The 126688-nt window shown below is 37.6% G+C and overlaps 9 protein-coding genes and 1 long non-coding RNA gene across 15 annotated transcripts; 1 reads left to right on the top strand and 9 right to left on the bottom strand.

The window, feature by feature from the left end:
- Nucleotides 1-7505: 7505 nt before the first annotated feature.
- LOC127508507 (ecto-ADP-ribosyltransferase 5-like) lies at nt 7506-10312 on the bottom strand. Its single transcript, XM_051886540.1, has 3 exons — nt 10052-10312; nt 9767-9859; nt 7506-9691 (listed from the first exon to the last, which is right to left on the bottom strand). Exons 2-3 carry the CDS (start codon nt 9812-9814, stop codon nt 8948-8950), a joined length of 792 nt encoding a protein of 263 aa, XP_051742500.1. The 5' UTR covers nt 9815-9859; nt 10052-10312; the 3' UTR covers nt 7506-8947.
- Nucleotides 10313-17610: 7298 nt separating this feature from the next.
- Nucleotides 17611-28202, bottom strand: LOC127508499 (erythroblast NAD(P)(+)--arginine ADP-ribosyltransferase-like). Of its 2 annotated transcripts, none has more exons than XM_051886532.1 (8): nt 26532-28202; nt 24149-24248; nt 23392-23466; nt 23235-23266; nt 20558-20699; nt 19510-20439; nt 19283-19389; nt 17611-19206 (listed from the first exon to the last, which is right to left on the bottom strand). In XM_051886532.1, the coding sequence occupies exons 7-8, from the start codon at nt 19331-19333 to the stop codon at nt 18232-18234; spliced, it is 1026 nt and encodes a 341-aa protein (XP_051742492.1). In that variant the 5' UTR covers nt 19334-19389; nt 19510-20439; nt 20558-20699; nt 23235-23266; nt 23392-23466; nt 24149-24248; nt 26532-28202; the 3' UTR covers nt 17611-18231. The 2 variants fall into 2 exon arrangements, with proteins under 2 accessions (XP_051742492.1, XP_051742493.1); XM_051886533.1 differs by having other exon boundaries at nt 19283-19361.
- A 136-nt stretch (nt 28203-28338) lies between these two features.
- LOC127508494 (uncharacterized) lies at nt 28339-33903 on the bottom strand. Of its 3 annotated transcripts, XM_051886522.1 has the most exons (6): nt 33608-33903; nt 31522-31539; nt 31222-31288; nt 31060-31107; nt 29930-30946; nt 28339-29754 (listed from the first exon to the last, which is right to left on the bottom strand). In XM_051886522.1, the coding sequence occupies exons 3-6, from the start codon at nt 31235-31237 to the stop codon at nt 29468-29470; spliced, it is 1368 nt and encodes a 455-aa protein (XP_051742482.1). In that variant the 5' UTR covers nt 31238-31288; nt 31522-31539; nt 33608-33903; the 3' UTR covers nt 28339-29467. The 3 variants fall into 3 exon arrangements, with proteins under 3 accessions (XP_051742482.1, XP_051742480.1, XP_051742481.1); XM_051886520.1 differs by having other exon boundaries at nt 31222-31539; XM_051886521.1 differs by lacking the exon at nt 31522-31539.
- A 445-nt stretch (nt 33904-34348) lies between these two features.
- On the bottom strand, nt 34349-55144 carry LOC127508501 (ecto-ADP-ribosyltransferase 5-like). The gene is made up of 4 exons (XM_051886536.1): nt 54704-55144; nt 44700-53485; nt 37389-37476; nt 34349-37312 (listed from the first exon to the last, which is right to left on the bottom strand). Exons 3-4 carry the CDS (start codon nt 37437-37439, stop codon nt 36524-36526), a joined length of 840 nt encoding a protein of 279 aa, XP_051742496.1. The 5' UTR covers nt 37440-37476; nt 44700-53485; nt 54704-55144; the 3' UTR covers nt 34349-36523.
- Nucleotides 55145-57823: 2679 nt separating this feature from the next.
- On the bottom strand, nt 57824-70902 carry LOC127508492 (cytochrome P450 2K6-like). The gene is made up of 9 exons (XM_051886518.1): nt 70629-70902; nt 63063-63225; nt 59660-59809; nt 59420-59580; nt 59061-59240; nt 58823-58964; nt 58404-58588; nt 58179-58320; nt 57824-58096 (listed from the first exon to the last, which is right to left on the bottom strand). Exons 1-9 carry the CDS (start codon nt 70830-70832, stop codon nt 57909-57911), a joined length of 1515 nt encoding a protein of 504 aa, XP_051742478.1. The 5' UTR covers nt 70833-70902; the 3' UTR covers nt 57824-57908.
- Nucleotides 70903-74265: 3363 nt separating this feature from the next.
- Nucleotides 74266-82473, top strand: LOC127508518 (uncharacterized). The gene is made up of 4 exons (XR_007928827.1): nt 74266-76215; nt 76288-76388; nt 76457-76511; nt 81694-82473. It is a non-coding gene; the product is annotated as an uncharacterized LOC127508518 (long non-coding RNA).
- LOC127508504 (ecto-ADP-ribosyltransferase 4-like) lies at nt 79792-81737 on the bottom strand. Of its 2 annotated transcripts, XM_051886539.1 has the most exons (3): nt 81642-81737; nt 81371-81475; nt 79794-81295 (listed from the first exon to the last, which is right to left on the bottom strand). In XM_051886539.1, exons 2-3 carry the CDS (start codon nt 81419-81421, stop codon nt 80516-80518), a joined length of 831 nt encoding a protein of 276 aa, XP_051742499.1. In that variant the 5' UTR covers nt 81422-81475; nt 81642-81737; the 3' UTR covers nt 79794-80515. The 2 variants fall into 2 exon arrangements, with proteins under 2 accessions (XP_051742498.1, XP_051742499.1); XM_051886538.1 differs by lacking the exon at nt 81642-81737 and having other exon boundaries at nt 79792-81295; nt 81371-81447.
- An 873-nt stretch (nt 82474-83346) lies between the features above and the next one.
- Nucleotides 83347-84712, bottom strand: LOC127508502 (ecto-ADP-ribosyltransferase 4-like). Its single transcript, XM_051886537.1, has 3 exons — nt 84594-84712; nt 84285-84364; nt 83347-84206 (listed from the first exon to the last, which is right to left on the bottom strand). The coding sequence occupies exons 2-3, from the start codon at nt 84330-84332 to the stop codon at nt 83415-83417; spliced, it is 840 nt and encodes a 279-aa protein (XP_051742497.1). The 5' UTR covers nt 84333-84364; nt 84594-84712; the 3' UTR covers nt 83347-83414.
- Nucleotides 84713-104850: 20138 nt separating this feature from the next.
- On the bottom strand, nt 104851-110289 carry LOC127508493 (cytochrome P450 2K6-like). Its single transcript, XM_051886519.1, is given in 10 exon segments — nt 104851-105385; nt 105467-105608; nt 105692-105876; nt 106308-106449; nt 106546-106651; nt 106653-106717; nt 106897-107057; nt 107129-107278; nt 107451-107613; nt 110065-110289. Coding segments are annotated over 10 exon segments (1506 nt in total). The 5' UTR covers nt 110269-110289; the 3' UTR covers nt 104851-105197.
- Nucleotides 110290-112498: 2209 nt separating this feature from the next.
- On the bottom strand, nt 112499-117644 carry LOC127509663 (gastrula zinc finger protein XlCGF8.2DB-like). Of its 2 annotated transcripts, XM_051888543.1 has the most exons (3): nt 117376-117644; nt 116937-117053; nt 112499-115646 (listed from the first exon to the last, which is right to left on the bottom strand). In XM_051888543.1, the coding sequence occupies exons 2-3, from the start codon at nt 116956-116958 to the stop codon at nt 114649-114651; spliced, it is 1020 nt and encodes a 339-aa protein (XP_051744503.1). In that variant the 5' UTR covers nt 116959-117053; nt 117376-117644; the 3' UTR covers nt 112499-114648. The 2 variants fall into 2 exon arrangements, with proteins under 2 accessions (XP_051744503.1, XP_051744502.1); XM_051888542.1 differs by lacking the exon at nt 116937-117053 and having other exon boundaries at nt 117376-117640.
- Nucleotides 117645-126688: the final 9044 nt, after the last annotated feature.

The following is a 126688-nucleotide window of genomic DNA, read 5'->3' as shown; positions in this document are numbered from 1 at the left end:
GCCTACAAAGCAAGACATCGATGAATAGTTATACATCATTATAGGCCCCGCCCACTGGCATCAGTTGCTTTATGGCTGATATTTGGATGTGAGTGTCACATCAAATGCAGATAGGACCCATTATAATCACTGATGCTGTCTACACTGGATACAGTATACAGATGTTCAGTTTTTGAGCCAGGGCTCATTGATGCACGTGGGGAGCGAAGGCTGGCCCGTGTGGTCTGATCCAACAGACGAGCTACTGTAGCTCAAATTGCTCAAGAAGTTAATGCTGGTTCTGAGAGAAAGATGTCAAAATACACAGTGCATCACAGTTTGTTGCGTATGGGGCTACATAGCTGCAGACTAGTCAGGGTGCCCATGCTGACCCCTGTCCACCGCCGAAAGCACCAACAGTGGGCATGTGAGCATCAGAACTGGACCACAGAGCAATGGAAGAATGTGGTCTGGTCTGATGAATCATGTTTTCTTTTACATCACGTAGATGGCCAGATGTGTGTGCGTCGCTTACCTGGGGAACACATGGCACCAGGATGCACTATGGGAAGAAGGCAAGTCGGCAGAGGCAGTGTGGTGCTTTGGGCAATGTTCTGCTAGGAAACCTTGGGTCGTGCCATCCATGTGGATGTTACTTTGACATGTACCACCTACGTAAGCATTGTTGCAGACCATGTACACCCTTTCATGGAAACGGTATTCCCTGGTGGCTGTGGCCTCTTTCAGGAGGATAATGCACCCTGTCACAAAGCAAAAATGGTTCAGGAATGGTTTGAGGAGCACAACAACGAGTTTGAGGTGTTGACTTGGCCTCTAAATTCCCTAGATCTCAATCCAATCGAGCATCTGTGGGATGTGCTGAACAAACAAGTCCAATCCATGGAGGCCCCACCTCGCAACTTACAGGACTTATTTCAAGGGGATACTGATGACACATCATTTGGATATTATTCATTAGAAGTTCTGTCTTCACGGGATTCACCATTATCCCTGTACAGCTGTAATAATGGTCATTAACAGAATTCAGTGCCATATCCAGTGGAAATATCTGTCGTTGAACAACAGCAGCACAGATGCTGAAAGACAAGGAGAAACACAACAGTGTTTCACTAAATCTGTTTCTCCAATAGTAATTTGACCCCCAAAATTACCCGAGAATATTGTGGTCTATTAATCTTTTTTTTTTTTCATGAGCTTAATTACGAGAGGAAAAGATCGGAAAAGTTATTTGCTCACAGCCAGACGACAATAACACTTCAAATTAAGAGATGAGGAATGTGGCTTTTTTATATCTCTGAAAATGTCTCTGCTTGAGTACTGGAACATAGCAGCTGTGCATGTGAATTGTTTAACTTTCTATAATGCAACACTTGTGAAGGTCTGGTGTATGTGTGGTTTCACAAAGGACAAACTTGTTCCTGTCATGTCAGCACTAGCAGAAAGAAACAGGGTTGAAACCAGATTATTATCATGGAAATGTGTAATTTTTTTCTCCAGATTTCTGCAGGATTCAGTTCATTCTTATTTTGGGCAATCTTTATTTTAATTCAAGTCATCATAATTGTATGCTTAGAAGAAAAGACACGACACCTCCATAGGTTTTGATAGTGTGATAACCAAATGTTTGTGGTTTTCTCTGTGCATTTACAATGTGGTTTTAATGATAATGGTGTTGAAGCTTTGTCAGAAATAAAGTGAAAAAGAATGTGTGAATCAATTTTAAGATGCAGAAGGGTGGTTTTCCCAAAGTGTTATATGTAAGGAATGAATAATGACAGCTGCATCACAAACCAAAGTAAATGATTTCATAATGCTTTGTCTTTAAATGACGGTTTTATATGTATAATGTTTTCAAAACACTTACATATGTGCAATAACAAATGAGTGTTGATGCTGTTTCATATTCAATGACATTAGCATTAACTGACGCGTAAAATCATGACCGACCAGGGAGGTGCTGGCAGGGCAGGGGGTCCCCAAGGTGGAGATGACAGGACTGAAGACCATTTCAGCAAAGCTGAAGACCACCACGGTGGAGCATATGGAGCTGGTGACCACCACTGTGGAGCAGATGGAGCTGGTGACCACCATGGTGGAGTTGGCGGGACTGAGGGCCACCAAGGTGTAGCTGAGGACCACCACAGTAGAGCTGGCTGGACTAAAGGCCACCAAGGTGTAGCTGAGGACCACCACAGTGGAGCTGGCGGGACTGTAGGCCAGCAAAGTGTAGCTGAGGACCACCACTGTGGACCTGACTTGTGGACAGGAGCAGGCTTTGGCCAGGACTGATGGGCAGGAGCGGGCTCTGGACTGGACTCGTGGCAGGAGGGACCTCTGGACCAGACTCGTGGGCTGGAGCAGGCTCAGGATCGAACTTGTGGGCAGGAGCAGGCTCTGGACTGGACTTGTGGGCTGGAACAGGCTCTAGACAGGGCTTGGGGGCTGGAGTGAACTTATCCACTTCTGGAAGAGCTGATAGCTTGTGTGCGACCCAAAAATACCAAATGGCAACTGCCATTACAGGAAGTGCAGCTGTTGGTAGTGGGACCTCTAGGTAAACCGGACCCAGGACAACCAAACTCTGAAGCGTTGAGACCACTGGGATGCCAACTGCTCTCTTACTGACATCAGTGGTGCATCCTTCAAACTGGACACCAGTCTTGAACACCTTAGCAAAGCCCCAGTTATTTCAGTTGTGGTGGCCATTGTAAGACTTTTTTTTAAAGATTTTCCTGCTAAGACAAAAACTGAGATCAAGCACCCTGCAATAAAGCAATAAAACTCATCTGGAGAGAAGATCTCAAAGAAATAGCGTAGGACACCGCCTTGCCCTCACACATCTACAGGATGCAATAGCCCTCCCCCCAACACACACACACACACACACCCTCCTTCCTTTCCCCTTGACTCAAGCCACTGAAAGTTCTCCAAGAAGTATAATGTATCTGGTGTATCTATTGTTTATTCCTTTCATGTTTGGTATCATTTTAAATGTCTCAGTGCGATTGGTAAAATGGTCTCAATTTCACAGCAGTCACTGGTATTATGAAAAAGATTGAAAACTAAGGAGAATTCTGTTCTCCTTTTGGGTGTTGAAAAACCCACTCCTCTCCCCCAAAACAGGTGTTGGTGTAATAAATATTTACAACCCTTTTGTTCTGGTCTGTATATAAGGTAAAGTGCAAAGTAGTCATGGGGGATTTTCTGTAGCCAGAGACCCCCACACAGTGATGGACAAGTGTCTTCAAACACTAATCCACCGCTGTGTGCATGTGCATTTCAATTGATGTTATGCATTTATTATTTCTGAATTGGCTTCTAATTGTCCAACTATGAAATTGACATGTTACATTTTTACTTGATAAATAAAATGTTATATTTGATTTACCCTGGATTCTTCTGAAATCATTATGACCAGTAGATTATTGGAGTCCATATTTCCGCAAATCTGCGTCAGGATAGATTCAAACTAAAGGCCCATGAAAGGAGCATGTTAGCACATCATGGGACTTTTTGATTTTTATCTATCAACTGGCTTAGCAAGTTGCAGTATCGTGACTAAGAAAACTGTGTTTTTGTATGAACAAGCATGTGGCGGTTCGACTCAAATGCATTCGTAAACTCTGCACCCTCTGACTAAGATCAGAACTGGCGAATTTGTGATCGTGAAAGGCACTCACTGGCCGAAGTGACTTTTCTAAGTGATATGGGTCCGTAATGAACGAATAATTGAAAATATGAGATACCCAGAATAATCAAAAATCTAAATTAATACATAACAAATGATTAATTTCCAATTGGGAACAAAACCTAAGAGTAATAATCATTTAAAATTGGAGTCAGATTAAACGAGTGAAATTAAGTGAACTTCACAGATGCGCTGAAAAGGCATACACGCGTTAACCTTCGCCCAGGCCGTCGGATTCCGTTTTTGGGCCGATGCGGGGTTCCTTACACCATGATGGCTGGAGTCTCTGATGTGGCAGCCCTGACGGCTGGAGACTCTGGCATGGCATCCATGACGGCTGGAGACTCTGGCATGCGTGATTTCTTCCCACACCACAGCTGATTCTAAAGATTTTATTGGTCATATCAATCATAGTACTGATTGCCTACACCAAACACTTTCTAAACCTACCCGTCACTGAAACCTTAACCAAAGAAATTAGCTGTAGGGCAGGATTTCTGCTGAACTGGTTTGGAGGGAAAATTCACACCTCTGGCATGGCAGCCATTACATCTGGAGACTCTGATGTGGCAGCCATTACGGCTGGAGACTCTGGTGTGATGGCCATTACAATTAGGACATTTAAGCAGCTTTTATAAACATGCCTTAGAAAAAAAATAAAAACATTACTGTGTGCATCTTGAGACAAAACAATGGCACTGATATATTTTAAGATATGTCAGTGCAAGTTGCTTTCACTTAAAACAGCTCAAACATGCATTTTAGTCTGGGACTAGGCTTAAGCCTTGTCTGTGAAACCGGGAGAAAGATTATGAGGTCGATCACAAGGGGAATTACCATATTGGAAGGTCATTGGTATCAAATGTTTAAAAACTCTACTCTAAGAGATTGAGCCGTGAAACACAAAAGAAATAGCAGAAAAAATGCATAGAAAACTGTATTCAGAACATTCAGAAACGTTATTGAAATTCAAATGTGTTATGACGCAGCAAATATTTATTCTCAGATATTTAGCTTGCTGTGAGGCATGTGAAGTGTAATGTTCATGCATCCAGCTCATATTTATCTGTGAGAAAGTGTTCAGCTCAATGCAACACCTCTGAAGGCCTAGTGTGTTTGTGGTTTCACAAACACAAGCACAAATTCTGCCTGTCTGTCAGTACAATACAATAAACAATTAAAGTTTGTATAAGACTAGAACAAGTACATTCAAAAAAATAATCTTTTTAGTGAACTGCTAGCTTGCACCGGTGTATGTTAGCATGCTAAGAAATAAAACAGAATGTTAATATATGAGATGAAAGTATAAACCATGATGCTCGAAGTTAAACAAACTCAGGATTATGGGATTAGTTTTGAGTTGACAAAACCAAACTAATCCAGTCAGGCTTTGATGTTAGCCATGGAGCATTAGTTACTTTGACGATGAACACAGCTAAAAGCCAAACCACTTTTTTAACCTAAAACCCAGGGTTGGAATAAACTAAAATGAAACTTACCTGGCTAGCCACCTAAACTGGTATAGGTGGTATAGGCCCTGGGTGTGATTGCTTGGTCTGAATTAGCATGCTGCTGCAACTTAGTACAGCCTTATCATTCAATCAGTCATGTGATGCAAAAAGACTATGTGTAACTGAAGAAATAAATTAGGGACACATAAAATCACCTTGAAGCAGCTTAATATGGTCAATTACAAACTTTATTCCATTATTGAAATTAACAGTACTTAACAAATTATGTTTTCTGACACTATTGATTATACTAAACTAAAAGGAAAAAAAAAAATCACATTGGTCATTGTAAATCATGTAACCGCGTTAATTCCAAGCATCTTTTTGTTCATGGTACAACATAAATTTTGAAATATTTTTTACAGACTTGGTTGGTTTCTTGAAAACCACTGCACAGTTCAGGTCACTTTTTGTTCCAGTGCTATTCAATACAAAAACAGTGTCACACCAGAGATCTTTCTGATCTCTTCTGTTTTTGACAGCAGTGAGTTTAAACTTCTCATATGGAGGAATCAGCACCTCTCTCTCACGAGGAAGCTTAGAATATTTAGTCACCTCAGCACCTTCACAAGTGTAGATTTCAAAACAAGATACATTTCCAAAAAATGCTGTTTTGTTACGATTAAAGGAAGAAGATGCAAACAAACCAAAACAAACATCTTTGTTCAGAACATTACATTTTGTTCCACGATAAGTTGAATAGCATGCATTTTGTTTTTTCTTGTGAACTTGTGAAAGTCTTTGTGGTTTCTCACTGGACAAACTGAGTTCCTGCCTAAAAAGGCTAAAAAAGAAAAAGAAAAAAGAAGTCATAACATCTATATCAAGGGGTGTCCAAACTCGGTCCTGGAGGGCCGCTGTCCTGCAGAGTTTAGCTTTGACTCACCTCAACACACCTGTCTGGTAGTGTCACAGAGACAAACTCCGTGATTCCCTCCTCTGGCCATCAGAGGGCGCCCTCACCCGAATACTGACACACACTCGCACACATACACACACTACATTTCCCATCAACCCGGTACCTTGGCACTGATTACCCCATCCAGCTGAAGCTTGTTATCTGGCCTATATAAACTGTCACCAGTCTAGTCCTCTTTGCGATGTCTTGTACTACTACGGTTTGCATTTCTGAGCGTTCTTTGTTGGTTTGCCTTCTTGTTGATTCCCGTTTACGATTCTCTGCTGCCTGCCCATTGGACTATTTGCTTTGTTTCTGACCTGTGATTGTTCTCTGCCTGCCCTGATCTACTGCCTGTCTCACGACCACGAATCTGTCTGCCCTCCGTTATCACGTCTGCTGTTATCTGACCATTGCCTGTCTGACCACGATTATTGTTAATAAAAGCCTGCCTGGATCCCACTTTGTGTGACGAGTCGATACAGGTAGTTTCTAGTATGCCTAAAAAGACCTTGATTTGGAGCTAAACTTTGCAGAACAGTGGCCCTCCAGGAGCATGATCGCTCACCCCTGCTCTATATGGTAAGTTAAATATGATGCATACACTTTGACCAGTGGGTAGTGCTGTAACCAAATGACTTTAAAGTTGCTCAAATTATATACAGGTGAACCTGCAGAAGGATCAAGATAAATGGTTATTATTTAGTTATTATTATCAGTTTACAACCTGCTTTTTGATAAATTATGAATTTGGTCTATTGAATTTTGATGCTTATATGATGTTTATCATTTGCATATAACAAAATCACAAATGCAGGGTTTGAAACATTTTTTTTTTTTTTTTTTTTTTTTTAGGTATCCTAGATAGTGGTGCAGAGTTGCAGAATTTGTAAACCTCAAAAATAAATGAATATTAAATTAAACACCTCATATAATAAGTTTAACCCTTTGAGTTTGAACATTTTCTCAAGAGCTTTAGTACTTTTACTGATATTTTATTGAAGGGAAAAAAAACTTGACACTGTTCTCATACCACATGTCCAAAAAAGGACACCGACAAGACAGAACAAGTTAATTAATAAATAGTTTTAAATTAATAAAGTTTTAATAAGAAACAAAGTCTCAGCTTTCAAATTCTCTAAGTTTTATTACGAAATTCAAACAATAAATACCAGGGCTGCCTTTCAGAGTTCAGAGTGAGAATTATGGGGAAAAAAAAAAAAAAAATCTTGCATCATAAGAACTATATTGCGATTGTCAAAACATTTCATAACTGAACATTAATTTCATTAGGTTTACTGATAACAATTTAATGTTTAGATGGTACAATGACTGGTAGACCTACTGTGTTTTTATTAGGCCTGTGTCACAGAGTAGGTGGCTGTAATGAAGCACACGACTCAGGAAGTGCTCAGACAGAATTTAATCTGATAATCAACACAACTAACAGGAGAATAACTGGGAGAAATGAAAACCACATACACAACAATGCAAGACAAGGAATAAACTGAGGCCCTGTCCACACGAACACAGGTATTTTCAAAACCGCAGCTTTTTCTATGTGGTTTAGCTGTTTGTTCACACGCAAACACCGTATCCAGTCACTAAAACTGAACCTTTTTTTTTTTTAAAACTCCTGCCAGGGTGAAGATTTTTAGAAAAGATGGTAGATGGTAGACGGTAAAACCGGAGATTTTGATTGGAACCAGAACCAGTAATAACCTCAGGCTTCTGATTGGCCAACATGGCTTTACGGTTAGGGTTATATCGCCATCTGTTGGTTTGGCATGCTCTTGACAGCGCTTCATAGCGTGTTTTTGTGGTTTCATATGGACACATAATTTTTTTTTTTTTTTTTTTTTTTTTTTTTTTTTTTTTAAAACCAAAGCAGGAAGAACTCAGTTTATAAAAATACCCATGTACGTGTGGACAAGGCCTGAAACTGAGGGCTTAAATACACCGAGCAAACAAAGGGAGAGACTAACTAGACACACCTGATCAGAATACTCTAATCAATCAGTAACCTAGGAAACAAACATGCAGGGAACAAAGAAACTGGAAAACCAACCAAGAAACTCAGGCATGAACAGAACAGAAAAACATATTTAAAAACAACTCAAAACAGGCTGAGCATTGACAAATTTGTTTGCGATTTCAATACCAATTTATGTGGATATATATCAGGTACAGTACATGTTAATTTTTCTCAAGAAAAATAAACTCAACTAATGCTGTAAAACTATACAGGGAACCCTTTTAGCTGGTACATAATTATTAACATGTAGTTAAAATAATGCCTATTAACAAGCTTTTGCCTATCACTTTCCCCTTACACAACATAGTTACATGTGAAAACTGTGAAAATAGATGAAAACAAATAACATTTCATTTACTCTAAACATTTACTTTAAACTTGTAAAGATGATTACAGACAGACGACAATGATGTTTGAAACTAAGAGATGAGGAAGGTGGCTTTTTATATTGCTGAAAAAGACATGCAAATAAAGCTTGACACTCCGTATCACTTTGAGCAGTTCTGACTCTATAAAAGTTAAGATGCAGTAACCTTAATTAAACAAAAGAAATATAAATGAAATTATTGTGACTCAAAAGGGTGCTCTAAACAAAGGTTCATTTGCATCATAATTTCTTGATAGATAGATAGATATATATATATATATTTTGATGTTATTAATCAACATTTATCTTTCTGTTAAATTATTTGAATGACTTCTTCAATGTATGTTAAAGCAACACAAGTAAATAATTTTGAATTTTGAATTAATGAAGCTTTCAAACATTATAAAGGAAGCAACTTTTGACTTGATGAGACACAATGAGTGAAGATTTAAAGTTTGGCCCTGTCTTGTACCAGTTTTGCATCAGCACCACAGTTCAGGTAACTTATTTTCCCAGAGCTTTTTAACTTAAACACAGTGTCACACCAGGCACCTTCCTGACCTTTTGTCTTGACATCAACAACTGTAAATTTCTCATATGGAGGAATCAGTACCTCTTTCTGGTCAGGATACTTGGAGTATTTGATCACATCAGCACCTTCACAAGTTTCGATTTCAAAACAAGATTTAGGTCCAAAATCAATTGCTACTTTACGATCAAGAGAGGAGGATGTAAATGAACCAAAACGAACCTCTGTGTTCAGAACTTTCTTATCAAACTCAGCAGTTGTACCACGGTAAGTTGAATAGCATTTGTTTCGTGTGTTCTTCAGAATCTGTACTGCTTCTGTTAACAGAAAGTGAAGTGAATACCATTTGAATGTCTGTTTTTTGTATTCTTGTTTCTCACTACGAACAGCATTGTTGAAATTACGAAATACATGCGAATTGTTGTTAGTGTACACATAAATGGCGACTGAATGATTCTGTTTCAAATTATCCTGTGGTTTCTTGGCTTTCTTTTCACCATCGTGCCAAGTATCCCTAAATTCAGGACAGTCATTGATTTCCTTCTTCAGATATTTTGTCTTCACCTGGTCTGTCATGTTCTCTTTACAACCCTCATATTGATCATCAACAGAATTCAGTGCCATATCCAGTGGAAATATCTTTCCTGCAGCAGCTCTGTGATCCTGCAGCAACAGGAATCATAATGATCAATCATCAGTATTCATGTCTGTAATATTCATACTAGAACACAAGCTTACCTGTCCTAAAACAGCTAAAATGAGAAGAGCTTCAATGATCAGCAGCATCTTGATTTAGTCAAATCCCTCAGATAATCTAGTAAAGAACAGATACTGGAAGACAAACACAATAGCGTCTCACAAATACTAAATCTATCACTGCAATAGCAATACAGTTATGTGTTCACCAACTTCTTACAAAACAGTTTTAAATTTTTGTGTATTTTCTGTCGGATTGAGGGAAAAAAAAACAAAAAACACACAATATGCAATTAAACCTGTGCTCTGTATCAATATTGATTTTACCTTGTCTATTAACTTTATTTTTCCGGAGCTCAATGATGAGAGGACAAGATCAGAAAGGTCACTTGCTCACAGACAGACGACAACAACGTTTGAAACTAAGAGATGAGGAAGGTGGCTTTTTATATCGCTGAAAATGTGCGGGTTGTGGAATATAACAGCTGAAGTGTGATTATGATCTGTAAAATGTAAACTGAGTGCATCATCATACAGCACTTGTGAAGGTCTATGTGTGGTTTCACACTGGACAAACTGAGTTCTTGGCAAGACATGCAAATAAAGCTTGACACCCCATATCACTTTGAGCAGTTCTGACTCCATGAAAGTTAAGATGCAGTAACCTTAACCTTAAACAAAAGAAATATAAATTAAATTGTTGTGATTCAAAAGTTGTATAAGAAAAGGGTGCTCTAAACAAAGAGGTTCATTTGCATCATAATTTCTTGATCTAGAGTCGCCAAGAGTTTGGAATTGTTTTTGTTTTTGTAATCTAACACTTGTGAAGGTGCTGATGTGGCAAATATTCTAAGCTTTCTCATGAGAAAGAGATGCTGATTCCTCCATGAGAGACATTTATTGTCACTGATGTCAAGACAAGATCAGAAAGGTCTCTGGTGTGACACTGTGTTCAGAAAAAGAAGTGACCTGAACTGTGCTGATTCTGAAAAACCACTGCCGCTTCAATACATATCTTTTAAGTTATTAATCAACATTTATCTTTCTGTTAAATTATTTGAATGACTTCTTCAACGTATGTTAAAGCATTTATTTTCCTTTTCAAACACTAGAAAATAATTTTGAATATTGTCTGTACCTCTCACTGAGAGAAAAGAACATGTTATCAGTATGTTTTGGGAAAGTTTCCTGCTCAGAGCAGAGCTCAGATTAACTTCAACCTTGAAGAAGCTGTGAATCATGTGTATCTGTGTATGTGCGCTAAGTGTTCTGTGCAGGTCCTTTGTACTGGTGGACAACTGGCACTCTGCTGGAGAACAGACAGACGCCATGTCATGACCCCAAAAGGACATCCAGTACCTAAATCCAGATTCCCCTCGTCAGCATCCTGATGAATGGAGATATGCTTCTGACTATCTGTCCATGTGTGGAAGATTACCAAATTTGTCTGTTTTTCTTGGCCAATCAGAATCATTCAACCTGAAGTAATGACTATAAGATCATTACTTTATCACACTGTGCGACATGGATCTACTAAACTTGGGTACGACATGCATGTAGACTGTACGATGATGACACCTATTGACTCATAGGCTACGATGCAAGTTTCTGTAGGAGAATAAAACATCATCAGCATGCGCTAGTGGTAAACAAAACATCATGTTGAATCACACTTTGGCAGTTGTAGTTTTTATGTGTGCTGAAAATAATAAGGAAGTGGCGAAAGAAGAAGGGAAAAGAGCTTGAGGTAAGCAGTTTTAAGTTTTAGCGCCATGTCGCGTTGATTTCATGTCGCATTTTTATTGGCTGGTCAGCAGACGAAGGTCGTAGCAGTAAACACACTGTGCGACGATCATGCTGAATTTCTGACACTGTCAGAAAAAGATCGTAGGGCTCTATCTTTGGTCCCAAGACAAGGAAAACGGGCGTCTTTGAACCTCTCTCATTGTACGACATAGGACCACCGATTAAGAGCCACGATCACAGAAATCGCCACGATTGTTTCATGATGGCAATCTTTCGTCTGGGATCGTGCAGTGTATCCCGGGCTTTAGAGTATAATTGTCAGGGGCGCTGCTAGCAATTTTGGGCCCTCTGAAAGAATATGAGGTTGGGCCCCCTACACACCCATTCCGCACCAAACATACAAACCAACCTAGCTATCCAAAATCTTTGTCTGCAATTTAATAATATGACCTATTACTTTTGCTATTGCTTTTGACCACTAGGTATCAGTTTTCACTAGGTATCAGTATCAGGTATCAGTTAGTCAGAGACCTACCATGGCTGTAGCTAGCAGATGATTTATTACGCAAATGTAAATGTAATAGAAAAATACAGTACAGTAATCAAATATTCAAAATAATAAAATGCAACATTCTTAAACAAAACCAATTGTTTAGACAAAATTCAAGAAGGTCCATATTTTAAATCTCTTTCTAACTTGTACTCGGCCTTAAAAGTAACATAGTTCTTGTAGTTGTTTAACTATAGCATTTGTTACAATAAGGATATAATTACAGGTAAGACCATATGGCTCCTCATTACCATTTACTCTTTCTTTCTTTTTATCTAACATTTATGAAAAATAGCAATACAGTTAGAAACTATAGCTACAACATGCCAGTTGTAAATCTTTACTGAAAAATCTATTCCCTTAACAGATTATCTATTATAAATTCTTCAACTAGTCCAAATTTGCAGCCTGGTCTCATTGTTAATACGTAGGTATTAATACGTAACTTTCAAAGACACAAAACGTACATTTTTGTGCGTTTAGAAAGGTGCTAAAACGTACAATATTGACGTAATTATGGCACTAAAACGTAAAAATACTTACGTTTTTACAGCGAAAAAAACGTAAAAAATTTACGAATCTTATCATGTCTTAAAGATATATGTATAATTTCCCTTTTATCGTTTTGTAGATAAATGTAAGATCCCTAAACCCCATCCCGAACCTAAAAACCTACCCATTTTATACAGGATGTTAAAAGAATAAAACATAATGGGCAGAAATGTGTAGGAAAATGACAATTTTAGTAAAAATATAACATTAAAACGATATTTTGAGCCATTAATCCTACACCTACCCCTAAACCTACCCATAGCCATTTCTTTAAACTACCTACTAATATAAATAAAAGAGTGACAGACAAACAAGCGTAATCACAATAATTTTTTTTTTTTTTTTTTGCGAAAATGTCAAAAGTGGTACCAAAAGTAGTTCAAATGATGATGATGAGTTCCAGTCAGTCTTCTCTGGCGGTAATAGTTTTTATAGGGTACAGAGCAGAATTTAATTTATTAATCCATGAAAATATGATGAATCCGGCTTCTCTCCGTGAAGGCGCGCACTCATTTCAAATGTCAATCCACTGAAACACGGCATGTCGCAATCTGTGACGAAGCAGGTGAGAACCAATAAGCGTTTGATATCAGTGCCGTAAACCATGTCGTAACGCTTCTCGAGGGTGGCGCTACTTTCAAATTTGAATCATAACGAGCGCGAGCTTTGACTGTGATGGTCGCTGTTGCTGAGAATCAAAATGAAGATCGATGGATAAAGGGCTGAATTTGGATCTGTTCCTTACAAACATATGGATTCTAAAGATATGGAGTACAGTGAACAAATAAAATTGATGTGATTTGTGAATTTATGTTGTGCTTTGGTGTATCTTATGGTTGTATTGTCACTGCATAGGAGAAAACGCCTTCTGTGTCGCACAGCAAACAAACTAAATATTACAAAATGGTTAAACAATTACAGAAAATGTATTCATAAGGTTTTAAATTGTAGTCTTGTTTAACATTATGCAATCCTCCGAAACGAGCAGCACAAGTCACGAACAGAAATGTTATTTAAGTAGATGAGTAAACTGCTTTCAATAAATTCGACTAAAAACAACATTAAATCATTAAAGCCACGATTTTAATATTAATACATGGGAATTCATATACATTCACACTTTACGTTACATGATTTACGTTTTTATTGCTGTTAATACGTAAGTATTTTTACGTTTTAGTCCTCTAAATACGTCAGTGTTGTACGTTTTTGTGTGTATGAAAACGTAAGTAAATGTACGTGTGGTAGAACCACAATTTACGTAAAAATACACACGTATTCTCATGAGATCACGTTGAATAAATACAATAGAACGTGATAAATTCTAGTAAATGATTTTAAAAAGCATGCAGGATGATATTTTCCCCTCTTTTCATCAGTCATTTTAGTGGCTGTTTTAGATCATGTCCGACTTTCTCCGTAGTGTTTTACTATATTCTCAATAGAATCCAAATGGGTCACATTTTATCATCAACGTCACATAGGAACGGCTAGTGCAAATCTTAACACTTTTTGAGCGCGCTGGTGAACACGGCTACGGTGATTTGCGCGCCACTCATGCAAAATTAAACAATTGGGCTTCAGTCACAGTCATATTGCGCAGACAATTGATCCGTTCAGTTCGTACAGCTTATAAAAGCTCCGAACGCGCGATGTATACAATTAATTAATAGTCTGATGATTCTATATTTCGGTGTGGGCGCTCAGAGTACCGGTAACATGAAGTGCCGGTACGCAAGAAAAAGTAAGGGTATGTTACTGATTAAAATAGAGAAGTGCCGTTACTGCATACCCGTGCGTACCGGCCCAATTCGAGCACTGACTGTTACTACTAATAAAACCGATCTCTGGGGGCCCCAAAAGTGCGTGGGCCCTTAGAATCGTCCTAACCCCCCCAGCGGCGCCCCTGATAATTGTTGTGGAAATGTGAATGTATGCAGAGTGGCCTACGAACTCCTTGTGAGACTTGAAGCTGGCTTCTGCTGATGAAACTGCAAACTATTCTTCAATAAAATTTTCTTCAATTTATTTTTTTTTTTTTTTAACTCTGACTCCAGGTCTTTATTCATCATATCTGGTCTTTTGGGTCTTTAACTGTAAAATTCCCCTACAGTGCAGTCCATAAAAATGCAGTTTGGATATCTGATCTTGTATATGAGGATATTGGCCATGAGCATCAGTGTCACACTGGTTGTGTCATTGCCAGCAGCAAACAAATTTGACACCATGATGAGCAAATTCTGATCATGGAAAAAGTTAATCTTTTTCTCTAGATTCCTGGAAGAGACACATACACATCTATCATGGGTTCAGTTCACATCACACCACTAAATGAGATGTACATCAGTAAATTGACAGTATCATAGCTCTTTTTGTTTTAAATAGTAACTATTGTTGCAAGTAGAAATTATGGGGCTAAGCACACCAGTGATCTCAATGAGTCAATTTTGGTGAGGATTGGACAAATTTTGTTGGAGTAAAAGTGAAAAGAAAAAAAAAAAAAACAGGATGTGAATTAGATCAAAATTGTAAAAAGCTGTATGACCTTTATGAAAATGTATATAGACATATGACATTTCAGCAGACATTTTGACCAGGTGGTGCTGCATCCAAACTGTACAACTGTCACGATCACTGTCTGTTTCCATTTACGCCGCGAGGACGCGCCTTCCGGAAGGGGGGCGTTATGTCACGATCACTGTCTGTTCCTGTCAGTTCCTGGACTCCATTTCCCATAATCCTCCTTGCCAATCACATGCAGACTCACACACACACCACCTCATTGCGAAGTCTTGATTTGCTGTTGTGATCATTTCTAAGCGTTTTCTTGTGGACTGTTTCCTGGTTTCCGGTTGGATTGTTTATTCTTTGTGATTCTCTGCTGCCTGCCCTGATCATTGCCTGTTTCCTGGACTGTGATTGTTTGCTGCCTGCCCTGATCTTTGCCTGTACCCTGATTCTGTTTGTCTGCCGCCTGCCTCGACCATTGCCTGTCCTTGTTTATGTTCCTGCCTTTGCCCCTGTCTACCTGTGTAAATACTGTTCTTAATAAAGCTTGCAAATGGATCCCCGCTCTGCCGACCCATCATTACAACAACGCCACTTGGGGCTGTATTGTAATTATGCCTTTTTAATGTTTATTCTTATTTCAGGTATATGACTAGAAGAAGATGAAAAAAAGGGGGTTCTAAACTGTTTTTGAATTATCCAAATTTGGGTTGCCGAATTTTAAAAACTTATATAAAATGCCTAGAAAACAGCTCATAGTTTGACCAAATTCAACTTGGAAACACTCCATTTCACTGACATTTGTTGAAAAAAAGAGACATTTTTATGAGAGTCCTTTGTTTTGTCATGTCAGTTAAGAAAAGATTTTATTTCTTTGTGCTTTCAGGTGTGCCCCCTGTAAAACAGCCCTGTTATCTTGATATTTATGACCTTTTATTATAAGAACTACATACAGAATTTTGCCTTCCCTTTCAATAATCGTTCACTCTAGCTTGTTTCCTAATCTAGTTATCTAATAAACCTGGCATTGTGTACTACAATGATTGATGGCTCTTTGATGAGAGCAAAGGCTCCTTGTTTGTTCCCCACTTTGGATAAAAGCATCTGCTAAATGCATAAATGTAATGTAATTGTAATATTTTTATTTTTTTCAACCATGCAGTTGGTCTATTCATAAGTTTGATTGCAAAAGGTTTTTGCAATGTTATCCTGTTAAAACTTGCCAATTACTTGTCTCTTCCATGTTATTGCTCAGTTTCTTGTCCGTTCCAAAGTCTTGAAGAGTTGAGATTGAAAATCTTCTCAGCATCTTCCAGCTGTCTTTGTTCATCTCATCTGATAATGAAGGCCTGTATTTTCATGCAGGACAAACTCTTGAGTTTCTCTCTGCCTAAGATGAGTAATATGGGCCTCAATATATACAATTTTATATATATTTCAAAAGCATACTCAAAACAAAAATAAATAAATAAAGAATTAGTTCAAAGAACTTAATTAAAATTGGAAAAGATTTCCCACACATAGTTCATATAAGGACTAAGGAGACTAGAATTAGTGCATTTAAACAAATAATATTTTTGTTGAACAAACCTAATTAATTTAAATTCTCAATTATTTCAATTATGTATGAGTAAAATTAATCTTTTCCATTTATCTGCTAGCGAACAACAGCATTTTTGATTAAATGTAATGGGAAGAACACTTAACACTTATTATGAACACATTATTTAAGTGCATTTAAACTAATTAAGTATGATTTAATAAGCAGCCGCTAATTTGTATTGCTGGCAGTTAACTAGAAATCACTAAAATTGTTCAGTAATATGATGCAAAAAGATGTATGTATATGAAGAAATTAATTAAATATGCATATAAATCATCATTTTGAGGCCACTGACTTGATCCAGTATGTCTCAATAAGGAAAAAGGAAGTTCAAAGGGTTGGGGTATGAAAGGGAGTGACTGAGTGTAAATGATGGTTGAGATGGTGTTTAAAGAAACACTAAGGAAAAGTACTGAATCTATATTTTAATATGTGAACCCACAGGGCGAATTATGCCCAATAAAATAATTACAATGGATAAATTAGTTTAGGTTTCCTAGTCAGTACCCAGTTTATTGTAGTGGGGATTTGTTTTGTTTAATTAAAAAGTCAGTGCTGCACTTGTGCGGTATCCAACATAGGAAGCCAGAGCAAATAATCTTGTTCCGTCCACACTTACCTTTTTCTTTTCAGCATGTCATGATTGATTTCAACAAACTGATTCTGTGTCAAAACTATAAAATATTGTCTTGTTACTGTTGACATGAGCAAAATGGGTTGTGTTTTCCAGGTAAAAAGGCCTGTCAGATCACGTGAACTCAGAGACGAGGGAGGGTTGGATCTAAACGCAGAAGATTTATTAGAACAATGTAAAAAATACAAAGAACTAAAAACTGGGGGGAAAAAAAAAAACATGGTAAAACTGAACTGAGCAGCAACACTGCAGCCATGGAAGGACAGGACCTTACAATGAACACAGGAAACGTGTTAACATTTTTGATATTTATCTATTTATGAATGAAAAAATAAACATATGTAATACATACATGGGTCTTATATGTTATAAGCCTTTACAAATCTTTTGATTTGAACCAGTGCTTCGGAGACAAATCAGACAAATGCTGTGATTCAGTAAAACAATACAATCAATGTTCAATAACAAGAAACATGCAGTATCTACAGATTAATAGTAAGTTGGTAAACACAACAAAATAATGTTAATGTTAGTACATCATTAGAAAAAGTGACTTGTTTTCCACTTGCTACAGCACAGTTCAGGTTACTTATTCTTTGAATTAGCCTTTCAAAGTAAACACAGTGTCACATGTATCAATATACATTATATATTGTCCTGAACTGTACATGACTATATCATGTAAATTCAAAGCACTTTCTTCAGTGAACACCATATCCACACAGCAGGAGACTCCTAGGCGGATCCGCATTCAAGTCGCCAAACCCGCGTGACTGTCACATTCGTTTTGGCACCGCTCAGAGGATCAGCTCCGCCTCCGGGCGGCGCCGTAAATTCTACTGTCAATCAGCGGATCCTGAGCGGACCCATGTCGGATCCGCGGACGCGCACGCGCCTTTACTGTAACGATTGTATCAATTTGCGGGTTCCAAACGGACCCGCCGCGGAGGTAAGGTTTTAATCGCGGATGCAGGGCGGAGCCACGGCGGGTCCGCGATCCGCCTTCGTTGCAGATCCGTCACTGCGCGCAAGTGGAAGCCGATACGGGTCCGTTCGCGGATACGTTCCGGAAGCCGCGATACCTCCACGGCCGATCCGCCGCGGAATACTTTTGCTGTGTGGTACAACAAAGTACTATAGTACTTTGTTATGGTCTCGGTTTGTTTCTTGAACAAAGCACAGTTCAGGTCACTTCTTGTTCTAGTGCTATTCAACACAAACACAGTCTGACACCAGAGATCTTTCTGATTTTCTATTTTCTTGACAGCAGTGACATTAAACATCTCATATGGAGGAATCAGCACCTCTTGCTCATAAGGAAGCGTAGAGTATTTTGTCACATTAGCACCTTCACATGTGTGGATTTCAAAACAAGATACATTTCCAAAACCTTTTGCTCTGCCACGAAAAAAAGAGGAGGATGTAAATGAGCCAAAACGAATGCCTGTAAAAACATGCCCATCAAATTTAACATTTGTACCACGAAAAGTATCAAAGCATCTATTTTGTTTTTTCTTTAGAATCTGTATCGCATCTGTTAACAAAAAGTGAAGTGAATACCATTTGTATGTCATGCCTGTGTAGATTTGTTTGCCATTACGAGTGTCATTGTTGAATCTAGGATAAATTTTAAAAGTTGGGTGAGTGTACATAAAGATGGCAATTTTATGTTTTTTGTTTAATGTGCTGAAAATATTCCAATTACGGGTAACATTCTTTTCACTTATTTCCCAAGCATTTCTAAAATCATTTGAGTTATTAAGTTCCTTCTTCAGATATTTTGTCTCCACCAGTTTTTCCATTTTCTTTCTACAACCGACATACTGATCATCAACAGAATTCAGTGCCATATCCAGTGGAAATATCTGTCCTGCAGCAGCTCCGTGATCCTGCAGCAACAGGAATCATAATGATCACATCATCAGTATTCATGTCTGTAATATTCATACTAGAACACAAGCTTACCTGTCCTAGAGCAGCTAAAATGAGAAGAAGAGCTTCAATGATCAGCAGCATCTTGAATCAGTCGAATCCCTTAGATGATCTAGTAGATCAAAAGTGAAGAACAGATGCTGAAAGACAACCAGAAACACAACAGACTTTCACAAATACTAAATCAATATCACTTTCATACGAATATGTGCACAGATTTGCACAATGACTTTGACCTTGTGCTTTAACCCCAAACTTACCTGATTGTCTGTTTTTGTTAGAATCTGTTTTCTCTTTGTTATTTTTTTCAGGAGTTCAGGAGCAACAACGAGAAAAGAGAAGATCAGAAAAGTCATTCGCCCTCAGCCAGGCATCAACGACTCTTCAAACAAACATATGAGGAGGTTAAGGTTTCTTTTTACATCACTAATAATGTGTGTGTGTTTTCTGAAATATAACAGCTAAAGTGTGATCTTGTTGCATTCAGCTCAACTAAATTGACGAGCTCATCATAATGCAACACTTGTGAAGGTCTATGTGTTGTTTCACACTGCACAAAGGCTAAAAAAAAAAAAAAAAAAAAAACAACTTTAAGGCCTGCACTTGTAGTTGTACTTCGAGCTGTTCTGACTCTATGAAAGTTGCATTTGGAAGACATTCTGAATTTAAAGAAATTACTGAAATACTTGTAATTTATTTACTTGGAAAATTAGGAAACCTGATTAAAAGAGTAAAACAATGAATAAAAGTAACGATCACAATAAATAAATACATATACAATTCAACAACACATGAAACAAAGCTTTATTCAAACTTATTGTTCAAACAGTCATGCATTTACAGCAGTTGACCACTGGGGCCCACCCTCATGGATGGGAAAGGGACATCGAGGCTATCATTGCACCCATTTGCCTCATCACCTCATACAGAGAGCCTGTACAGAACCCTGTGCAGGCTCCTTTCAACAGCAGGCACTCCCGTGCATGAAGCATGAAAACAAGCTGGTGCTCTATTTTCTCACTCTTCTCAATGGGGACATCACTGAACCAGAGGATGAGGAAGGCCATGATGACCGCCCCCCTGATCCCCACAACCTTGAAGCAAGAGTGGGAGAACATGCGCAGGACAATCTGGCTGTCGCTGTGTCTGCTCCAAACATTCGTGTGCCTGCTCTCCATGAGCATGTCTACCTGTAAAACATTTAAACATGTTAAATCATTTTACAATTCATGTCAGCTTTCTGTTTCTTGCCATATTTTATTTCATATCTTTACAATTGCACGATAATTGTCATTGTAGCTTTATTACTTTTTGTGGTGTAGTGGGCTAATCCACTGAACTGGTAAGCAGAAGGTTGCTGGTTCGATCTCTGCAGCCACCTCCAAGTGTGTCCTTGAGCAAGGCACTTTACTCCAGGTTGCTCCAGATGGATTATCCCTGTAATAAGCCTCTACCAAATGAGTAAATAAATGTAAATGTGATTTTTGTAAATCCTTGTAAGTGTCGGGCACAAATGCTCAATAAAGCTGCTTGTTTTTTAAAGTTTATTTCTTCAAGGTACTATAATATAATATAAACATAAATTCAGTCATTATTTACTCGCCTTCATGCTGTTCAATCCCTGTTTTTTTTTTTTTTTTTTTTTTTTTTTTGCTTTTTCTGAACACAAAAGTTAATTTTGGTTAAGTTTGTCCTGCTGGTTTCTTCTGGTCAATATCAGTCAGTGTGGAGCTTGACTTCCAGACAGAGATTTTTTCATCTGGAGTCCGAGTCAAGTCTGAAGTCTCTCCCTGCGTTCCATTCAGAAGGGCTCATCCCTATGCCCTAATCCCTTCAAAGGGTTTATCCTCCGGAGTGAGAGCATCGAAAGGATGAAGGGTGTAGGGGTCAAAAAACTATTTTTTTGGAACGCAATTCTGCGTCATCTTAACGAGACAATCAAAGCATGAAGCACCTTCATCGCACATTTTGTAAGTTGGTTTATTTATTTATTTTTGGTTTATCGCACCATATTGTATATTGTGTCTATGTATTTTAAACATTTGAATGGACTGAAAAAAGGAGCTGTAAAGTTTTTTTTGTTAAAGTACAATGTTGTTTTGATCACAATAATGTACCAAATCTAACTCATATAAATATTACAGTAAAATAGAAAAATACTACACATACATTTATAGGTAAAATCAAACTCCGAGCCTCCCATTCTGTGACGCCAAACAACTTCCCTGTGCAAAGGATCATGGGGGTCCGAAATGTCCATCAGTTGTACCCTTCGAAATCCTTCGGAATGAAGTTTTGAGCACCTCGGTTTGGAACGACCCTTCAATATGGCGGCCATGATTGTTTTCACTCCGAAGTGCCCTTCGGAGGGCGATATATCCCTTTTGGAACGCACCGGTAATCACTGGAGTCTGAGTCAATTCTGGAGTCTTTTGTCACGAGTCCGAGTCGAGTCTCGAGTCATTCAAAAAAGAAAAAAAAAATTCTCATGTTCAAATTCTATTTTTTATCCTAGTTGTATATATATATATATATATATATATATATACAAAATAATATTATCTTTTGTTTGAAATTAAGGTCCTATGGTGTAAGGGATAATGTACATCCAGCTTGTTACTTTATAATCCATTGCAATGTACAAAACAATCGTCCTGGCAACACGAGTAGTCATTTTCAATACAGTCGCTAAGTGGGCGCAAGATGGCGCCAGTGAGTCACGGTTTGTTATACAGCTTTGTTGTTATTGACGACAGTCATTATCAGAAAATATCAAATCTCAGAATGTTTAAGTCAATAGAAAACTATACGCATGCTGATTGTGATACGTTAAAATATGAGCTTTAAGTAATAAATGGATTAATGGATTTCTATCTCTCTCTCTTTTGGACACACATTAAGAAAGAGAAAAGCTGCATATATACTACGAAAAGATGGATAAAACATAGTGCTAGGTTTAAATGCTAGATTTTTTTGTTCATATTTGAACAGGCTGGCAATCCAAATGAGCCATGCAGCTACACCACAGTATAACAGCTAATGTTAGCTGTGTGAGTTAATGTTACTAACCTTTGTGGATGCGATGTCTCATAAAATTTGATGTTTTCGTTCCGGTGTCTTTAATTGTTTTCCCGCATACTGTGCATCTAGCCGATCTGACATGATAATAAACCCAAACGAAAGAACATATGGCATGTTGACTCCTGTCATGTTTCATGGGACTCTTATGACATTTCGGAGTTTACGCGCTATACACGGACATATGTAATCAAATTCTATGACAAGAGTCCGATCTACCACGACACGTAGGGAAATATCTGTGACGCAGATATTATAAAACCTTTCAAGCACAACACAAATTCTTTAATATATCAGTAGATAAGGGTAAAAGGCTTGAGTTGTTTTTAAAATATTCACGAGTCTTTTGTGTCGAGTTGAGTCAAGTCTGAAGTCATTTCAGGTCGAGTCAAGTCTGAAGTCTATTAAAATGCGACTTCAGTGCGACTCGAGTCCGAGTCACTAACTCGAGTGCCCATCTCTGCTTCCAGAAGCTTCCTGACATTATTTTATGATGCTTTTGAAGCTTCTGAAAGTCGGGCTCCATTTTATAAACAGAAACCAGCAGAGCAAACTTGACCAAAATCACATGCTCAATGTCTTTTGGTCTTTTTCTAGATGCTCTCACTGAGGATGAAGAGACCACAGCAATATCCGGGCCAGATGCGGCAATAAGGACAGGTGGAGTGATGGAGGGTCTCATTCATGGCATTATACCATTTCCAGGATGTTGCTGTGGTCTCCCCATCCTCAGTGCTCACACCAGTGTGCGGACATTTCAGATCCTACAAAATGCACAAACATAATACAAAAGCAGTCATTTTAACAGCAAATGTCATTTGATTTCTGCATTAGAAGTAACAAAATGATCTTAATTTATATTTTTGTTTCAGGTTTCCCCCTTTTTTTCCACAAATGTCACCGTTACCTTGCCTTGCAGGCCCTGCTCCACCAAAAGCTCTGCAGCAAATGCACAGAAATCAAGAATAAGAAAAGTGCTGTAACAACTCTGTTTGAAATTACAATAATTAAAATACAACTTAAGATTTAACTAGATTTTTTATTCATTTCTGTAGTTTACTCACTCAAAGCCTTTGGTGGCATCATTCCTTCATCAGCCTCTCTCCACCAGATAAGCACACACGTGTGCTCATCTGTCCCTGTAACATCCAGACAAGATTCAAGTTACCTCGGTCATTTATGTGCCCAATATTACATTGTTCTGGCGTGAAACTCTAGATGGCGCAGGCTGATAAACTTATTTGGTTGCAATCACGTCATTATCTACATAGCACAGCTGATTGGTTGTTGTTGCATCAGCGGCCAGTGAGCTGTGGCACAACATTCAAACAAACAGAGGCAGTGTTTGCTGTCAGCAGTCTGCAACGCACTTTCAGAAACCCTCCTCCTTACCCAGCTCCACCTGTATAGATCTGCTACAATTCATGTATGTGCAGCAGCAGCAGCATGTCTTACATGCTTACAGAAATGTCTTTGAATGTATTGGCAGTAGTAAGTCTCGGTACTTGCTCTGCAGCAGCGTAGCAGATCTATTCCTCCAAGATCAAATACATTAACATTGTCTTGTCCACTACCATGCCAATCTCTATTACCATACCAGTCTCCCGAGAGCTGTCATGACAGAACTACATTTCATGAGTTTGCTTGCCCATTCAGCCTTGATGGTTAATAGTAAAACAAACTTGGCTTGCTGTCCGCGGAGGAGGCTCGAACCTGAAGCTCGTCTAGCATCTTTACACCAACAATTCATCCGTTTACTCTACAGTAGTTCAACAAATGCAATTTAACACAAGGAACCATGTTTTGGTTTGTAATACTCACATTTGAAAACACCCACATCGCTGTTGTCCTCCATGTTCGATTATGACGTATCCTGGGAAGGCCGGGATAGAAAAGTATCCATCGATGAACACTTCAGAATCTGGGCGGAAGCAGTAGACCATCCGTGAATATCTCGCCAACTCTTTTATGAATACTGAGGTTTCAGACATGCTACTCTTTTCACGTACTGTTTTCTCCTACTATATAGTAGGTAAGTAGGCATATTCGGATGCAACATTAGTATACGCACGTCCGAATCTTGTGATAATTAGTACACCACCCAGGTATTTTTTGCCTACTCCTTTATGAAAACTGAGGATTCGGACATACTATTTATTCGTCTGCTGCTTTTTACCTACTATAAAGTTGGGAAGTATGCAGTTTCGAATGCAGCCAGAGACAGCTGCAAGTTTATCACCGAACTACCCGCTTAAATGTTTTTTTCTGCAATATAATTTCAAGATGGAAGTATGTGAATGTTCAAAAATTATTACATGACTTTTTCATTCCTATCTGTCTGTCTGTCTGTCTTCTGAGTTGTGTGTGTTCATTTACCTGCATTGTTTATGCTGTCTTTGTGTTGTTTGTGATTTTGTTTTTACTTATATAAATAAATTGCTTTTATTGACACGATAATTTAGTTTGTCTTGTTTTTTTATTATTAGATTAGATGTTGTTTTAAACATTCAATCAAAACATACGTGTTCAAGAAACAAGACCATGTGTAAAATTAATGTAAAAAATATGTTTTTAACCCAAAGTACATTTACACAAAATGAGAACCAACAAGATTCTAATCATTTTAAGTTTAGAAAAGCTTATTTTTTCCCCCATTGTGTTCCTGGAATATCAGATTTAATTAAGCATGACTAGAAATACAATGTTCAGTAACGAGAAACATGTAAAATCTACAAGTTAACTGATTAAACAAATAAAATTTGTGAAATTAGTAAAACATTAAAGAAAGCAGCATGGTTTCCCCTGTTAAACAATGCACAGTTCAGGTCACTTGTTTTTCCAGTGCTGTTCAATACAAACACTGTTTCACACCAGAGATCTGGCTGATCTGCTCTGTTCCTGACATCTGTGACTTTAAACGTCTTTAAACGGAATCAGCACCTCTTTCTCATCAGGATACTTTGAATATTTTGTCAAATTTTCACCTTCACAAGTGTAGATTTCAAAACAAGATTTATTTCCAAAACTCTGTTTTGAAAATGAGCTCAAATGAACCTCTTTGTTCTGACCATCAAATTTAACATTTGTACCATGATTAGTTTCATATCTATTTTGTGTTTTCTTCAGAATCTGTATCGCTTCTGTTAACAGAAATTGAAGTGAATACCATTTGAATGTCCCCTCTTTGTATTTTTGTTTGTCAGTACGAGTGAAATTACTATATACTTTAGAGTCTTTGTTAGTGTACACATGAATGACGACTGAACGAATCTGTTGCAAATTATCCTCTGCTTTTTTGGCTGTCTCTTCACCTTCTTGCCAAGTCTTGCCAACATTCAATTAACATTAAGGAAACTGAACATTTCTATGTTCTTTGAATGTTAGAAATCAACATTCCTAGAATGTTGAATTTTGAATCAAAATTAAGTTTAAAGAATGTTTTAGGAACATCATACCTTTTAAAAAACGTTTCTCTAACGTCAAGAAAACTGGACATTTTTTACATTCCCAGAACCAACAATGAATTTAGAAGAAAATTCTTATAACAAAAATCTGTTAATTGGGAAGTCAACAAAAATATATAACTATACTCAAGTATAAATACCAAAATGACTCTCTGATACAGGACTTTCTAAAGGGTGTGGGAATACTAATTATCCACTAATAGAGTGCTGCAGGTGTGACATCAAAACCTGAAAGACTAATTCGCTGCTGGTTCCTTTAAGAGTTTCCTATGGGGTTTTTATGAAGAGGTTTTTTTTAATTAATAAGTAAAAAAAAAAAAAAAAAGCCTGTGGTAAATATAACTTGACAATACTCTGTGCTTTACAAGGTAAACTGCACACTCCCATATCAAAAAAGTGAGTAATTTTAAAAAATGTATGTTTCTGATTAGTAACTAGATTAGAATGTTTGTGTTGTGTGTGGTTTTGATGTTATACCTTCAGCACTCTATAGAGCAAAGCCACAGTATAAATGAGACAAAGAAGAATTTGGCAGTTTGTTACAGTCACCAGCTCAGTCACCTTCTCCGCACTACATTTCCCAGCATCCTTCCTGATCCACACCTGCACCCAGTCATCCACCTCGTTATCCCTCATCAACTCACCCTATATCAGCAGTCAACTTCCTCACCCCAGTTGTCTGGTCTTGTTTACGTGTACAACTACATCAATGAGAAACCACACAGACCCGCTAGACTCACCTGAGTACCTACCCGCTGTGTCTTCTGTTCCCCTCGTCGTCGTGTCCCTGGATCCTCTGCATCGCCTACTCCATCACCGCAGCACCTGAACAAGAGACTAGTGATGGCGAAATGAAGCTTTGTGAAGCACCGAGGCTTGCTCTCAACTGTATCGTAAAAAGGTTCATTACTAGAAGCTTTTTAAAACGGTGCACACTATAACGACATCTTGTGGTCAAAAGGTGGAAAAAACTGCCTTTGTGTCCCAGACGACCCAGCCATTTTTTGACTGTCATGTAATATATCAGTTTGTGCTATGAAATGCGTATAAGACAATGAAAATAATTAGTCTATATAAAAAAATAGTCTTTTCACGTGTCATTTTACTTGCACAATGTGAATAAATGAGGCTTGGAATAAATTTTTTGGGGAAAAATAGGCAAGCTTGGGCATAGGCTATTATCAAAATAAACATAGAATGCTCAGTTGAAGTAGCCTACTTATGAACTCGGAATAAATACAAACTGAACATGCATAAAACTACACATGTAAATATTTATTCGTGTTGATTTATTCTTATCAAAAAAAGCGAATGACACCTGCGCAAGGGTTCATGTTATAGAGTACCTCAGGGATAACGTGTTTTTGTAGGCAAAACCTGGACGCGAGTTAGCATTTTAGGACTTCCGGTTCCATCGCCCTGAAGTCAATGGGTTTTTTGAATGGGTTTTTACTAAATCGCCTGAAATAAGGTCTGTGGTTAACAAAGCCTCTACATATTTTCACGTTTTGATCTATGACATAAAACACACCAGTTATAACCCGCTTGTGATTTTTTTTTTTAACCTTTATTGTGTCTTAAAAACGGCGGTTGCTAACAAATTGCTAAAAGGGACTACTTCCTTTGGCAGGTACTTTAGCCGTCATCATGACAAACAGGACATTTGGACAGCATTTCTCATGAAAAAGTGGATAAGTATTCATACACAGCGCAGATCATAATGAGCGAGCATGTTTTTAAAATATTATTATTAAATAAAGTTTGAGGAAGCTTGGTGGTGGAGACGTTGATCCGCGACCATGGTGTGCTGTAGTCCGTTTATAGCCTACTGTTAGCTTTTTATATCTGACAACTTTATTTAGGCTTCAAAATGTATAAATGTTGTGTTAACTTGTAAAGATTATCTTGATAGACAAAACGTGTAAGTGTCATAACCCTTTGTTAAACACAGAGCTTACTTTTTGCGATTTTCCAAAAGTCTATAGGAAAAAAGCATAGGCTTTCAATCGAGGGAACCCGTGCGCCGCTAACTTCCGGGTTGGCCTACAAAAACACGTCATCCCTGAGGTACTCTATTTGAATCAGAATACGAAGCAGTCACGTGGTTGTGTGCGAAAACAAAGCTTCGGGCGTCATAGATCACGTGGTTATGGCACGAATAAAGCTCCGGTACAGTGCTTCACTGTGAGATGTTTCGTTTTTTTGATACAAGCTTCGAAGCTTCGGTGTCAAATGTCACATCACTACAAGAGACACTGTTGTTACTTCTCAGCTAAGTCATCATCTGTTTACCTTGAACTGCATTACTCACCTCTGCTGGCTCATGTTTCTGTTTATCAACTCAGCCTGTAATAATCTCTGTTTATATTCCATTTGCCTTCTGTTCCATGACGATGTTGGCATGATTAAACATAAATTAAATGCTAAACCTAAATTCACATTTCACAATAAAAAATGGGCCTATCAGTTGTTTATAATTTGTGTATATTGTTTGCAAATCATAAAATGAACATTTTAGAAGTCACAAAAACAAATAATTAAAGTATGTTTTTAAAAAAATCAAGTTTTAATGTGACCTTAATATTAAAAAAGAGATAAAAAAATGTTGAAATCATAAAAGGACATAAAGGTGCATGAAGTTGCCAGTGCCTGTTTTCCCTGATTATCCTCATGGCATCACAGTGTACGAACAGATTTAAATGGCAGTGATTCCCTGAATTCAGTCAGTTGAGCAACTAAATAAGGTTTTTTTTTTTTTTTTTTTTTTTTTTTTTTTACAATATGTCAACATTTACTAAAGACTAAAGTTTAGCTGTAACCTTAATAGTTAGTGCTGCAAATATTCAGAATGTAACCATATACCCAAGTAAAAAATATTCTCATTTAAGGGTTAGTTCACCCCAAAATGAAAATTGTCATTATTTACCCTCATGTTGTTCCAAGCCCGTAAGACTTTTGTTCATCTTTGGAACACAAATAAAGAGCTCTTCTCTTTTTTTTTTTTTTTTTTTTTTATGAAATCTGAGAGATGTCTGTCCCTCCATAGACTGCATTTGCAACTTGATCTTTAACGCTTCAAACAGTTCATTAATAGATCGGAAAACTAATCCATATGAATTGAGCAGTTTAGCCCAAATTTTTGAAAGAGAGTATCCCTTCAAGTTATGAAAACATTATTTCAGAATGTCTTTTTTTTCTTGGTTATACAAATGTTAAGGGAATTTTTTGCAAACACTATGGGAACATTACTTTTGAATGTTCACTAAACATTCTGAAATAAGTAGTAACTTCTTAAAAAATGGTAGATGAACATCCAACTAAATTCTTTAAGAAAAAACATTCCATGAACAATGCATAAATACCGTTTTTGTGCTAACATTTTGAGAACGTCATTAAAGACCAGACAACTTTGAACAAACATTCTATTAACATTATTAGAAGAATGTTTATAACTTTGAGAGAACCTTGTCAGAATGTTCTGAGAACATTCCCTGTCCCCTGGGTAGGAACTAATCATTAGACACGTTTCATGGTTCTCTGGGTTCGTGAAGATAAAATTATTCCAGTGCCAAATTTTAATTAAGACGTGTGAGACTTCCCTGATATGGAGAAGAAATATCTCATTAAAATGAAGCAGTCCTCTTTAAGAAAGAAATGATGACTGCAAAGCTGATGATCACCATGTTTTTCCAATTTCCTCCAAGAAAGGTTCAAACAGCTGTATCATTTTATCATCATTACGAGGGATTTTCTTGATGAGGTCTTGTATTTTCAGCACTGCTCGTCGTTTATCCCACTGATTTTTAATTGCGTTTGCTAGATCAACGGTGTCCACTATTGAGTCAATGGATATTGTGAATTCTTCATCCTCCTTTAAGTAGTATTTCAGTTTCTTCACTTCATAATCCTTCAGCATTTCCAAGATCTTAAGAAGAGTCTCACTCCAGTTGTTTAGAGCTGAGCCTGTGGGAATGTGATCAGATGAGATGAAATGATATAGTAATTCACTGCATTTCATTTACTAATAATTGTGTACAATATTATTATACTATAAAAAAATGATCAATGATTCACACTTTGATCACAGCACTTATCAATGAACGTATTTTGAACATTTACATTTGTACTATCTTCATACCTTTTGAAGAAAGATCATGCATTTGTGTGTAGCTTGTCATGGATTCCCGTTTAACATCTTGACAGAGTTTATTACGATAGCCTGCATGTACATGTTGATCCTCTTCTTGATGCTTTTGTAACTCCTTTTCCAATACTTCAATCTTCTCTTTCAGTGTTACATTCTCATGATTCATTTCCTTTAGTTGACCTTCCAGTTCAGTAATTCTTCTGCGTAGGGCAGACAGGTCAGGTCTATCTTGAGTTCTTGATTGTAGCCTCTTTATCTCCCTCTCTTTTTCTTCAACAATGGTATTCAGTCTCTTGATCTCTTTATCCTTAGAATCGAGTAGCGCTTTATTTTGTGCATTTTTACAATTGTCCTTGTAGGTTGATATAGAACTGATTTTAGATTTGATTCTTGTGACAAGGTCTTTTAAGCCTGACAGTATTATAGTATCATCCTTTATCTGATCATTAGGTTCAAAATAACAGGGTAAGTTCTTCTTGGCAATGAGCTCTTCAATTGTGTCAGTAATCTGGCTGTAGTTTTTTTGGATCACAAAATATCTTTGTCCACATTTGTCAATTAAAGGTTGAAGCTGCTGGCGTATGATATAATCCTCAATGGTATAATCATCCAGTTTTTTTCTATGTGTGAAGAGCACTATAGTATGCTCCCACAGCTGAGCAGAAAGAAGATTTTCTAGTGTGCTGATGGTCAACTCTGAGAGTTTCGAATTTAATTTAAGAGTCAAGAGCACTGCGTGAGGTCTCGTGATATATAAGGACTTCACACAGTGAAAAATGTCATTTTTGGTTTTCTCTGGACTATTCCAGTCTTCTTTCCAGCTTGGGGTGCGAGTCAAATGGATCCGTCTTCGTGATACTGTACGAGTCTCTTTAATGTCGTCATGTTTGCGAACTGTCCAGAATGTGAAGACCTTTTTCCTAAGGATGGCATTACCAATGGAGTTTTTTCCAACACCATGACTTCCAATTAACACAAGCTTAAGTTCCTCAAAAACAGGCAGAATTTCTGAAAGAGTGAAAATTTTAATTGAAATAAATTGAAATATATTTGAAAGGTAATGTAAAGAAATGTAATAAATAATAATAAATCTAAATACACAGATATGTTCATATGCTCACCTTCATCACCTTCATTGCCATTTAACAAGCACTGCTGGTCCTCTTGTGCTAAAAATAATTTATAAATTGTAATATAGGCACTCCAATCACAGATTCACAGGGAAATATTTAATGTTATAAAGATTTAAAAATCTGTATATTTATGTAAAACACACAACTTACATGATTTGTTTCCCATTTTTCATGTTTCAGTCAGGGAACGTCTCGATAGCTTCAGTTCATAAACTTCCTAATGAAAAGGTTGATTAAAATAAAGGATTATAGAAATGTTAGAGCTGAAAATTGTTTTCAGTGTATGTACAGAAAAGAAGATGACTCCAGAATATGAACACAACACATTTAATTACACGTTAAGCATTTTAGAATGTTAAGTTTTGCCGTCGTGTCTGCGTTCATATATAAATTGCACAACCTTTTTTGTCCATTAGATCGAAAGATCAGAAAAAAAAACCATACATTTACCTGCCCATAGACCCTTGCCTTGTAGAAATCAGGACAGAAGTGGTTGAAAGTGGACAAAAGAGACAGATTAAAACACCAGGTGTAAATGTGTATGCGTCTCCCTCGTCTACTTTACTCATCTACGTTTTTTTTCTTGAAATTTTGTGGGTTTTTAGGGTCATGAATATGCATGCAAAGTTTCAACACGCTGATGTGTTTTGACATATACACACTAAATTTTGGTTTCTTTGGTGATGTTTGCGGGTCAATTTGACCCACATATTTTAATGCTCTAAGTCAACTGTACAGACCCAAAATAATAACATGTCTTGGTTATATTTTGATATTTTAGTTTTTTTTACTATCCTGTGAAGCTAAAAAAAGGAGCTTTTCCTCACTTATTTCAATATAAAAAATATTTTGTCAGCCACATATGGTAAAAATGAGCTATCATTTCTTTTTTCAGTCTATCTGAAATACTATCTAACCTACATGGTTATGGTTATGTCTGGTTATGTCTCTTAACCCATGTGTACTGTTGCGGGTCAATTTGACCCGTTTTGATTTTTGAGTTGTCGGAAACATCAGTTAACCTATGTTGTTTTTTGAAATTTTGTGACTTTTTCTTATTTAGGGTCACGAACATGCATGCAAAGTTTCAACACGCTGATGTGTTGTCAAATGTGCATACAGAAATTTTATACATTCGTACTGTTCATGGGTCAATTTGACCCATATAGACAGCCATTTAAAAGCAACCACAGACCTAAAATACAAAACACTTCTGTGTTGTATGTCACAGCTCTTCAACTCTAGTACTGAAGTGCCAGTGTCTTACGGAGTTTAACAACTTTTTATTTTCAAAGTTTGTGGAAATATAAAGTTGTTTTACCTGTTAATTGTCTGTCCCACTTTTTGAGCTTAGATATGAAAATTACTTTTCTAACTTAAATTGTTAAAAATCTTGAATACTTCAGAGACTTAAGTTTGGTTTTTTAAAGGGAACACTTCACAGATTATTGTAGAAGTAAAACAAAGTTGTAAAAGTAAAGTTTAAAAAAGTTATAGAAGTTTGTTTATGAAAATTTAAAATATATAAAATATACATTTTTCATATATGGTTTGAGTGATCTGAACCATATTTTTCCATACTTTTCAAAAAATTTATGAAGTAGACATCCTATTCAGAAGAAGTTTGTGCGGTAATGTTAATATTTGATTTGAATTCGATCCCTAAAACACATATAAAAAACATACGGGAGGAATCAGAGTGCGTGTTATAGTTTGGCACCGCATCACAAATGAAGAATCTATCGCTATTTATCTATTGCTCTGTCATTTCTTTTGAAAATCAGTCACCAATATGAAAACTATGCATGCAGAGGGCCAAAAGTTACATAGTGTCCCTTTAATGTCAAACTAAAATTATTATTATTATTATTATGCGTCCATCAGAGTTGGTGGTCTGTGAGGAAAAAACTAGGAAGGCTGATATAAATCAATATCGATAAAACCAATGCATGACTGCAGTCATTTTTATCATAAACATTTTGACAGTTATGCTCCCATACACAGATGATCTCTTCCTAAAATAGTCTTGATAAATTACTTTTCCTAATAATATTTAATATCATACAGACTTTGACTAATGCAAACATATGAATGTAGCACCCCATTCCAGACTAGAGGAACACCATTCTTTACTTGTTTTATTATGATAAATTTCTGTATGATCCTGATATTCAGTCTCACTAATGAAATCCTTCTGTAACATTATTTTAGCTAAATCTGAAAGTTCCTCTTTACGTTGTCTTATGAGTTATGAGTCATGATGGAACAAAAGTGATAGTGAAAGCTGCCATAAGAAACACAGGCAACAATCAGTTGGTAGGTGAATTATATAACAGTTAATTTCATCACTTTAGTTGTTTCATTAGGAACTGCTCGAAATTTCAACGCAAATATTGTATCCACTTTGGTGTATTTAAGAACAAAAGAGATATGCTTGTCAAAATACTTTTGCTTTTAAAATGCAGTATCTCAATTGATCAAATTAAGTCAAACTTGCACATATTAAAAGTCAGACAACAGAATTATATTTACTTACGTCAGATTTCTCTCAAAGTGAATTAGAGCTGCTGTTTAGGTTATGTTTTCACAAAACAGGAAGCATCACAGACTCGCAAGGAAAATTCCCCTTTTCGTCAGCATAATGATGACAGATGGGATAATATCCAAAAGTCTTTGATAAGTATTATATATGGATTAATTTTATTAATTCCAATTGGTTATAGCACTGAATTAGAGATTATTTTATTGTCTGTTTGTTAATGTCTATAAAGACATCCCACTGCAGACCACCCATCCCTCTTTTTCCTGTGTTCTTCTAAGTCATGTGACTCGTTTTACAGACAAGACACTAAATATAGACCTAGATACAAGAGATCATGTTTCATAACACCACTGTATAGCGACAAAACATTCCACTCAGTTGTTATGCCACATGACATGAGAAAATATATTTCTCCATTCATTATATTTAAAAAAAAAAAAAAAAAAATTGCCCATTCATTGTTTTATTCATAATATTTCAGTATTTCCTGGCTGGAATTATATACTGTTGATCTTCAGCAGAGTGCAACAACTCACTTGTTTTTTGTCTTTCAATGTGATTTGTGGATAAGCAGAGAGTTGTTTAGTCAAACAAATGAGCAATCTCTTGTTTGATTTTTTTTTTTTTTTTTAACTGTGTTTGCACTGCAGTTTGTGCCAATATTTGCCTTGTGAATATTTACTCAAAGTTGAAAGTTTCTGTTACGTCCCATGTTATTATTTGTTTTGGGATTGGTATTTTGTTTTTGTTTTCTTCCCTCTTCTCTTTTTCTTTGTCTTTACTTTCGTTTCAGCAGGGTGATGCGGGTACCTGAGTGGTCAAGTCTTTTGCCAATCACCGTGACGCGTGGTGACGACAACGCGCGGCGTCACCAATGAGGGCGCCGTAGTTTGATTAAAGAGCGCGCCTGTGCAGGAAGCGGGAGTTCTCTGGCACGCCACATATTCTTTGTTGTTTGGTGGTTGACTCGCGTGCTTGTTTTGCCCTGTACCATTTTTGTGTTAATCTTTGTTAGTTAAGTCTGTGTTCTTTGATAAGTCAGTGTTAATGGCCATTCGATCTTTTCTCTCTGGTGTTTCTCGCCGTTTCTGTTATCAGGTTGATAAAACGACATTACTAAACGGGGAAAGAGATAAAGAACAGATATAAGATATCACGTGATATACATGTGCCACACTGAGCTATCAATTTTTTATTTTATTTTTTTTTTTTTTTTTTTTTTTGTGAATATTGATGGTTGAGTTAGGTTAGAAGTTTTGTTTTCTGTTTAGTAAGATGGTTATATTTTGTTTCTTTCTTTGATTTGGCACGGTCTCGTTCTTTTCTCTTTTTTCCCCGTTCTTTTGTGAATTATTTTTGGCTTGGTTAACGAATGTATATAATTTGTAAATTTATGTAAATAATTATATTTTGGGTTAATTGGTATTGGTTTCACTATAATAAACAAATACGTTGCTGACTTAATGGTGTGTAATTATTTTCCAGTACACGTTCAATGTTTTAATGTTGCACCCTTGTTTTCTCTAGACAATTTAAAAAGGGGTTTGTAACAGTTTCTAATATGAAGACACACAAAAGAACTGTAAAAACATGTAGCATGTCATCAGTGTTTCTTGGTCTTCTCCTGGACTGAAGCACAGGATCTACTCTTCAGTGACCTACAAAACTCAGACAACAGAAACCCTTTAAATCCCAACTGAACATTAAACACATACAGATCTCTCAAGATCTCAGCAGAGGAGGATTAAACAACAAAAACAGCATTACCAGCTTCACTTATTACTTACCAGACTTACTTTATTTCTGTCAGACAACTACAGATGTTCTTATTGAGAATTAACAGAGGTTTAGATGTTGATTATTTATTGAAAATAATAAAGGTTGTACTTTAGTTGTGTTTAGAAGACAATATGTGTGGTTACTGGAGCTCCCCTGTTAGCTATACATAATAAAACCTCTCTTCTTTACAGCAAAATCACAACTATACTATACTGTCTCTTTACACCAACAATTCAACAGTTTACTCTACAGTAGTTCAACAAATGCAATTTAACACAAGGAGCCATGTTTTGGTTTGTAATTTGAAAACATTTGAAAACACCCACATTGCTGTTGTCCTCCATGTTCGATTATGACGTATCCTCTCCTGGAAAGGCCTGGATAGAAAAGTATTCATTGATGAACACTTCAGAATCTGGGCGGAAGCAGTAGGCCAGCCAGGGATTTTCTGCCTACTCTTTTATGAATACTGAGGTTTCGGACATGCTAATCTTTTCACATACTGTTTTCTCCTACTATATAGTAGGTAAGTAGGCATATTCGGATGCAACATTAGTATACGCATGCCCGAATCTTGTGATAATTAGTACACCACCCAGGTATTTTTTGCCTACTCTTTTATGAAAACTGAGGATTCGGACATACTATTTATTCGCCTGCTGCTTTTTACCTACTATATAGTAGGGAAGTATGCAGTTTCGAATGCAGCCAGAGACAGGTGCAAGTGCATCACCAAACTACCTGCTTAAATGTGCATGTTTTTTTCTGCAATATAATTTCAAAATGGAAGTATGTGAATGTTCAAAAATTATTACATGACTTTTTCAGCATTCCTGCTTTTATTGACACAATAATTTATTTTGTCTTGTTTTTTTTATTATTAGATTAGATGTCGTTTTAAACATTCAATCAAAACATACGTGTTCATGAAACAAGACCATGTGTAAAATTAATGTAAAAAGTATTTTTTAACCCAAAGTACATTTACACAAAATGAGAACCAACAAGATTCTAATAATTTTGTTTAGAAAAGCTTCTTTTTCCCCCCATTGTGTTCCTGGAATATCAGATTTAATTAAGCATGACTAGGAATACAATGTTCAGTAACGAGAAACATGTAAAATCTACAAGTTAACTGACTAGCAGGTAAACACAAAATAAAATGTGCAAAATTAGCAAAGCATTAAAGAAAGCAGCATGGTTTCCCCTGTTAAACAATTCACAGTTCAGGTAACTTGTTTTTCCAGTGCTGTTCAACACAAATACTGTCTCACACCAGAGATCTGGCTGATCTGCTCTGTTCCTGACATCTGTGACTTTAAACGTCTCATATGGAGGAATCAGCACCTCTTTCTCATCAGGATACTTTGAATATTTTGTCAAATTAGCACCTTCACAGGTGTAGATTTCAAAACAAGATTTATTTCCAAAACCCTGTATTACCTTACGATCAAGAGAGGAAGATGAAAATGAACTCAAACGAACCTCTTTGTTCTGAACATCAAATTTAACATTTGTACCACGATAAGTTACATAGCATCTATTTTGTGTTTTCTTCAGAATCTGTATCGCTTCTGTTAATAGAAAGTGAAGTGAATACCATTTGAATGTCCCCTCTTTGTATTTTTGTTTGTCAGTACGAGTGGCACTAGTGAAATTACTATATACTTTAGAGTCTTTGTTAGTGTACACATGAATGGCGACTGAATGAATCTGTTGCAAGTTATCCTCTGCTGTCTTTGCATTCTCTTCACCTTTATGCCAAGTCTTGTTAAATTCAGCTGAAGCAGACATTTCCTTCTCTAGATATTTTGTCTTGACCAGATGTGTCATGTTCTCGCTACATCCCTCATATTGATCATCAACAGAATTCAGTGCCATATTCAATGGAAATATCTTTCCTGCAGCAGCTCTGTAATCCTGCAGCAACAGAAATCATAATGATCACATCATCAGTGTTCATGTCTGTAATATTCATTCTAAAACACAAGCTTACCTGTCCTAGAGCAGCTAAAATGAGAAGAAGAGCTTCAATGATCAGCAGCATCTTGATTTAGTCAAATCCCTCAGATGATCTAATAGACCTAATGAAGCACAGATGCTAAATTTCACAAATTAATGTCACAAATACTAAATCTCCAATACATTGCACAATTAAACATTGTTCACCAACATAAAACAGTTTTAAATTCACTAAATTCATCTCTTAAACCTGTGATGTGGATGTTATAGTGGCCTTAAAGTATACTTTAACCTCAAACTTACCCAAGAATACTGTTGTCTCTTTTTGTGAAATTCTGACATTTCAGGAGTAACATTGAGAAGAGAAGATCCGAAAAGTAATTTGCTCATAGCCAGATGGCAAGGACTCTTCAAACTAAGAAATGAGCAAGGTGGCTTTTTTATATTGAAAATAATCTGTCATCATATAATGCATCTAGCTTTGCTTATCTGATCTCTGCCCAATTCCAGGAAATCTCAGAAAACCTGCTTGGCAAATAGATAGTTAGCTAGATAGAAATCTCCTATGAAATTGTTAAGGAATGTGATGCAAAAAGATTACATATGTCAGTGCCTATACAAGTGCAGACTTCAGAACAAGATATAGTTCCAAAAAAAACAAAAAAAAAAAACATTATGCAATAGAACCTAAACCAGCCTCTTTGTTCAAAACATTCTTATGAAATTCAAGCTTACTATTACAATAAGTGAAACAGCATTCATTTTGTTTTCTTCACTTCTGTTAACAAAAAGTAAGGTGAATATCATTTGTATGCCATTTTTAAAAAAAAACTTTTTAAAAAAAATCACCATATACTTTATTATCTGTGTATACATACCGTATATGGTGACTTGAATGATTCACTGTCAATTTCTTTTAGCTGATTTATTGGCATTCTTTTAACCCTCTTGACAAGGTGTGACATATTCTTTGCACACTCATCATACTGATCATCAACATAAGGCAAGAAAGTCAGTTGCTCACGGTTTCTGCATAACAACTGCAGTGTAACTGTGATGCATCTATCTCACGTGGCTTCACATGAGACCTGATCTCATGAGAATTTCTACTAATACTTTAGCAATTATGGTAAAAAAAAAAAAAAAAAAAATCACCAATGATCTAAGCCAATTTTGGTGAAGATTGCAATCTTCAAAATAAAAGTCCCTGAGAATATATCAGAATGAATCGTGATGTTAAAATGAATAGATGATGCAGTAGGTGATGCTATAACCACACTGCAGAAAACTTCATGTCAATTAATCACAAATTTGATCTGTATGAGGTCCACTCAATCATTAATTTATTGTGTTATATGCATGGTTGACTACATCACAAAGATTGTTAATGTCCTTTGACTGTTATTATCTGAAAATCATCCCAAATTTGAGATGATCTGATCTTGAAAAAAGTATGTTTTCAACAATTTAAAAGTGGTTCCCTTTCGAAAGGGAACTTGTGCTGCGTCCAAAGCGCTAGGGGAACTGCCTCCGCTAGAACCGGTATCCAATCTCGGCAATATCATATTGACCGGCGACAGCCCATGACATCGTAACAATGCGACCCGCATGTATAAAAGGGGTGCCCAAACAACATGTCATCCTCTTCTTATCTTCAGGGACTGTTTTGTTTGAAGCACGTATTGGCAAGTGAAAGCAAAATGAAATGCACAGAAAAAAACAGACTTACTAGGAGGTTTGTGAAGTGTGTGTGAAGTGTGTGAAGTGTGTAGAGGTAGTGGAACGCGCTGCTGGCAGGTTACAGTTGCCATGGCAGCGCGTTAGGAGAAAAGCCGTGCGCGATCAGCTTAGCGATTGGTTTCCAACTCTGGTCAGCCTTCCGTTCCTTCGCGACCTACATACTGAGGTCGAGAAGGCATGGACAAACCCGTACTCAGCGCGAATCCATCTAAGTCAGCAGGCGAATTTCGCTGACGTCGAGGGATTGGCAGATCATGGGTATGTGTTGATGCCGCCAATTGACGAGACGTTTGCGAACTATCTCATATTGGGGTGGACATCGACACTAAAGGCTCCAATCCTGCCATCTAGGCCGCTTAAAGTGACATCACGTCTAAATGGCAGGGCATACGCGGCAGCAGGACAGGCTGGTGCTCTGCACACAATGGCTGTGCTACAGGCGTACCAAGCGGACATGCTGAGAGACTTAGACCAGGGGGCGGGGCTATCCCCTGAAGCGGTCTCTGCGCTGCATCACGGATTTGGCGCTCTGGGCCACCAAACAGACCGCGGCCTCGGTCGGTCGATCGATGGCGGCAATGGTGGCCACGGAGCGCCATCTGTGGCTGAACTTGCCAGACATCGGGGAGAAAGAGAAGTCCTTTCTCCTCGATGCCCCGGTTTCACCCTCTGAGCCTTTCGGGACCTCCATCGAGGTGGTGGTCGGAAAGTTCAGAGAGGCGAAGGCACGCTCTGCAGCTTTTAGGACCTGTATACCACTGACGTCTGAGTCCTCACCCAGACAGGCTGCTGGCCCGTCCCGGCCCAAGAGTCGCAGACAGGGCCAGAAACAGTGTGTCACCTCTTGTGCGTTCCCTCCATGGCGGAGTAGGTCGCAGAGAAGGCGAGACTCGAGAAAGAAGAAGGATTTGAGGGAGGTGATTCAACAGAAACGCGGTAAGCATCGCTGATGGATCTCCTCTCTCTGAGGGTTAAAAACATCTAACCCTCTCCGTTCTTCTTCGGCCCAGGAAGCTTCCTACATCAGGCCTGTGGCTGGACCGATGATGAAATTTTTTCTGACGGCCTGCCGTTGGCTTTGATAGTGAGAACCCTTTCAGGCTTTAGGGTTGCAGACTCCATGGTTTTCCATGGTGGTAGGTCGCAGGCCCTGTGGCCGCAGGTGGGACTGCGCTTAGGTCTCTTAAAGCTTTTAAATACTAATGTATTTCTCTAGACCTCGGTTCCCTGTGTAGGAGTTTTTTGGGCATTCAAAATTTGTATTTTGTTTTTTTTTGTTATTGGTAATTCTTTTATATATAGATATATATGGAAAAGTAATATTTGGGGCCTAAAGCTCTCTTTTTCTATTTACCAGCGAGTAAGCTGGCCTCTTCCCACTTGAGAGTGGTTTTTGAGGCTGCTATTCGACTGTAGGCTGTATTTTTAAATACAGGCCACCTTGATAGCCACCTCGGGGTAGGGTAGTTGTCTCCTCTACTCATGTTTTGGAGAATTTTATGTGTCAAAAGAGACAAGCCCTTTTGCTTCAGATAGATTTATGTCCAGCGTTGGCCCACAGGGCCACCTGACATGCTTACCTAGTTTATGTCACTCATTTTAAACGAGCTTGTGATAGCTAAGACTTTTATTGTATTTCTTAGCCACCTTTAGCGGTGTTATCTGAGTTTGTTTGCCTCCTCTCAGTTGAGAGTTTTGCTTAGAGGCCGCTGCTCTGAGGAGCACCAGGTAGATCTGTGTGCTTGGGCTGGCCCTCACCTGGGCCGCCCTGATAGCTGAATCAGGCTAGTATTAGAGATAGCAAAGGCGGTCTGACGTACATTCCCGCCTCTCACCCCTCGTTATGCGTGTGTAGGTCCCTTTTTTTACCTCTAGTGCTGGCCTCCTCTCATTGAGAGTCATGTGGCCAAGGCCCAGCCCCCTTCTGCATGATGCAGATTGGTGTAGAGGCAGAATAGACTGTTACCCTTTCTATTTGATTAGTAATGCTTGCTGCGGCCTGCATTTTGGAAGCTGAGCTAAATAGGCCCTCGCTAGGCTCCTCTTAAGCCCGCTGAACTAGCATTCAAGCGTTGGGTTGTGTGTGAAAGTCTCATTAATGACACTGATTTATGACATGGATGCATAAGAGCGCTTTCTTCCCGATCGCGGGGACTTTTATTTTGACGGAACGCAGCGCATTCAATGGAGTGCTTCACAGTGCTGTGTGCACGCAATTTAATCTTGCATCAGCCGTCACCTGTCTCCAGCGGGAATGAGCCGTAAGATTCAGTGAAAGACAGCAGTTATATGATCATCTTTATGTTCCTTTGAGTGTTTAAAGTTGTGTGCATCCAGAGAGAAAGTGAGTATTGTAAATTTCACTATATTACTCAAGCTGAGTTGATTGCTGTTTACTGAATAGAGATGTTAAAAGAGAGATAACACAAAATGGACGCTAGTGTAAAATAATGCAGTATTTGAGTTCACATCTTGTATAAAGTGTAATAATGTAAGCTGTTTATAAGGTTTTATACCAGCAATGTTTGTTGTCAAATGCTACTTTGTGTTGATGTTTTGGGGGAAGCCAGAAACTTATTAATGCCATTTATGTTGTTGTTATGAATGTGAGCATATTGTGAATTGTAATAAGAAGCATTGTTTGTTAGAACATATCTTTATTTTGTTTGTTGCAGACCACATACACGAGTATATGCTGATATACTTCTAAGGACATAAAGCACAAGACAATACCACCCTGCCCCAGTACTAATGTTCATCTCCTATATGTGAACAGAGAACACTGTTTAACACAACACACTACAACCTGGCTCCCCCTCTGCATATGCTTGTACAAATAAATCTGTTGAACTGGATTCCTTCTCTGACTTTGGTGTTCTAACCAACACACCCGGACCAACTCCACCTCCTTAGTGACAACTAGCACCTTACGGTCCTTAGCCCCTCAGCTACAGGTTGAGTGTGGGTGGCTTTTTTCTATGAAAAGCCCCTATCCCCCTGGGGCTGAGTACAGATATTATTTCTGATGGAGTCTTTTTGGTTGGCCTCCACCCTGTAGTTTTCTCAGGGTTAGGCGGATAGTACTCCCTTGTAAACAAGGTGTTTTCTGAGTGCTTCGCTTATAGCTCTGTTGTTATCTGCCCTGCACCATTGTGGCTCAGGTCGAGCAGTATTTGACCTTCACTGCGGGCTGGTCATTTAGTATGCTATGTTCATCTGGACTATCTCTGCTACTAGACTCTCTATAGGGTAGTAGGCCCTAACAGGCCTCCTCTTACAGTGAGTTCCCACCATGTTGGGCCCCTAGCAGATAGTATGCCTTAGCAGGCTTCTCTATGGTCAGCCCCATTAGTGTGGATGTTGTAGCAACAAGACACGCTCTGGGTAGCTGGCCTTAACAGGCCTCCCTAGCTCAGCTAGCAATGCTTTACTTTTGGAATGAGTAGGCCTTAAGAGGCCTCTCTGTGAGCGAGCTCCCTTTTGTGCGGGTATTTTTAGCCACTTAGAAGTGGAGGTTGAGGCATCCGGCTGTTGCTTGTTTTCAGCTTGTTGGCCTTAACAGGCCACTCTGGAAGACAGCAGGCCTCCCTGTGGGTGAGCCCAAGGTGTAGGCTTTGGACAGCTAGCTACCTATTTGCTATCAGGCTGTTGGCCTTAGCAGCTAGTTTCGGGCAGCAGGCCTTAACAGGCCTCTCTGAGAGCCAGCCACTAATAAGTAGGTGTATGGCAGCTAGCAATGGCCACAGTCAGCCAGTGAACGTTTGCCATTGAGATGCGTGGCCTTAGTAGGCCCCTTTCGAGGCGAATTTTCCACAGTATGGTTAATTCTCTGCCAGTCTAGACTCGGTACCAGGTGGTTGGCCACAGTAGGCCTCCCTGATGCGAGTTCCTAGCAGCTGGGTATTGGTCAGCAGGGTCTTGTTATCAGGTGGTTGGCCTTCCAGCCTCCCTGAGATGCTTCACGCTTCTGCGTGTTGCTGGCTTGGCTAACCTTTTTCATCTTTGTTTCTAGTTTATAGCCTGGTTGTCCTATCGGTCGACCAGGCTATTGTTATGATGTCATGGGCTGTCGCCGGTCAATGTGATATTGCCGAGATTGGATATGTGTTTCAGACACCGGTTCCCACGGAGGCGGTTCCCCTAGCACTTTGGACGCAGCATCTCGTTCCCTGTTCTCAGGGAACCATGGTTACATGCGTAACATGAGACGTTTCTAGGCCATTCACTGCTAAACCTTTGAAAGTGACAAAGGTTTAACAGTGAGCTCATTGGCTACTGATACAGCAGGAGCCAATCAGATATGCCCTATAGAGAATGATGTGATTGTAAGCGGATTAAGGGCCTTTCAGTCTGCACCATCTAGAGTTTCATGACAGAACTTTGTAATAAAACACACCTGAAACACAGCAAAAATAAAAGAAATAAAATTAACAAGTCAAGTGATAACCGAACATTAGTGAAGAACACCTTCTGCACAAGCAGAATCACTGATGGAAAGAGCAACGACAAGAACAGAAAAAAATAGAAGAGACTAGCATAAACACAAGAACTACAACTGACTTCCAGCCACAGCCTTAGATGAAATCAACTACAGATAAAAGAAGACATTAAATCTCACCAGAGGAGGATTAAACAACTCCACAAACAGCATTACCAGCTTTACTTATTACTAACCAGTTTGACTTTATATCTGTCAAATTCTTATTGAGAATTAACAGCAGAGGTGTAGTTAAGACCAGACCTCCAAGACTAAGACCAAAATCAATCAAGACCAGAGGTGTGGCCAAAACCAAGACCATTCAAGAGCCACAGCAGCATCCAGTATTGGAGTTAACAAGATATTTAAGTGACTTTATTTCTGTCATACATCTACAGATGTTCTTTTTGAGAATTAACAGAGGTTTAGATGTTGATGCTTTATTGTTTAGTTTAAAGTCACTGTTATGGTGATCAGTGTTTGCTTTAGTTGGGCTCTTAACCCTTGACTTTTGAACTTAACCCTTAACTTAACCCTTAACATTTCACTTCCTTTTTTCCCTGAATTTACACAAATTGATAAAACCAAAAAGGCTCAATTCATTTTAAGTTTTGGAAAGCTTAATTTCTCCCCTAACTAAACAGTACCAAACTGTCCCCAGAGTATCTTACTCAGTTAAGTCTGAAAATCATTTCAAAGTTTAATAACAGGAAACATGCAGTGTCTACAAGTTTCACAAATAGTAAATCTATCACTCTAATTGGAATACATTTGCACAATAAAATTGTTCACCGGCTTTTTACATAATACAGTTTTATATCTATATAAAATAATAATAATGATAATAATAATAAAAATAATGACAGGTAATGCATAAAACTAAACATGTTATTTATTATAACATATTAACTTCATATTTGGTGAAAAATGTATATTATAAAAAAGAAAAACACTGTCTACATTCAAGTTTTCTGCATATTTTTAGTAGAAAAATCATGCAATTGATTTTCAGCTTTCTGACAAAAGGTACTGTAAGTTCATGAAACTTCACCTTATACTTTAAACATTACACATCTAAAAACACATTAATAAATTTCCCTCAAAAGTGTTCAGTGAAATTCTACTTACATTTGCGATAACTTGGTCCTCAGACTTTGTACTCCTCTGGTGCTCTTATTCCTAATGTTCAAGAAGACCTGCTGAAAAAACTCAAACATATATTTTAACTACTTATTATTCTCCACGTTTAGTGCATACAACAAGCCAAAAAGGACAATGAATGCATCTGTAAAGTCTCCCACGTTTTCCATCTCAACCTCCTTTTCCAAGACAATGACAACATTGAACACACTGGAGAACAATCTCAAGAATTCTCCTTTTCCTTTTACTTGATACTCCCATACATCTGTACTCTAAAAAGCATAAAATAACAGTATTAAGTCTGAGTCTATAAAGAATAAACCAAGAATACTGAACATCCTCACTGCCCTCACTTTATTTAGTAAAAAAAAAACGTTTGAATTCTCTCTGTAAATGTGTTGTCTCAGTGGTTTCAGATCTTTAAACTAAAAATATAATATCAAGCAAGGTTAGCCATCATTTCCAAGTAACTTGTAAATAGTTTTGCATTTATAAATACTGTAAATATCTCTGTAGAATAGTAATATGTAGTAATCTCTGTAGACTTAGCTAGTGCTTTCTCTGTATTTCTCAGTGTTTATTTAAGCACAAAATTGTTGTTCATGAGTGAATTGTGTTGTTTCTCTGCTTACTAACTCCTGAAATCCCTCAGATGCTGAAAGACAACAAGAAACACAATAGGGTTTCACAGATACTAAATATGTGACTCTAATATATACATTTGTACAATAAATCTGTGTTCACCAACTTCTAATGCAGTTTTAAATTCATATAACTGGTATTTCACACTTTTTTGTTAGGTTTTGTGTTTTCTTTTCATTAATTTTAAGAGTTCAGAAGCAACAACAAAAGAAGAAGATCAGAAAAGGCAGTCCCTCACAGCCAGGTGGCAATCTTTAAATGAAGACATGAGGAAGTTTGGTATGTGGGCTTATATCACAAATAGTCTGTGTGCACGCACAGCAAAATGCCCATTGTTAATTTAACACTGCTCAGTGTTCATATGTGTCCACACTACAGGGTGTTAAAAAATAACATTGAAGCAGTGTTGAATTTAATTAGATAATTGCGATTAATAAAGTGATGATTAAGCATTAGTGACAAACACATGCTGTTAACAAGCAGAATCACTGAAGGAAAGAGAAACAACAAGAACAGAAAAAAAGAGACAAGCAGAAACAACAGGAGGCTTGTTCGACTTCATTCGGCACAACAAAGATCAGCTGCCGCCTGACAAAAGCAATGCATTCTAGTTAGAACATGGATCGGCGCTGCAGCCGCCTCACAATCACATGTGCCATCAAAGTACCGTGAGAGCAAAACGAGACCAGCTGCATAGGTCAGGCTCTGCAGTTGGATTTGCGGCTGCAAAAGCCTTGATGATAACACACTTTATTCTCATTGGTCAGATTTTGTGATGACAAGGCGTGTGTTGCGTGTTTTTTCTGAGACAAGTTCCTGTATTTAACCAATCTTGATATTGAATATCTGATATTCAAAACATGGGAATTTCAATCGCATCAAACTTCTTCGACCACAATCGATGCAAAAATCGCGTGGCCTGCCATGAATGACGTTGGTTCAGCACGCTATGGAAAGCATTAAGTGTCCTGACCTGAAGGCCATCTCTGTACTCCTCCCCCGCCTGCAAACAGCAGATCTCGCCAGCCAATGGCAGGCTAGTGTCGTTCATCTCGAACAAGTCTAGTAATAATACACTCAATACTAACCAGACTAATTTATTTCTTTCGTACGTCTACATACGTTTAGATGTTGATGTTTTCTTGAAAATAATAGATTAGTTTGAACTATTATGGAGATCAGTGTTTGTTCTTGACTTTTTTTTTTTTTTTTTTTTTGCCAAAATGCTTTATGTTGCAGTGCATGATGGGAGCCACCAATCATAACTCATCCATGGCTCCCAGCATGCATTGCCACATGAATAAATTATGCAGCTGTATTTTCCTATTATTTTCATTAATTCTTACTATTTGCTTTTATTTTGCTGTTGTTTTGTTGTGACTTTAGTAGTTTGTTTTGTGATGTTTGGAGTTTATTTGTTTGACTGAATATTTTGTTGAGATTCATGTGCTGATTCTTGATGTACTGGTACTTCAAATACAACTTAGCAATAAGTATAAGGGCTGGAAGCCAGTTATAGTTCTTGTGTTTCTGCTCATCTCTTCTCTTTTTCTGTTCTTGTTCCTCTTTCCTTCAGTGATTCTGCTTGTTAACAGCAGGTGTTCATCACTAATGCTCAATCATCACTTAATCACTTAATTATCTAATTAACTTCAACACTGCTTCAGTGTTGTAACACTATTGGGATTTTGCTATGTTCTCTCTCTCTCACTCTCTGAGCGGATGCAGTGAGTGAGTGATAGTGCTGCGGTACGAGTGAGTATGCTTTTTTTTTCTACTTTCATTTACTGTCTCTGCTTTAAAGTTTTGTTTATACGTTTGTTTGAAAAGAAAGCTAGGAAAGGTTAAGGAGGGGCCTTTGAGGTTGTGGAACGCTGTCAACCAGCATTTTGCTGGTCAGCAATGGCGGGCCCACGCCAAACAAAGTTTGAGCAGCTTTCTCGAAGGCATGGGATAAAACTCACGCCTGTGATGAACTGCTCTGTGGAAGACTGTAGCCTGGCTGTTGGTGAAGTTGTTGGTTCTGACAGTATTATGTCGGCTTCACGAATGAACAGTGCTGTTGTCATCTTCCTTGATACGACTGAGAAGGTAAACAGTGTAGTTCAGAGCGGAGTAGTAATTCAGGACACTTTTAATCCAGTAATGCCGCTGGTTCAGCCGGCAAAAAAGATAACGCTGTCAAATGTGCCACCTTTTATTAAAGATGAGCTCTTGGTTAATGAATTGTCTAGACATGGAAAAATTGTGTCCCAAATAAAAGGATTCCACTAGGGTGTAAGTCGCCCTTGCTTAAACATGTATGTTGTATGTTTCAGACGGCAATTACATATGATCCTAAAGAGCGATATGGATGAACTGAACGTGTCTTTTAAATTCAGAGTTGATGGCTTTGATTATGTCATATTTGCATCGTCTGATACTATGAAATGTTTTGGCTGTGGGCAAGAGGGGCATGTTAGGCGTGCATGTCCTGAGAGAGAAAATGAATTAGACTCTGAGCCGGGCCCGAGCAGGGAAACAGTGCGTGCTAGTAGTAGAGTAATAGCGACTGATGATGACTCTGCTGTTGGAGATGATGATGATGGTAATGTCGTGGGGGGAAACACAGAAAATGAGAGGAAAGAAGCTGATACAGTGCCTATTGATGTTGTGGGGGGGAATACAGAGAAAGGGGAGGATGGAACTAATACAGTGTTTACTGATGTTGCGGGGGAAAATTCAGAGAGTGGGGAGAAAGAAACTGCTGTGGTTGCTGAGTCTATTATGGAGCAGGAGATGGTGACTGGCATTGCTTGTGATGAAACACTGTTCAAAATACCCAATACTAAGAGAAAAAGGGCTAGAAAGAGTACGGAAGCAGCTAAAATGAGCAGACTAACTGATTCTGACAGTGATGTAGTGGACAGTAACACGGGACGAAGTAGACACAGTGATTACAACTTTGACAAAATAAAGTCATTTCTGCAAATTACTAAAAATTTGAAAAATGTCCAGTTTGAAGATTTTTTTGCTGACCGCAGAATGTTTATCAACTCAGTGACAATGCTAATGAGGGGTGAAAGAGGGGAACAGTTTACAGTGCAGGAGATCTATAGATTGAAGAAACTTGTTTCCAAACTGAAATTAGAACTACAAACTGAAGATGGCTTTGAAACCACATAATCTGTGTTTTTCTATGTTTTTGTTTGGTTTGTGTCCCCTCATACTATTTTTTTTTTAATGAGTGTGATGAGGGTGAGCTCTCTTAACTTGAATGGGGCCTGAGATATGCATAAAAGAGCATTGCTGTTTGAACTTATCAAACAAAAGAATATTGATGTGATGTTTGTTGAAGAAACACACAGTGACTGTATTAATGAAACTGACTGGAAAAAAGAATGGGAGGGTGATGTGTTGTTTGCTCACATGAGCTCTACTAGAGGAGGGGTGGCTGTTCTCTTTGCTAATAATTTTTTGCCTATTTCATGTGATGTTAAACGTGGTTTCTGGCAGATTATTATGCATAGGGTCTTAGTTTGAAAAATTCAAGGCTGTTTTTATTAATGTTTATGCTCCTACAAATGGAAGTGAAAGAGTACTTTTTCTTAAAGATGTAAACACTATCTTGCAGAATTGTAGTTCTGATGATTTTTTGTTTTTGGGTGGCGATTTTAATTGTACAGAGAATTATAGAGTAGACAGGAATCGCATTGAACCTCATGCTGCTTCAAGTCGTGTTTTAAATGAATGAATTCGAGACTCACAGTTTGTGTGATGTATGGAGAGAGCTAAATAATAATGTAAGACAATACACATGGGTACATAACAGAGAAAACTTTATTTCCTTGGCCAGATTGGACAGGTTTTATTGTTTTAGACATTTTAATGTTGTGAAAAGTTGTTTTATTACACCAACTGGTTTTTCTGATCATTGTTTAGTATCATGTAATGTGTATATAGCAAATGTGAAGTCAAAGAGTGCATATTGGCATTTTAACACCTCCCTGTTAAGTGATGTGAATTTTAGAGATGTTTTTATTTCCTTCTGGAATAATTTTAAACTAAGAAAGCGTTGTTTTAAAATTTGCGTGAGTGGTGGGATTATGTAAAGGTTGAGGTGAAAGTATTTTGTCAACAGTATACTTTCAGTGTTTCTCGGGACATCACTAGATCAATGAAAAAACTTGAATCTGAAATTATAGAAGCACAAGGGTTAGCAGAGGTTACTGGGGAGGGAAGACACATCGAGACACTTAAAAGTAAGACATCTCTTCTTGCAGATTTGCTCGGCAGTAAAGCGCAGGGGGCTCTGGTCTGTTCTCGTTTTCAGAATTTAACGCAAATGGATGCCCCAGCTAAGTTTTTCTTTAGCCTTGAAAAAAAGAATGGTCAGAGTTGTTATATTCACTGTCTACGCACAGACATCTGATATCAGAAAACGAGCTGTACAGTTCTATGGCAAACTATACAGTAGTGAATACAGAAAGGACAAGGAGTTATCCGCTGGCTTCTATGAAGGTCTGCCAAGTGTCTTGGAGGACTCAAAGGCAGAGCTGGAGAGGCATCTTTCTGCAGAGGAACTTCTGAATGCTCTGAAGGGCATGGGGAGTGGAAAAGCTCCTGGGATGGATGGACTCCCTGTTGAATTTTATAGGGAGTTTTGGGCTGTGCTGGGCGAGGACCTGTTGGCAGTCCTAAATGAAAGTTTGTCTGTTGGCTCTTTGCCCTTGAGCTGTAGGAGGGCAGTGATCACATTGATACCAAAAAAAGGTGATTTGCAGGAGATCAAGAACTGGAGACCTGTGAGTTCGCTTTGTTCTGATCTTAAAGTTCTTTCTAAGACTTTAGCTAATAGACTGAGAAAAGTGATGGGGCAGGTCATTCATTTTGACCAGACGTACTGCGTGCTGGGTAGGTCAATTATTGATAATGTTAGTCTCATACGGGATGTTTTAAGTGTTTCGAGTCTTTTAGGGGTAAATTTGGGTTTTATCTCTATTGACCAACAAAAAGCATTCGATAGAGTGGAGCACCAGTATTTATGGGACACCCCAGAAGCATTTGGTTTTAGTTCTGATTTTATTGGTATGTTAAAAGTGCTGTACCAGGACACTGAAAGTTTGCTGAAGATCCATGGTGGTTTGAGCGCCCCTTTTAAAATTAGTAGAGGGGTCAAGACAGGGTTGTGCACTGTCCGGTATGCTTTACTCATTAGCTATTGAACCAATGCTGAATAGACTAAGAACCAAGATTAATGGTTTAATATTGTATCATGATATTCAGCATCAAATTTCAGCTTATGCTGACGATGTTATGGTCATGGTAAATGGACAAGAAGACATTAATCAGCTGGTTTCTGTTATTAATGATTTTGGAATAATTTCAGCTGCCAAAGTTAACTGGGAGAAGAGTGAAGCATTGGCTGTTGGGAAATGGGAGGGAGGGTTACCAAAATTACCTAGTGGGATGATCTGGATGAAAGAAGGTTTTAAATGTCTAGGTGTGTATCTTGGGGATTCAAATACCCAACAAAGGAATTGGGAAGGGGATTTTGAAAAGATAGAAGGAAAATTAAAAAAGTGGAAATGGCTTCATTCACAATTGTCTTTTAGAGGGAGGGTTTTGATAGTCAACAACTTGGTTGCTTCAACATTATGGCATAAATTATCTTGTGTGGATCCACCTGTTGGATTGCTGTCCCGATTACAGACAATCTTATTGAATTTTTTTTGGGACAGTTTGCACTGGGTTCCTCAAGGTGTGCTCTTTCTTCCTAAAGAAGAGGGAGGACAAGGGCTAGTCCATTTACCAAGCAGGCATGCTACTTTTCGTCTACAGTTCATCCAGAAATTTCTGACTGGGCCTGTGGATCTGGTGTGGAGGAAGGTGGCAAAAGTAATTTTACACACAGTGGATGGGCTCGGACTGGATGCTGCCCTGTTTCTAATGGATGTGAAACAATTACGTCTGGCTGGACTGTCTCAATTTTACTGTGGATTTTTCAAAGTATGGGGACTGTTCAATGTGTGCAGGATGGAGGAGACCAATTCTTTGTACTGGTTATTACAAGAACCTCTTATTAAAGGTGCTTGAATGGACATTGCGGGTGGGAATGTTCCAGGACTTGTGCAGAGACTGTGTGCTACCAAATCTGTGACACTGAGGCACGTAATGGGGATAATTGTGGGTGGCTGGACCCGAGCTGAGTGATATAAATGCGGTGGCCAGTTTGTTGGGTCAGAAATCAACTCGCCACACGTTAACCATAGTGGAGATGTGGGAAACAAGGCTAACAAAGGAGGAATTTTATTTGATAAAAGATTTTAAAAATGGAAAATTAAATAAAAAATTTTCCAAAGCTTGGGATCACACCAGACCTAAAAGAATTATCGGGTCCTTTGTTGGATCTTAACGAATTACAAAATTTAGAACTGAATGAAGTAGGAGGAAAAGTGATGTATAAATGCTTTGTTAAAGTTTTAAATAAAGTAACGTTAAATGGGAGGTTTGATACAGTTTGGAAAGACAAACTTGGGTTGAAAGAGGGAATGAAGCCAGTGTGGAGGGTGCTGTACAAACCACCATTGATAAAACGATCTGGTGATTTACAATGGAGGATTTTACACGGGGCTGTGGCTGTTAACACTTTTATTTCAGTCATTAATCCCAATGTTGATGACAAATGTGTGTTTTGTGGATTTAGGGAAACTATTTTTCATTGTTTCTTAGAATGTAAAAGACTCCATGCAAAATTTTATTTTGGGGGCTGGGTACAATCAGAAGCAAAGGATCAAATGGCAATTGATTAATTTTTTGTTTAGACAGGCAAAGCTGGCAATTTATAAAACAAGGAAGAACAGAATCGAAAATAGGTGTGGTCAAGAGATTACATCTTTATTTAAAGCTTTTGTCAAGTCAAGAATTGTTGTAGAGTTTAAGCATTATAAAGCAATGAATTATATAGAAACTTTTAAACTACAGTGGTGTTACAATTCGATTTTTGTACGGTGGAGGAGGAGTTCATTTTTGATCTGGTCTGGATTTGATGTGTGTTTAATATTTATGCTGTTATGATTGAATAAAGTTTGTTATTAAAAAATCAATCTCTCTCTGAGTGTGTGTGTGTGTGTGTGTGTGTGTGTGATAAGAAACTTGAACATCTAAGTGATGTTGACAAAATAATCTTTGTTAGCAACATGTTTGGAGTAGGCCTATTCCTGTTCAGTTTACACAAAATTAAAAACTCTGTTCAAGCTACTTCACATTAGTTAGGGGAACATTTTGCAAGTTGGATATTTTACATTGTACAATTTCTCTTTGTGTATAAGCAGGTAGTAAATTCAACTGTAATAAAAAAGTATAAATAAGAATAAAAAAAATATAAAAAAAAACACTAGAAAGTCATCACCCCAGTGATTGAGAACCCCCTTTCTTTTGGGATCAGAAAATATAACCAATAATACAAAGGAAATGTTCAAATTGTGTTTTCAGAAATGTATTTAGCATGTTTTAAGAGATCTATAGACATGATGTGTCTACCTCATCTAAAATGTTTAGCTCATCTTATGTGTAGCTAATTGAACTCGATGTCTCAATCCCTATGGAAAATTGGCATGCCTTATGTCAGCAGTGAAATTTAAGTGGTACAGGGGAGGGGAGGGATATAATTCATGTCATCAGGTGGGCACCCTCCTTCATGGAAATTTCGTTGATTAACCCACAACGTCTCCAGAAGGCTCAACTGTGACACCTGGCATCCCAGGTACACCCCCCTCAACTCCATATCCTCTATCTTCATCTTGCCGCCAAGTTTATGTCCTTCCTTTTAATCCACAGCCAATTGCTCCTTCTTTCAGCTGCATTCGACAAGAACATTATTGCTTGTTGTAGAGAGCAACCCCTAACCCCCATTTTCCTTAGTAGATTAGTTGGGGATGTGGTGACAAAACCCCTACATCCCACTTCCACTGGAAAAAATCCTCATTTTCCAGCCATTTAGCATGGCTTCGATTGCCGGTTCAGAGTACTTCAACAATTTTCTCTCAAATGCTTCCTCCACTCCATCCTCCCATGGTACTGTAAACTCCACGACATATGCCAGCTTGACTTTTGTGGACCAAAGGACCATATCTGGCCGGAGTGTTGTAACCCTAAAAGTTTACAATGACTTCAGTAGTTACTAGAGAGTTATCATGTTTTTCGCTTTAGAATACTGATCCAAATAATTTGTAACTCCTTCTGAAGGATTTGGTAATACTTAATTCATTACTAGTGGGTTACTGACAGTTAATGACATTTACTTTAGAATTAATTATACATTATGCATCATTCATGTTAATTATGAACCTGTATATAGTAGTTCTTAGTAGTTTTCTGGGAGGTATAAAAAACAGTAGTTACTGAATAGCTAATAGTGAACTACATCATTCAACTGAGCACTATTACTTACTAATTCATTAATCAGAGTTTCTTGTTAGTTAATAGTAGTTGCTAGATGCATTACTCATTTGTTCCTGTGTAGTTATTCATTAATGAAGGATCAGTATTCTAAAGTGTTACCAAATAAAGAGAGATTTATAAGTTTGTTTGTTTTTTGTTTTTTTGTAGGCCGGTCATTTTTTACAGGGAACCTCACAAGTGTTATAGGGTTTATAAGGAACAATAACTATGGGACAGGCTACAACATTTTTCCATGTTTCAAGGATGTTCTTTTAAAACAGAACACAACATTATTCAATTGAAGTTAGTTGTCATTATAAATGTTTAAAGGATGTTTCAAGAATTTTACTCTAAGATTGTTTTCTCCCAACAAGGCCTTTTTAAAAACCTTAAACAATAAAAATAATGCTTTTGTGATAGCCTTTTGAGACCATTATTAAACAAATTGTAAACTTATGGATAATCCAAGGCACTCGAATCATGTAAAAAACTATTTTAAAATTCCTATTTTTAAGATTTAGCCAAGATGAAATAAAGGCTTTTTAAAATAGTTTTTTACATGATTCGAGTGCCTTGGATTATCCATAAGTTTACAAGTTGAATTATCCCTTGCATCCAAAGAGCACCGAGACGAAACTCACACCCCGTGCAGCACTTCTTCGGCACTGTTTTGCTTTGAGGAACATTGAACAAATGTTCTATTAATGTTACTGGAAGAACGTTTGTTCATAAATTTGAGAGAACCTTGCCAGAACCTTGCGAAAGTTATGAGAATGTTCCCTGTTAGCTTGGTCCCTCAAATAGAGAACAAACCATTAGCATATTAACAGTTAAAATAACTTCTATACTGCAAACTAATAGACAGATCAGAGTAATTGGATAACAGCATATAAAAACAACAAATATAACATATAACAAGCACGACCAACCTTCTTGAAAAAGTATTCATGGAAGCGAATGTCACAGCTGGTCATGTGAGGGAGATTCATGGATAATATTCATTCCATTCATGAAGAACTCAGCACAGAGTCAGCACAGACTCAGCACAGAGTGACCGTCGTGTCAGTACCGGCAGAAAACAAGAGAGACATTGTGATGAGCAGATTCTGATCATGGAAATGTGAATTTTTAACTCCAGATTCCAGCAGGATACACAAACACATCCATCAGTTCAGTCTTTTAAGGGTGATGATAAATAAGTCAGTAGATAGACAGTATTACTGATAGTATTTGGACACATCTGAATTGTAAATATAGCTGCAAGCAGCAGTTACGAGGCCAAACACACCAATGATCTGAACCAATTTTGATGAAGATTGGACAAACTTTGATGAATCTTTAAAGTAAAATTGAAAAACTGAGTTTACCTAAGAATCTGTCCCTAAGAATATGTACAGAGTGATGAATCATGCTATGGTATAAAAAAGACAAAATACATTTCCGTCAATGACCAGTAGGTTATGCTGTAACCACTGCAATCACTGTTTCATGTTTAGTACAACAAAGCATTGCAAACATATGACTTCACTTTTTTATGAATTCCACACCATCATTTATTTATTTATTGTGTTACATAGGTACAATTTTGACTGATATTGTCTGAAGATCATCAAAATTAAATATGAGATGATCTTATGAGAGCTCCAAGGTGTATCATATAAAACTCATCCATGGCTCCCAGAATGCACTGCAGCATGAAGCATGTCATTGATTTATACACTGATTCTTGATGTCTAAGTGAGTATGCAGGTATTCAAAATGTTTAGTGTACAATGTGTTTTCAAAATCTTTTATATTATCTGATTAAAACACTGCTGAACCTTGTGCTGAAGAATTGCAAATCAAAGTAATAATCAAAAACATAAAATTAATAACACATCACCCATATGATCAAAGTTTAGACACTGGATGAGATCAGGCCACTAGATGATGATTGTCACCACCAATAACTAGCTAAACTTCTTGATCACATATTTATCATAACGAACGTCTCTTATAAACACACAGTTACAGAAGCCAGAGAAAAATGTTAAAAAGTCAAGGGTCAAGAGTCCAACTAACGCTAACACTGATTGCCATAATGGTGACTTTAAATGAAACATTTTAAATGAAACATCAACATCTAAACCTCTGTTAATTCCCAATAAGTATTACAGAAATAGAGTCAATCTGGTTTGTAATAATGCTGAAGCTGGTAATGCTGTTTGCGGAGTTGTCCACATTGAGTGTCTGCTAAAAACTTGATAATAATGTTCTAACAATGTTATCACTGAATATTTTTTGCATTTATTTCAACAGTAACATACTTCTAAAGTAAGGTAAAGAACTGTGCAATAAACAGTGAATTACTGCCTTTTTTTTTGCCAGTATTTTACCGTTCATTTACAGGACAATTTTTTGTGTTCCATTGGAAACACATTCAGTGTTTATTTATTTTTAGATTAGTGCCTTCCTAGCTATTTTTTTTTTCTAGTAATGTTTTCAGCAGCAAGATTTATTTTTGTTCCCAGAACATTTTCCTACATTAAAACTCAAGTTAACTTTTCATTTTCAACTCATTTTTGATTGTCAGCATTTTTGAGATTTATATGCTGATTCTTGATGTCTGAATGATGCAGTACCACAAAATGTTTTGTGCAGTAGATGTTTTTAAAAATTCTTCAAAATAACTGTTACCAAAACATTGTTGGATCTCATGCTGTAGAATCACAGAGATACTATAACCAACACATAACCACATTTGAGCTTTCTTAAGGAAGGCCACTGCTATTCATATGAGCAGATGACAGTCTATAGTCCTGAGTCAAACCGCTCAAGCCATTGATAAAGCTGCCAAGTCATTGCGTGGTCACTAATATTGAAATAAAACGCTTTCATTGAGTGGAAATGTCACCGTTGTTTTACGGAAATGGGTCATACCATTGACATTACCTGAGCAGTTGAAGTAACGTTAAAACCCCACTTATTCAAGGGCGCACATTCATTGCATGGACGGACCAAACACATAATGTAAGTGTCTAAATGCATACGCACAGTTCCAATGAATGATAAATTAAATTTAACTTAATGTTGTTAAACTGAATGTGCGAAGGAATCTGCTGAAATAACTACAACATTAACAACACTGAAATAAGAGCGCGCGGTTTATCTGTCAATCAGATGCACATAAAGTTGTGTTCGTTCCTATAGCAACAGTATAAACCTAGCGCGTTTTCTTTCAGAATCACCATAAGGAAAATGTTCCGTATAAAGAGAACAAAGATGGCTTTTATAACTATTCCGTGAAGAAAAGTTAGTTTAGGATTAGTTGGGAAAGTGCATGATATTCTAAGGTACTCTCTCCATGTAAGCATTAATATGTTTAATGTACCTGGAACACTTTAATAAGGTTGTGTAGCCATTAACACTATCCTGCACTATAGTTAACATGAACTAACAATACTTTTAAATCCTTTTAAATTTTTGGCTTTTGTACATTTCTACAAATGCTAATTTTTAGGCTATTGAAATAAAGTTATAGAGCTTCATTAAGAACTAACATGAACGTACATTAACAATGTACAAAAGGTTGTTTTTTGCCCTTACTCTCTGACCTCCTGAAGGCCGCTGTGTAATTCGCACCCTGACTAAAACACATTGGGGAAAGCATTTCAATAACCCTAATGAATGCATATAAAAATGCGAATCGTCTCGAATCAAATCGTTCTGAATTAGCAAAAATCGTTCTTGAATTGAATAGAACACCTATGAATCGTGAATCGAATCAATTTGCTGTCTACCCAAAGATTCACATCCCTAGGCATTATGACAACATGCCAATCTCATTCACTCAGTCTTCCTTTTGGCTTTTTTCCTGCCCTAGGAAAAGGCCTAACAAGTCTACAAACCTACAGTTACAAAATCCAAAAAACACCTAATGTTGAAAAGTCAAGTGTCAAAAACCCAACTAAGACAAACACTGATCACCATAATGGTGATGTTGAGTGCTATTAATTCACATATTCCTGTAGGCTACTTTGTCGAACATGACAAATATTAACAAGAATGCATTGTTTTCTATGGTATATTACTGTTTTAATGGAAAACACAAACACACACACACACAAAAGATTAAATTTAACGGCATATATAATGTTACAACCGTTTCACTGCACACAGTTTGTGTGGGGCCGGGTTCAGGGTGAAGCCCACCGCTGGTGTGAGATCCAGCTCATCTTCAGAAACTCCAGGAGGAGGAGTGAAGCGGAAATGTTGAAGGAGGAAGGTGAAGAATAGAAAGAGCTCCATCCTGGCCAAACTTTCTCCAAGACAAACCCTGCGTCCTGAGAAAAACAATAAGTAAACAATTAACAAAAATCACCTGTGATGGCATAATATAATTAGTGAATTTAAAGTCCACTGCACCTGCAGAGAAGGGCATAAAAGCATCCTTTTTTACAAACTGGCCCTGCTTATTCAGGAAATGTCCTGGGTTGAAGCTGTCAGGAGTTTCCCACTCATTTTCATCCCTCAATACAGATACCAGTAGTGGGAACACACTGGTACCCTGCATAAGGCAACACAAATGATCAGTGATAAATGGTGGAAACACATAATCAAGAACATTGCATGTTCTTATTGGAGCCAGACCTTCTTGATGAGGTATCCGTTCAGGTGAACATCACAGGTGGTCTGATGGGGGGGAGTAATGGGTATTATGTTTGCCAGTCTCTGTGTTTCATGAATCACAGCATCTGTGTAAGGCAAGTTCTTCCTGTCCTCCACCAGTACTTGACGCCCACCAATCACTCGGTCAAGCTCACCTTGGACCTTGGCTTAGTTACATTTACAGGAAGTTAGACCACATTATAAGATTATATAACAGTACTATTACTATCTACTTCAAAGTACTATCTACTTCAAATCTATTCAGTGTAACTTGCCATCTCTTTGTTATTATTAATTATTACTGTATTTTTCTAGCAATTTCTGAGTGAGAACTGTTTCTGCACCAATTTTTTTTCTGAGTGTTTAAATGCATGCATTAAGATGGTCATTTGCAGCTATACCTTGTATTTCAGGGTATTTGGCCATGAGCAGAAGACTCCAGCGTAGCGTTGTGGCCGTAGTGTCAGTACCAGCAGAAAACAGGTTGTTTATTGTACAATATAAATTCATTGAATGGTACAAAGAGTCTGTTTTTCCAGATTCCTGCAGAAGTCATGATGGTGACAGTCAAAAAAATTTGATTTCAGAACATTAAAAATGTAATTGTGAAATTACTTGATTTAAACATATAAACAGTACCTTGTCCTTCTGCTGTCGTATGAGGAAAGAATCAACGATTCCTCTGGGCTCCTGAGGGTTCAGAGTCTTCTTCAGACCATTTAATAGTTCCTTGGTTTGTTTGAACGCTTCTCTGACGTTATTCACAATAAGTTTCTGATTCGACACAAAAGGACGAAGCCACGGAAACATGTTGTAGAGCTACAAACAAGCAGAATTGCAAATAATAATATTGTACCATTGAACACTGAACATACACCATGACACATACTCCAAAATTATGAATTATAAACAATACATCTCTACTGTACTTCTTGAATAATTAAAAATGACAGTCAGAGTATGAATTATTGGTAGATTGTATAGAAATGTTTTGGTACCTGAATTGAAGTTGATCCAGTCATCCTCATGTTTTCGTACGGTCGTCTGACCATGTTATGTAACTGAGTGTCGCTGTACTCAAATCTGGTGCTGTAGACAATGGCAGAGATGACGTTTGAAATAGCCATGGCTATTGGCAGAGTTGTATCAAATGGTTTTCCTGTGTATGGGTGAACAAGATGTTAATACTAAATCAGTTTGTCACATCATCATCTTTTCCTTGTAATTTACAATTTTACCTTCAAACTTCTCAATTTCCTCTTTTAAATATTGCGATTCTTCAATGATAATCTCTTCACTTCTTTTCTTTCCCATTCCGAAGTCTCGCAGGTTCAAGAGAGCAAAACGTCTCATTTCTCTCCAGTTTTCACCATTAGAAAACAAAATCCCTAGAGAGGAATAATTTATTAGTCCAAAAAAAGTGTACCTCACATTTCTATCTATAATATAATATATATATGTATATATATATATTACATTTGTTTTATTTGCACCAATATACACTGTAAAAAATACATACCATTTTCCATTAGAATAGTAATATATAGTAGAAAACAATGCATTCTGGGTAATATTTGTTGTTTTTGAGAAAGCAGCTTACAGCAATATACTGTGAATTAACAGCTCTCAAAGTCAACACTCAGAGGCCGTGTCCCAAATTATACCCTATACCCACATTCACTATTCTCTACATTAGTTTACTAATATAGTCCACTTGGCAAAGTAAAGAACTGAGTGAATTCAGTGAATGAACACCTGCGGAACACCAAGCAGAATCACTGAACAGAAAAGAGATGAGCAGAAACACAATAACTACAACTGACTTCCAGCCACAGCCTTAGATGAAATCAACTAAAGATAAAAGAAGGCATTAAATCTTTTGTATGAAATCACCATTATAATGTTTGCTATAGTTGGGCTTTTAATTGACCCTTCACCAAGCGATCTAACCAATCATAACGCCGAATCCACCATTTTGTCTGACAAAGCAGTCAGAAGTTAGAAGATCAACCTCTGTGGACTTGAACTTGAAAAATGGTGTGTACTGACGTCGTTCTGCGTTTGAAACAACATTCCTTCTGATGTTCACTCATGTTTATTTGATGTTATAAATGAACTAGTAGGAAGAGATGATCGGTTCACGAGCCGCTTGAGCTGAGGCACTAAAGCAATCTGTCACGACACAAAATGTATATCCACAATGTATTTTTCACTCTGTGTGGCGTGACAGCACCATGGCTTGTCGGACAAAGCAACAGTAACTGAAGGGGGCGGGTCTTTGCGAAGGGTTAGTTGGTGTGTAACTGTGATGTGTTGTTACTATTTTTTATTATTATTACTATTAGTATAGTAGCATGTCCTAGCCAGGTTTGTCACTTGTCAGGGTCGCCTTGAAACATTTGTGTGCTATCTGCAGTGAGTTTCTGTATTTTGTTGCATTGTGAGCATTCGCAGCACGTGTTGTCAAACTGATGAAGATGTTTTCTTAATTTGCTGGTGTTTTTTCTATTTGCGTTAGTGTGTGTGTGTGTGTGTGTGTGTGTGTGTGTGTGTGTGTTTCAGTTGCAGCGTGTTGAGCTCTCTTGGCCACCGTACAAAACTCATCGTGGCATGAATAATTTATGCAGCTGAACTGTCTGACTATTTTCTTTTATTTTTGCTGTTGTTTTTGTTGTGACTTTTTAGTAGCCTGTTTTGTAATGCTCAGAACTCAGAGATCTATTTTAAATATTCTTAATTTAATCATTGTTGAGATTCATACACTGACTGTTGATGTCTATGCATGTCTAAGTTATGCAGTAGTTAAACAGTATGTGTTTAAAAATCCTTCATAATAACTGATTGCTGTAACATTGTTTGATATTTTTCTGTAGTATCATATAGTGGTGATAATATGAAATTTAAGTGTATTAACTTTTTCCCCGCCAGTGTTTTTTTGTTTTGTTTTATTTTTTTAATGTTTTTTTTTAAGTTGCCACCAACCGCCAGCATCTTTGGTAATTATTTTCACAGTTTTCACATTTTGTCATGCCCCTCAGAATATTTTGTTGTATGAATATCTGAACATGTAATATACCAAAAAAATAAACAAAAAAAAGGTTCAGTTCATGATAATTATGTGATCATCAATAACTAGCTAACATCTCCTGGTCAGATTTTCTCGTCTTTTTTTTTTTTTTTTTTTTTACATAAACATGACTTATAAACACAAAGTTACAGTCACCAGAAAAAAAAACAACACTCATGTTAAAAAGTCAAGGGTCAAGAACCCAACTAAAGAAAACACTGATTGCCATAATTGTGACTTCAAATGAGACATTTTCAATAAAACATTAACATCTAAACCTCTGTTAATTCTCAATAAGAACTGTTGTAGATATATGACAGAAAAAAGTCAGATTGGTTAGTAATAAGTGAAGCATGCTGTTTGTGGAGTTGTTTAATTTTCTGCTGAGATCTTGAGAGATTTAATGTCTTATTTTATTATCTTCAGTTGATTTTAATATAAGGCTGTTGGTGGAAGTCAGTTGTAGTTGCTGTTTCTGCTCATCTCCTCTTTTTTTCTGTTCTTGGTGTCTCTTTCCTTCAGTGATTCTGCCAACATTTGGTCTTTACTTAAAGACTTAAGATTCCAGCATCAATATTTGGCCAATGTTTTACAATAAAAAATGTTACAGTTACAGCAATTTATTAATTAATTGTCTGGAGTGCACATCAATCGTGCTGAATCAAACTGGTATTTACTATTTCACGTAAAAAGAAAACACATATAACTATTCATTTGCACCTGCTTTCATTTATTTGCAATCACAAGAATGCACAAAACAACTCCATCAAGGCTTTTAAGTCCAAAGGCTTACACATTTAGAAAAATATTGATAAAATGTCATATGTTTACGTCACATTTCTTTGAAAAGAGTAAGAATTTCTATTCATTTTCCAAGAAATTATGCGATCTAAGGAGGTTTGAGCGATCTCTCCCGTATCACTGTACTGGTAACAACAGAGGAAGCTCACAGGAAGAAAACAGGAGTTATGAGTTATATAAGTTAACCAGAGTGCATGTTTTTTATGACATACAAGCGGAAGCATTAGTCAACAAAGGCACATGCAGGGAAGAGACCAAATAAATACAAAATTATAATTATATATCACTCGTCTATGTTCTTCAAGCAGTTTCTGGTATTTTCCATAAAGATATGTTTATCATCACAATGGTTAGCATAAGTAAGTAGCCTTTAGCATCACATATAAATATATTTCTGCCTCATACGGTGATCAGAACTGCTATCGGATCGCAAGGAAGTTATTTCAAACACTGGCTGGTGTCTAAAAGTGAGTTTTGAGCTAAAAAATAGTTTTAAATGTCCTAAATGTTGAAGTTAGCTGATAGCCTGATATTATAACATGGGAAATGAGCAGCGGTGTTGACCGTCTCCTGACTAAGATTTAAGTTAAAGTCATGTTTTTAATTATTTTGAGCAATGTATGCAGTTTAATTTTATATTTAGAAATATTTTGACTCAAATTAAATAAGTTCACTTTCATTTAACTTTCAAGGTACTATTAACAGTATTAACAGTACATTACTGGCAACCACAGCTTAGTAATTGATCATCTGAAGATGTGAAGTCTTCTTACCATATCCCTGGTTGAAATCATGGAATATGGGTGTGATATCTCTGTCTCCAAACTCCTCTGAAAGGTTCACAAGTGCCTGTTTGACGGTCTTGTATCCGGATAATATTACCACTTTTTTGGGGCCAAAGTGCACAGTGTAAACTGACCCATATTGCTTTGACAGCTGCAAGACAGAAAAGATAAGGCTGAGGAAAAGCCAAAATCAATCAATCAATCAATCTATCTATCTATCTATCTATCTATCTATCTATCTATCTATCTATCTATCTATCTATCTATCTATCTATCTATCTATCTATCTATCTATCTATCATCTCAGAACCATTCATAAACTTTTTCTAAATCTATAGATTTAAGAATACAATTTTCAACTAAAAATGGAAAACTTTTTATGCATTTTGGCTGTTCATTTACATGACAATGGTGTTTTTGGAGCCTGAAATGAAAACTTTTGAAAATTAGTTTAAGTGCAAATTTTTGAAAATGATACCATTATCAGCTCCATGTAAACTACAAAAATGCAAATTTGTGAAAATGGTGACGTCATGCGCATATGTATTACGTGTTCAGTCTAAAGGTGCGTAGTGTTTCTTTACAAAGTGACCGCCAACTAATGGCCTCGCATGAATAATACAGCATTTACAGTAGTTATTGAACTCTCATGTACAGTATGTGAACTACACTAACTAAACATTTGTCAGCACAACACACTATTGCTATTTCACCTAGGTTTTAAAGCAATCGGTTTGCATGCTTTTTTAAATAAGATTTACTAATTCGATTTTACAGAGTATGTCTGTTTACTAGCATAATATTAAAACATTTAGCTACTGGGGTGCCTCAGGGCTCAGTGCTTGGACCACTTCTCTTTTCCTTCTACATGTCATCACTAGGATCTGTCATTCAGAAACATGGTTTTTCCTATCACTGATATGCTGATGACACAACTCTACCTCTCTTTCCAGCCAGATGATCCGACGGTAGCTGCTCACATCTCAGCCTGCCTGACAGACATTTCTTGCTGGATGAAGGACCACTATCTTCAACTCAACCTTGCAGAAACAGAACTGCTTGTGGTCTCAGCCAACCCAAAACACTTCATCACAACTTCTCCATTCAGCTAGGTTCGTCAACCATAACTCCATCTAGGACAGCCTGAAACTTTGTAGTTGTGACTGATGATCAGTTAAAATTCACAGACCACATTGCTAGGACTGCCTTGTCCTGCAAATTTGCATTATATGTATTATGACTGCCATTCCTATTGAAGAATGCTACACATCTTGTCCAAGCGCTTGTTCTATCCACACCGGACTATTGTAATGCTCTCTAGGCAGTCTTTCCACGCACTGTCAAAACTTTGCAACTACACAGCAAAATCCACAACTGACTTCCAGTCACAGCCTTATGAAATCAACTGAAGATAAAAGAAGACATTAAATCTCTCAAAATCTCAGCAAGGATGATAAAAAAAAACTCCAAACAGCATTACCAGCTTCACCTATTACCAACCAGTTTTTGACTTATTTCTGTCATATGTCTACAGAATTTTTGGTGATGTTTTATTGAAAATAATAGTTCTGTTTATGTCACCATTGTGATGATCAGTGTTTTCTTAAGTTGGGCTCTTGGTTCTTTTTTAATGTCAGTTTGTGGTCTTAAACAGCGCGTTTGTCAAAACACAGTTCGTTGGAAAGGAAGCTGTAAACAAAGATAAGCAGGTGTTGTTGGTTTTTAACGACAATGATATTCTTTTCATTATCATAAAATGGACTGATTCACAAGTCTCATCTCTGACCAAAGCTGGTTACTATTCATTAACAGATTTGAATTTTTCACGACCAATACCGTCTTGGTACATATCAAACAGTCTGAGCCAGAGAACACCTAATGTCACAAAATCAAGTCAAACTGCCCAACTAATGCAAGCACTGATCACCATAATGGTGGCAAACCAAACTACTATTTTCAATAAATCATCAACATCTAAACCTCTGTTAATCTTCAACAAGAACATTTGTGCACTCATTAAAGAAACAAAGGCAAACTGGTTTGTAATAAGTGAAGCTGGTAATGCTGTTTGTGGAGTTGGTTAATCATCCTTTGCTGAGATCTTGAGAGATTTATTGTCTTTTATTTGCAGTCTAAGGTTGTGAAAGTCAGTTGTAGTTCTTTTTTTTTTTTTTTCTTCAGTGATTCTACTTGTTATCATCAGGTGTTTTCAATAATGCTCAATCATCACTCAATTAATCACTTAATTATTTAATTAACTCTAACACTGCTTCAGTGTTACTTTTAGCACTCTGCTGGTGGTTCCCATATGAACACAGAGCAGTGTTAACTTAACACCAGGGATTTTGCAGTGAATGCTGCAGCAAGAGTGGTCTTTAATGAGCCGAAGAGAGTGCACGTCACACCTCTCTTCTTCAGTTTGCACTGGTTGCCAATTGCCTGCTCGCATCAAATTCAAGACAGTGATGTTTGTCCACATGACAACCACTGGCTCTGCATCCCTATACCTAAACTCACTACTTGTGCCGTCCAGATGCTTTAGACATTTTCAAGAAACAATTAAAGACACGTCTTTTTCTTCAACACTTGACCCATTTATACTAACACTTACTTATTTTTTATTTATTAAAAAAAACTTGCTACGTGTACTGTGCTAGACAAACTGGGACTAGTCATAGCACTTGCATATTGTTGCCCTATTGTTTGTTTGATTGGTTCGGTAACACTTTACATTAAGGTTCCCTTTGTAAAGGGTTAATAAAGGTGTTTGTTAATGAGTAATAAGTCATTTACAAATGCATTATAAATCATTAATAATGCAGTTATAACTGCATGAATAAAAAGGGCGACTTTGATGCAATACCTGCCAAATAGTGAGCCGTTTTTAACTCACATGTTATAAATGCTTAATAAATGTATTTATTAACACTTATTTAACTCAAAACCAGATTCCTGCTTTATTTCATGATGCAGCAAAAATTGACTATCATAATTAGACTGAAGGGTGTTGTATTTGTGCTTTTCTTATTAATATCTTATGACTGCCACTTTTCTTACTATGTTGCTTACCAGAAGTTTCTGTCTTACCCATGATACTCTCCAAAAAGGTCATGATGCCTATCCACAGCAGTGTATAAAAACTGATTTCTTGTTTTTTAATGATGAAATTCCAACTTTATTTTGAAAATAAAACAAAAGATAATAACTTGATTAGATATTAATAATGAAAAATTTAATTCCAGTATTAGTTACCTGTGAACCTTAATGTAGGGTGGACACTTGTGAACCATTTATTAATGAGTTATGAACATTAATAACCTGTGAAAGTGAACCTTAATGTAAAGTGGAAACCTGTGAACCATTTATTAGTGAGTTATGAACATTAATAACCTGTGAAAGTGAACCTTAATGTAAAGTGGAAACCTGTGAACCATTTATTAATGAGTTATAAACATTAATAACCTGTAAAAGTGAACCTTAATGTAAAGTGAACACATGTGAACCATTTATTAATGAGTTATAAACATTAATAACCTGTGAAAGTGAACCTTAATGTAAAGTGGAAACCTGTGAACCATTTATTAATGAGTTATAAACATTAATAACCTGTGAAAGTGAACCTTAATGTAAAGTGAACACATGTGAACCATTTATTAATGAGTTATGAACATTAATAACCTGTGAAAGTGAACCTTAATGTAAAGTGAACACATGTGAACCATTTATTCATGAGTTATGAACATTAATAACCTGTAAAAGTGAACCTTAATGTAAAGTGGAACCCTGTGAACCATTTATTAATGAGTTATAAACATTAATAACCTGTGAAAGTGAACCTTAATGTAAAGTGGAAACCTGTGAACCATTTATTAATGAGTTATAAACATTAATAACCTGTGAAAGTGAACCTTAATGTAAAGTGAACACATGTGAACCATTTATTAATGAGTTATAAACATTAATAACCTGTGAAAGTGAACCTTAATGTAAAGTGAACACATGTGAACCATTTATTAATGAGTTATAAACATTAATAACCTGTGAAAGTGAACCTTAATGTAAAGTGAACACATGTGAACCATTTATTAATGAGTTATAAACATTAATAACCTGTGAAAGTGAACCTTAATGTAAAGTGGAAACCTGTGAACCATTTATTAATGAGTTATTAACATTAATAACTTGTGAAAGTGAACCTTAATGTAAAGTGGAAACCTGTGAACCATTTATTAATGAGTTATGAACATTAATAACCTGTGAAAGTGAACCTTAATGTAAAGCGGAAACCTGTGAACCATTTATTACTGACTTATAAACATTAATAACCTGTGAAAGTGAACCTTGCTGTAAAGTGAACACATGTGAACCATTTATTAATGAGTTATAAACATTAATAACCTGTGAAAGTGAACCTTAATGTAAAAAGTGTATTTATTAAAGCACACACAGAAGATCTTTTTTTTTTCCTGGTGACATATTTTATTGTTGAAATATTAATAAGCAATTCATAATTATTCTTGATATTATGATAAAGGATACTGTAACTTTAGTATTTGGCCATTCATACAGTACCTGCGCACGACAGAAGCGGGAGCGCCGGAGCGGTTATTTGTTTAATATAACTACAAACCAACACAGCGATTACACATATAATATACAAACTAACACAGCGATTATAATATAAACACTTGAAAAACATAGTCTGCAATGTCACTTCAGTTAGCTTACCCATCAAATCAGTAACGTAAAACACAAAATTTCACTTCAGAGCATGTCGGAACAATACTGGTAACTGCGCCACTTCTTCTCATGAAAGTGGCAAGGCTTTATTGGATGCTCACTAGCGCCAACTCCTGTCACACGCCAGAACACGCATGCTTAGTGATGTAACCCTGAAAGAGTGATGTGACCTGAAAGAGTATATAAAGTATAGCCTAATATATTATTGTCACGTCTAGTTTTCTATTACTATAGCTTACTATAGTTTGTTCTCCTACATTTTTTAGTTCAGTTATCTTCATGATAAAAAAATGCTACATCTAATTCCTGCTTCCTCACTGCTCTTTACAACCAAGTGTGACAATAATGTATAATAAGCAATGTCTTCTTCTTCTTCTTCTTCTAATAATAATAATAATAATAATAATAATAATAAGTAGTAGTAGTAGTTGTAGTAGTAGGCTATATACTTTATTATACTCTTTCAGGTTCTCATCACTATGCGTGTTAATTCTGGCATGACAGGAGTTGGCGCTAGTGAGCATCCAATAAAGCCTTGCCACTTTCATGAGAAGAAGTGGCGCAGCTACCACGAGAAGAAGTCACACAGTACTGTTCCAACATGCTTTGAAGTGAAAATTTGTGTTTACTGATTTGATGGGTAAGCTAACTGAGGTGAAATCGCAGACTATGTTTTTCTAGTGTTTATGTTATTTGTGTAATCGCTGTGTTATAACCGCTCCGGCGCTCCCGCCCTCCCGCGCAGGTACGTTACTGAAGTGCGGATGGCCAAAGCCAAATATCCTCAAGTTATGGTGGCCTTTATCATGATATCATCATCAAATATGCTAATGTTCTGTTAACGGTGCATTTGGTCATTGATTTAATGATTTACACAACTGTTAAATAAAATAATACATATTTAGGTGCCTTTATTCAGCTTGTATCAAATATGTTTGGCTTATAGATGTGATGCTTATTATCTTTTTTGGAATACTTGATTGCTTCTCTAAATGTTTTAATTTGAGTTTACTTGCATAAGCCACTTTTCATGAGAAGTCATGCTCTGTAATTTTGTGCTGTAAAAGAAAAGTTTAAACTTTTTTGTTTCAAGTTTAAAGTTGTTTACTAATACATGCATCAAAAATAAAATATTTCATCAGAAAAAAATACTATCTTCTGTGTGTACATTAATAATTAATAAATGCATGATTCACATGTGTTCACTTTACATTAAGATTCACTTTCACAGGTTATTAATTTTTGAAACTTATTAATAAATGGTTCACAGGTTTCCACTTTACATTAAGGTTCACTTTCACAGGTTATTAATGTTTATAACTCATTAATAAATGGTTCACATGTGTTCACTTTACATTAAGGTTCACTTTCACAGGTTATTAATGTTCATAACTCATGAATAAATGGTTCACAGGTTTCCACTTTACATTAAGGTTCACTTTCACAGGTTATTAATGTTTATAACTCATTAATAAATGGTTCACAGGTTTCCACTTTACATTAAGGTTCACTTTCACAGGTTATTAATGTTTATAACTCATGAATAAATGGTTCACAGGTTTCCACTTTACATTAAGGTTCACTTTCACAGGTTATTAATGTTCATAACTCATTAATAAATGGTTCACAGGTTTCCACTTTACATTAAGGTTCACTTTCACAGGTTATTAATGTTTATAACTCATTAATAAATGGTTCACAGGTTTCCACTTTACATTAAGGTTCACTTTCACAGGTTATTAATGTTTATAACTCATTAATAAATGGTTCACAGGTTTCCACTTTACATTAAGGTTCACTTTCACAGGTTATTAATGTTTATAATTCATTAATAAATGGTTCACATGTGTTCACTTTACATTAAGGTTCACTTTCACAGGTTATTAATGTTTATAACTCATTAATAAATGGTTCACATGTGTTCACTTTACATTAAGGTTCACTTTCACAGGTTATTAATGTTTATAACTCATTAATAAATGGTTCACAGGTTTCCACTTTACATTAAGGTTCACTTTCACAGGTTATTAATGTTTATAACTCATTAATAAATGGTTCACAGGTTTTCACTTTACATTAAGGTTCACTTTCACAGGTTATTAATGTTTATAACTCATGAATAAATGGTTCACAAGTGTCCACCCTACATTAAGGTTCACAGGTAACTAATACTGGAATTACATTTTTTATTATTAATATCTAATCAAGTTATGGTTATTATCTTTTGTTTTATTTTCAAAATAAAGTTGGAATTTCATATTTAAAAAACAAGAAATCAGGTTTTATACACTGCTGTGGATAGGCATCAGGACCTTTTTGGAGAGTATCATGGGTAAGACAGAAACTTCTGGTAAGCAACATAGTAAGAAAAGTGGCAGTCATGAGATATTAATAAGAAAAGCACAAATACAACACCCTTCAGTCTAATTATGATAGTCAGTTTTTGCTGCATCATGAAATAAACCAGGAATCTGGTTTTGAGTTAAATAAGTGTTAATTAATACATTTATTAAGCATTTATAACATGTGAGTTAAAAACGGCTCACTATTTGGCAGGTATTGCATTAAAGTCGCCCTTTTTATGCATGCATTTATAACTGCATTATTAATGATTTATAATGCATTTGTAAATGACTTATTACTTATTAACAAACACCTTTATAAACCCTTTACAAAGGGAACCTTAATGTAAAGTGTTACCATTGGTTCTATTGTTCTCAACATTTGTAAGTCGCTTTGGATAAAAGCATCTGCTAAACAATTAAATGTAGAATACAGTAGGTCAAATAATCTGATTTAAACATTATTGCTCACCTCCCATAGGCTCAAGTAGGTTTTCTTGAGGTCGAGCATGTGCAGGTTCCCCAGCAGTGGCAGTGGTTTGGGTCCTGGAGGATATTTTCCCTCATCCTGAGATCTGGAGCTTATGGAGAACAGAAAAATAACCAAAAACATCAGCAGGGCAAGTATTGTACCTGTGCTGGAGCCTAGTGAGAGTAACACATCTATTAAAGCCATAGTCAGAAAGATCTACTGTTCACATGCACAGATCAATCACTTGTTTAGGTTTGATGTGGGTTTCAGTCTTGCTATTATGTATTCTGTAAGGAAAGGAGGAGCCATAAGAGAGAAGAGGGTAAACTTTGCTCAAAAACAAAGGCACATGGGATCAGTGCCAAATGAGGTAATTTTTAAAACAACTGTCAAAGTTAAGCTAATTAAAATAACATTTACGCTAACCCTAATTATAATTGCAAATATTGCTGCTTTCTTGAATTTGTATCAATTAATCTTCTGCAATGCACTTTGAACACTGACCTGAATTTCTAGGGCAACTGCAGAAGAGTTTATATAATAACAGAGCCATCTGCACTGAGCCATGCGAATTTGTGTTATGACTCAGCATATACTGAGTTGAACTCTTTCAATAGAACAACTTGTCCCTCATGAACCGGTTTATATTATTTGTACATTTTTTACACCACTTTCCCTTATGCAAAGAAAATATATTTCCAAATATATGTATGATCAATATATTAAATGATTTAATGGTATATTAGAAAATATACAGAATAATATATTGTGTAAATATATTACAATATATTAAAAAATACATAAGGAATTGATACTTTCATATATTGATGTGCCAATATACTTATATATCATAATGTATGTAACTGTATATTCAGTCATACATTTTACAACATATAGATGCACATGTGATAAGATATGGTACTGCATGTGTATAAATATATTGAACATGTATTACTCATGCAGTATATATACACATATATAGACATATATAACAAACTTTCATAATTATTTACATTATAGATGTTTCATATTTAACTAGTTAACAATAGCACAAGCACACCTGCATGTACTAATGTATTTAGGAAAGAGATTATCGCTGTGCTGAAGAGAGCACAAGCATTGCTTTTTAAATAAACTATTGTATAGTGCTTGGCCAGTCGTCACCCTAACCACAGGCTCTACTCTTCAGCACAATGGTAATGCCAAAAATGCAGATATACCAGAAACCCTTTTAAATTCCAAAATAATAGAACATCAAACACTAACAGATTTCCCCTTTATAATAATATTGAACACATGAAAAACACATGAAATAACACTTAATTTTAACATATACTCTCCTTTAACAGTCAGAAGCAAAGCATGCTGGGAACTAGAAATCTGCTGTCATGGAAAACTCATTCTGTGAATGTATATATATGTGTACATCTATTCACATTCGCAGTATGTGCAATATATGTACACAATAAATTATGCTATGGCCATTTTTGTAATGCTATTTTTGCCTTAATTTCTAAACATGTCTGTATATGTATCAATATATAGCCATACTTGGTCAATGCATTGAAGTATATTGAAAAATATAAGCACTAGTTTCCCATATATAGAAATGTATGTAATATATTTCATTATATTTTGCAGTATATTCCCATATATTTTTGTTACGTAAGGGTTTGGACCACCTGTTTATCTCAGTATAAATGTTTATTATGAATAAGTTCCTTCTGAATAAAACATCCTAAAACAAGCCTTAGCTGATTTACTGCGTGCAGTGCTATTGTTATGGACAGAAGGGCAGGAGACACAGATATGCAAGCACATGGTAAATGGAGACTTCATGGAGTGATAACGGAACAGATTTGGAAGGGGGGGGGGTTCAGCTGCTGCGCCAGACTCTGTGGGAACAGAAACAGAAGGGTGGTGAGGTTTGAGGATTGAAACATGGAAAGTCGGGTGAATTTTGTACTGTGGTGGTAGCTGGAGCTGATAAGTGACTCTGCTTGCTGATGGTGAAGGGGCCAATGAACCTGGGACTGAGCTTCTTGCAGGGCAGACGCATCCTGATGTCCTGGGTCGACAGCCAGACCTTCTGACCTGGTTGATAGACTGGAGCAGTGGAGCGTCTCTGGTCGGCTGTCATTCTGCGTCTTCGAAGAGCTTGTTGTAGCTGATGGTGAGCTGCGTCCCAGACCCTCTCGCTCTCTCTGAACCAGTAGTCAACGGCTGGTACATCCGACGGTTCTCCTGACCAAGGGAAGAGAGGGGGTTGGTAACTGAGTACGCACTGGAAGGGAGTGAGTCCAGTGGTTGGTTGGCGGAGGGAGTTCTGGGCGTACTCGGCCCAACCAAGGAACTGGTTCCAAGAGTTCTGGTGGCCATGGCAGAAGGTACGTAGGAAGCGGGCGATCTCTTGGATCTTCCTCTCTGTCTGCCCATTCAACTGCGGGTGGTATCCAGACGAGAGGCTTATGGTCACACCTAGGAGGGGTAAGGCGGCTTTCCACACTCTTGAGATGAACTGGGGTCCACGGTCAGACACAATGTCTTCTGGAATGCCATAGTATCTGAAAATGTGGTTGAACATGAGTTCTGCAGTTTCCATGGCTGTAGGTAGTCCCTTGAGGGGAATCAGTCGACTGGACTTGGAGAACCTGTCAATCACCACCAGGATACAGGTATTGTTGTCAGAGGCAGGCAGGTCAGTGATGAAATCCACCCCTAGGTGTGACCAGGGTCTGTTGGGAACGGGCAGAGGATGTAGCTTGCCAGATGGAACATTGGCCCCTGGGTGGCCAGTGCCCAGAGATGTGTGGGATGAATGGATGAGTGGAGTGCGCTGAGTCCTGCTGACATACTGTAAACCTGGGGGGCAGCCTGGCGGAGCGTTGGTAGAGGCATTGGAGGAGGGCACGGAAGTTTCAGACTGGTGAATGGGACTCACGATTATGTTCTCAGGGAGAATAGGCTCCGGTTCTTCATTGGTTTCTTCCGAGGTGTAGAGACAGGATAAGGCATCTGCCTTCACATTCTTGGGACCAGGACGATAGGAGATACTGAAGTGGAAACGTGTGAAGAACAGCACCCAACAAGCGTGGGTTTAATCTCTTAGCATCTCTTAAGTACTCCAAGTTCTTATGGTCAGTGAGTACCATAAATGGGTGCTTGGCACCCTCCAACCAATGCCTCCACTCTTCCAGGGCCAGTTTGATGGCTAGGAGTTCCCTGTTGCCGATGTCGTAGTTCTTCTCCGCCGGCTGAGTTTGCAGGAGAAGAAGGTACATGGATGGAGTCTGGCTGGATTCCCCTGCTGCTGCGAGAGCACCGCTCCTACCCCTGTGGTAGAGGCATCTACCTCGACGATGAAGGGCTTCTCTGGATCGGGGTGAACAAGGAGCAGTGCGCTGGTGAATGCTTCTTTCAGGGTGTTGAAGGCTTCGTTGGCCGCTGGTGACCAGGACAGAGACTTGGGCTTGTCACGGAGGTTTGTCAGAGGGTATGCAATGGAGCTGTAGTTCTTCTGTAGAAGTTTGCAAACCCGAGGAATCTTTGGAGCTCTTTGATGGTGGATGGAGTGGACCAGTTCTTTATTGCTGCTACCTTCCCCTTGTCCATTTGGATGCCACTGCTGCTGATGTTATATCCAAGGAACTGCTCTGAGGGTTGATGGAAGGAGCACTTCTCAGCTTTGAGGAATAGTTGGAACTCTCTCAGGCGTTTCAGAACCTCCGCAACGTGGTGGCGATGTTCGGCCATGCTCCGGGAGTAGATCAGGATATCATCGATGTAGACCAGGACAAACTTGTGGAGAACTCCCAGAGCACCTCATGGATGAAATCCTGGAATACGGAGGGGGCGCTGACCAGGCCATACGGCATGACGCAATATTCATAGTGTCCAGTAGGGGTCACAAAAGCTGTCTTCTACTCGTCCCCCTCACGTATCCGGATGAGGTTGTACATGCTGCGGAGGTCCAACTTGGTGAAGACAGTGGCACCACGTAGATGTTCCACAGCCGCTGGGACGAGGGGAAGAGGATAGCGGAACTTCACCGTGATTCTGTTCAGAGGCCGGTAATCAATACAAGACCGCAAGCCTCCGTCCTTTTTGGCCACGAAGAAGAAGCTCGAAGCAGCAGGGGAAGTGGAAGGACGGATGTAGCCCTGATGTAATGCTTCCTCGATGTACTCCTCCATGGCCTTCTGCTCAGGGATGGATAATGAATAGATTTTCCCATGGGGCACTGACTCACCCAGAAGCAGATCGATGGCACAGTCCCATGGCCGGTGTGGAGGCAGCTTGGAAGCTCTCTTCGGGCAGAAAACATCACTGAAGGGGGCGTAACAAGGAGGAATATCCACAGACTGTTTATCCACTGGGCTCTCGATGGAGGTAGAGCAGATGAGGAGCAGGAGGCTGAGGGATGTGAGGGAAACAGTCTGGGAAACAGGTATTGCCCCACTTCAGGATTTCGCCGGTGGTCCAAGAGATGATGGGATTGTGCTGCTCCAACCAGGGGCGCCCTAGGATCACATCAGCGGTGGAATCCTCCAGAACCAGGAGATGTTGATGTTCCACATGCAGTAATCCAACTTGGAGCTTGACTGGGCCAGCACATAACTGGACACGCTTATGGCTGAGTGGTTTGCCAGTCACGGAATGGATCTGGTAGATGGACGGCGTGGTTGTGGTCTTGAGTTTGAGCTGGTGGCAGAGGGCACCAGAGATGAAGTTACCGGCTGACCCGGAGTCATGGAGAGCATGGACTGGAATGGAAACATTGACAGCAGTAAGCATTACAATGGTTGAGAGTGGCTTCATTCTCTTAATGGAGGGAAGAATGGCATGTTGAGATGACATGCCCAGTAGCACCACAATACAAACACAAGCCCTGGGACAGCCGCCTCTGCCGCTCAGCGAGTGTCAACCTATTATTCTCCAGTTGCATAGGTTTGTTGCCTGGTTCTGGAGGGCTGATGGATTCTGGCTGGTGGAGAGATGGAGAGTATGATGGCTGGCCCCGGTGTTCTTCTAGACACGACTGCATACGAGTGGCGACTCTGATGGAGAGCTGGATGAATCGGTCGAGGCCGATGGTATCCTCGTATGCAACGAGATGCAGCCATACCCTGGGATCCAAACCCTGACGATATTCCATCCACTGGCAGCCGCAAGAGTCCTGAACTTGAGGGCATAATCATTAACAGACTTTGAACCTTGTTTCAAATGATAGAGCCGCTCACCCGCAGATGAATCACTCACTGGTCTGCTGAAAACCTCCTTGAAGTGGGTAATGAAGCTGGTCAGAGACTGAATAATGGGTCCATCTTGTGACAAAATTGTTTCTGCCCATTGGAGTGCTCGTCCGTTCAACTGTGAAATTATGAAGGCTACCTTGAAGCGATCGTCAGGGTACAGGTGTGGCTGCTTCTCCAGGACCAGCGAACACTGCAGGAGGAAGCCGTTGCAGTTCTCCGCCGAGCCAGAGAAGGGCGCTGGTTTGGCCATGGGACTGGTGTAGACCGGTGGTGAAGGAGTAACTGCGGCGGTGCCGGAAGTGAGGGCTGGTGTGGATGCAGGTGGATTGGTGGTGAGTACACAACGAAGTCCAACCACAAGTTCTTGAAATGGGTCTGTGGAACTCATGCTGTTTGTCCTTCAGTGTCGGTCCGGTCTTCTGTTATGGACAGAAGGGCAGGAGACACAGATATTCAAGCAGATGGTGGTTTTTTGGAGAACAACACGGTAAACACAGTAATGCAGGTAAGTGGATGGTAAATGGAGACTTGATGGAGTGATAATGGAACACTGATACAGTCCTTTTCTTACAGGTTTGCAGATCGTGGCTGGGGTGATGGCAGGTGACAGGATGAACACACGATGAAGGTGGGTACACTCACACACAGACGTAAAAGCACGGAGACTGGGTAAACACGCTGGAGTAGAACAGGTAAGTATTTCAGAAGTAAAAAATTTGTCAAATGACAGGGTGCCAGGCAGCAACAGAACATTAAACACTAACAGATTTCTCCAGATCTCAGCATCTTCACTTATTACAATCCAGTTTGACTTTATTTCTTTCATAAAAAAAAAAAAAAAAAAAAAACTTCTTTTGTTTAACAGAAAATAATAAAAATAATAAAGTTTGAAATAAAGTCATCGTTATGGAGGTCAGTGTTTGCTTTAGTTGGGCTCTTTTCCCTTGACTTTTTAAACCAGTTTCTCTGCAGCTGCTGTAACTGTGTGTGTGTAAAACACATTTAGCTCATAAATTGCAAGAGAACTTCTGATAAGATAAAGTTGGTGATGATGCAATCATCTTATAGTGGACTGACTCACTGATCTCATTGTTGAGACTCATACACTGATTCTTGATGTCTGTGTGTGTCTACATCAGGGGTGGGCACTTCCAGTCCTGGAAGGTCACTGTCCTACAGAGTTTAGCTTCATTCCTAACAAACACAGCTGATAAATCTAACCACAGTTTTCAGGATTGCTTGAAAAATGGGGGCATTTGTCACAGTGATCTGAAAGTGTAACCTCACAGCGCACTCAGTGTGTGCTCATACTATGGCCAACAATGTGAGGTCACCCCAGCTAGAAACTGTATTATTCTAAGAATGTTCTAGGAACATTATGTTATATTCTTGTAATGTTTTCAGTAGCTAGATTTATTTTTGTTACCAGAATACTCTCCTAAAAGATAGGATAACATTCTCTAAAAGATCTAGAGATCTGATAATGTTTAATGTTCTGTTGGGTAATGTTCTGTCATCTGTTTTGTGGGTCACCATTGTGACCCCATTAACTGTGTAGTTGCTGATGCAATGATAGTTACAATAGTTCATGTAGTTCATGTGGTTGCTAGCTAATGGTTAACTGCAAGAGATCTACATTGTACAGAGAATGTTTCACAATAATAATCATGGAAATACCTGTAAAGTAACTGTTTTTTTGGAAAACATTTAAGGAAAATTAGGATATGAATTAAGACTTACTTTATTTTAATTTTTGTTTGGCAGACGCTTCTGCCAGTCATTGACTCTTTTGTTATTTATCGATCATTATTCAGTCATTTGGTTGTGTTTCAAGATGTTCAGAAACTAAATGGTTTTTTTGTTGTTGTTGTTTTTTAAAATGAAATGTCTATTTATAGTAATTTAATTGGATTAAACACTTTTTTTCATGTCTTCATTAAGCACATTATTTCAGCATTGTCACATAAGACAGACACATAAGTTTAATCGTGTTGTCCTGAGACAGTTTTGTAAACAAAAACGTGATATGAGGGACTGATTAACGGGTCTGGTAAAAATTAACTATGATTAAACTAAAGTATATAACAGATTTTCAGTGCCAGTTACTATGTCAAAGTCACGTCAGCAAATGTTGGGTAATGATACATAAAAAGCATGATTTTCCAAATCTTGATTTTTTGTAATCATCATCTCTGTTGATCACATGTCACTTGCATTTTCAAAGGGCTTTCTCACCCATTTATTTGTAATAATCATATAAAAATGTTTGTCTTACAGCTCTCAAAACAATATAGGTCTGTTTTCACTGTGAACTTTGGCCCAAAGAACAGTGGTAGTATTGGCAGGATAAAAGACCATCAAGATGGCACTAGTGAACCTTTCAGAGAACTTTTGGAGACAGAGATATTACATTGTTTGTTTTACAGTCATTTACTTTTATTTTAAATTGTACTCAATTCTGTAAAATTATAAACAATTCAGCTGTTATTTTAAATTTTATTCAACGGCTCTGGTTTGCACTATGCACTCTGAAGCAGCAATGTTTCACACTTAAAAGTACAGGAATAACTATAGATTTCACTTTTATTTTAATATCAGATATTCTCTTAGGGCAGAGGCATAATTGTGGCGGAAGCTTGACTGAAAAAAAAAAAAAAAAAAACATTAATTAATAATCTAATGTATAATCTGAAACTGGAAATATTTTTAAAAATTGACAGAAAAAGAGAAACATATGCCAAAAACAAATTTTGTTGCTTTATTTAAGTTGCTTTATATAAAAGTACTCAATGATTAAGTAAATAAAAAGGTATTTTAAAAAATCAGTTAATGCTACTGGCTGAGACAAAATACTTATAAACAATGAAATGTTTGGTTTTACACAATGAATAATACTTTTGAAAAATGTTTAAACCATGTTCACTCACAGTGAAGTGAAGACTCCCTTCATATCAGTAACCTAATAAAAGGTGATTTATTTTACATGAAGCGGGGTTTTTTTTTTTTTTTATTGATGATAGCTGAAAACGTTTTGTGATGCTTCATCCACACCATCAGTTATCTGTATAAGTTGTGTTTAGTAGGGAGTGAATCATAATGCCATTTTGTCCGACAAAGCAGTCAGGAGTTAGAAGATTAACCTTGGTGGACTTAAACTTGAAAAATGGTGTGTACTGACGTCTTTCTGCATTTGAAACAGCATTCCTTCTGATGTTCATTCATGTTTATTTGATGCTATAAATGAACTAGTAGGAAGAGATGATCGGTTCACGAGCCGCTTGATCCGAGGCGCTATAGCAATCTGTCACGACACATTAAAGAGCCACAAAACGGTTTGTATTGTTTGAATTTCTTAAAAAATTACACAGTTTGAAAGCTGGGACTTTGTTTAATGTCATAAGTAACCTGTTCTGTCTTGTCTGTCGACGAGTTGTCAGTGTCCTCTTTGCTCCATGATATATTTTTCACTCTGTGTGGCGTGACAGTACCATGGCTTGTCGGACAAAGCAACAGTAACTAAGGGGGGCGGGTCTTTGCGAAGGGTCAATTGGTACAAGTGTAAACAAGTTGGTTTTAACTTAATTAAATTGAGGTAATCAGTTTCCTCAAATGAAATGAGTTAGCTTAACTTGTTGGGTTTTACAGTGTTTGAACTCTATATGAATTAATTTCACTAACTTTTGTATATAAAGACAGCTGCAAGTGCATCACCAAACTCCCCATTTACCTTTTTTCTGTAATAAAAATTCTAATTGGGAGTGTGGAATTAATGTGACATGACGTGAAGACCAAGTTTGGTAACCCATACTTGGAATTTGTCCTAACCCATCCAAGTTAGTGCACACACATTAGGAGCAGTGAGTAGTGAACACACACACACATCATGGCCGAGGGAACTAGGAGTGCTGAAGGTGCTGCAGCACCCCCTACTGATCTGGGAAATTATTGGGAGCTAGGTGCCTTGCTCAACAGCAACTCAGTCATGGGTGTTTAGGAGGGAAGAGAGCGCTGTAGCCTCACCAACATTTTCCTGCCAGTATTGAGAATTGAACCCTCAACCTTGGGGTTTCTAGTCTGACTCTCTTACCATTAGGCTGCCCCAAAATCTGAATGTGTTCAGCATTCTTCTCGGTCTAGATGTCTTCTGAGTTGTGTGTGGAGGGAGGAGTCTATTTATCTGCATGTTTTTTTTGTTGACTTTGTTGTGTTGTTTGTTGATTGGCATGTGCCCAAACAATATTTGAGTTTATCTTGTTTTGTTTTGTTTTTATTGTTTTTTTTATTATAAGGTCAGGTTTTAAACTGTCACATACTGTAAGCATGTTATAACATGCTTCTCACTTTACAGTGTCTCCCACCTATAGGGCATGTTGTAACATTTCATACAAAATACACAATGTGTTGATGAAACAAGACAACACAATTGTAAAATGTAAAAAAAAAAAAAAAAAAGAAAAAAAAGAAAAATACTTTGAACTGAGACAACACATTGAGAAAACCAATTAATTTAGAAAAGTATTTTCTCCAATCACTACTAAATCTTATCAAATTGTCCCCAGAATATCAGATTTAATTAAGCATGACAAGCACTTCAAAGTTCAGTAACAATGAGAAACATGTACATTTAACTGGTTAGCAGGTAAACAATAATAATTGCAAAATTAGTAAAACATTAAAGAAAGCAGCATGGTTTCCCCTGTTAAACAATGCACAGTTCAAGTCACTTGTTTTTCCAGTGCTGTTCAACACAAATACTGTCTCACACCAGAGATCTGGCTGATCTGTTCTGTTCCTGACATCTGTAACTTTAAATGTCTCATATGGAGGAATCAGCACCTCTTTCTCATCAGGATACTTTGAATATTTTGTCAAATTTGCACCTTCACAGGTGTAGATTTCAAAACAAGATTTATTTCCAAAACCCTGTATTACCTTACGATCAAGAGAGGAGGATGAAAATGAGCTCAAACGAACCTCTTTGTTCTGAACATCAAATTTAACATTTGTACCACGATAAGTTACATAGCATCTATTTTGTGTTTTCTTCAGAATCTGTATCGCTTCTGTTAATAGAAAGTGAAGTGAATACCATTTGAATGTCCCCTCATTGTATTTTTGTTTGTCAGTACGAGTGGCACTAGTGAAATTACTATATACTTTAGAGTCTTTGTTAGTGTACACATGAATGGCGACTGAATGAATCTGTTGCAAGTTATCCTCTGCTGTCTTTGCATTCTCTTCACCTTCTTGCCAAGTCTTGTTAAATTCAGCTGAAGCAGATTTTTCCTTCTCTAGATATTTTGTCTTCACCAGGTCTGCCATTTTAACAGTACATCCATCATATAGATTATCAACTGAATTCAGTGCGAAGTCCAATGGAAATATCTGTCCATCAACAGCAGCTCTGTGATCCTGCAGCAACAGGAATCATAATGATCAATCATCAGTATTCATGTCTGTAATATTCATTCTAAAACACAAGCTTACCTGTCCTAGAGCAGCTAAAATGAGAAGAAGAGCTTCAATGATCAGCAGCATCTTGATTTAGTCAAATCCCTCAGATGAACTAATAGATCTAGTGAAGCGCAGATGCTGAAAGTCAACCAAAAACATAACAGATTTTCACAAATACTATAATCTATCACTGAAATAAGAATATGTGCACATTAAATTTGTGCACAGAACCATTTGAATAATCACTTAAACCATTGATGTTCACTGATGGAATTGTTATATTGATCTTTAACCACAAACTTACCTGAAAATTATGTTGTTTCTTGTTGTCAGATTTTTTTTCTGTTATTTTTCAGGAGCTCAGGAGCTCAGGAGCAACAACGAGAGAAGATAAGAAAAGTCTGTCGCCCACAGCCAGACGACAGCGTCTTTTCAAACTAAGAAGAGAAAAGTGCCTTTTGTACATTGCAAACCATCTGTGTCCATGTGTTCTGTGTGTGTCTGTATGTGTGTGTGTGTGTGATAAGTGATGCATCACAGTACACTGTAAAAACATTGTAAGATTTTCAAAAACTGTTTACTGGTATACTTAGTGTAAAACTGTTTGTTCAGATCACTCTATTTGGAAAGTTGGGACAACATTTGGACATGTTTTTAAGTATTTCAGTAAAGTCAACAAAATGGTCTTTGTTATTCCTACTACAGCAAACATTGTTCAAGCTATCTCTAAACATTACTTAGAAATCCAAACAGCATTAATTAAACAGCATTAATTTTGTGTTTTCTTCTGAATCTATATCCCTACTGTTAACTAAAGTGAGGTGAATTCCATCTGTATGTTTTTTTTTTTTTTGTATGAAATCACCATAGACTTTTTCATGTCAGTACATCATACGTCTGTCCTCACTTGCTTTATGGAGTCTACACCATCATTCATTTATTGTGACACATGGGAACGGTTGACAATATCACAAAGATCTTTTTGATTGTTATTGTCTGAAGAACATCTCACCCAAATTTGAGTTGATCTGTTGAAAGCTCTAGGACGAGTTTGAACAAGTATGTTAAACACAACACCATTTAAAAGTTAGTTAGACCATTTATTCCAAAAATTCACTGGCTAAAAATGAATAAAATATGAACTGTTGAAATATGAATATGAGCCTCAAAACTTCTATCACTGCCTGAATTTTGTCAGAGGCAAAACATTAATCGCCACGGTCATTAATCGGCCGTCGGTGAATATGTCAAACTAGTGATCAACGACTTCAGATTTTGGCCTAGGATCAGAGGAATATTTTAGGATTCACAAAGGCCATCTTAGATGGTCAAATTGTGGCCAAAATTGTACAGCATAAACCTGGCTTAACTCTTTCCAGCTGGCCATGACATAACTGGCAGACAGAGCAGGATTCAGGAGACCAAGTTATAATGAAAATGAGCATTTATTGAGTTCATTGAATAATCTTCATCTGACCAGCACAAATTCAACATGTTATTAAATTACAGCAAAAGCAATGAAAATGATTTCTTCACAACACTGTCATTCGCTTATCTCTAACTTACTTGTGGAGACAATACAGCACACAACATAAGGAATAAGTAAATCAATGCATATCTTTAAATCCTTAATTTTTGTCACAATTTCATGATTGAATTATTTTTTTTCTGTCAAAGAAGAAAAAAATATTTGTGGGTAATTAAATGTGGAAGTGAAGTAAGCTATGTAAGGATGTAAATTCAAAGCACTCAGCATGCATTCGTTCAAGCGGTACAGTAAGGCTTTAGAAATGCCAAAATCAAGGGGTCAAATCCCAGGGAATACAAAAACTGATAGCAGTGCAGTTTCTGACCAATTTTCTGCCTAATGTGAATTTCTCCATCAGTGGGATAACTCAAATACATTCAGGCACTATAGAAAAATTTCTCTGTCAGTGGTATTGAGTTCCCTCAATTGATATCCTGTCAGTTTTGTTCTGCCCTATGCTTAGAAATACTGAACGCTTGGATGCATTATTGTCACCTTTATTTATATAGTACTTTATACAATACACATTGTTTTAAAGCAGCTTTACAGTTATATTCTATACATTGTGCAACGGCCCTTTGAGCATATGCATTTGAATCCTGTTGATTTCTTGAAAGCCACTGTACAGTTCAGGTCACTTCTTTTTCCAGAGCTTTTCAACTTGTACACAGTCTCACACCAGAGATTTGTCTGGTATTGTCTTGTCTTGACAGCAGTAATCTTAAACTTCTCATATGGGGGAATCAGCACCTCTTTCTGTTCGGGATACTTAGAATATTTGATCACATTAGCACCATTACAAGTTCTGATTTCAAAACAAGATTTATTTCCAAAACCTTGTGCCACTTTGCGATCAAGAGAGGAGGATGTAAATGAGCCGAAACGAACCTCTTTGCCCGTTACATTCTTATGATATTCAGCTTTTGTACCATGATATGTTGACTTGCATTTCTTTTGTGTTTTAGTCAATATCTGTATTGCATCTGTTAACAAAAAGTGAAGTGAATACCATTTGAATATCTGGTCTGTGTACTTTTGTTTCCCATTATGAACAGCCATATTAAAATTGCTATATACGCTAGAATTAAGGTTAGTGTACACATAAATGGCGATAGAATGACTCCTTGTCAATTCAGTTTCTGGTGCTGTGGCATTCTTTTTACCTTTTTGCCAAGCCTTTTTAAATTCAGGTGAGTAATTGATTTCCTTCTTTAGATATTTAGTCTTCACCAGGTGTTCCATTTTTTCTCTACATCCACCATATTGGTCATCAACAGAATTCAGTGCCATATTCAATGGAAATATTTGTCCTTCAACAGCAGCAGCAGCAGCTCTGTGATCCTGCAGCAACAGGAATCATAATGATCAATCATCAGTATTCTTCATGTCTGTAATATTCATACTAGAACACAAGCTTACCTGTCCTAGAGCAGCTAAAATGAGAAGAGCTTCAATGATCAGCAGCATCTTGATTCAGTCAAATCCCAGTTGCACAGATGCTGGAAGACAATGAGAACAGCGTTTCACTAAATCTCCTGATCATTCCAATAAGAATATGTACATATACATACATGTACATGCACACTAAAAATGTTACAGAATACAATTTTACACTGGTGTAACTGGTGTGTTCTGCTATCAAACCATTTGAAATAAATAAATGCATTTTTTAAATATAAGAATAAGACATTTTACCCCTTTTAATCTTTTAAAATTACCCCAGAATACCTTATTTTTTTGTGAGGTTCTTCAGGTGCTCAAGAATGCTGATGAGAGAAGACCAGAAAAGTCATCCAGTCAAATGACAACAGCAGTATTTAAAACAAAAAATAAGGAAGCTTGCTTTTTTTGTATCCAAAAAAAAAAAAAAAAAAAGTATGTGTTCCACTGTCATGATCTCTTTAACCATTTATTATTTCATAATCCAGTCAGATATATTAAGGTTTTCTGAGAATCTTTGCATCAGGATGTGAAACTGCACTTACGCATATTCTTAAATAAACAAGCCTTTAGTTCCCTTTTTATGTTCCCTTCTCTCTTTTTTTTTCCCCGAATGTGTCCTGTCTCACTTTAAACTGCCCTATCAATTAAAGTCAGAAAGGGCAAAAATATAACTTCAAAATTATTTCTGTTATCAGAACTTTATTTCTGAAGTGATTCATTGATTCTGCTGAATCTCTTCATCACCCCTTTTGTGCATCATTTGAACGTTGTGTTTGGTTGTGAAATGTAGTTTGCAGACCAGACTTTGTTGTCAGCGATTCTTCCTATTCCGTTGCCGATCCATCTTGCAGTGTGCACATTGCAGTGAATGAATGCTACCCCAGATAGTTGTTAAAAGAACAGTGATCTGATTTGAAAATCGTACAGTGTGAACTTGGCATAAGTTACTGGAATAACTGGAAGTCAGTTGTAGTTCTTGAGTTTCTCTATTCTTCAGTGATTCTGCTCGTTATCATCAGGTGTCTTCAATAATCAAACAATCATCACTCAATGAATCACTTATCTAATTAACTATAACACTGCTTCAGTGTTACTTTAACCACCCTGCTGGTGGTTCCATTATAAACACTGAACAGTTTTAATTTAACATTGGGGATTTTGCTGATTTCGTTTAACCATTATGAAAATTGATACTCAGTGATTTACAAGTAGGTGGTGCCACAAGTACAATAGATTTGCTTCAGAGTAGCATTTGCACAAAATATTGAAAGGAAACATACCTTTGTATATTCTTCTTCTTAGAATATATAGGGCTCCGTAAACAGCATTATCAGCTTCACTTATTACTAACCAGATGGATTTTATTTCTGTCATACATCTACAAAAGTTCTTATTGAGAATTAACAGAAGTTTAGATGTTGATGATTTATTGAAAATGCTTCGTTTGATGTCACCATTATGGTGATTAGTGTTAGCTATTTTAGTTGGGCTCTTGACGTCTGATTTTTTCTGATAAATTGTTTATAATGCATTTAAAGGATTAGTCCACTTTCAAATAAAATTTTCCTGATAATTTACTCACCCCCATGTCATCCAAGATGTCCATGTCCTTCTTTCTTCAGTCGAAAAGAAATTAAGGTTTTTTGATGAAAACATTCCAGGATTATTCTCCTTATAGTGGACTTCAATGGACTTCAAATGGTTGAAGGTCAAAATTACAGTTTCAGTGCAGCTTCAAAGGGCTTTAAACGATACCAGTCGAGGAATAAGGTACTTATCTAGCGAAAAGATCGGTCATTTTCTAAAAAAATAAAAAAATAAAAAATTCCTCATCTGGTATCGTTTAAAGCCCTTTGAAGCTGCACTGAAACTATAATTTTGACCTTCAACTACATTAGAATCCCTTCATAAGAGAACATTTAACCAAAAAATAAAACATTTGATCATGTGATACATCTTAAAGGATTAGTCCACTTTCAAATAAAATTTTCCTGATAATTTACTCACCCCCATGTCATCGAGTCCATTTGAAATCCATTGAAGTCCACTATAAGGAGAATAATCCTGGAATGTTTTCATCAAAAACCTTAATTTTTTTTCGACTGAAGAAACAAGGACATGGACATCTTCGATGACATGGGGGTGAGTAAATTATCAGGAAAATTTTATTTGAAAGTGGACTAATCCTTTAAGATGTATCACATGATCAAATGTTTTATTTTTTGGTTAAATGTTCTCTTATGAAGGGATTCTAATGTACAGACATGATCTTGGGCTCAACTGAAATCAAGCAAAATGCTCCTCAGGCCTCAGAGTTGCTCTTAGTGACAATGAAGAACAGTAACAGCTCTGAAGATTTCAATTTTGTAATGTTTGCTGTGTAAAAGGGGTTTAAAGGTTTAATTTGGAGTATTTCATATTAGATCTGCAGGTGAATTTAACTGTATGTAACTGTCAAGCAAAAGCTCTAGAGAAAAGGATCCAAATCCCAGTCTATTCAGAAGCCTTTCTGGCTGTTTCTGTGAGTCAGCATTGTGGTGAAGAGTGGAGCTTTTATCTCTACAGATAAATACTATCCACCTGCATAACCAGTTATGCAGCACAAATTTTGGAACTGACGTACTGTGTCCCTTTCAATCCATGAAGGACAACACAATTATTAGTGAATTAGTAATTTAGTCATTGTCAGTCCAGTTCTGACTGGCACACAACCCTGCTGCAGAAACTTGTTGATTAACTGAAGAAATTAATCAGACACAGTGTGTCTGTGTTACGTACAGAAGGGAGCGGAGACACTGGTAAGTGTAAACAGGGTTTATTGAAGAACAACAGAGCGTGCAGGCAGAGTGCAGGTGAGTTGAAGCAGATGAATGTGTTGGCGGGACGTGATACTGGATCTGATACTTGTATTTGTTTCCTCAGGGAGCGTGGATGCAGATTGACGTGGAGCAGACGAACACACTGGAACTCACAGGAGACGTGGAGACACAAGGGATCACAAAGGACGCTGGAGACAGGTAAGTAATCGTTTAAAGGAGTCCTGGAGGTAAGCATAACAGGTAGTATGCATTAACGAGACCGGACAGAGAGTGAGTGTTCAGGAGTGTGTTTTATGCTGCTGTGGTGATGAGTGCTGATGAGTGTCAGGTGTGGCTGGTTAATACTCAGGAGAGGGAGTGCGTTGTGATTAGGTGAGTGTAGAGCCTGGCGTGTCTGTGACATTACCCCCCCCTCCACGGTCCGCTCCTGAGGACCGCGGACCCCGACGTCGTGGTGGTCGACCTCTGCCTCGAGGAGCTGGTCTGTTGGGATGTCTGGCATGGAAGTCGTCAAGGAGACTTGGATCAAGAATATCATTCCTATCAACCCATGATCGTTCTTCGGGACCGTATCCTTCCCAGTCCACCAAGTACTCTAGGAACCCACCACGACGCCGGGAGTCCAGGATGTCTTTGACTTGGTAGGCCACGCCGTCATCTACGATGAGTGGAGGAGGGGGATCTTCGGTGCCGCCAGGCTCTGTGGAGGGAAGAACAGAGGGATGGTGAGGCTTCAGAAGTGAAACGTGAAACACTGGGTGAATGCGATACTCAGGAGGGAGTTGCAGGTGATAGGTGACAGGGTTGAGTTGCCGGATGATGGTGAAGGGGCCAACGAATCTAGGACTCAGCTTCCTACAGGGCAGGCGCATCTTGATGTCCCGGGTTGACAACCAAACCTTCTGTCCTGGTTGGTAGTTGAGTGCGTGGGAACGACGAAGGTCGGCTGTCAACCTGCGCCTGCGTAGGGCTCGTTGGAGTTGCAGATGCGCTGAGTCCCAGACCCTCTCGCTCTCCCGGAACCAGTAATCCACCGCCGGGACGTCTGATGGTTCCCCATCCCAGGGGAACAGTGGGGGCTGATAGCCGAGCACGCATTGGAAAGGAGTAAGACCTGTGGTGGGCTGACGGAGAGAATTCTGGGCGTACTCGGCCCAGCCCAGGAACTGGTTCCAGGAGTCCTGGTGGCCGTGACAGAAGGTACGTAGGAAACGGCCAATCTCCTGTATCTTCCTCTCCGTCTGCCCGTTCGTCTGTGGATGGTAGCCAGAGGAGAGACTTATGGCCACACCTAGGAGTTTGAAGAACGCCTTCCAGACTCGGGAGGTGAATTGTGATCCACGGTCAGATACAATATCTTCAGGTAATCCATAGTATCTAAACACGTGGTTGAACAGTAACTCCGCAGTTTCCATAGCTGTGGGCAGTCCAGGCAGGGGAATTAGTCGACAGGACTTGGAGAACCGGTCTACTATAACCAGCACGCAGGTACATCCGTTGGAGACTGGAATGTCAGTGATAAAGTCCACTCCTAGGTGTGACCAAGGACGAGTGGGAATGGGCAGAGGTTGGAGTTTTCCGGAGGGAAGATGGCGTGGACTTTTGGAGATGGCACATTCCCTGCACCCTTGCACGTACCTCCTGACGTCGGATGTCATATTAGGCCACCAGAAGCGCTGTTTTAACAGCGAGAGGGTCTCGTTGACCCCTGGGTGGCCAGTGCCCAGTGAAGTACAGGTGCTGGTCATATAATTAGAATATCATCAAAAAGTTCATTTTTTTATTATAAATTATTTTTAAAAATGAAACTTTCATATATTCTAGATTCCCTACATGTAAAGTAAAACATTTCAAAAGTTTTTTTTTTTAAATTTTGATGATTAGAGCGTACAGCTCATGAAAGTCCAAAATCCAGTATTTCAAAATATTAGAATATTTCCTAAGATCAATCAAAAAATGGATTTGCAAAACAGAAAAGTTCAAGTATTTTAAAGTATGTTCTTTTGTGCACTCAATACTTGATCGGCAGGACATATTACAGCAAATGACTTGCTCCTAGCACAAATTACTGCATCAGTGAAGTGTGGCATGGAAGTGATCAGCCTGTGGCACTGCTGAGGCACTATTGAGCCTTCAGATCATCTGTATATTGTTGGATTGACTGTTTCTCATCTTTCTCTTGAAAATATCCCATAGATTCAGGTCAGGCATATTGGCTGGCCAATAAAGCACAGTAATATCATGGTCAGCAAACCACTTGGAAGTGGTTTTTGCACTGTGGGCAGGTGCTAAAGTCCTGCTGGAAAAGGAAATCAGCATCTCCATAAAGCTTGTCAGCAGATGGAAGCATAAAGTGCTCCAAAATCTCCTGGAAGATGGCTGCATTGACTTTGCACTTGATAAAACACAATGGACCAACACCAGCAGACGTCACGGCCCCCCAAATCATTATTGACTTCAGAAACTTCACACTAGACTTCAAGCAGCTTGGATTCTGTGCCTCTCCAGTCTTCCTTCAGACTCTAGGACCATGATTTCAACATGAAATGCAAAATTTACTTTTATCTGAAAAGAGGACTTTCGACCACTGTTCACTGTCCAGTTCTTTTTCTCCTTAGCCCAGGTAAGATGCTTCTGACGTTGTCTCTGGTTCAGAAGTGGCTTGGTAGTCCTTTTCCTGAAGATGTCTGAGTGTGGTGACTCTTGATGCGCTGACTCCGGCTTCATTCTACTCATTGTGAAGCTCTCCCAAGTGTTTGAATCGGCTTTACTTGACAGTATTCTCAAGCTTGCAGTCATCCCTGTTGCTTGTGCACCTTTGCCTACCCAATTTCTTCCTTCCAGTCAACTTTGCATTTAATATGCTTTGATACATCACTCTGTAAACAGCTACCCCATTCAGTAATGACCTTCTGTGACTTACTCTCTTTGTGGAGGGTGTCAATGATTGTCTCCTGGACCATTGCCAAGTCAGCAGTCTTCCCCATTAGTGTGGTTTCAAAGAACAAAAGATAACCGGAATTTATACTGTAGGGATGGTCATTTAATGAAACTCAAATGTAAATATTCTAATATTTTGAGATACTGGATTTTGGACTTTCATTAGCTGTACGCTCTAATCAACAAATTTTTAAAAAAAAAACCTTTTGAAATGTTTTACTTTACATGTAGGGAATCTAGAATATATGAAAGTTTCATTTTTTAAAATAATTTACAATAAAAAAATTAACTTTTTTACGATATTCTAATTATATGACCAGCACCTGTATGTGCAGAGTGAATCAGGGGGGTGCGTCGTGTCCGTGGTACATACTTCAATCCGGGGGGGCAACCCGGCGGGGTGTTGGCGGAGGCATTGGACTCGGGGAGCGTCTCTTCTGACCAGGAAATGGGACTAACGAAGAGTTTCTCGGGGATGATGGGCTCTGGGTCATCACTGCTTTCTTCTAGACTGTGAATGCGGGACAGGGCATCGGCTTTTACATTCTTTGATCCAGGACGATAGGAGATGGTAAAATTGAATCTTGTGAAAAATAGAGCCCATCTTGCTTGGCGGGGATTCAATCTCTTGGCATCCCGTAAATACCCCAGGTTCTTGTGGTCAGTCAGGACCACAAAGGGGTGTTTCGCTCCGTCAAGCCAATGCCTCCACTCTTCCAGGGCGAGCTTGATGGCGAGAATCGGTTGCCAATGTCGTAATTTACCTCCGCCGGGTTGAGTTTCCTGGAGAAGAAAGCACACGGATGGAGTTTTCTGGGATTCCCCTGCTGCTGGGATAACACCGCTCCCACTCCGGTGGTTGAGGCGTCGACCTCGACGACGAAGGGGAGATCTGGATCAGGGTGAACCAGGAGGGGAGCGGTTGTGAACGCCGTCTTGAGGGCTTCGAAAGCTAGTGTGGCGGCTGGAGTCCAGGACAGAGACTTGGGCTTATCACGGAGGAGGTTGGTGAGTGGACTGGTGATGGAACTGTAATCTTGGATGAAACGTCGATAGAAGTTTGCAAACCCCAGGAATCTTTGTAACTCTTTGACAGATGTGGGAATGGGCCATTCTTTTACTGCAGTAACCTTCCTCTCGTCCATGCGGACGCCACTGCGGTCGATGTTATAACCGAGAAATTGCACTGAGGGCTGATGGAAAGTGCATTTCTCGGCCTTCAGGAAAAGGTGGTAGTCCCTCAGGCGTTGGAGGACCTCCGCAACGTGCTGGCGATGTTCGGCCATGCTCCGGGAGTAGATCAAAATGTGGACAGTCGGATGTAGCCTTGTTTTAGAGCCTCGTCGATGTACTCCTCCATGGCTTTCTCCTCCTGGACGGATAGGGAATATATTTTCCCCCTGGGCACTGGCTCACCTGGGATGAGGTCGATGGCACAGTCCCATGGCCGATGGGGAGGCAGCTTGGAGGCTTGTTTTGGACAGAAGACATCACTGAAGTGGGAATAACAGGCAGGAATGTCAGTAGAGCGTTTCTCAAGTGGTTTCTTTGGAACTTGGAGAACTGAGCACAGGGAACTCAGGAAAACAGTCTTGGAAACATTGGTTACCCCACTTCAGGATCTCTCCTGTCCTCCAGGAGATGGTGGGGTTGTGCTGCTCAAGCCATGGGCGCCCTAGAATCATGTCAGATGTTGAATCCTCCAGAACCAGCAGCTGGATCTCCTCCATGTGGAGAACTCCAACTTGGAGAAGAAGGGGTCCCACGCTGTAACGTACTTTCCGCAAGGGTTTTCCAGTTACCGCGTGGATCTGGTAGATCTTCGGCGTGGGGGTTGTCTTGAGGTTAAGCTGGCGACAGAGGGCTCCGGAGATAAAGTTTCCAGCTGACCCAGAATCGAGGAGCGCACTGACTGGAAGACAGAAATCAGCAGCAGTAAGTTTTACAACAATTGTGAGTGGTTTCATCTTATTCATTGTGGGCAGAATGACACTCACCAGTGGCCGAACTGGACGAATGGGGCATTCAGAGATGTAATGCCCAGCACGGCCACAATACAAACAGAGATTCTGGGCCAGCCTCCTCTGTCGCTCAGTCAACGAAAGACGAGAGTTTTCAATTTGCATGGAATCATTAGCTGGTTCTGGGGAGCTGACGGATTCTGGCTGACGGAGGTTTGATGGAAATAACGGCTGGCCCTGGTGCTCTTCAAGGCACAGCTGCATACGAGTGGCGAACCTGATGGATAACTGGATGAATTTCTCGAGCCCGATGGAATCCTCGTATGCAGCGAGATGCAACCGCACACGTGGATCGAGGCCTTGACGATAGGTGGTGATTAGGGCTTGTTCATTCCAGCCACTTGCAGCAGCTAGGGTACGAAACTGGAGGGCATAATCAGAAACAGTTAGTGACCCTTGTTTCAGTTTACATAATCTCTCACCAATTGATGAATCCCAAGCAGGCCTTCCAAAAACTTCTTTGAAGTGGGAAATGAAACTCGACAAGGATGATACAACAGGATTATTCAGATTCCAGAGAGGTTCAGCCCATCAAAGCGCTTTTCCATTGAGTTGAGAGATTATGAAAGCCACCTTAGATCTATCATCTGGGTACAAGTGCGGTTGCATCTCCAGAACCAGCGTGCACTGCAAGAGGAAACCGTTGCAGTCCTCCGCCAGGCCAGTGAAGGGCGCCGGTTTGGCCATGGGACTGGCGACCGCAGATGGTGAAGGAGATGCAGCGGTGAATGCGGAAGTGCTCGCTGGTGTTGTTACCGTGGAAGTGCTGGTGAATGTGCGACGAAGTGCATCAACCAGGTCTTGAATCGGGTCCGGAGTGCTCATGTTGTTACTTCAGTCGGTTTTGGTCCGGTCTTCTGTTACGTACAGAAGGGAGCGGAGACACTGGTAAGTGTAAACAGGGTTTATTGAAGAACAACAGAGCGTGCAGGCAGAGTGCAGGTGAGTTGAAGCAGATGAATGTGTTGGCGGGACGTGATACTGGATCTGATACTTGTCTTTGTTTTCTCAGGGAGCGTGGATGCAGATTGACGTGGAGCAGACGAACACACTGGAACTCACAGGAGACGTGGAGACACAAGGGATCACAAAGGACGCTGGAGACAGGTAAGTAATCGTTTAAAGGAGTCCTGGAGGTAAGCATAACAGGTAGTATGCATTAACGAGACCGGACAGAGAGTGAGTGTTCAGGAGTGTGTTTTATGCTGCTGTGGTGATGAGTGCTGATGAGTGTCAGGTGTGGCTGGTTAATACTCAGGAGAGGGAGTGCTTTGTGATTGGGTGAGTGTAGAGCCTGGCGTGTCTGTGACAGTCTGATCCAAAACATTTAACACTGCATTTTGTCTGATATCCAAAACCCGGTCATCAACTAAAGCCAGGTTCACACTTTATGATTTATTATAGTCCTTTACGACTCACTGTATAAAAAAAAAAGGAAAAAAAAAAGAGTTATATTTTTGTACTGACTCAGTTAAGTTGTATTTACTTCAAAAATTGAGTATTTTCAAATTGACAAGTAAACAGTCATTTGAACTTACATTTAGTTGGAATAACTTTATAAAAGTAAAGAACTAATTTTTTTAAGTTTTCAATACTAAATTTCATGTTCATTTAACCTAATCTGGCTAATTTTCTTAGTTCAACCAAATAAATCATTTTTTTTTTTTATTTTAATTGAAATGTTTTTTATTTCAAATGTTTCAGTCCATGTGACAGAAAAAAAAATGCTGATTTTTTTCTTTCATAAAAACTGTTTTTTCTCTTTCTTTATTAGAATGTGCAGCGGCAGCCCCTTTTGCAGTTTTTTGTTCCAAATTAATGATTGAGACAACTTTGTTCGTTCCCATTTTTATTAATTTCTTCTACAAATAATAAGCAATCTGATGTCAGAGAAACATGCCAACTGCAAATCAAATCGATTAAATTCTGTCAATTAAATTATAACCAGTTTGACATTATTTCTACAAAATTTATTATTGAGAGTTACCAGAGGTTAGGATGTTGATGTTTCAAGACATTCCAGCACCAGAGAAAAAAAATCTGCAGGTAAAATAGTATGTCTATTTCCTGCTGCTGGAATTCGATGGTTGAGATGAGATGACTGCAGAGATGGATTCTACATTTCCCATTATTTTCAGAGAAAAGGACAAGAACGTAATAGTCAATTGCAATATTGCAATCTATGTGCGACACTGATGGAACTTTCTAGAAATAGCACTTGAAAAAACACCTGGACCGGTGGCACGCTAACACTAAAATAACCGAGGGAGCTTCAGAATCGGAGAAGAGAGAATGCGCTGGACGAGAACGCGGGCAAGAAAATGCAACAGATGCAGAAATATCAGTGAGCCGCGAGCGCACATACACGGTTCGTTTGCGAATCAATAATAACGGACTTGCGCATACCTAATGTACGACTCCTGTATGTCACTGTAATTGTCTTTACCTTCATTACAATCGTCATTCATCAAAACTTTATTAGATCAATAGGTTTATTAGCGACACTGGTTTTCTTTATCCAACTGAGAGATGTAGTTTGCGTATATCGTCCCCTTGGAATTATAAGGTTCTATCTGCGTTCTGAGCAGTTTTGAGATATTGAGCTTCAAAGTTTTTGCGTTCCATATAGCAAAAATATGTGGGGAACAAGTTTCTTTCAAACATGAAAATGACAGGGACCCTAAATGTATTCCAAATGTACAATATCAAAATCCTCTCAAATTTGTAAATAGGGAATTTTGGAACAGATCAAACGCAGATAGAACCTTATAATTCTAAAAAAAAAAAAAAAAAAAAAATTTTTGCTTGGAATTGTCTGCCAAAAAATTAATTGAAGCAATAATTTTCAAGAAACACAGTTTGTTTTAAAACACAAAATTAGTGTTGTAACAATGTGTTGACATGCATGAGAAAGTTAAATTTAATGGTTTTTATGACATTTATTTCATATTTTATATGAATATTTTTTTTCTTGTTCAAGTTAAGCATAAAAGGCAGTGCTAAATCTTTTGTCCAGTGCAGATGTTAAATTTAAGTAGGAATATGATGTGTAATTTAACACATTATCGCAGGAACCATTTAAGTTTAATTTTCCCTTTGTTTAGACAGAAAGCAGCTACTTTATTCCACAGAAAGTGGGACAGGTAAAATGGCTTTCTCTCTAGACATCTGTATTTCTGAAATAACATGATAACGTTTATTGTTTTAATTAAGATCCCATCAATTAAATTGTTGAGTATTTGACCTTTAAGCCTTAATATTGTAAAAATTTAAGACAAAATTTAACAGATTTTAACAGTGTTTAACAAAGTTTAATAAAACATTGAAAAATGTTTCACTGACTATATATAATTAAAAATATTTCACATTTAAAATATTTAAATTACTTAAACTCTGCAACAACTCGGTTTTTACCAACAATGTAAAATTTAACTTAACTTTAATTTAACTTTAATCCAGTGTGCCATCGTATAGCTTTATAGCTACAGAGTACATACAGCTCAGTACAAGTACACAGGATGGATCAAGGTTAAAACACAACCTAATATATGCATAACTTTCCCTCGTATGACAATGACATGACTGGAAATAAGCAAATAGACTACAAAACCCGGACCTATCCTCTTAATAGCGCTGCTGGCTAACGTGGTGTCTAACTGAAAATAACTCTTCAGCGATCAGATACAACAAAACACAAAAAGACTGAAATTCCCTGGAATTTGGGCTGCTGTCATTGACAAGATCGTAAATAAAATAGTCCATCATGATGTTTCTAATAAACATCGCGTTGTGTGAAATTATTTAGTCTTCTCTTCGCCGATTTGGCGTTTTTACGCGATCTCGCGCCGACATGACAAAGAACGCTGATCCTGATTGGTCCTCGTGTGTGCATTCAAAGTGCTGATTGGCTCACGCAGAAAGAACCTTTGAGCCATGTTAGAGTGCGACTTTGTAGATGGAACCTTTTTGTTTTCTAAAAAAAAAAAAAAAGTACCAAAATGTGCACAACTTAAAAAAGAAACACCACATAATGTAAATAAGTTGTCACAGAATATGAATATGTGAATAACTCAATTTTGACAAAAATGTCATATAGAACCTTATAATTCCAAGGGGACAATATGTTACTGATGTGATTGGGTGTTAGCCTAACTTTTGAGCCGCCGTTCAGTCTGAATTATATTAATATATTAATATATTAATTATATTAACATTATCACATCGCCCTCCACTGGATGTATAATGAGCAGCAATAAACTACATTTTAGTATTGCTAAAATGTATTGCATTTTAGAAGTAACTTGCCCAACTCTGCATACCAAATATACCATACAGTATATTACCAAATATATAGCAAAAAAAAAAAGTATGTGCTTGTTCTGGGACAAAATATAGCTATAATACAGGGGATAAACTTTTCTTTTTTTATCAATTAACTTTAGCAGATTTTCAGTTATTAAATATATTCATTTCACTGACAGGATCTTTTTAACGGTCTATTATTTCATAATCCAGTCAGATATATTAAGGTTTTTTGAGAATCATTGCATCAGGATGTGAAATTGCACTTCTGCAATGATGAAAATGCATATTCTTAAATAAATAAGCCTTTAGTTCCCTTCAGGCTCTTTACTCATGATGTCCATGTTCTGGTCACAGTTCCCAGGTGTTAAATTAACACCGCTCTGTGTTCATATAGGAACCACCAACAGTGTGTTAAAAGTAACACAAAGCATTTTTAGAGTTAATTATGTACTGAAGTTATTGATTGGGTGATGATTGTTTGATTATTAAGGACACCTGATGATAATGAGCAGAATCACTAAAGGAAAGAGGAACACAAGAACTACAACTGACTTCCAGCCACAATCTTAGATCAACTGAAAAGACATTAAATCTCTATTACACACCAGACTGACTTTATTTCTGTCATTCATCTACAGTTCTTTTTGAGAATTAACAGAGGTTCAGATGTTGTTTTATTGAAAATATTTAGTCACCATTATGGTGATCGCTATTTCTTTTAGTTGGGCAGTTTGACCATGAACAAAGACAATCATAATCTCATAACTGATCAAAAGTAATTATTTGCTAACTTTTCACTAACAATATTTTGTTGCCACAGATCAGACATTCTGAATTTTTATTTTTAAATACATTGTGGGATTTTTTATTTTTATTTTTTTAAATACAGACAGACATACAGAATCAGCTCATGAATTTCAACAATGGTGACATACTACATGCCGCAAGTCGTGAGTTTTATACTACGGTGGCTCCTAGGATGCATTGCGGTATGAAGCATCTCACCATTGTTGAGATTCATATGCTGATTCTTGATGTCTGAATAATGCACGATTTCTAAAAATAAATAAATAAATAAAAATACAGTTAATTTGAAAAAGGTAATTTTTCTTAAAGAAATGGTGCATCGTTCAGGCACACAGACATACAGAATCAGCACATGAATCTCAACATAGCCACCATAGTATAAAACTCATGACTCCCAGCATGCATTGCGTCATGAAGTATGTCACCATTGTTGAGATTCATATTCTGATTCTGTATGTCTGTGTGTGCCTAAAAAAAACTCCCACAATGCATTTAAAAATCAAAATTCAGAAAGTCTGATCTGTGCCAGCAAAATAATGTTTCAATTTTCAACTAAAAACGGAAAACTTTTTATGTGTTTTGGCTGTTCATTTACATGACAACGGTGGCCTGAAAACGCAAACTGTTGAAAGCAGGTCTCCATGTAAACTACAAAAATGCAAATCTGTAAAAAAACAATGACGTCATGCACATGCGCATTACATGTTTAGTCTATAATGTTTCATCGTCATCTAATGGCCTGCCAGCAGAATACAGCTTTTTTAGTCATTTTCATGGATTCTTATGAGTAGGGATCATTTTGACAATGGTGTCATCTGTACGTGGAAAACTCAAAGGAAAAACTTCTCAGTTTTAACCATATCGTTGTCGTGTAAACATACCCTTAGTAAACACTGTTACAAAGACCACACACTTAAAAAACCAAGTCAAATTGCCCAACTAAAGGAAAAACTGATCACCATAATGGTGACTAAACATTTTCAATAAAACAACATCTAAACCTCTGTTAGTTCTCAAAAAGAACTGTAGATGAATGACAGAAATAAAGTCAGTCTGGTTTGTAATAAGAGAGATTTAATGTCTTTTTAGTTGATTTCATCTAAGGTTGTGGCTGGAAGTCAATTGTTGTTCTTGTGTTTTGCTTTCCTTTAGTGATTCTGCTTATTATCATCAGGTGTCTTCAATAATCAAACAATCATCACACAATTAATCACTTAAGTATTTTATTAACTCTAACATTGCTTCAGTGTTACTTTTAACACCCTGCTGGTGGTTCCCATATGAACTCTGAGCTGTGTTAATTTAACCGGGGAATTTACTGTGTTCCCTTCTCTTTTTTCCAAATGTATCCTGACTTCAAACTGTCCTATCAAATAAAGCCAGAAAGGGCAAAAATATAACTTTAAAATTATTGTGAATCATTGATTCTGCTGAATCTCTTCGTCACCTCTTTCGTGCATCACCTCTTTCTGAACAAATTCACTGTATGATGTACCATAATGCTCAAAAGCAAAACCCCTTTGACTACAAACATGATAGCCTATTGGAGTTTAGGTATAATAAGGGTAAATATAATAAAGGTTTTGACTGAGGTGTCAATGAATCTTCTGCAGTGAAGCAGGTTTAATGTCTCCTGTAAGACATTCAAAACCTGACCTTCTGCATTTCTCTCCTGTTGCTTTTCACATTTTCCATCAGCATTTCCACATCTTCATCCAGGGTCCGAGAACCGGACTCATGTTGTAGGTCTGCAGACACACCAACCTTAAAATGCACAATACTCTTGGAGACCTTTTATAAATACTAATATACAACTAAACTCAACTGATTCAGTCTTTGCTTAGAGCTTTGTCTTGTTTTTTCCAACTCGTCTGTAACTTGTTCAAAATATTTTTATTGACTTCAGCAGATGATACTTTTCATAGTATCATATCATTTTTATTGGTCATAGTAAAAGACGATGCTTATGACCTGGACAAGTGTCAATCTTCAAAATCAACTGTACCACATTTTGCCACCAACAAAAAAAGACAATCATGCCTGTTTCACGACTGCTTGTTTAACTGACTTGAAGTTGTATCCAGCCAAAATTACAACCTTCTAGGGTTCAAAATGCACTTTGAACACTGAACTATATTTCTGGAACAGATGTGAACACACAGTAAAGGTTTAAATAATAACAAGACCCCTGTGCATTGTATTTATATTATGACTCAGTATGTGCTGAACTGTGTTGAACTTTTTCAGTAGAACACTGACAGACTGGTGAGAGGTGGAGTATTGCAATCATGGGATTTGGGTGTAGATGGACACCCAAAGAAAATCCAAATTATATTTAGTTTATATTTTCTATACATGGTCTATTGTAAAGATTTAGTAACACTAGACAGCCCTGAGAAATGTAATCCTGTTAAACACATTTTGATGGGCTATTATTTAACAATAGGGATGGTTTAAAAATATAGATTTCTCAATTTCATTCATTCTCAATTTGAAGAACCAATATCAATTCTTAAATCCCAAGCTATTTTCAGTTGATGAATGAGCAAAAGCTTTGTAGCGCCCTGGTTTTTTTTTTTTTGTTCTTTGTTTTTTTGTACAAGATTAATGTTAAGTGGGAGATTCAGTTGTGTTAAATGTTTTGTGATGCTAATTTAGAAGAGTTTCTGTTATGTTGGGTTTTTCGGGGAGTTACCATCATGGTGACAAGTGCTAAATGGGTAACACTTTACAATAAGGTTCATTAGTTAACATTAGTTAACTACATTAGTTAGCATGAACTAATAATGAACTGCACTTCTACAGCATTTATTAAGCTTCGTTAATTTTAATTTCAACATTTACTAATACATTATTAAAATCTTGTTCACATTAATTAATGCACTGTGAACTAACATGAACAAACAATGAACTGTATGAACTGTATTTTCATTAACTAACATTAACAAAGATTAGTAAATGCAGTAACAAATGTTTTGCTCATGGTTAATGAACCTTATTGTAAAGTGTTACCTTTAAACGTTTCACATTGATTTACTTATTCAGCAGTTGCTATGCTAAGCATTGTGTTAAGCATCTGTTAGCATTTGCTGAATTAGCTAGTTAAATTTAAAAGTGTTAAAGTTGAGAACTTGAGATTACATGATAATTTTGAGTTAGCTTACACTCAAATATTTCAAGTTAAGAGCAAATAACATGACTACAAGAAAAATCTGTTCTGCTCATTTAAACTTAGAATTTCTTAACTTAAGAATGTTTATGTAACTGATTACTTCAAATTTTGTAATTCTGCTAACTTATTCGGGTTTACAGTGTACTGTAAACATAAATGAACATCAGAAGGTATGTTGAAAGATACTCTACAACTTACTGAAATCCGTAATATTATACTTTATTATTATAGTAATGTACTAACTGGGGTTCCCTGCATATTTTAAAGCTTTAGTTGAGAGATTTTTTTTTTTTCTTTGAGGAAATTTGCCATGTACTGTACCTGATTGGCTGAAATTTCGAAATCGGATTGTGAAATTTGTGTCAATGCCCAGCCCTAGTAAACAATATATCTGGCAGCTCTAAAATATAAACATTAAGATAAAAACTATAATGAAAAACAAATTTCAGTTTCTGATTTAAAACTACAAAACTAAAAGTAGTCAGAGCAATTGAAACTAAAAACAAAACAGGATAAAAAAATAAAAAAATTAGGAAATAAGAACAGGAAACAACTACTTTAAAAAAACAAATCAAAACATAACCCTGCTACTGAATAATGCCTACATCAACATTTTTAACAATCACTGAATGTGATGTAATTATTGAATAAGTATCTTATGTTCATAAAAAGTAGTTTGCTGAACTTTACATTTTCACTGCCCTGGTATAATATTAAGAGTTCACTGGTAGCTGAACATATGCAGAAAGTGGGCAAACAGAAAATTATTTATAGAGAGGCATGAGGACTTTGAGGGGGGGCAAACACCACAACAAGTGCCCATGTGTAGTTTCTTGTAAATGTATGCCCTGACATACACATTTGTGTTTATAAATATACAAAACAGTTGCATTTCCTCAGAGAGGCCACAAAGTAATCACCTCACTATTTAAAAATAAAAAAAGTTACAAAACTAAATATCAATATCCAGAGCACAAGATATTTTATATTAAAACATGAAAGTGTCTTGAGCTTGTGTTACCACAGACCTTGCCTGCATCCGAAATATTAAAAATGCTGCCTTCGGAGGATGTATTCCAAGGTAGGAAGGAATGCCTTTGATAGCCCACAATCCTGTGCTTTCCATTCTGTGACAGTTAAGCTAAAAAAGAAGGATGGCATCTGAAAATTGTGGTTGGTGGTCAGTTTGTGTGTAAATGTATGTTTTTGACCAACGTTTTCCACTTTTTATGTTTTTTTCTAGTGAAAAATTACTATTGTAGTAATTAAATATTCACTTAGTTTTCACCAAAGCTCTGTCTAATTTGCTGAAGATCATTAAACTGTTATGTTGCCTCAGAAGTCGGTCTGAAATCAGTTTCGTGAGGTACCTTCACGCACAAATGCTGCCTGCTAAGTCATTGCCTGATAGGGCAGTGAGGCAACAGGTTAAGTTTTCAGCCCCCATTTCAGCCATTCAACCAAAAAAAAAAAAAAAAAAATTGACTTCAGAATGATGGAAATGGAAGTGCTAAAATGCTAACTTGGTTCTGGGTTTTAGTCTACAAATGCGTTATTCCTGCACCACTCTGTTGCACACCTTAGAACTTTCGTCAACCAATCAGAACTGAGCATTTAACACCCCCCAAGTATAAGTTTTATTATTTGTTTTATTTTTATGACATTAAGTCTTCTGTAATGCCCACATTGTTTAGAAAACGATGTGATCCCGTCAAGGTGCATTTCTTCCTAATGCAAAAGTTTTAGTTGCTATTAATGCACTAAAATATGTGATTTATATATCATCCATTTACATAAATGTTTTAATACAATGTGTTTATGGACTATTTATGCTACTTCAATCTCAGAGACATTTAATCTGTTGAAGTTTAATAGAGAATACATCAGTATTACCCCACTCATGATTTGATTAAGCTGTTACATGTCTTGAAAAAGGTGGTTGCTAACAAGTGGCTAAATGGGACTACAGAGGCTGTTGGGGACATTAAACATCATCATGCCGAACAGGTAAGCTCAGTCCTCTTACAAACTATTCTAACTCAAGATAAAAACTGAAAGACTTGTCGGAAGCTTTGTGGTGGTGATGTTAAAGTTGTAGGACCATGATGTAGTTCATTTATCGCCTACCTTTAGCTTTTTACTTCTGGCAATTGTATTTAGGCTTCAAAAAGTTGTGAAAATTATCTTGATGGACAAAACATGTAAGTATCATAAACTTTTGTTGATCACATAGCTCATTTTTTGTGATAATCCAAAAGCAGATGGAAAAATTATATAGGGTTTTTGTTGAGGGAACCAGTGTAATGCGAACGTCCGGGTTGGCCTAAATTTACGCCATGTATTTGCATGTGATCCGTACAAACTTGGACATTACCCAGTGATCACAAAGTTGATGATTGAAGCATGTTTTTCTCATCTCATTGACACAATCCCAGCCAGCACAACCACATCCAAATGGGTTTCACCTGGGTTATCTAACTGGGCCCCAGCCAGTTTTGTCCTCAGGGTTAGCCCAGATGAAATGAACACTGCTCAGTGCACACTACAGGGTATTAAAAGCAACACTGAATCAGTGTTGGAGTTGAGATAATTAAGTGAATAACTGAGTAATGATTGCAAATTTTTGAAGACAGCTGATGATAACAAACAGAATCCCTGAAGGAAAGAGGAAAAACAAGAACAGAAAAAAGAGGAGATGAGCAGGAACAACAACTACGACTGAATTTTAGCCATAGCCTTAGATGAAATCAACAGAAGATAAAAGAACAGCTTTGCTTATTACAAACTAGTTTGACTTTATTGCTGTCATACATCTATATAAGTTGTTATTGAAAATTAACAGAGATTTAGATGTTGATGTTTTATTGAAAATAGTAGTTTCATTTAAAGTCCCCATTATGGCGATCAGTGTTTGCACTTTGACTAGTTTTGACTAGTTGGGCAGTTTGACTCTGGACTTTTTATATTAGTTTTTCTCTGGCTAGTGCACTTTCCATGATGTCTATGCGTTAGTTCAGTAGGTGGAGTTGTGGCTGTTCAAACACATTTGACCACATGTGCGTGTACTCTACGAAATCAGTCCAGTTGAATGCATTCTCGACTACCTCTGGAAGTGGTAGAAAGTGGACAAGCTCAAAACATTTTAGATCCTGTTTACACCTGCATTTAACATAGTCCACTTGTGATCCAATCGAGGTGTAAAGAGGGCCAAAGACTCAGAAGCTTTTAAACTCATTCAGATTATCTGATTAACTTACCATTACTTACCTTACCATTCCTAAGGTCTCTTTTAAAAGGTATGGGTAACACGAGCGGTACAGTGGAACACTAACAGGTTAAAACTGTTCTGGATGTCATGCTGTAGAATCACAATGTTACAGTAATCAGTACCATAAATGTAATATCATATTGTACTACATTAAACTCTATTAAAGCTATGAAATCTGCAAATAAAGCCTCTTTATCTTTTTCACCAGGCAGCCAACATCATTTAATAACATCTTCTCTTACTGTTCTTGCCGTAACAAACAGTTACAGCAGCCAGAGAAAAACTAATTAAAAATTCAGCAGTCAAACTGCCCGACTAAAGCAAACACTGATCACCATAATGATCAAACCAAAATTATTTTCAATAAAAAATCAACATATAAACCTGTTAATTCTCAATAAAAATATCTGTAGACCTATGACAGAAATAAAGTCAAACTAGTTATAATAATAATAACAACGAGAAGCTATAATAACAAGTGAATTTCTTTTTCAGTTGATTTCATCTAAGGCTGTGGCTGCAAGTCATTTGCATTTGTTTTTTTCTCTTTTTTTCTGTTTTTGTTTTTTTCCGGTAGTGATTCTGCTTATCATCAGCTGTCTTCAATAATGCTCAATCACAACACAATTAATCACTTAATTATCCCAACTCCAACACTGATTCAGTGTTGCATTTAACATTTAGTTAAAGGTTCAGTTACATTTAACAGCATGTAGTGTGCACACTGAGCAGTGTTCATTTCATCTGGGCTATCTTATGTGGGGCCTACATGGAAACTGAGAACAAAACTGACTGGGGACCAGTTAGATAGTCCAGGTGAAACCCATTTTGGCCCCACATGGGTGTGCTGGCTGGGAATATTTCTTTGACTACTGACTACTGATATTCTAGTAATATGCATACTAATAAGCAACTAGTTAAAAGACCCTAAAATAAAGTGTTACCTTTTTTTTCTTCTAGTGAACGCTTATAAAAGCTACTTAAATATCCTAATTGAACTAAGGCCTAATCCTGGCTTAGGCTAAGCCCTGTCTGTGAAACCAGGCCAATAGCAGTTAAGTCTAAGCTAAAGTTAATCTAATTCATGTCTATTTCTTTAAGTGTTATTTCTATAAGAACAAATGATCTTAGCTTAACCGGATCCTGATTTAACGGCTGGAAATAGAAATATAAAAACATCAAATGTGCAAATGTAATAGAGCCAAAAAGATGTATGTAGAGAAGTTTATTTAAGTTAAATAAACCATCTGTAGGCAACTATTTCCACAGTGCTTCCATAAGTGCAATTTAAATGCAAATTTTTTCCTCAGGTTTAAACATTAATAACAACATTTGATTAATTTTACATATTATACATTCTTATATATTCTTTTTACATAAGAAGAGCAAAGGCACTATTCTATCTAAAGGAAAGCATTGAATAAACATTGAATGTTTTTCCAATAAAAACCTATATTAAAAATGCAACACACACACACACACACACACACACACAAGAAAAACATTAAATAACAGTGTCAGTCCAATAAAAGGTAATAATTAACAGTATATATAACTTTAAGACCGCTTCACTGCACACAGTTTGTGTGGGGCCGGGTTCAGGGTGAAGCCCACCACTGGTGTGAGATCCAGCTCATCTTCAGAAACTCCAGGAGGAGGAGTGAAGCGGAAATGCTGAAGGAGGAAGGTGAAGAACAGGAAGAGCTCCATCCTGGCCAAACTTTCTCCAAGACAAACCCTGCGTCCTGAGAAAAAAATAATAAGCAAAAGATTAACAAAAATCACCTGTGGCATAATATAATTAGTGAATTTGAAATCCACTGCACCTGCAGAGAAGGGCATAAAAGCATCCTTTTTTACAAACTGGCCCTGCTTATTCAGGAAATGTCTTGGGTTGAATCTGTTAGGAGTTTCCCACTCATTTTCATCCCTCAATACAGATACCAGTAGTGCGCACACACTGGTACCCTGCATAAAGCAACACAAATGATCAGTGATAAATGGTGGAAACACATAATCAAGAACATTGCATGTTCTTATTGGAGCCAGACCTTCTTGATGAGGTATCCGTTCAGGTGAACATCACAGGTGGTCTGACGGGGGGAACCAAGGGGTACTATGTTAGCAAATCTCTGCGTTTCATGAATCACAGCGTCTGCGTAAGGCAAGTTCTTCCGGTCCTCCGCCACTGGCTGACGTCCACCAATCACTTTGTCAATCTCGTCTTGGACCTTGGCTTAGTTAAATTCACAAGAAAGACCACAATATGAAAGTATATAACAACATTACTGAATACTCTGGTTAATACTTTGCATGGTAAATAATTAGATTTGCAGACTTGTTGAATTCAAATTGTTATAAAATAATACAATAGTCCTGGTTTTGACTTGACTATGATCAAGAACTCTTTGTTCACTGTAAACAATGATTTTTTTTTTTTTTTGAAGTAGTAAACAAAAGAAAGATTATTGGAGTACACATTACAAGAAAATACTTTCATTCTTTCTACTTCAATTTCATGTTTAATTCAGTGTGTTACTTGCAATTTCTTTGTGATTATTTGTGAAATTTACTAGCAATTTCTGAGTGACAATTGTTTCTATATATATATTTTTTTTTTTTTCATTGTTCAAATGCATGCATTAAGATGGTCATTTGCAGCTATACCTTGTATATCAGGGTATTTGGCCATGAGCAGAAGACTCCAGCGTAGCGTTGTGGCCGTAGTGTCAGTACCAGCAGCAAACAGGTTGTTTATTGTGCAATGTAAATTCATTGAATGGTACAAAGAGTCTGTTTTTCCAGATTCCTGTAGAAATCATGACAATGAAAGCCAAAACAGTAAGATGTCAGAACCTTAAAAAGGTAATTGCAGATCTATTTGATTTAAACTTATAAACAGTACCTCGTCCTTCTGCTGTCGTATGAGGAAAGAATCAGCGATTCCTCGGGGCTCCTGAGGGTTCAGAGTCTTCTTCAGACCATTTAATAGTTCATTGCTGACGTTGACTGACGTTATTCACAATAAGTTTCTGATTCGACACAAAAGGACGAAGCCACGGAAACATGTTGTAGAGCTACAAACAAGCAGAATTGCAAAGAATAGAAATGTACCATTGAACAATGTACATACACCGTGACAAATACTCCAAAATCATGAATTATAAACAATAAATCTTTATTATACTTCTTGAATAATTAAAAATAACAATCAGTATATCAATTATTGGTGTACTGTACAGAAATGTGTTGGTACCTGAACTGAAGCTGATCCAGTCATCTTCATGTTTTCGTAAGCTCGCCTGACCATGCGATGTAACTTAGTGTCGCTGTACTCAAATCTGGTGCTGTAGACAATGGCAGAGATGACGTTTGAAATAGCCATGGCTATTGGCAGAGTTGTATCAAATGGTTTTCCTGCACATGGATGAACAAGATGTTAATACTCAGTCACATCATTATCTTGTCCTTGTGGTTTATGATTTTACCTTCAAACTTCTCAAATTCCTCTTTTAAATATTGTGTTTCTTCGATTATTAGCTCTTCGCTTCTTTTCTTGCCCATTCCGAAGTCTCGCAGGTTCGAGAGAGCAAAGCGTCTCATTTCTCTCCAGTTTTCACCATTAGAAAACACAATCCCTACAGAGGAATAATTTATCCATTACTCCAAAGTGGACCTCACATTTCTAACTATCGAAGTATAATACAAACAGATGACCAACTTTATATACAAGACAAGTGCTGAATTAATTACAAAAAAAAAAAAAATGTATTTATTAAATGATCATCTGAAGATATGGAGCCTTCTTACCATATCCCTGGTTGAAATCATGGAATATGGGTGTAATATCTCTATCTCCAAACTCCTCTGAGAGGTTCACTAGTGCCTGTTTCACGGCCTTGTATCCTGACAATATTACCACTTTTTTGGGGCCAAAGTGCACCGTGTAAACTGACCCATATTGCTTTGACAGCTGTAAGAGAGAAAACATGAAGAATCTATCTATCCACTGGCATCACTGGTATCCATCCAATGGCTCATAGAACAACACCTCCATAACATGTTCTCACTGGTCACACAATTACCCATAATTAACCTAGTGGGAACAGTGACCTACATTTTAATGAACTGCAAATCTGTCTGTCTATCTATCTATTGGCATCAGCTTATCTATCTATCTTCCCTCTTGTAATAATGTCTCGTTTGCCTGTTCTGCCCTGTTACACATTAATCCTGAGACCCATACATAAACTTGATCTAAATCTATACTGTAAAACATTTCACTAAAAATTTGTATTAACTGGCAGCAGCTTCACCTGCAATGTACCTGCAAAGGTTTTTTTTTTTTTTTTTTTTTTTACAATATTTAGAATTACAGAATAGTACACTGTAAAAAATAATAATAATAATAATTGTCCTGTAAATCAATGGTGAAATACTGGCAGCACAGTTACACTAAATTAAAACTCAAGTTAAATCATGTAATTTGCAGAAACTGAATGCCTTAAATTGGCCAGTTGCCAGTTAAGTTTATAAACTAATATTTATAGTGTGCTAGTAATGTGAGCATATTAATACTGTGAACTTATTTCATTTGAATCCACTATATATATATACAGGTGCTGGTCATATAATTAGAATATCATCAAAAAGTTGATTTATTTCACTAATTCCATTCAAAAAGTGAAACTTGTATATTATATTCATTCATTACACACAGACTGATATATTTCAAATGTTTATTTCTTTTAATTTTGATGATTATAACTGACAACTAAGGAAAATCCCAAATTCAGCATCTCAGAAAATTAGAATATTACTTAAGACCAATACAAAGAAAGGATTTTTAGAAATCCTGAAAAGTATGAACATGAAAAGTATGAGCATGTACAGCACTCAATACTTAGTTGGGGCTCTTTTTGCCTGAATTACTGCAGCAATGCGGCGTGGCATGGAGTCGATCAGTCCGTGGCACTGCTCAGGTGTTATAAGAGCCCAGGTTGCTCTGATAGTGGCCTTCAGCTCTTCTACATTGTTGGGTCTGGCATATCGCATCTTCCTCTTCACAATACCCCATAGATTTTCTATGGGGTTAAGGTCAGGCGAGTTTGCTGGCCAATTAAGAACAGGGATACCATGGTCCTTAAACCAGGTACTGGTAGCTTTGGCACTGTGTGCAGGTGCCAAGTCCTGTTGGAAAATGAAATCTGCATCTCCATAAAGTTGGTCAGCAGCAGGAAGCATGAAGTGCTCTAAAACTTCCTAGTATACGGCTGTGTTGACCTTGGACCTCAGAAAACACAGTGGACCAGCACCAGCAGATGACATGGCACCCCAAACCATCACTGACTGTCAAAACTTTACACTGGACCTCAAACAACATGGATTGTGTGCCTCTCCTCTCTTCCTCCAGACTCTGGGACCCTGATTTCCAAAGGAAATGCAAAATTTACTTTCATCAGAGAACATAACTTTGGACCACTCAGCAGCAGTCCAGTCCTTTTTGTCTTTAGCCTAGGCGAGACACTTCTGACGATGTCTGTTGTTCAAGAGTTGCTTGACACAAGGAATGCGACAGCTGAAACCCATGTCTTGCATACGTCTGTGCGTAGTGGTTCTTGAAGCACTGACTCCAGCTGCAGTCCACTCTTTGTGAATCTCCCCCACATTTTTGAATGGGTTTTGTTTCACAATCCTCTCCAGGGTGCGGTTATCCCTATTGCTTGTACACTTTTTTCTACCACATCTTTTCCTTCCCTTCGCCTCTCTAATAATGTGCTTGGACACAGAGCTCTGTGAACAGCCAGCCTCTTTTGTAATGACTTGCCCTCCTTGTGAAAGGTGTCAATGGTCGTCTTTTGGACAACTGTCAAGTCAGCAGTCTTCCCCATGATTGTGTAGCCTACAGAACTAGACTGAGAGTATATATATATATATATATATATATATATATATGAATGTGTATATTCATATATGTATATATATATATATATATATATATATATATATGTGTGTGTATATATATAAAAATAAAAATATGTGTATATTCATATATGTATGTATATATATACATATATGAACGTAAAATTAACCGAATTAAACAAAAATTATTAAAACAAGAAACATAAATTTAACTCAAATCAAATCTCTTGCAGATTACTGCTAACTAACAACACACATGCATGAACTAATATAATTAACAAACAGCTTGTCAATGCATCAGCAACAACACAGTTGTTGCTTTTAAATAAAGCAACATGCAGCATAAAATCAGTGTTTCTTAGCTCATCCTTGACTTAAACGCAGGCTCTACTCTTCAGCACAATGGTGACCCACAAAACTCAACAGAAACCCTTTTTGTTCTTTACCAGCTTCATTGTGCTGAAGAGTAGAACCTGCATGTGATTTAAATGTTCTTGCTCACCTCACACAGGCTCAAGTAGGTTTTCTTGAGGTCGAGAATGTGCAGGTTTCCCAGCAGTGGCAGTGGTTTGGGTCCTGGAGGATATTTTCCCTCATCCTGAGAGCTGGAGCTGATGAAGAACAGAAAAATAACCAAAAACATCAGCAGGACAAGTACTGTACCTGTGCTGGGTCCCTGTGAGAGTAACGCATCTATTAAAGCCATAGTCAGAGAGAGTTATGCATGCACAGATTAATACACTTGTTTGATGTGCGTTTGAGTCTTGCTCTTATGTACTCTGTAGGTAAAGTATAGGAGGGGCCATAAGAAAGGGTAACCTTTACTCAAAATTAAAGGCATCTAGGATCAGTGCCAAATGAGGAAAAATACAGAACTGTCACTGTCTAAGCTAACCCTAATTATAATTAGTGCTGCTTTCTTTAATTTGTATCAATGAATCCAGACAGAGGTTGTTTTACCAGAATAACAATGGAATAACAGCCATTGTCTTTTTGTGCGTGTGTGTGTGTGTGTGCGTGTTTTTGTGACATATCAGGACACAAATTAGTATAATGATATTGGTATGACATAGGTATTACAAGGGAAGGGTGACTTATGAGGACATTACCCCATGTCCCCATTTTTCAAAAGGCTTATAAATCATACAGAATGAGTTTTTGTGAGAAGGTAAAAATGTGCACAGTTTCCTGTGATGGATAGGTTTAGGTGTAGGGTTGGTGTAGGGCGATAGAAAATACGGTTTGTACAGTATAAAAACCATTACGCCTATGGAATGTCCCCACAATTCACAAAAACAAACGTGTGTGTGTGTCTGTCAAGCCAGGAGACCTTTCTGTGTGGAGTTTGCATGTTTTCCCTGTGTCTGCATGGGTTTTCTCTAGGTGCTTAATTTCCCCCACAATCCAAAAACATGCAGTATCGGTGAACTGGAGATGCTAAATTGTCCATAGGTGTCAATGCATGTGTGTGAGTCCCGAGCCATGTAAGGAGGAGGTTTGGGGAAAGACCTGGCAAAATACCCCGGAAAAACCATTGGCAAAGAAAATTCATGGTCAGTCTCTCGCGTATGGCAAGAGATGGCCATAGAATCACCAAGAGTCAGATACGACTGGTTGATGAGAGAGAGAGAACAGCTTTGACATTCAATACATATAAAAATATAAGCACAGCATTAAAAATGAGTATTTAAAGAAAGTATAGAAAGAATTAAAAAATCACTGAACAAAAATAGAAAGAATTTACATGTAAATTGTTCATAAATACATTTTTTAATAAAGCTGTATCGGGCCAGAACAGCAATCTTTCACAATGCACTTTGAACACCGACCTGAATTTCTGTGGCAAGTGCAAAAGAGTTTAAATAATAACAGAGCCACATGCATTGAATTTCTGTTATGACTCAGTATATACGTGCTGAACTAAGTTGAACTGTTTCAATAGAACAACTTGTCCCTCGCGTCCTACATTTTACAGTGCTTTTGTATGACTTGTTTATCTCAGTATAAATGTTTATTCTGAACAAATAAGTCCCTGCTGGAAAAAAAAACACAAGCCTAAGCTGATTTGTTATTACCTATATGTATACTGATTTTTGCTCATTTCTTTCTAAAAATTGTGTTAGGCATTTAAAAAGGACTCAAATAGGGTGTGAGAAAAAAATCTGATCTGATGTGTTATTGTGGTTTACACTCATGCAACAAGGTCAGTCGAACTGAGAAAAAAAAAGAAGAAGCTTGTTTTGCTGGTCTGACATCTCAGTCTGGGCTGTTTGAGTGTTTTGGACACTTTTTAGGTGGTCAGGATAGAAGACCACCCAGATAGCAAGCAACTATCAAAACTATGTTAAACCAATGTCAATGTGTCAACGTTAACCGCATTGAATCAACATCGCTTTTGCACAAGCAATTAATGTTGAAACAATGTTGAAATTTCAACAAAAAAATCAAAGATAATGGCACTGAATTAATGTTACAATGTGATGTTGGTTCAACATCATGCTTGCACTCTCAGAAAATGAAACACAACTACAACTGATTTAAAGCCACACAGTCTGAAATCAACTGCAAATTAAGGACAATAAATCTCTCAAGATCTCAGCAGAGGATGGATAAACATTACCGGCTTCACTTATTACTAACCAGTTTGACTTTATTTCTGTCATTAATCTACAGAAGATCTTTTTGAGAATTAACAGAGGTTTGGATGTTGATGTTTTATTGAAAATGTTTCGTTTGACATCGCCATTATGGTGATCAGTGTATCATTTAGTTAGGCAGTTTGACTCTTGGCTTTATGTGAGTTTGTGGTCTTTGTAACAGTGTTTACCAAAACACATAATTTGTTGCAAAGAAAGCCATAAACAAAGATGATCAGGTGATATAGTTTTCAGCATCAAAAAAGATACTGTATGCGCTGAAACAAGAAAAAAATACCATTCAACATTTTTTTAAATACAGAGAGAGTATGTTAAAAGCACATTTTAGTTCATATACATGGTGTCTCAAAATAGCACAGTTGAGTACACTTAGATGTTCTGAAGATTATCTTCAGAAGTACTTAAGAAGATTTTTTAGTATATTAAATACAAAATTTGTGCCCAAAAATAGAGTACTTTAATTACATTATGGAAGTGTTCCTTTTTAACCTGGGAAAGGCTATTTTTAGCTGGTCTTTTTTTTCAGAGACTAGTTGGCCAAATAACAACAGAAATGGTAGTATCCAAGAAGTTAATATCTGTTGTCCCCACATGAAAAGTAAACTTAATGGATGGTCTAAGGCAATTCATATACAAGGCAAACATTTCAAAGTCACTGGCAGAACCTTTATAAATCACAAAACAATCATCAATGTATCTTTTGAACAGAACCAAATTTTCAGTAAAAGGTTTATTATTCCAGATGTTTTGGTCTTCTAGATAACCAAGGTATAAATCCCAATATTGAATGGCCACTGGGCTACATTTGTTGCACAGACCTGGCAACCCTGAGGATTTGTGAATGCCACTGAAGCGAAGTAACTGACGCTGGTAGGTCATGTGATAAGGGCAACATGGTGAACGTAGTACATCCAGATTACATTCATACTACACACACTCATACTATATAGAACATACTTTTTAGCGGTCGTAATTACTTATTAAAAACAAGTACCTACTCAAGAGACCAAGCGATTTCTGACGTAGCCATAGTTATGGCTAAGTGAGCTAATTTGTGCTAAAAAACAAAGGAGATTGTTCATTTAATTAGTTCATCCGGGCAAACCCATGTGGGGCCTACATGGAAACATGGGACTAAACTGACAAGCCCCAGGTGCAACCAACATGGGTGTTCTGGCTGGGAGATTTGAATGGTAGGTAAAAGTTTACTGGGAAAAGTCTATTATAGTAAACGGAGAAAGAATATGCACATTTGTTTTTGCACATTACATTTATTTGTGTAGGAATATATTACATTTGAGCAGAACATTTGCTTGTCTATTTTTACACATTTCTTTCATTAAGAGTCATATATAGTGAAGAGAAATGACATCCATGCCAAAGAGCTGAACAACTGAACATATTTTATAGTTTTGAGGAAGAGAAAAAGTTTTCTTCGAGAATTAAACCAAAGGGACTGAGAAAATCTGAATCTCAAAATGTAAGCAATTATGTTCCTAATTTGTTTTGTTTTTATAACAAAAAAAGGGGCCAATTTACTAGATGTAAAATCAGTCTCTGATGTCCCCAGTGTGTATGTGAAGTTTTAGCTCAAAATACCCCACCGATCATTTTTTATAGCATGTTAAATTTATCACGTTTTGAGGGTGAGCAAAAACGCTGTTTTTTTGTGTCCCTTTAAATGCAAATGAGCTGCTGCTCCTAAGCAGAGGGTGGGGTTTCAAGAGCTTGTGTTAGCAGCGCCAATTACCTCACACAGACTCACTGAAAATGTCCGAAACTGTTCAGCCTTTTATGTTCAAACCAGAGTCGGGCAATGATGGAGAGACTCAAGAAGAAGTGACAACATGTAGAATGCAACAGGACGTTTCTTAATGGTTAATGCTTAATTTATGTAGCTGATGTGGGATATCTTAAAGTCACTGATTAGCATATTCTGTTTAGATAATCTATAAATCACTCATGTGGGAACTGTTGTAAGATGTCTACAGAGCCAGAGAATATATGCTGCATGAAGATAGAACAGGTATAGTTTAGTGTAATTACAGTTATCTTGTTGTTTTAATGACATGCTATTGCATTTGTGTTATGTACTGTATTGCAGTAACATGGCCTCACCCCCTTTGTTGCGTGTTCCCGGGGACGGGGTTTATGTAAATTTTAGGGTTAGTGATGTCACAAACCCGGGAAGAAGCTCGTTGTATTCCCTACCAGCCGTTTGTTGTAGTCCTTAAACAGAGAATTCTTTAAAAGAAAATATCTCCCTTTGCATTGAATTTTCAGCACCGTAACTTTGCAGATGTTGTTTATGCTCTAACAGCAACATTACACACTAACTAAAGTTAAAAAAGTGAAATCATAATCAACCACCCCTTTAAAGTAGCAGATCGATAAGCAGTATCGGTAACAGCAGTGATACCAGTAAAACCTTAACAATGTTCCTCCCTACACAGCACACATGAGTTTTTCATGCTCTCGTGTATTATTTTCTGGTGCCTTTTTAAAGAGTCAACCCTTAGAAAGCCCCTTCCACAAACAGGACAGGTGTACGGCTTGTCAGTTTTATGAACTTTCTGGTGGCTCTTCAGTAATGATGGCAAAACAAATGTTTCACTGTGGAATAGCACATGCTCATTAAGTTGTTTTCTCAGAGTAAAACTCTTTCCACACTGGGAGCAGGTGAAAGGCTTTATTCCAGCATGAATTAACATGTGCTTCTTCAGGATTCCTTTACATATGAAAGAGTTTCCACACTGAGAGCAGATATAAGGCTTTTTTCTAGTATGAATTAACATGTGAGTCTTAAGGTATCCTTTACGAGTGAAAGACTTTCCACACTGAGAGCAGGTACAAGGCTTTTCTGAAGTGTGAGTTACCATATGATCATTAAGGTGTGGTTTCTGTGTGAAACCCTTTCCACACTGGGGGCAGATGAAAGGCTTTATTCCAGCATGAATCAACATGTGTTTCTTAAGGTTTTCTTTACGTGTGAAAGAGTTTCCACACTGAGAGCATGTGAAAGGCTTTTCTGAAGTGTGAATTACCACATGCTCATTAAGTTGTCTTTTCTGTGTAAAACACTTTCCACAATGAGGGCAGGTGAAAGGCTTTATTCCAGCATGAACTAGCATGTGATTGTTAAGGCTTCTTTTCTGTTTGAAAGTGTTTCCACACTGAGAACAGGTGAAAGGCTTTTTCCCACTATGAATTAACATGTGATTCATAAGGCTTCTTTTCTGTTTGAAAGTGTTTCCACACTGAGAGCAGGTGAAAGGCCTTTTGTCTTCTGTTATCTGAATGCTGCTGTTTTCCGTTTTGAAGGAATTCAGTGGTTTTTCTCCAGTGGTGGCATCACAACCTTTCTGATACTGATGTTTCTCCTCCACTTCATTCAGATCTTCTCTTTCCTCTTTCACTTTCATCAAGCCTAAAATGAAAACATTAAAATGATGAAAATTAATTGTAACATTTGGAAAATAAAAGGAAATTAGGATACGTTTACACAGCAACAATGTACTAAAAACAGAAAGGTTTTTCATTTGCATTTTTTTTTTTTAAAAGTTTTGTGTACAGATGACAACGCTGACAAAACAATCCCCATTCACACGGATCAGGCTAGATGAAAAATGCTGTATTATTTATGCCAGGCCAGTAGTTGGCGATGTCACTTTGTAAAGAATCACTATGCACCAATAAACTGAACACGTAATACACATGCACATGACAACAGTGTTTTAACTAAAGGGGATCATTTTCACAACATTGTTGTCTGTATGCAAAATTTTTCAAAAACTTGTGTGTGTATATATGGGTCAATGATGTGACAGGTAATTTTTTTTTTTCAAAGGCCTTAATAATAATATTAAGTAATATTAATAATAATTAAGGCCTCTTTTATTGAATCCAAAAGGTTTTAAATTATATTTTGCTACATATAAAGGTATTTTAAAGATTTTGAAGTGTCAAAAGGTCATTCGGTTTAACCGTCCAAAGGCCAATACAGCCATTTCATTAGTGATTTAACAAATAAAAAACTTGTACTAAATATAAAATGTTTGATTGTCTAAAAATCAGCCTGTTAGCATTGTTTGAAAATATCGTCATTAGGTATAACCAAAAGTGTCATTTGGTAAAACTGAAATTTTGGTTAAACCGAATGTTTGTTTTTTGGTAACAAATTTTGTCCATCTTGTAATAAATGTCAAAAGCAGTGTTAATTGATTATAAAAACCATATAATCTCATTGTTAACATTTAATTAAACCAACATTAATTATATCTCCATTATATTTTTGACACTGTTAAAAACCCATTTTGTAAAAAAAAAATTATTTATATATAACAAATTATGAAACAAAAATGAGCAAATAACCCAGCACTACTTAGGAGATAATTAAATTTAACTAAAAAAAAAAAAACACACATTTTACAAATTTAACAGTCATTGTAAAGTACAGACTCTAATCTTTCAAATGACACACATTGTTTTGATCAATGCAGTTTTGAAAAATATGATTATTCTTTTCTTATCTAGGTGGCGCCCAACCGGTAAACTCGGTTTTGGCACTCGTTTGATCAAAATGGTTAGATGCATTAAAAAGCTGAGCTTCTAATCTTTAAAATGATTGCGATTGATTAATCACCATACATAGGCTACATAAAGATATATATGAGATATATATTTCAAATGCATTTTTTATAGTAAAAAAAAATATTACATTGAATCATGTAACTGGTCATTGGCAGGTGCTACAAACAGCTGCCTGAAAAATCCCTGGATGCTGGAGATGCCACCGAAAGTGCCACAACGAGATTCCGCTGCCGTCGTTCACTTGCTTTAATTTTAGAACAGCAGAAAGAACTTAAACTTTTTGGTCAGAGAGATAAGAGTAAGACATTATTAAAAGCTATCAAATCGGTAGTAGTTCAAAACAGTCTTTTATTTGCGTACACTCACAATAACAAAATTTTTTTGAAAATCGTCACCTTAGAATTGTAAGGTTCTATCTGACATTTTTGTCTATCTATCTATCTATCTAGACTCATTTATGCTTCCATTCTATCCAATATTTCTAATCTATCTATCTGTGTCTAAAGATCTGTTAGCTTAATGTAGCACACCAGTCATTAAAGATGAATTATAGAATAGACACCAACCATCTTGTTCCTCGTGTTTTATTCTCCAGGGTTCTGGTTCACTCATGTCCTCCTCACTCTCCTCTTTAACAAACACCATCTTCACAGCAGATCTCAGTTCAGTTGATACTCCTCCAGATATTCCTGCTTGTTTGAAAACTTAATAACGTCTATGAGAATGAGAGTACTGACCTGATTCAAAATGTGTATCTTTCTATATACTAAAAGTACATTTCTCACCGTTTGTATTAAGCCAGTACCACGACAAACACCAGAGAAAAACTAACCTTCCTCTGAGGTTTAAGGGTGGTTGTCAAACAAACATATGGTGCCTTACCGCCACCCACTGAACTGGAGTGCGAAGCGGCGAGATGAGGGGAAATATACGTGGCACGTGTACCGTTTTTTCCTTTTAAAACGATTTGCAAGAAGAAATGAAAATGACTTAAAATGATAGACTCGCGTGGGATTCGAGCTGCATCAACAGCCTTCGTGAGTGAGGATTAGGAGAGAAACGAGATAATTTATTACAGTTAAATATTTCAGTGAAAACCACTGAACGTTAAGTTTACTTTTTACCTACATTTTGCAGAATGACTGACGTAACAGCATTTAAATATTGAAATTAAGATAAGTGAAAACGAGATGATCAGATTGTAAATCCAACTTTATGGGGATACTTGGCTTATGTCTGTAAAGATGCTGGGACAGGTAATGTGAATTCCATATCCACAAAAGAAGATATTTTGGAGAAACATTTGACTAATTGTTCATCATCTAAACTACATTTTGCAGAATGACTGACGTTACAGCATTTAAATATAGAAATTAACTTAAGTGAAAACGCGTTATAATGATCAGATAGCTATTAAAAATCCATAAAATATTGCACCAGGGTTTAGCGTAGCGTGAAAAACAACATCCTACGTGTCTACATAGCCTACCTGGAACTTGAAAAGGGAACTGAATGACAGGTAATGTGAATTCCATTTCCACAAAAGATGTTTTTGTAGAAGTTTTTGAAAAGCTGCTTTTGAGGATAATAGCTACTTGATATTGAACTCGATGTTGCATTTTGTTTGCCTCAGTGTTTCAATTGCTGTGCAAGCACAAACATAAGATTCTGACGTTTTTCTGTGGTGAAGAGAATAATTTTGAGGATATTGCTTTATATTCCCTCCAGTTTTGCAATAAGCTCTGTGAGAGGCAAATTCAGAGCCATATCTTAATCATTTAATAACTTACAGCAACACTCATAAACAGGAAGATTCATATGTGGATAATAAACTGACTAACTGAACAGAACAGGAAAATAATAACCAAAACAAAGCACTTTTTCACCGTGCTGACACACATCTGCTGGAACTTCACAAGAACCTTCAATCACACAGGTGTAGAATAACAGCTGTTCTCTAACTGTTGACACAGAGACAACAGAACACAGTTTAATTTAATAAATGTCATGTTTAAACAATGTCTATAAGCCTCTTAAAAAGAAGAACATATAAGATACCACTTTCTTTAGCTTGCTTTGTGCTTGTTTAAGACCAGTCAAATAATTACATAAAATGTATAAAGTAAATTATTTTAAATAAATCCATTCTGTCCTCATTCATTCATTCATTCAGTCAAACATTTTGACTGGAAAGCTTTTCTAATATTAAAGTGGGTCCTAAAGCTCTTGCCTGTTCATAACATTCTTTTTCAAGACCTTTTCTGTTTTGTCATGTCTCTCGGTCATATCTTTCTTCAAATCTTTCTCACTCTCTCTCCTCCCCCATCATGAGTGGACACGCCCCCTACTGCTGATTGGCTACAAGTGTGTTGTGCTGCTTGGTCTGATTCACTTTCAACTGGGTTTCTTAGAAATCAGTTACTGCTCCTTTAAATTGCCTTACTGCAGTATGAGCATAGTGCAGATGAGCTCTGAGACTCATGCTCCATTTAAACCTCTTCTCACACAGATGACATGTGTAAGGCATTACTTCAGTGTGGATTCTCATGTGACTATTAAATCCTTGTTTACTGGTGAAACTGCTTCCACACTGAGAGCAACTTTTTCCCCAGTATGAATTAACATGTGAGTCCTAAGGCTTCTTTTATGTTTGAAAGTGTTTCCACACTGAGAGCAGGTGAAAGGCGTTTGCTCACTATGAATTATCTTGTGATTTTCAAGGCTTCTTTTATGTCTGAAAGAGTTTCCACACTGAGATCAGGTGAAAGGCTTTTTTTGAGCATGAATTAACGTGTTTCTTACCCGTGACGAGGCAACAAATTTATGGTGAGAAAATGGAAACAGGAAGTGTCTTATAACTTCTGCATACATTGATTGATTTTTATGAATCTTCAGCAGTGAGTTCATTGTAGGAGGCCAATCACATGTATGTGACTATTGTGAGTCAAAGTTATAGCGCCACCAACTGGCAGCAGGAATTGTGTCACTTTCAAAATGCTTTGAGATCACCCACTTATTTTTACCCAATTTGCTACAAACTTCATCAGAATAATGTCAAACCATGGCGAATGTAGATCTGTGATTTTTTTTTTAATATATATTTTAAACACTGTTGCCATAGCAACAGATCAAATGTCAATATTTGTTTTGAATGCTTTTGAGATGCATAGCATGCTTCAAATTGCATGAAACTCGACACACACCTCAGAGATGTCGTCCAGTAGACATGGGCAAAACCCTAGAAATGGGCAGGGAGGAGGGCCTCTATAGCGCCACCTTTTGACAAAGGTGGGGGGCTAGTTTTACCTACAGTCACCAAACTCACTACATATATTATTCTCATTAATCTGGACAACTTTCTAATTTACAGTCATTAGCTCTGACCCTCAGAAAGTCAGATATTTTGGTTTGAATGTGGATTTTTTGAATAATCCTGCTCAGAGTTTTTATGTACTCCTCGTAAAGGCTTCATGCAATCGCCACCAAACTCGGTCAACATGAAACAAAGACATTGAAGGTGTTATTTGACTGTTATTACGATATTAAGACTGTTATTAGGAAATTAGCAAAAGATTTGTCAACGCAGAAAACACTTCATCACTGGATAGGATTTTCTTTTTGTTTAAAGTGTGGTTTATGTCAGCTGCATGTGCGGGACGCCTGTCAGAGAAGATGAGGTGATCTTCTTTTGAGCACTATTCTCACCCAGCGGTTATTCAGGAAAAACATTCTCCGAATGCGGCTCGTGAAACATGGATTCGGTCTTCCGAACTTTTAGCATCGTGTCAGTTGATTTAGATTATTATGTGCGAGGGAGAGAGAGTGCTAAGACAGTGCTTACTTTGAAGACAGAGAGAGTATGTGCACAAGAGGGAGAAGCTCTCTGCTCGTTCTGTCCGTCAGCACAGCAGTCATCTGCATCACTAATAAACAACTCTCAATAACTGATCAAATAAGGCTTTGGCGGAACAAAAATTTGTTTTGGCGCCCGCCAAAAAATTTTTAATATAGGAAAAACCCTGTTCAAGGCTAGACCCAGCAACTTCAGGACTAGCACCAAGCATAGTGTCATACATCTCATTAGTCAGTTTCTTCTGGTTTTGTTCTGTCCGGGGCCTTTTTGAAAGGGTCCTAGAATCATCTGACTGTGTTTCTTCACATTGTGTAGTTTGTGCATTGTCTTGCTCTAAGCTCTCTGTCTCCTCCTTAAGCTGCTCTTTTGCATTTGACAGTGTGGTGTCAGATGAAAAGGCATGTGCCTTGTATCTTGGATCCAGAAGACAGGCAAGGACTGCACATTTCACCTCCTCCACTTTTGCAAGCCGTCTGGTGAGACTCTCCAGCATCTCCTGTCTCATTGTTTTAATCCCATGAGAGGAGGGACCTTCAGAACTTTGACAGATGGGATGATGCATGACGCTGAACTTTCATAGTGGCTCATCACAAGAGTGACCTCTTCCACTGGAGAAAGGGTGTCAATAAGATTACTGACAATATTCCACTGCTCAGCACTCAGGCTAATGAACCCACCATGCTCACTGGAATATATGTTCAAAGCCCTTTTTTTGCTCTAGCATCCTGACCAGCATGTGCAAGGTGGAATTCCATCAGGTTGGCACATCCTGAATGATGGAATGTGCAGGTAGCCCAAGGTCCTGCTGGATCACTGCTAAACGCTGTTTGGCTAGTAAGGAATGATTAAAATAGGTAGCACAGCTTCTCAGCACTGACAGAATATTTTAGACGGCTCTTTGTGAGTTGAGGCCATCATTGACAACAAGCTGTAATATGTGGGCACTGCAGCTCATGTCAGGCAGTTCAGCAATTCTCATACTTTTGACAATATTATGCACCACTGTCCCTGTGAACAAGAACCACTCTGCCTTTGTCAATTTCCCATTCTATAGCATTCCCAAGAACATTTCACTAATGTACTCCCCAGTGTGTGATCCAGTCATTGCTTTTGTGTTTAGAATTACTTGCCTGCGAATCCATTGATCATCAATGAAATGACATGTGAGACTCATGAGGGATTCAGTTGTTCCGGACCAGCAGTCTGTGGTAAAAGCCAAGTTATAACCTGCTTTATCAGGTTTTAGCAGTGCTTTAACCTTCTCAATGATACTATTGTGAATACTGGGGAACACCTCTGTTCTGTAGTAGAGGTCTGCATTCCCGCGGACCCGATAAGATTTCTTGCTGCGCGGGATTACATTTTGAATGAAGGGCGGATTGCGGTCGGTAACTATAGTGTACATTAGGCAGGAGCGGGCAGTCTGACAGTAACCCGGTCGCTCCCGAGATGCTTTGACATCAGCGCCTCTGTGCTTGAACTTGAAGTGAACAAAACTTTCTGCAGTGGTGGTGTTCACACAGTCTCCAGTTCCCTGTCCAGAGAAACCTGGCAAGATATGTTCTTTGCATTAGTGGTCTGCGCGAGTGCACCTTCAGAGAACATTCAACCTTTGTGATCGGATTTTGGAGGAGAGACGTTCTGAAACGGTCGTCAGTCAGCGTCATTCTGTTCTTGCGTGGATATTAAAAAAGATTTCATTTTGCAGTATAGCTAGTAAGCCAACAGTTTTCGTTTATATGTATTTTTGGCTTAGCCTATACTTTTGAGGGACATGTTGTAGGCTATTTAATTTAGCCTATTTTTTCTCTGTGATATTTAGCCTAATATTCTTTGAGACATTTTTCCTCTGACATTTTTTTGGGTGTTGACAGCATCATAAGACCAATAACAAATAAAAATCTTGTATATGCTATGCAACATTTATATTTGTTATCCCCAATCACTCTCTTTCTTTTGGGGAAGTTTAAATGCGAGATTCTGGAAACAATCTAAATTTAGCATCACCCGTCGGGTCGGGAAGAAAATCACTATATGCGGATAGCGGGTGAACACAGAGTAAATTTTAGGCGGGAGCGGGTGCGTGCGGAAGAGAACCTTGCGGGAGCGGGCGGGAGCAGGACGGAAAAAAAACAGTCCCACGCAGACCTTTATTCTGTAAAACTTCTCACTGTTTAGAGTATATCTTGGTTCTGCAGTAGCCATGAGTCTCTGAAAGCCTTTATTTTCAAAGTTGAAAGGCTGATTGTCTGTAGCACAACTTTCACGCGCATCTGTTCGACGGATAAATCATGCGCTCTTATATCTTGTTGATATTTTAGCAAAATGTTTACTTCACTTAATAATAAACTTTACAATAAATAAATACATATAGGCTAATCAATCACTGTTCAATAAATGTACGCTAAACATTTTATTTGTGTAATTAACATGTTTAATGATCAACAGAGCATTCAACATCTCAAGCGCAGCCAGAGTATAGATTCAGAAAGATGCCAGATTATTCTATAATTCTATAAATTATTCGATTAAACCCACTTTATTTTCCTCATTCGTTTGAAATAAAATTATATTACGTAGGCCTAATGTGTTTGTTATTTTTATTTGTCATGTAGGATAGGCTGTGATATTATTAAATTGTCTTCCTCCAGTTTCCATTAAAAAGAGGTGCAATACTCCAGATTTCCAAAAAAAAAAAAAAAAAAAAAAAAACTAATCCAGTTGATATAGGCTAAAACAATCTTGGGATGCTGTTTGAGAAGAGTGTTTATGTATGTGTGTTGTTTCCAACAAAGAAATGTAGAAAATCGGTTACACACCATCACTGAATTAAATGACATAGGCTATAAATCATATTTCTTATCAATATACATTGAGTGAGTGAAACGAACACTGAAACTGCGATGATTAAAATGTCGTCTTAAAGATAAAGGTGCAAACAGAATAGCCTACTATACAGTGACATCAAAATTAGTTTTAATAAGCAATAAGTTTAGTATCACACCGAACTATTGCGGTCGTGAAACTGTGGTGAGTCATGCACTAGTCAGAACGATAACAGATACACTTTCAAGCAAAATAATCATATTCAAGCATTTAACAGTTAAGTTAATTACTTAACGCACACAATACTGCACAAAATAAAGCGATCACGAAGACTCTCTCTGTCTTCTCTGTTACATTAAAGTGGAAATTTACTGCACATCATCAGTTATATTTGGTAATATACTGACACCTGTTGGCACATTTGTGTAATTTACAGCAGAGATTAAGTCGTGATCACGAGAAAACAACTTTTGTTATCTCGAGATCACGAGAAATTTAAGTTGTGATCACGACAAAACAAGATAGAAAAAAATAATAATCCATGGCCGTTTAGGGCTTCCGTACCAGACAGAGGAAGAAGTTTCCATTTTCAGTGTGGTCAGTAAATAAATGAGCTCTATCATGATAATCCTCATGTAGTTCTTCTGGTCGACTCTCACCATCTTGATATAGATGAACCAGAATCTTAGTGTCTTTTCTTCTCCATTCCACCTTTTTTATGTTCCTTAATAAACGTTTGTCAGGATGACAGGGCAGAACCACTGACTCTCCCAGAAAAAAAATGGTAAAAAGTATGCTTCAAAAAGAAACCTGAAAAGTAAAGGACACTTATAATGTGAAAAAAATATATTAGTCCACCTGCAGTAAATAATTTTATCCCTTAAAACTCATCTTTGATCACCAAAATGACATATTTATTTATTTATTTATTTTATTTTTTATTTTTTTTTTCTGTGAAAATCATTTCTTCATGTCTTAAATAGCTTGAATGTAACTTTACGCCCTTGCTTCATTTAATATACGCAGATTCATGAATATGCATATTAGTCCGTGCCTCCACTCAATCACACAGGCTCAGACTACCTGATCCCCTCAGTCAACTTTACAGTAGTAGTAGTAGTAGTAGTAGTAGTGAAGGTTAGTAGAAGTCCTTGCCCACTGTAGAAGCAGCAGTGAGTTTACTGATACGGACACAAAACATTTATTCAAGATCAAACGTGAGATTGCAAAAGATTGCCTCAAAATTGCCTCAAACGAAAAAATTAATGTATTAATAATTTTAATAATATTCACAAAAATTACATTTCTGTCATTAAGTACTCACCCTCATGTCATTCCACACCCATAAGACCTTTGTTCATCTTCGGAAAACAAATTAAGACATTTTTTAAGAAATTCAAGAAGTATGACTCCTCTATAGACAGCAATTTAACCACCACATTTTAGGTCCAGAAAGGTACTAAAGACATTGTTAAAAAAGTTAATGCAGTGGTTCAACCTTAAAATTATGAAGTGATGAGAATGTATGCTGTTAACGTTCCACGCTTCCAGGTTCTATGTCAGAATGGCAGCTCAGTATTGGTTGACGCTAGTCACGTGAGCAGCACGACGCATGCGTGTGATGCTGACGCAGGAGCCGGCCAATACTGAGCTGTGGTTCTGACATAGAACCCGGCAGCACTGAAAGTAAAAAATGTACAAGAATGATACAGAAGAGAAGATACTGTTGAATAAAGTCGTTATTTAGGGCCCGAGCACCAATGGTGCGAGGACCCTATTGGAATTGCTTGGTCAATTATTCTTCTCCAAAATGAATCGCATTTTTGAGGGCCTTAACATGCTCGAAAACTCATGAAACTTTGCACACACGTCAGAACTGGTGAAAATTTATATCTGATAAGGGTTTCAGAATTAGGTGTGGCAAATTGGCTCGATAGCGGCACCTACAAAATTTAAATTAAGCGCCCTTCGCGCTACTTTTCACGTACAAGTATGAAATTTGGTAGACACATGTAACAGCACAATTGAATTTTCTCTGCAAAATGTTTTGCAGTTTTTGCCATTTCCAGACATTGTACTTCAACGAACTCCTCCTAGAGATTTTATCAGATAAACATCATATTTAGTCAGTCTAATCTAAAGGCCTTTGCGACGTTAAATTGCGAAGAAGAAATTCAATGTTTTGCCATGAAACAGTAAGTTGTTTTAACTCGGGCATACAATGTCCAAACTGCCCCAAGCTTCACATGTTTTATTAGAGTCCTGCCTGAAGACATCTACATGCCAATGTTCTGTTTCAGTCATAGCGCCACCTGCGGGCAACAGGAAATGTCATGTTTTACACTGTGATTAACTCCTCATAAAGATTTAACCAGAACACCACTATATTTGATCAGTCTAATCTAAAGGCCTTTGCGATGTTAAATTGCAAAGATATTGAGTTTTCGTTGAACAGTGTATCCATGGTGACCAGACAAAATCTTGGCCATGAAACAGGAAGCTGTTGTAAGTCAGGTATACAATGTCCAACATGCCCCAAACTTCACATGTTTGATAAGAGCTCTGGCCTGAAGACATCTACATGCCAATATTCAGTAAGTCATAGCACTACCTGTTGGCAACAGGAAATGGTATGCTTTACACTGTAATTCACTCACTGAAACACATTTAAATATGCCATGAAGTACCAAACGTGCCAGAAACACATTAAATCATGCAACACTTGGCTAAGTGTATGTGATTAACGACATGAAACAGGAAGTTGTTGTAACTTAGGCAAACAATGTCCAATCTGCCTTAAACTTCACGTTTGGTAAATGCCCTGGCCTGAAGACATCTACACACCAAAAGTTAGTTATAGACATATCGCCATATCGCTAATTATAACATAAGGCAACTTACACTCATTGGTGGGCACGCACTGCCGACTGTGGCACCAGATGTCGGTGCCACAAGACAGGAGAATGAAGGCCGGGATGGGAGATATCATCGGTTGTTGGCGGGATGGGAGGATGAAAGCCGAGGCGGGAGACAGTCTGTTCAGCCCCATTCACCAATAACAGTGGATAATCAGTGAATCCCAGTTGTCTCTGATGAAAGTTTGTAAAACTATCCAGTGTTAAATTATCACTGCAGAGGCGGGTGTTGGTGGTGATTGTTAGCTCTCCATCAAGATTTCTCTTCACAAAATGAATCCACCT

This window comes from Ctenopharyngodon idella, chromosome 3 (assembly GCF_019924925.1).
Source record: "Ctenopharyngodon idella isolate HZGC_01 chromosome 3, HZGC01, whole genome shotgun sequence".
NCBI lineage: Eukaryota > Metazoa > Chordata > Actinopteri > Cypriniformes > Xenocyprididae > Ctenopharyngodon > Ctenopharyngodon idella.
The sequence above is the reverse complement of the archived record's forward strand: the minus strand, read 5'-3'. Positions and strand labels throughout refer to the sequence as shown.

Excerpts from the sequence above, each read along its gene's own strand:
- LOC127508507 (XM_051886540.1), bottom strand. The coding sequence starts at position 9,814 with ATGCTGCTGATCATTGAAGCTCTTCTCATTTTAGCTGTTTTAGGACAG. Across the intron at positions 9,692-9,766 it reads TTTTAGCTGTTTTAGGACAG|GATCACAGAGCTGCTGCAGG; the intron begins GTAAGCTTGTGT and ends CTGTTGCTGCAG.
- LOC127508499 (XM_051886532.1), bottom strand. The coding sequence starts at position 19,333 with ATGCTGCTGATCATTGAAGCTCTTCTTCTCATTTTAGCTGCTCTAGGA. Across the intron at positions 19,207-19,282 it reads TTTTAGCTGCTCTAGGACAG|GATCACGGAGCTGCTGCAGG; the intron begins GTAAGCTTGTGT and ends CTGTTGCTGCAG.
- LOC127508494 (XM_051886520.1), bottom strand. Across the intron at positions 30,947-31,059 it reads TGGCAATGAAGGTGATGAAG|AAATTCTGCCTGTTTTTGAG; the intron begins GTGAGCATATGA and ends TCACTCTTTCAG. Across the intron at positions 29,755-29,929 it reads GCATGATCTTTCTTCAAAAG|GCTCAGCTCTAAACAACTGG; the intron begins GTATGAAGATAG and ends ACATTCCCACAG.
- LOC127508501 (XM_051886536.1), bottom strand. The coding sequence starts at position 37,439 with ATGCTGCTGATCATTGAAGCTCTTCTTCTCATTTTAGCTGCTCTAGGA. Across the intron at positions 37,313-37,388 it reads TTTTAGCTGCTCTAGGACAG|GATTACAGAGCTGCTGCAGG; the intron begins GTAAGCTTGTGT and ends CTGTTGCTGCAG.
- LOC127508492 (XM_051886518.1), bottom strand. The coding sequence starts at position 70,832 with ATGGCTTTAATAGATGTGTTACTCTCACTAGGCTCCAGCACAGGTACA. Across the intron at positions 59,241-59,419 it reads CTGGATCAACTTCAATTCAG|CTCTACAACATGTTTCCGTG; the intron begins GTACCAAAACAT and ends GCTTGTTTGTAG. Across the intron at positions 58,965-59,060 it reads TACGACAGCAGAAGGACAAG|GAATCTGGAAAAACAGACTC; the intron begins GTACTGTTTATA and ends TGACTTCTGCAG.
- LOC127508504 (XM_051886539.1), bottom strand. The coding sequence starts at position 81,421 with ATGCTGCTGATCATTGAAGCTCTTCTTCTCATTTTAGCTGCTCTAGGA. Across the intron at positions 81,296-81,370 it reads TTTTAGCTGCTCTAGGACAG|GATCACAGAGCTGCTGTTGA; the intron begins GTAAGCTTGTGT and ends CTGTTGCTGCAG.
- LOC127508502 (XM_051886537.1), bottom strand. The coding sequence starts at position 84,332 with ATGCTGCTGATCATTGAAGCTCTTCTCATTTTAGCTGCTCTAGGACAG. Across the intron at positions 84,207-84,284 it reads TTTTAGCTGCTCTAGGACAG|GATCACAGAGCTGCTGCTGC; the intron begins GTAAGCTTGTGT and ends CTGTTGCTGCAG.
- LOC127509663 (XM_051888542.1), bottom strand. The coding sequence starts at position 117,454 with ATGGTGTTTGTTAAAGAGGAGAGTGAGGAGGACATGAGTGAACCAGAA. Across the intron at positions 115,647-117,375 it reads AAAACACGAGGAACAAGATG|GCTTGATGAAAGTGAAAGAG; the intron begins GTTGGTGTCTAT and ends TTTTCATTTTAG.